This window comes from Phocoena sinus, chromosome 1, assembly GCF_008692025.1.
Source record: "Phocoena sinus isolate mPhoSin1 chromosome 1, mPhoSin1.pri, whole genome shotgun sequence".
Lineage (NCBI taxonomy): Eukaryota > Metazoa > Chordata > Mammalia > Artiodactyla > Phocoenidae > Phocoena > Phocoena sinus.
The window spans coordinates 7,114,056-7,254,997 of NC_045763.1; the positions used below are offsets into that span (position 1 = coordinate 7,114,056).

At 55.0% G+C, this 140,942-nt stretch overlaps 1 protein-coding gene across 3 annotated transcripts; it reads left to right on the forward strand.

Moving 5' to 3' along the window:
- The first annotated feature begins 21,409 nt into the window (after positions 1-21,409).
- SPSB1 (splA/ryanodine receptor domain and SOCS box containing 1) lies at positions 21,410-90,490 on the forward strand. 3 transcript variants are annotated; one of them, XM_032609021.1, is made up of 4 exons: positions 21,430-21,588; positions 77,943-78,076; positions 79,157-79,999; positions 88,466-90,490. In XM_032609021.1, exons 3-4 carry the CDS (start codon positions 79,306-79,308, stop codon positions 88,591-88,593), a joined length of 822 nt encoding a protein of 273 aa, XP_032464912.1. In that variant the 5' UTR covers positions 21,430-21,588; positions 77,943-78,076; positions 79,157-79,305; the 3' UTR covers positions 88,594-90,490. The 3 variants fall into 3 exon arrangements, with proteins under 3 accessions (XP_032464903.1, XP_032464912.1, XP_032464921.1); XM_032609012.1 differs by lacking the exon at positions 77,943-78,076 and having other exon boundaries at positions 21,410-21,588; XM_032609030.1 differs by lacking the exons at positions 21,430-21,588; positions 77,943-78,076 and adding an exon at positions 65,412-65,482.
- The last annotated feature ends 50,452 nt before the right edge of the window (positions 90,491-140,942 follow it).

The window sequence follows — 140,942 nt, forward strand, 5'->3', positions numbered from 1 at the left end:
AGTGGCAAGAACACGCCATGCCTTTCTGCAGAGACAGAAACCGCCCCTGGTTTTTATGGAAATACTGCACGCTTTTAACGATGCCTCTGACAATGAGACATATTCAGAACAGAGTTTTTAAAATGCCTTTTTGTATGTCAAATGTACCATGTATTCTTTTAAACAATGAAATTGTTTTGCCAAAATTCATGCTTTCATTTTCTCTGGGAGATGGAGTGTGACGGCTGTGTGTGAGCTTGGAGCAGGGGGTGGGGAGGGAGACCCAGTTACCCCCGTGCCCGTCACAGGTGGGACGTCTGAGCAACCAGCTGGTCTCCACTTGCTTGAGGGCCCCTGGGCTCCTGGGAGAGACGGTGGGAGGGCACTGGGTCTCATAGGTTCCCAAGCAGTCTGAGGAAAGCTGTCCCCCTACCCCCCATCAACCTAGCTGGCAGCCCACCGACGGGCAGAGCCTCACCCGGAGGTGCTACTGTGCTGTCTGACGGGGAGGTCGGGACGGAGCACCTTGGGAAGCAGCAGCGCCGGATGCCATCATTTGTCTTCTCTTGCGTTCTCTGCCATCACTCCAGCCTGTGTCATGATCCCAGGAACACAGGGTTCCGGGGGAGTCGAATGAAGCTGCAGGACCACTGGGGGTGCACGAGCCAGGGATTTGTTGTCCACGGTGTGCAGGACCCAAGCTGGGACCTGGAGGCCTTACAAGGCGGGGACGGGAGCAGCATGGACATCCAGAGGGGGTGGGATCCCGAGGGACCAAGAGGCACAGGTGACAGGCACACCCAGAGCCCCCCCCCCGCCCCGGGAAGAAGGGAAGGCCCGTGGGCAGTAGTGAAGGCTGGAAACCGAAGGCTGCAGTCACATCCTTGATGGAGCCTTGGCCTGGGAGCACACGGAGCACGCACGCCCTCGGGGAGGGCGCCCAGAGCTGGGGAGCGTGCCCGGGTCTCTGCTGGTGGCCTCTGGCTGTGCCAGACGGTGTCAGCCCGCCTGCCCCAGCTCCCGACACAAGGGGACAGCGCGGCTCCGGCTCCCCCCACTCCACACCATCCACCCCTCACCTGTCCGGCTGAGGACCAAGCCTGCAGACTCCAGTGTCCCTTGCATTTCGGGTACTTCGTGCCCTGCGGTAAATGTGTGAGTGAATGAAGGGCAGTCACGAAAGCAGGAGAGGAAGCATCAGCTGCAGCTGGCAGAGCTCTTGGAAGCCCAGGTGTCGTGGTCCAGGCCGCCTGGACACTTGCTGTGGCCCCTTCTCCTGAAGGAGATGCTGAGCAGGACCGTCTGCCTGGAAACGCACAGAGGTGGCCCCAGCGGCCAGGGCTTGGGACCGGGGCTGAGTCACCAAGAGAGGCTCAGGAGGGCCCATCAGCAGGACCCAAGATGGGTGTGCAGGCCCCAGGCCCGCTGTCTGTGGCTAAGGAGAGGAGAATGGGAGCCGGCATCTTGGACAGGAGCTTCCCAGAGCCGGGGCGGCCAGCGGAGAGGCGGGACAGGACGGGCGGAGGATGAGGCAGGGGTGGCAGCCAGAGGGGGAACCCGGCCTTGGGTGGTCATCTCTAGAGGAGACTGGACCTCTTGCCTTCACAGGGGGCTGAGGCAGAGGGGGCAATGAAAGGTGGTCCATCCATGTCGGGGACCAGTGCTTGTCGGCACTAGAGGGATGGGGTGGGAGCCATGACAAAAGCAAGGCAAGCTCTGAGCCCCACGCGTGGCGATTTTCCCACTTGCTGCAGGTGGAGAGCAGGGCTGGGAGGTCGGGGCCAGCTGCCAGGCACTGGAGGTGAGGGCCTCGAAGCCCCGGCTCTGCTTGTCCGTCCGCCGCCCTGCCTCACCCTCTGCTCTGCCGTCCTCTTTCCTGTCCCAACCCCCTGGCTTGTGGGAACCCATCATCACATTATTTGCTTGAAGAAGCATTCTTGGAAATAAAAACCGTAAAACTAAGCTCAGTGCCCCCTGCCCACACACACCTGTTCCATAAACCTTTACTTTTCAATTACAGAAAAAAAAAAGGAAAAATATGGAAAAAAGCGCAAAGGCACAACTACGAATCCATGCAGATTACTTCCACTCAGCATTAAAACACTGTGAGATCTTTGCCTGCTGTCTTTTTTTTAAGGAAAAACATCACAAATATTTTGGTAAAATAAGGCTTACTTATTATAAGTGAATTCACAAGTGCCAAAAAGTACATAAATGAATGTTCAAAAAAAAAAAAAAACCACTGCAGTCCAGTCCCCTCCACTGCAGAAATTAGCAATATTAGCAAAAGGTGAACCAAAGCTCGTGTCCTCCTGGAGCCTCTCCTCCTCGTTCTCTTGATCCCTCCATCTGCCCTTTATTTTGGGTGGTCCGTCCGTCCGTCCATCCCTCTTCGAGTTCCTCTTTCTCCTCCGCGCCCTCTTCACCAGCAGATGGCTCAGTGGCCTCCTCAGCGGCGGCCGACACAGTCCAGGCGAGAGACCTCGTTTCGCTGATGGTCATCAAGAGGTGACCGTCGTCAAGACCTGCCGGCTGACACTGAATCTGGGGGACCAGGTCAGTGTCTGCCGACCCTGAGAGTGAAGCCCTGGCCGGGGTCGGGGGACTGCTGCTTTCACGGCTGTCTTGTCCTCTTCCTTGATTCTCTTTGTGAATTTCATTACGTGGCCCCCAAAGCTGAGGTCTGTCCCCCTTCTCACTTCCAATCAAGAGGGGAGGCAGTTTGGAAAAGGTGAATTGTCTCCCGTTTGGATTTCTATTTACGTATAAAAAAGACACCACTAAAAACATGAAATAGAGGAGCGTCGTCCACAGCGCCTGCCACCCTGCCTAGTAATCGTTGTCGTGTCCGGCCACCTCCCGCGCCCACGAGACTCATCTCAGCGGTCTCTGTCGTCACACTTTCGTGTCCTGCTTTATTTCATGTTTTATCCCATCGTGAGCATTCTCCACGCGTCCTCACGGCCTTCATACTTTGTTTCCACGCAAGCATGAGCCCCATCAGCCGATAGCATCCTGTTAACAGGTCCTGCCCTCTGTGGTTGAACGCATAGGTTATGTCTAGCTTCCACCTGTTGCAGGACATTGCTGCAGGAAAGCATACTTAGAAGGCAAAACCCCTCTTTATTCTTTTAAAATGACAGAAATGTGAGGTTTAACAGGACCCGGTACACGTGAACGACTTTGTAGTCGAGAAACAAACCCTGATACGACAGTAATTATAACCACAAGAATAATCAGTGGCCTAGGAAGGAAAGGAGGGGAGAATCTGAAGACACAGGAGGAGGCTGGAAACGTCTAGGTCAGGAGAGAGAGGAGGGAACCATGGGGCTGGCAGGGTCACAGGCTGTGTCGGGAGCACGACCCCTGAAAAGAGAAGTGAGAAGAGGCTGCAGGCCAGGGCGCCGGGCCCAGAAATCCTCCTCCAAGAGTTCTTGAGCCCCTGGTGCTACACTTGGGGTTTCCAAGCCCCTGGATTCCCAGGCCACTTGCTCCTTTACTGCTGCATGGTGGCCATCACTTGCTACTTTAACCCAGACTCCTTTGGTCGCAAATGACAGAAACCCATCTCAAACTAGATCTGAAAGAAGAAGGAAGTGGCCGGCTCCTCTTCTTGGAAAGCCCAGGGTGGGAGCGGCTTCAGCCGGGCTGGACTCAGGGAAGTCAGCCAGGGTCACCAGGAAGCTGTTAGGCTCTCCTTTCATGAGGGCTGCCAGATTTAGCAAATAAATCTACAGGACGCCCAGTTAAGGTTGAGTTTCAGGTAAAGAACAAATACGATTTTGGTAGCAGTATGTCCAAGGCAACATACGGGACAGACTTAGACTGAAACATTATTTGTTGTTCATTCGAAATGCAAATTTACCGGGGTGGCCTGAGTTTAATCTGGCGACCCTACTGTGCACGCTGGCTTCATTCCTGCCTCAGGTACCTGGCCTTCCCTGGGAGGGATGGTGGTTGCCGGCAGCTCACAGCATCTCGATGGCCCCGGGATGCCCAAGGGAGAGAGGGCCTCGGGCTCACGGCTCTGCCTGGGACACCCTGGGGAGGAGGACTTGGTTGGGTCCAGCAAGGGTCACTGTGGTGGTGGCACCGGGAGGTGCCTGGAGAGCCCTCTCGCTTCCCTCCCCACCCCATCAGAGCACCCCGAAAATTCTTGGATATGAACAGTTGAGGTTTTCTCAATGTTTGTCAAGTTCTGGGCAATCAGTGCAGCCCGAAGGCAAGTACTGGGCTCCCCTTTTTAATCAGATTCCTGCCCCAAAGCCCCTCCTCATGGGAATTCGGGTGGCACCCATCTCTGAATTGATCACTGGATGGGGATGGGAGGCAGTTGCCCATCCCTGGGGTGTTGCGATCAACGGGTGGGTCGCTCCCAAAGGAGAAGCAGATGCGCCCAGACCCACGTGGACCCACCATGCAGGCTGAACGCACGCTGGAGAGCTTTAAACTTTTCACTCGGTGCCTTCCGGTTCTTAGAAATCAGGGCCGTCTAGTGAATAGAAGTAACCATTTTAGCAGCTGTTATTCCGTGTTCCGGAGAACGGAACATCCACCCAAAAGTTTTTCTAGTCATAAAGCTGTTTCAGAAGCAGGTCATCCTCCCAGAAGCCCAAGCTGAGGATAGTGTTTACAGCCAGTTTTCAGGTCATCTGCTCGGACGCCCACCCGTGTTCGGGAGCAAAGTGAGAAGGTGAGGCGGGAGGGAGTGTCCACGGGGGTCGCCGTGCTCTTCAAGGTCAGCACAACCATGGTACTTTCCGTGCCTTCTCCTCAGCAAACGCTAAAATTACTCCCGGTGCCTCAAAACGTCCAGGGCAACAACGACCTCTCCCATTGCAGCCGTGGTTTGATTCTTTGCAAATATTATGACTTCTTGTGCTTCTGTGGAGGGTTCTCACAAAATCCTAAAAGGCGGGGTAGATGGCCAGGGACGGCAGAGGCGCAGTTGCCCGTGTCTTGAATTTGAGCAACGTTCCAAGCTGGTTGAACCCAACAGACGGGCTGCGAGGGGCTGCAGGTGCTGTGCGCCGGCCACCTGAGGCGGGAAGGTCCCTGGGCTGGACCTCAGGTGACCCGGAAGCAGTTTGGGGCCGGGGTCCCGCTGCAGCCTCCCCTGTGAGGGTTGTGTCTATGTGTCCCCCTTCTGGGACGGCCACCCTGGCGACTCCATCACAAACAGGCTCGGTTTTTCCTAGAAAGGGACTCTCGTAGCCCGTGCCTCTCTCCTTCTCGCTCTCCAGGCCTCCCTCTCCCCACACCCCAGCGCCCCAGAATCCACCCAGCACCTCCGCTCAGGGATGCCTGCTGTACCCGCTCAGCCTGGCCCAGCAGGGAGGCCGCCCCTCTGGGCCTCTTCCCAGGCCTGACCTTGAGGACACCCGGCCTGCCCGCACGCCCTGGAGAAGCCATTTGCGTGGTGTGAGCGTGGCAGGGAAGGAGCCCAAAGCCCGTCTTCCCGCTGTCCCTGCAGCGTGAACCCCAGGCTGGAACCTAGGGCCACGCTCACTGCCCAGGAGGCGGCTGAACACGTCTGTGCCCAGCAGCCCCTGAGCACCAGGCTTGGGGACAGCCTCTTTCATCCGTTTCAACGTTTATTGATGGGCGTTGAGCCCCGGAGAGAGGAGGAGGTCCATCACAGGCCCTGACCCCTGGGGCCCGGTGTGCTGCGTGGGTGTCAAGACTGTGGGCTTCACCTTCCCACACGCTTCCCTCCCTCTGCCCGCCCCCCGCCCCCCTGAGGAGGGCAGATGCCCAAGGCTGGACCGGCCAGGCTCCCTGCCCGGCCGCGGAGAGGTCCACGGAGAGAGGGTGATGCACGGGTGTCTTCCGCGTGCCCCACTCTGCCCCCTGCCACCCCTCACCCCCGTCTGGGTCCCAGCAGGTTGGTCTGCATGGGCTACATCTCAGGCTCCCTTGGCCCCCGGTTCCAGTCGGATCCATCGATGGGACAAGAGTGAGGAGGGTAATTTATTACCCCGGCTGTGAAGGGTCCCCTGGCTGGCCATGTCCTTGAAGGAAGGTCACAGTGCTTGTGCAGCCAGACCCCCCGTGTGTCTCTCCCTTGGGGTCCCAGTGCTTGTTCCCTCGCACGGGCCCTTCAGACCTGGGGGTGGGGATAGCCCTCCCACCCCATCCCGAGGGCTGTGCTGTCCCCCCTGGGTTCCCTAATGGGCCCAGGCCTCTGTAAAGAGTCCCCTTTGCAGCTCTCCTCAAAGTAGCCTAATGTGTGTGAGCCAGCAGGCTGGGGTCCGGACTGATACAGCTTCCCTGGGATTTTCTACCCGGAACTGGTGGAAAAGAGTGTTTTTTCTGTGACTCAGACCTGTTTATGTGTTTGCCTGGGGAGCAGGCAGCCAGGCCTCCTGTCCCAGAGAAAGAAGCCACTTAGACAAGAGGCACAGAGGGTTCCAACCATCCCCGTCGCTCCCAGGTTTGCCCCCGCCCATGCCTTCCCAGTTTTGTGAATCAATCCATCCCACCTCTTTTTCCAACTTCAAATAATTTGGATTGGATTTTTGTCATCCGCTGGATTGTACAGAGGACAGATGTGGAGCATTATTCTAACACTACATTGGAAGTGTGATAAACAAGGGTGTGATGGAGGACACGGCAGAGCACTGAGCCCCACCTGGGGGCCAGGAGGGCTTCCTGGAGGAGAAGGTGCTGAGTCAAGTCCTGAAGGGTGAGTAGACATCAGCCAGAAGAGGAGGGTGGGGGCCTGAAGCAGCCCGTGTTGGTTGGGGGGGGCCACACACACGTGCTGTGCTGCTGCGGGGACAGTCCAAGTGGCCGTTGTGGGCAGCAGAGGCGACAAGAGGCCAGACCTCAGGGCCTTGAAGGCCAGCCAAGGAGTGTGGACATTAACCCGGGTCGGTCCCAGCTTCTCAAACTCCTCAAAAACTTCACTACACAGAGTTGGGGGGACTTGAAGCCATAGGACAAACAAAGCACCATACCCTAGGACAAAATCTGTGCCCCAAGAGTTGAAGGCAAACATTTTTATGCTAAAACAGAGCTGGAGCAGAAAGTAAAATTCAATCCCTTTCCAATATAAAACACAAGATACCAAAGATATTCCCACTTGTGTTGGGTTAGGATGGAAAGCTGGAGCATCACTTCCTGGGATGCTGGGGTTGTCAAGGGGGTTGCTAACTGGGGAGGGGTCCAGCCAGGTCTGGCTGTGGTGTGAGGGCTCAGCGAGACGGGGGTCAGCGGAACTGTCCATCCTGGAGTCGTCCGTCCGTCCATGCATGCACGCATCCATCCACTCCACAAATAACTCACCACTGTGGCAAGTGCTGGGGACACAGCCGTGAACAAGGCAGGCAGGCTCCCCCCTCCCATAGCAACCTGTGACTTGTGTGGTGACATACCCTCCCCAGTAGCCCGGCCGACTGCTCGTCTCTGGGGCCCCGCTGTCTGGCACACACTCGGCACCCAGTTAGTGCTCATTGATGGAGTCAGCGACGGCTTCAGGACCAGCTCGTTGGGTTGTGCGGCCGTGTGCTTTGGATCCGCAGAGAGGCCGCGCCTGCTGCCTCCACGAGGTCCCCGCTCCGGCTCTGTCCACACAGTGGCCCCCACTCCAGAAGCACTCCTGCCAAGAGCGATTTCCTGTCGGGCCTGAGGCCTGTCCAAAGAGCGAGGGTGCTCGGCTAGCCTGTGGCACAGTTTCCGCCCCTCGGCAGGATGTTGGGAGCAAGGATGCGGGTCTTGCCATCCTGGGCCTCCCCAGGATCCCTGGGAGAAGACAGCGCTCTGTGGGGTTGAGTCCGGCCCTGGAGTCAGTCATATCTGGCTTCAAATCCTGGCCCGCTGCTTAGTTGCAGAGTGATGGCCCAGTTTCACCACTGTGAACTTTGGTTTTCTCTGCTAACCGGGAAGATGAACCCGGCTTTGTAGGAGGGAGGCACAGAGCCAGGGGTTCAGCATGGCCCTCGTCAGGAGAGGCCCACGGCCCGGAGGCACGGGCCCCAGCGACAGCAGGTCGTGTGTCCTCCGCCATGCCCACTCTTCCGACAGTTGGGGTCTCTTGGGTGCCAGGGCCTCTGTCTTACACCAGAGCAGGCTCTCAGGTGCTGAACTCGGCTTGGAGCAGCAAGGCTCTGGGAAAGATGGCAGTTCTGGGGTTCCGGGGAGCAGGCCAGGGAGTCAGGAAACAGCTCCACAAGTTGGGGTCACAAATTACGTCTTCAGGAAATGCCAACAACTGGTGTCACAGTCACCCACCCACCCTTGTTGTGCACCTACTGTGTGCCAGGCACTGTGCGTGGTGTTGGCTAAACGGGGCACAGGGCGAGGCGGACCCTCCCCAGGACTCCCTGCCTCGTGGGGGAGAGAGACAAGGCCCAGGTGACAGCAGCCTGGCTGGGAACTGTGGGAGCGCATGGCAGGGGCGGTTACCCACCCCAGGGGGCTCTCACAGGCACTGGGAGTCAGGAGAGGAAAGGCTGCTGTGGGACGCAGGCTCAGCCCCTTGCCGTCTCTGGGCCTCGGTCTCATGATCCACAAGCCAAGGGTGTTGGAGCTGCCAGAACCCCAGAGAGTGGTTCTCTCTCGGGTCCTGGCAGCCCTGATGGGATGTAACTCCCAGGCCTCCCCAGGGTCCTGGAGGACCTACTCCTACTTATGACCTGGAAGCCCTTGGAAAGCACAGGGCCTTCACAGGGTGTGGCTGTGGAGGCCGATTGACCAGCAAAGCTGTCCATCCAGCAGCCCAGCCCTGGGGGGGGGCCCCCCAGCCCCCCCAGCCCCCCCTCAGCAATTGCCTTGCCCATATGCCCAGGCCTTCACCTCCCTGGGGGCACCCAGAGGCCGGAAGCCCCTAAGGGAGCACTGATCTTCTCTCTTGGGCCTTGGCTGTAGCCCCTGTGTCCTTCCCAGCCACCCCGGGGGACAGAGGAGACCTCCACATGTGCACAAGCTACAGTCATTGGAGAGCCTTCTTGCAACTGGCCCTGCTGGGCGCAGAGAAACGCAGGTTGACAATCCCGCAGATGGCCCTGGCTTCAGGCGTCCGCAGCAGGGTGTCTCCCAGATGTGGCTTCCAGACAGCTCAGCTCACTCTTGGTACGTGCCAGCCGCCTGGGTGGTCTGGTATCAGAATGAAATCCAGAGGCCAGAAGGAGCCTGGGTTCAAATTGCCACTAATTTCCTGAAAGTTCCTTCTGGAGCTCCAGACAAACCCACTGGCTGAGTGGGGAAAAAATGAGACCCTTCCCTTAAAACCAGATGTGAACCTGAACCAGCCCAGGAAGCCGGACGCCACCCTGCCTTCCTCTGCCCGTCCCAGCTCTGCAGGCTGGGTCAGCCACCTCCCCGCCACACGGCAGACGAAGACCCTGTTCAGAGGAAGCAGCTTCTTAGCTGGCACCTAAAAATATTGACTTGGGTTTTTTTCTTTAAATAGAAAGGAAACAACTCACTCCACCCCAGTCCTCCTCCCGGGTAGTGAGTGGGCACCCTGGGGACCTCACCCAGACTCAGCTTCCCCAACACTGAGCGGTCGGGGGATGGGACAAGGTGGGGGACACGGAGGGGCCCACCCGCTCCTGAGGGCAGATTCCTGGGGAAGGGCGGACCCAATGTCCCAGAGTGCCATCCGTCCTGAGAGGCACTGGGCGTCTCTGTGGCACCTAGAAATCAGAGGACAAAGGCAACCAGATGACCCATAAAATGCAAAGGGGGCTCTGATGCACCGGGCCACCTGGCTTACTGACCTCACCTCCCCCAGATCCTCCATGGGCCTGGAGGCAGGGCAGGAGCTCTCCCTCTGTGTCAGACACCGGGGCTCTGAGCTCTGCCTGGACCTGACAGCCCTGCTCTCATTTCTGGGTGGCTGCCTTCATGTGGATCCTCAGGCACGTGGGGAAGAGCTCCCCAGGGGCCCCCTCCAGCCGGGACACCTGTCTCGATTCCGAGCCACAGTGGAACACAATGGAGAGATGCTAGTGCCTGGACTGGACCGTCTCCGAGAGAGAAGCAAAGGGAGAGAGCCGTGTGTGGTATACAGCCCCCAGGTTAGAGCACAGACAGGTCTAGATGACACAGAGGAAGCTGGCCAGAGGGTTGCCTTGGGGGACGAGACTGGGGATCCCTTTTGTACTGTTTGAAGCTCCTTTTTTTGGACTTGATTTCTATTTTAATCAAAATAATGCATGCAAATAGTTTTTAAAATATCGGAGTAAAGTAAAACAAGTAAAACAAAAAAACCCCAGCAACTTCCTGTCCCGCCCCTCCCCAGGCCCGGTTGCTACACCCAAGAGGTGGCTACTTGCAATTATTTTTAGCTGTGTCTTCTGATATTTAGAGCTGTATTTCTCAACAGCTTGCTAATACTATTGTTTCATTTCTTTTTTCATTTATAACATCATCCAAATGCCTACAATCTAAGAAACTACATAGAATGATGGTTAAGATGCTGACTTTTGAGCCAGATTACCTGGGTTCAAATCCAGGCTCTGCACTTGCTAGTAGAACAACCATGAACAAGTTATTTATCTCATCATGCCTCAGTTTCCTTATCTATAATGTGGGATACTAGTACCTACCCCATGGGGCTCATGTGAGGAAGAAATGGACCAACACATGTACTTTGGGCCTGGCACGTAAGAGTCTCTCAAGAAGTGTCGGCTGTCAACATCATAATCATTTTTACTGTTATTATTATCTTCCATCTATGAGAGATGAGAATCCGCATTCTTTTCCTTCCAACTTCATAATTTAGTTATATCACCATTTTGATTAAATAAACATTTATTGTATCCAGTGTAATGAGTATCCGAATATCATTTACAGCTGAGCCACATTGTATACTATAATTAAATTTCCTTTCTGGTATGTATTTTGTTACGTTTTTCCTGTAGTTAACTATTGCCTTGTCTTTTAATTTCCTATCACTAATTCTTCCCTTCAAATCCCTGAGAAAACTGTGACTGTCCTCTCAATACGGTCATCCATCAGCTCCACTTCTGGAGCCTTCCAGCCTCCTACTCCAAGCCAGCGTGGTTGCTCCCTGAGCAGGGGTCCAGCATGGGCAAGGGCCCGTGAGAATGAACACCCAGATCCTGGGTTCTAAATATCCCTCTCCTGCAAAAGGAATCAGGGCTCCTTGGAGAAATGGCTGGTTGCAGGGTAAGCATAAAATGAGCCTGGAACATCTAGCCGCGTGGGAATGGAAATGTTCAGATAATGGTGGAGATTTGTCAAAAGGATATTACAGAAGACAGCTTGATGGGGGTCCCACTGGCCAAAAAGGCACAATTTGAGCATTAAAATAAATCGTGATAGGGCTTCCCTGGTGGCGCAGTGGTTGAGAGTCCGCCTGCCCATGCAGGGGACATGGGTTCGTGCCCCGGTCCTGGAAGATCCCACGTGCCGCGGAGCGGCTGGGCCCGTGAGCCATGGCTGCTGAGCCTGCGCCCCCGGAGCCTGTGCTCCACAACGGGAGAGGCCACAACAGTGAGAGCCCCGCGTACCACAAAAAAAAAAAAAAAAAAATCATGATAGTAATGGATTGTAATCCTTTGAAGTAGGAATCCATGAGTTCATACCAATATAAACAGAGAAATAAAATGAAAGTTTGACCAGAAATGTAATCTTTACATTGTCTCAAAGCACCTACCCACAAAATATGTGTTAATTCCAAAGGGGAAAAGAGTAACTTTACAATAGAAAACTCTGGCAGACACTACCTTAATTACATCGTAAAAGTTAGTGTCACCAATAATGGGACAAATAAAAATCAAGCGTCACCTGACGGGAGGCCGTGAGAGGAAGCCAGCATCATTTCTGTGATCTTCCTGGCAAAGAGGCCCAACTTGAATTTAGCCGGGAGGAAACTGACAAACCCAGGTGGGGGGACATCCGCAAAATAACTGGCCTGTCATCTTCCAAAGGGGCCAGGTCATGAGACTCAAGGAGATATAGAAGGGAGGCAAAGAGGTGCAACCACTAAAGGTGGCACATAATTGTGAACTGGGATTTCTGCTCTGAAGGCCATTATTGGGACAACTGGCAGAACTCGTAGGGTCTGAGGATTAGACGTGCTCACATCCCAAAGTGAGGTTCCTGATTTGGATGGATGTCTTTTTTTTTTTTTTTTTTTTTTTTTTTTGCGGTACGCGGGCCTCTCACTGCTGTGGCCTCTCCCGCTGCAGAGCACAGGCTCCAGACGCGCAGGCTCAGCGGCCACGGCTCACGGGCCCAGCCGCTCCGTGGCATGTGGGATCTTCCCGGACCGGGGCACGAACCCGCGTCCCCTGCATTGGCAGGCGGACTCTCAACCACTGCGCCACCAGGGAAGCCCTGGATGGATGTCTTGTGGTTAGGCAGGGAGAAGCCTTGTTCTGGGAGTGATGAGGCTTCATGCTAGAACTCTCAAGTGGTTCAAGAAAACAAATCCTTTACACTGTTCCTGCAACTTTTCTGTAAGTTTCAGGTCATTGAAAAACAACAACCAAAATTATTGATAAGGGTAGAGAGTCATTATGGAAGTGATTGTGCCTTCTCTTTGCTACAGCAGCCCACAGATGATGGAGGCCCTGCTGGTCTGGGTCCCTCAGTGAGGGCAACATGGAGCAGAGCTTCCCTACAGTGAGATGAACAGGGAGTGTGGATGAAAAATCAGTGCTCTGAGCTGTGGGGAGCTGGGTACCATCATAACCTCACCTCTCCTGACTGACTCAGAGACTCTGCTCAGATGTCTGTCATCCTGGGCTCCCCTTCCTGTTTGAAAGTGAGGCTTAGAAAGCTGATGGAAACTCAGTGTATGTGTGGGTGGGGGGATGGGATTGTGGAGGTGGTACTCATCGACCGTGGAGTGCCCTTGTTTGTCGAGGACCCTCAAATGTGAGGATCTGCAGGTCTTTGCTCTTGGACAGTTCAGTTTCCCCAAAAAACCTCCCTCTAGTCTCTTGTCTGTGGGGAAAAACCTTGGTCACCAGTGCCCTGGTGAAGGGGGCAGGGCTCCCACTGTTACCAGACCAAACCTGGCTTCACTCGCCTGCCTGCTCGCAGTAAAGTCCGCCTACTGACACCAGGTTGTGGTGAAGGAAAGCAAAATGTTTATTGCAGGCATCAAGCAAGGAGTCCAGGCAGCTGGTGCTTAAAAGGCCTGAACTCCCTGAAACCTTCAGGGAAAGGTTTTTAAAGACAGGGTGAGGGAGGGGGTTTGTGGGGTGTGTGATCAGCTTGTGGACATTCTTCTGATTGGCTGGTGGTGAGGTAATCAGGAGTCAGAATCATCAACCTTCTGATTCCAGCTGGTCTGGGGTCTACGTGCTTGTGGGCAGCATGCACTTAATTTCTTCCACCTGGTGGGGGCGTCACTACCTGCAAAACAGCTCAAAGGACATGGCTCAGAATATTATGTATAGTCCTTGAGGAGCAACTAAAGATCCTTGACTTTGTTTAATGGCTAAACTATTATTATTTTGTCTTGCTTGACTTTTTTCCTCCCCATCTGATTCCCACTCAGCAGTGGAAGTGATATTTGCAAAATGTGTATCAGAATTCTTAATGTGCCCACAAGGCTCTAGGCAGTCTGCCTTCTGCCTGTCCCTTCAGCCTGCATGGACCACCCCCTCCCACCCCCCCACACCTCTCCTGGCTCCTTCCTTCTACAGCTCCTCCAAGTGCCATTCTCCCTCCCTCCCTCCTTGGGGCCTCTCTGCCTGGATCTCCCTTCCTTGCCTTCTTCTCATAGTCATCCCCTGCTTCTCCTCCAGCTCCCAGCTCCCATCCTATCCAGCCTGATCCTATTTTCCCATTGCACACTATCCCATGTACCCCTTCCTCTGTACAGTTGTCGCAGGAGTTAGTTTCACTCTTACTTATCTCAGAACTCGGTACACCATAGGCTCTTGTATCAGTCAGCTGTTGCTGCATAACAAACCACCCCAAAACACAGTGGCTTCAAGTTACAACCATTTCTTCTCACTCACATGTCTGCAGGGTGGCTGGGGGCCAGCTGGTCCCACCAGGCTTGACTGGGTGACTCTGCTTTGGGCTCTAGGGCTCCCTGATGTGGCTCACAGCTGTGTTCTATGCACTCATCCCAGGGAAGAAGGGGAAGCGGAAACCCCTGGGAAGCTCTTCTCCTGGTTGTCACAGAGGTGCCAAGAAGGAAAGCCCAATCATGCAAGCTCATTTCAGTGTCTGTTTGAGTTGCACATCTGCTCACTTCCCATTGGCCATACCAAGTCTGAGCTCCACGTCACAGGGTGGGGAAGGGCTGTCTCCAGTGGCTGGGGTGGAGGACAATAAATATTTCTCTCCTGCGGTTTTCAATCAATATTTGCTTGAGCAAGATTAGTCATGGGGAAATAAAGGGATGCCGAATTCCAGGAGGGTCCTGAATGCTTTGCAAGTTTGACATACCCGGTGCTGACCTTCAGGAGAGTGTTTCTGGGAGACCCTGCAAAGGTCAGCGTTAAGATCCCGTGGGAGAACGTAGAGATGCCGGCCCAACTTCATCACGGGGTGGCCACAGAGGGAGACCCTGGGGGTGGACTCGCTCTTCTCTTTCCTCACTGCTCCGGTGGTCTCTCCCCTCATTACACCGGCCCCGCTGATGCCTCACAGCCCACAGCTGGCCGGCGGTCAGCCCTGGATGTACTTCTCCAGAGAACACGCTGCCCTGCCGGCCACACCCAGCAGTGCCCTGCTCTCCCCTGCCTCCTTGTGATGGCATGTTCCCGTGTCTGGGAGTTACCTCGCAGACCCCATCCCCAGAGGCAGGCAGGAGGCCAACTGATGTTTCCCTGCTCAGCCTGGAACTTCGGCTGGGCAGACTTCCATTCTCAGAATCCTCGTCTGTGATCATGCTATAGGTTTGGATGCCTTAATTCTTTCTTCTTCCAACCTGATCCCTCCTGGAGAGAAAAATTCAGGACATCCCCAATGAGGAAGTAGTCCAGTCAGAATGAGCATCACCAATTCCCAGCTGGAAAGTGCCGGGCTTTGTGCAGAAGGGTGGTAGGCCTGATGCTTTAAGCTCTTGGAGGTATTTTTCAGGAGTGAGGCAGAATGGGAGCTGATTCAGAATGGGAGCTGATTCATCTCATTCTCCAAACCGGTCCCTGTGGGATCAATGCTAACCTTGGAAGCTCCCAGCACAGAATGGGAGCTCACTCCCACTAAATGTTTGCTTAATGAATGTGGCAGCTGACCCCCTGGCTGGAAGATGGGGCATCCTGTGATGAGGATGGAGTAGAGAGGCCAGACCTGTGAGTTTGAACTCATTTTCAAGGTGTCTACCAAACATGGCAAACTGCTGTGGGGGACAGGAAGGAGATATGAGTCCCTGACTATCGGAGGTCTCTGATCTGTCATTTGGGACAGAAGGGTTACCTTTCTAGAATCTTTACATAGAGTCTTTAAAAAAAAAATAATTAATTAATTTTTGGCTGCGCTGGGTCTTCGTTGCTGCGCGCGGGCTTTCTCTAGTTGCGGCGAGCGGGGGCTGCTCTTCGTTGTGGTGCGCGGGCTTCTCATTGCAGTGGCTCCTCTTGCTGCGGAGCACGGGCTCTGGGTGTGCGGACTTCAGTAGTTGTGGCACGCGGGCTCAGTAGTTGTGGCTCCCGGGCTCTAGAGCGCAGGCTCAGTAGTTGTGGCTCACGGGCTCTAGAGCGCAGGCTCAGTAGTTGTGGCACGTGGGCTCAGTAGTTGTGGCTCCCGGGCTCTAGAGCGCAGGCTCAGTAGTTGTGGCACGTGGGCTCAGTAGTTGTGGCTCACGGGCTCTAGAGCGCAGGCTCAGTAGTTGGGGCACAGTTGCAACTGTGCAACGTGGGCTTAGTTGCTCCGCGGCATGTGGGACCTTCCTGGACCAGGGCTCGAACCCGTGTCCCCTGCATTTGCAGGCGGATTCTTAATCACTGCACCATCAGGGAAGCCCATAACATGATTCTTTTTTTTTTTTTTTTTTTTAAACATCTTTATTGGGGTATAATTGCTTTACAATGGTGTGTTAGTTTCTGCTTTACAACAAAGTGAATCAGCTATACATATACATATGTTCCCATATGTCTTCCCTCTTGCGTCTCCCTCCCTCCCACTCTCCCCATCCCACCCTTCCAGGCTGTCACAAAGCACCGAGCTAATATCCCTGTGCCTTGCGGCTGCTTCCCCCCAGCTATCTACCTTACTACGTTTGTTAGTGTGTATATGTCCATGACTCTCTCTCGCCCCGTCAAAACTCACCCTTCCCCCTCCCCATATCCTTAAGTCTGTTCTCCAGTAGGTCTGCGTCTTTATTCCTATCTTACCCCTAGGTTCTTCATGACATTTTTTTCCCTTAAATTCCATATATATGTGTTAGCATACGGTATTTGTCTTTTTCTTTCTGACTTACTTCACTCTGTATGACAGATTCTAGGTCTATCCATCTCATTACAAATAGCTCAATTTCATTTCTTTTTAAGGCTGAGTAATATTCCATTGTGTATATAACATGATTCTTTATTATCACTTGTTACTCTCTGAAATGATCTCATTTACTGTTTATTGTCTGTCTCCCTCACTTACATGGAAATGGCCAGGAGTCTGGTCCCTTTTGTTCACTACTTTCTCTCCAGCCTGCAGAGGAGTGCTGTTCGATATTTATTCATTCAGTTCCTCAATATTTAGTAAAATATAAAATAAAATAAATACTTGGAGGGGTGCTTCACTTGTACTGGAGTTTTACTATAATATTGAAGATGTTCCCACGGGGAAAAAAATACACGGAAGGACTACTGAAAACCTCCGGTGAAGAGTGAAGACAGGCATCGAGGTCTCAGCTGGCTCACTTTTAAGTCACTGAAAGTGTTTTTGAATAACTTTACAATAATCATTGTCACAAGTCCAAGGTCATCTCTTTATTAATTTCTTCTCAAGGCCATAGGAACTCTCCTCAAGCCTGGTTGCCACCCAATGTCTCATTTAAAGCGTCTGAAGCTTTGTTCAGCATCATCCCTTTGTTCTGATGACCGGCAATGTCTGATAGAGCTACATTGCAATATCACACTCTGCCAGCAGGTGTCCCTGTCTACTAACTATGTGATCAAGAGTGAACCCCACAGACCTTTAAGGCAGGGAAGAGTCTAAGAAAAGAATCCGTGTACTAATTCCTGAACGCTTTAAGATCAAAGTTCTGAAAGATAAGGTCCATTCTACTTCAGTTTCACTTCATGAGCTAAGAATATGCCGTGTTAGGGATGCAGAATGGGCTTAAATTTTTTAAAACATGCTTCAGCATTCTTTCTGTTTTGGTGGATCTTGCCACACTTTTGTGTTACAGATCCCATGCTTTTTAAGGAAACCTCTTTTTCTTATTGTCAACAATAATATCTAAAATGTGTCTATTATCTTGACATTCCTCTAAACCCTCTGGATCTCATTTTAGCACAATACCTTTCACATGTTGTACTCAATGAATATTTGTGGAATGACTGCTACTCTTTCCCCACCACCAAATCCTGGAAAACTTGTAGAGCTATTCTACAGGTGAGAAAACTGGGTCCCAGAAAGATTAAGTAACTTGCCCAAACTCACACAGCTGGTGAATGGCAGCTCCGGGGTTTGCCCTAGACTTGTCTAATCCCAAATCCCTTGCCCATTCACTCCAATCAACAAAAGGGACTCAAAGACAATGGGAGCCCCCGGGAGGCAGGAGCTTGTGAGGGCATCAGGATTCTGCTCTGAAGGCTCAAAGTGTGTCTGAGACATCATCTCCGGACAGACTTTTCATCGTCAGAAAAAGCAGCTGATAGCTAATTTGCTATCTAGTAATTTCTCCCCATCATTTTCCCGAAACAGATTAGAGAGGTGAGCAAACAGTGCTGATGTCAGCGATGAAATGTTGAGTGGAGGTGGAGGTGGAGTTGGGGGGAGATGACACCACCAGGAGCCACAGCCACCCCCCCTCCCTACTGACCCCTGTGGAACACAGATACTTGGTTTAAGACTTGAGTCAGTCTTCAAACTCCTGGATGGTGTTTATCAGCTGACGTCACACTATGACAAGTTTATGTATCTTTTTAACAGTAGTATCAGTGCTGACGGCATGAGTACACACCCCTTTCACACAATCTGGTCTCCACAATTGCTCAACACTTTTCCAGGTCACTGCTGGATGACCAGCTTCCCAGCATCGATAGGCTTACCTGCCCATGCCCTGGTGGAGAGGAAGGCTCACCCCCCAGGGATTGCTCTGGGAAATTTAGGTCAGCAGGAGCTAATTACCCAACTGGATCAGAGCTGAGAGGTCCAGATTAATGCTGAAGGAGGGTGGGGTGGGAGCGCTGCGGACTTCTGATTGGGAACGGTCTGTTTCAGGGCCCTCACATCAGAAGCGGGGCTCTGGTCCCAAATGGACGGACTCTGCCACTTGAATTACACTTGGTCTGCCCTGGAAGGTCAATAATAACATCTAAATATCGTCCGGGCTAAGGGCGAGGCCTGGAGGAGCTCCCCTCAGGAAGGCTGACAGCATCACGGTCCCAGGCTATGTGGCTGAAGCACCAGCCTCCCCCCACCCGCTGTCCCAGCCAGGACAGCTCCTAGCGAGAGGTGGCCACTTCCCGCATAACACACCGACTATGGTTATTCTTCAGAGGGAGAGGAATGAAGCACAGAGGCCATAGAGGCAGCGGTACTTTGCAGGGATTAGGCTACTCTGGGGGTACACCAGGAACTCGGAAAGACTTCCTGCCACCCTGGATGTTTTTGAAACAGGGGGGTAAGGGGGCAGGGCACAACCTTTAAAAGAATGACATAGCCATAGGACACGGTATAAACTGGTTCGAACCAACTAGGTCCAAGATGGTGGACGAGTCCTCTTCCACTAGACCTTGAGCCTCATCATACACTCACTGTAACACAGCAGCACGCTAAATGACACACCCACAGACGCCATGACAGTTCCAAGGCCGACCATAAAGGTCAAAAAGTGGGTGGTGGCCCAACTTCTGGAAATCCCCACCCCTTCCCCCAAATAGCTGGAATACTCCCCCCACTCATTAGCCTATGAAATTACCCACCCCTATAAAAACCGACAACCCCATACCCTGGGGCGGCTCTCGCCTTCTGAGATGGCTCACGCTCTGTCTGTGGAGTACGTTTCTCTCTAAATAAATTCACTTCTTAGCTATCACTTTGCCTCTCACTGAATTCTTTCAGTGATGAGACATCAAGAACCTGAGCTTCATTAAGTCCTGAGACCAGGTGTGTGATCTCAGTGGATTCAATCCCAATCTGAATTACAAGGTTTCATTTTCATGGTTCTCCCAAGTCCCATTTCATCTCGGGACAACTAACAGTTCTCAAATTGCAAGCGGCTAAAGGGAGTCCGGTGCTCTTTTTAAATGTAAAGCACCCCTGGGGTGCTGGCAGTGGCTCCCTGCCTGCCAGGCCTACGTTCAACATACCAGACAACTCTGACCCAGAGTGTTAACCGAGGCCAGAACACAGGCCCGCCCTGCCCGTGACTGCTACTTGAGCCTCAGTATTTTTTAAATTCAAAACAAAACAAAACTGACTTTCAGCACCAGTGAGGTGAGAAGACAGTTAAGTCTGGGATGTCACAGAGTACAGCCGGGCCCCAAGCTCTGCTACAGCAGGGCCTTTCACCAGTTACTGCTGCCAACGCCCAAAGCTCAGCCTCTGTACACCGGTGCCGAACTGAATCTCCGAGACAGAGTTTTCGGTGAAGTAGAAAAGAATAGCTTTATTGCTTTGCCAGGCAGAGGGGGACACAGCAGGCTCCTGCCCTCGAAAAATATGTGTCCCGACCCGGGAGGATTTGGTGAGGAGTTTTATAGCAATAGTTCAAAGGGTGAGGTTGCTGATAAGGTTAGGGTGTGCGCAGGGCCTGTACTCCTTTAATCTGGTCTCAGGTCTTTTATTTATTTATTTTTAAATTTTTTGACCACACTGCAAGGCATGTGGGATCTCAGTTTCCTGACCAGGGATCGAATCCACACCCCCTGCAGTGGAAGAGCGAGTCTTAACCACTGGACCGCCAGGGAAGCCCCTCAGGTAAGCTTCTTGATGAGCTTTTCTGGTTCCTTTAGTCTGGCCTCAGGTGGTCTTCTCTGGTATGGAGAATGCTGACATCTTCCATTTGTTGGGTTTTAATTCCATAAAAAGGGTTTAAAGATATTATTGTGTGTGTCCCCTGAGACCCTGCCCCAAGGCTGTACGACTATTTCTTGGGTGTTCCTCCTTTGACTCTGCATGCCTTCTCTTCCCGGATTAGCAACTGTTCAAATCTGCCCTTTGGAACTCAGAGAAGGTCATGAAGGCTGCACAGAAAGGCTCCCTACACCCAGGAGCCCCTACAGGGTCCTGCTCGGTTTCTCTGCTTCATCTTTGCAATCGGTATAACAGTCCCGCCCTCATAGTTACGGTAGAGATGAAATAACTGTGGAGCCATGTTCTTCCCAACAGCTTCTCCAACAATGTTAATTCTCCATTCCCTTCCAGGGACACTACACACAACGAGGGGTGGAGGAATGTAAAGAGATTTTGGTCTTTGAAACCTTCTTTCCTTACAATCTTCCCAGTTCTAGGGTGCAACTACCTGCTCTGTTGAGGGCAGGGGAGGAATTTCTTCGGTGACCTAGAGAAGTCTTGGCGGGGTTGGGGGTGGTGGGTACCTACCAGGCATTCTCTCCTTCCTTCCTTCATTCATTCAACAAACACTCAGGCGAAGCCGCCTGCCGTATGCCCAGAGCCATCAAGGAGCTGGGGATGCCAAGGTGCCGAGCCCCCAGGGTCTGGGAGTCCCAAGACCCCGGTCCTTGTGGGCACCGAGACGGAAATGCATCCCGGGGCTCCGGCAGGGCGGCGAGTCCCTGGGTTATCTGCAGGCTCAGGAACTCCTCTCCTGTGCCCTAGAATTACGGAACTTTAAGCTGCTGGGAATTTGAAATGAGGCAAGCAAGGCCTTGCTCCCGATGTTATTGAAACAACACTGATCCTCCCAAGAGATTACAAAAATTATTATTAGTAAGCCCCCCGCCCCCACTCCGGGCCCAGCGCCGCCGCGGCCCTCCGGGTGTTGCAACTCCGGCCTCTTGCCCAGCGGAGGCTGCCCGGCGTTTCCCAAAGACGCCTCCGGAGGGACCACAGCTTCGGCGCCGCCCCGCGCGGCAGCTCGGCCGCAGCCCCTCGCGCCCCGATGGCCTCCGGGTGGGGCGGCAGCTGGGGCGGCCGAGCGAGCGCCGGGCACGTGACACACCGCCCGCCCCGCGCCCCCAGCGCCGCCCCCGCTGCAGCCCTCAGCGCCCAGCGCGCCGCAGCCCGAGCCGGAGCGGGAGCCGGAGCCAGAAGCCGAGCCCGAGCCGGAGCCGGAGCCGGAGCCGGGGGGCGGGGCGGGGCGGGGCGGGGGCGGGCCGGCCCCGCCCCCCTGCGCTTTCCTTTTTTCACTTTAAAGCCTACGGGTGCTTTTCTTTCTTCGCACAGAAGTCGCGCTCGGCAGCCCGCGCGCTCGGCAGCCCGCGCGCTCGCAGGAACCAGGCTCCAGGCGCTGGCGCCGGGGCCGCGGGGAGGAGGCGGCTCCTCTCCCGGCGGCAGAAGCCTCCTCGGCCCCGGAGAGCGGGCGGCGGCGGCAGCCTCCCCGGAACGGTAGGCAGGGCCAGGCACGGGGACTGGGTGGGTGGATAGGGGGCCGGGCCGGGTGCGCGCGGGGATCGCACTGGGGGACCGAGTGGGCACCCGGGCGCGGGACCGGGCAGTGGGGACCGGGTGGGCACCGGGTAGGGGTGCGCGGGGAGCCCTTCTCTCGCCACGGGTCCCAGTAGGGGTGCGCGGGGAGCCCTTCTCTCGCCGCGGGTCCCAGGAGAGGGGGCCGGGGCGCCGCCCAGCGCCTCTGCCGCCGCAGGCGCGGGCAGGTCGCGCGGCCCCGGGTCCCACCTGGGGGGACGAGACGGGGCGGGAGTCCCGGCGGCCCCGGCTACCGTCGCACCCGGGATTGAGCCTCGGCAGCTGCAGGTCCAGGAAGGGGCTCGGGACGCGCGGCGGCCCCCGCCGACTTGTAGGTGCCGGCACTCCCGGGGGCCTCCGTTCCCGGGACCATCCCTGAGGCCGAGGCGGGGGCAGCGCGACCCCGCTCCGCGAAGTTACTTTCGCTTTTCCCGCCATCCGGTGTCGCAGCGCAGCCCGACTAGCCCCCTCGGGGCTCCCCAGCTCTGCCCGCAGCGCCTACCCCGGGGAGCCCACCGGGCAACACCCCGGGCTGTGCCGCCCTCACCGCCGCCCCGGAGCCACCGCGGCTTCTCCCGGCCACCAAGGGAGAGCCGAAGAGTTCTGTCAGGAAATAGATTAAAACGGTAAAACCGGAGCAGCCTGGGGCCGTCGGCGGTAATTGTCCTGTTCAAGTTCAAGGCAAAGGCTTCTCGGAATGCTCACGGCCCTGGCGGCGCCTTGGCTTGGTCTGCGGGGAGAGACTGCGAGTTGAGTGTGTGAGTGTATGGTGTGTGCTGAGGGTACGTCTGTGTGTGGGAGGGCTGTGTGAAAGTGTGTCAGTGTGAGCCCGTCTCTGTGTGTGTGCGTGCGTGAATAAGTGTATGAATGTATATGTGCTAGTGTGTGTCTCTGAGTGCATGTGTGAGTGTGTCCTTGTGTGAGTTGGTGTGCACCTCTGAGTGCCACTGTGTGTGGGTGTGTGGTGAGTGTGTCTCTGTGAGTGTGTGTGTGTGTGTGTGTGTGCCGTCCATGGTAATCTGGCAGTGGGACGGCTGGCTCCTGAGATCTGCTTACCTCGACTTTCTCTGCTTGGTTCTCAAAAGAGCGCTGCGCTGGACCCGGGAACAGGGGAACAGGGGACTCGGGCAGTTCTGCTGGTACCAACTGAGGAGGGCTCAGGCTCCTCCCTCCCTCTCTTTTTCTCTGAAAATGAACTGTACGGTTTGGAGGTGAGTTGGCAGGGGCTGCTTCCTGAGTAATATTTAATTAAATGCTCCAGCCAGCAGCATCAGAAATGGGTCATGAGTTGAGTTTTGACAGGTGTTGGTGGTAAAAATGCCATCTCTGCTGACTAAAGGTGGGTATCCTTGGAAGTATTCTCTCCTGGGCAGAACATTTTGGGGGGAGGCAGACCTGTCACCTTGGTCTGGGTGTGTGGACAGCAAGCAAGGAAGGGGGCGGGGCTGCCCCTACCTTCTCTGCTGCGCCCCTTCCTGGCACTTCCCCCACTCCCACCGTGGAAAGCGTGCTAGATTAAGTGTTAGGGGTATAGGCAGACTTCTCCCCCACTGAGGAGTCACGGGGCTAGGGAAGCCCTATGTTACTTATAGGGCATCCGTCTGGGCCAACGCTTACTTTCGCTGCAGAGGCCCAGAGAGGGTGGCTGGCTTACCGGTACTGTACAGCCAGGGGCTGTGGACCAAGTCCTCAGAGCCCTAAGCTGTAGCCTTTGGTTACTGTCACCAGTGCTGAGGTCATGTGCCAGGCACTTCTTGTCTCCCCAGCTGTAAAGTGATGGGCTGGATTAGATCATTTTAAACACTTCTCTCGTTCCCTTACTGCTTTGTTTTCTGCAGGGAGTGCTTTACTCAGTAGATGGAGAGAGAGAGAAGGCAAGAGAGAGTGATGGGGAGGTGTGGAGTGGCCTAATGCAATAACTTTACAAACTTCCTCTTCTTTCCCGGTCTGGCTACCACCAGGGAAGCAGAGAGAGTAAAAGCAGTGGCACGTTGACCACAGTGGCTCTGACAGTCAAGAGCAGGGGCAGGCCTGGCTTCAGGGAGGTCGGGGCTCTAGGAAGAATCAGTGGGTTCTGGGGATTCCAGGCCTCTTAGGGAGAAGTGGTCCAGCCCGGGGTCCCGGGTGATGTCATTTTGGAGCTGGGCGAGGCTGCGTTCCTTGGGCTGCTCCAGTAAGGCTGAAACCCTTCAGTGGGCTCCCTTGGGTTGCCTGGTAAAACTCTGACACCCCCTGGGGAATCACCTTCCTATGGGTCGGGGGAGCGTGGTGGGTGTCCAGCTGGTGGAGGCCCGCGCTGCCCACTGCTCGCTGAGGATGAAGGATGCTGTGCTCCCCCGTGCTGTGCCGTCCTTTCCCGCACCTTCCTCCTCCTCCTGGGTGAGCGGAGACTTGCCTGCTCGTGCGTTTTCACACTTAGCAAAGCCTGTGATTCTTACGGTGTTCGAGAGCTTAGTCTGGGAATTTTGCAACAGTTCTTCCCAAGAGCTAGGTGGTGGCTGTCTTTCATGACCGATTTATCTTTTAGTTCCTGAAAAGTTTGAGAATGATCATCTTTATCAGACAGAAGCACAGAGCAGGTATCGGTGCGCCTCGGCCCGCCTAGAGTACCCTTACCCCGACTTGCCCTCCAAAGTCTACCTCTCGGAGACTTAACGCTTAATGCCTCATCCTTCCCCCACGAGCCTGACCGATGAAATCCAGACTTAAAAGGACCTTTATTTTGGGCTTTCAACCGAGTGCCCTCCCATCTCTCCCTGTTATCTGAGAGCATCCCTCCCTCCCGATCTAAGAGTGAAAATTCTGCTTTAGTAAGTGCCATGCACTGTGCTGTAAGTGCTTTGTGGGTACGACCTTGTTTGGTGATGATGATGACGATACCAGTTATAATAATGACAGAGGGAAACAGTGTTATAGCCCTGCACTGGGAGCAGACTCTGATCTGAGTCCTTAACCCTTGTCCTCTTCCTAGGAACCCAGGGCAGTGAGTGGGTTTTCCCGTCGTCTACCTTCTATTGAGGCTGGAGCAGCCACGTGACTTGGCTAAGGTTAGAGTTTTGCTACTGTCTGGTGGAGGAAAACCCTAAACGTGATTTTGGCACCCAGACCCTTAACCAGTAGTCTCCCACCTCCATCACCTTAGCCTTTTCTTCAGGAAGCATTTGTTAATTATTTTTTTTAGTTTTTATTTTTTTTGCGGGACGCGGGCCTCTCACTGTTGTGGCCTCTCCCGTTGCGGAGCACAGGCTCCGGACGCGCAGGCTCAGCGGCCATGGCTCACGGGCCCAGCCGCTCCGCGGCATGCGGGATCTTCCCGGACCGGGGCACGAACCCGTGTCCCCGGCATCGGCAGGTGGACTCCCAACCACTGCGCCACCAGGGAAGCCCCATTTGTTAATTTTTTAATGAAAAATTGTTATTATTATGGAAAATTTCAAACATATACCAAAGTTGTGAGAAATATAAGGTCCCCTCACCAGCTTCAAGTGTCAGCACACATACACACGTACGTATGTGCACGCACACATGCCCATGCCCACACATACACACACATGCACACGCTCATCCTGGGTTATTTGGAAGCAAATCTCAGACATGATGTCAGTCACCTGTAAGTGCTTTCTAAAAAGCATTCAGGGTGGAAGCATTAAGTCTCCAAGAGGTAGACTTTGGAGGGCAAGTCGGGGTAAGGGTACTCTTCCGTACTTGGAGCTGAGGGTCCTTCCTGGCGGTGCCGAGGGGAGGGTGGCTCACGACAGGGGATCTGTCTTGTTGCCACCGAAGCTCCCACCCCCCAAAGCCTTTGGAAAGCTTCCTGCTGTTTTGTGTTTTAAAAATTCTCTTTGTTGCCCAACATAACAAATAAATGAGTCTGCTGGTCAGAAGACAGAGCACGCGGGCTCCCTGGGCCTCCCTTGGAGAAGCCACCAAGGCTGTGTGTCGTCCGCGTCCCCCCCACTGAGGCTGGGCCCTTGCAAGGCAGGCATGGACTTCGAGGCAGGGCTGGGCGTCAGGGATGCGGAAATGGTCCGTCCACAAGCGCTGCCCCCACCGTAAACCCAAGCTGAACCGTCTTGAACTCCCCGTGGATGATGGTGGGTGGGGGGCGTGTGGGAGCATTGGCCGCCCTCGGGGTGCCTCTGGGGAAATGAAAGAGGCGGTGGGCGATATGTGCCCAAGGCTGAGGCCGTAGCGCCACGCTGAGTAGGAATCTAGGGTCGACCTAGTGACACGGTCTCAACAGCTGCTCCAGCTGTGAACAGCCCTCGCCAGACAGGCTGCTTGTGGCCACCACACAGCTGCCGGCTCTGCTCTTGGGGCCTCTGACTGTTAAAAATGTTTCCTTGGGTTACGTTGCGTCTGTTTTCCTGCCGGGCAGGATGGAGGTGACGTTTTCAGGGTGGAGTTGCCAGGTTTGGTAACTAGTTGGACGTGGGATGTTAAAGAAGGGGGAAGAATTGTGGCTGTCTATTGGGGGGTCAGAGTGGACGGTGACCCTATAGCGAGGGCTGGGGGCTAAGGACACAGACGTGCCTTGAACCTGTCCCAGGTGGAAATGGTCTATGCCGATGTGTCCAGATGGCAGCTAGGCCTGGGGCTCGAGAGAGAGGCCTGGGCTGGAGATAGAAACTTTGGAACCTTCTTTTAAAGGGGATTAATGCCATCAGCAAGAGAGCATTTGGCATGAGATGAAGCCTGCAGAGGGCATGGAGCCCTCATACCTGGCATTTCCACCTAGAACCAGGGAAGAGACCCTGGCACTAGAGCCCTCGGCCTAACGCTCCTGTATGGGCCTGCCATGTCCGGAGAGAGTGTACCTCTGACAAAGAGGGTGTGCGCTGGGGTCTCCACAGTGGGCGTCAGGGTGCCCAAAGGCCATCTGGGGAGCTTTCTCTTGGCTTAGGGGTTTGGTGCTTCTCTCCCTCTTTTCTTAATCATGGTAAAATACACATGACATCAAAATGACATCTTAACCGTTTTTAAGTGTGTAGTTCAGTGGGATTAAGTACATTCACTTTATCCTGAGGCAATCATCACCTCCACCTCCGGAGCGCTTTTCATCTTGCAAAAACGAAAACTGTCCCCATTAAATACTAACTCCCCATCTCCCTGTCTCTCTCCAGCCCCTGGCAATCACCCTTCCACCTTCTGTCTCTGTGAACTTGACCACTTTAGGTCCGTTGTATAACTGGGGTCATACCGGATTGCCCTTCTGTGACTGGCTCATTTCACTTAGCGTGATGTCTTCAAGGTTCATCTGTGCCGTAGCCCGTGTCAGGATCTCCTGCTTTTTTAAGGCTGAATAACATTCCACTGTATGGATGGACCACATCTTGCTTGTCCGTTCATCTGCAGTGGACGCTTGGTCTCTGGTTTTTCATTGCTCTCCCTGAGAGTTACAGGCTCCAGGGAGGGGCCTCATTGTGGACCTTTGGGGTCCCTGTGGGGATGAGGAACGAGGGGCTCTGATGGTGGGCTTGGGGGCTCTTGAGCCGCCACGATGTGACTGGCCCAGCCTCACAGCCTGCTGCCCCCTCCAGCTGGTCAGAGGTAAAGTGAGGCCCCTTGTGGGGACTTGCAGGGACCGGGGAGCCACGGTTGCAGCAGAGAGGGGCCCCAGGGCTCAGGCTTCACTTGGCCGCGAGTCCCCAGAGGTGCTATCAGGGTGGGAGAAGCGGCCTCTGCAGCAGCCATCCAGCCTCTCGTTCCCAGGGCAACACACACCTGGCTTCCACTTCCTCACTTCCCTGGCACTTCTAGGTCTTCCCAGCAGCCCCTGGAGGTCACCATCCTAACTGCCCTCGCTCGCGAGGACCTTTCAGTTCACGTCCACTCGCCATCTCTGCTGCTTTGGTGCCGTTGCCCCTCTTTCCTGCATAGAGAGAGCTCTTCCCCCTGCCCCGGCCACTGCTGCGCCCCTCCTGGCCCTTCCTGCCATGCCTCCCTCACAGAGCCCTCCCACCCGCACGCACGGCCCCTCCTCACATCTCTCTCAGGCAGCCCACCATCTCACTCAGGTCCCGCGCGCCCCTCCCAGCTTCAGTCACCTGCATTTGTATCCTGTTGACCCCTCCTGGACTCTCGTCATGGGGCCTGACTGCCAAGTTTTCAATTCACAGACCAGAATTTCCCCCACGGCTCTGTGGAAGGTCAGGAACTCCAAAACAGGTCTCTTCTCGTGAGCTGTTATTGGACCGCTGGTGTTCATTCTTTCATTCAGACATTTTCTGAGCACCTACAGTATGCAGCCAGTCTGCTGGGGCTGAGGATACAAAGGATGGAGGCGGGGCAATCTCACTTTCAGAGACCTGTCTGTCTAGTGGGAGATGTAGGCCTGTCTCCCGTGATGACCTGACGCCATGACGTAGGGAGACACTGACAGGGAGAAGGTGGCTGGGAGGCAGGTGGGTATTTCAGGTGGAAGGATGCCAGGTGTGGAAGGTGAGCATGGACCAGTGTGTGGCTGGAGTGGGGCTGAATGCAGGCAGAGAGGCTGGAAAACACCAGGAGATGGGCCTTGGGGAGAGGGGCCAGCACATTGGGGGATGCTCTTATGGGGAGGGTGAGGACATGGGGGGCTGCTCCCATGGGGAGGGGGAGGACATGGGGGCTGCTCCCATGGGGAGGGGGAGGACATTGGGGGATGCTTATGGGGAGGGGGAGGACATGGGGGATGCTTATGGGGAGGGGGAGGACATGGGGGATGCTTATGGGGAGGGGGAGGACATGGGGGATGCTCCCACGGGGAGGGGGAGGACATGGGGGCTGCTCCCATGGGGAGGGGGAGGACATTGGGGGATGCTTATGGGGAGGGGGAGGACATGAGGGATGCTTATGGGGAGGGGGAGGACATGGGGGATGCTTATGGGGAGGGGGAGGACATGGGGGATGCTTATGGGGAGGGGGAGGACATGGGGGATGCTCCCACGGGGAGGGGGAGGACATGGGGGATGCTCCCACGGGGAGGGGGAGGACATGGGGGATGCTCCCATGGGGAGGGGGAGGACATGGGGGATGCTTATGGGGAGGGGGAGGACATGGGGGATGCTTATGGGGAGGGGGAGGACTTGGGGGATGCTCCCATGGGGAGGGGGAGGACATGGGGGCTGCTCCCAAGGGGAGGGGGAGGACATGGGGCTGCTCCCATGGGGAAGACGAGGACATGGGGCTGCTCCCATGGGGAGGGGGAGGACATGGGGCTGCTCCCACGGGGAGGGGGAGGGCATGGGGCCGCTCCTGTCCAGGGGCTGGGACCCAGGGCAGGCACCTGGAGGGTGCGCTCTGGCTTGGCTGACTCTCATGGCAGATGCTGCTCCCTGCTGCAGTCTGTTCATTAGGTCCTCACTATAAATAGGCAAACTTTGACCGTGGAGAGGACTCTGGGCACAGCAGAACTGGTGTGTGTGTCGGAAGAGAACCTGCTTTCCTGCAGGATGCCTCCTCCCCTGTAGCCCAGATGCGGGAGGTGGAGGTGGAGGTGGGAGGGAGTGTGGGATATGTGAGGGCAGGTGGATGGGCAGGATGGGCTTAGGGGCACTTGAGCACCAAGCTGGACACTTTGGATGGGATGGAGTCACCAGTGTAGGAAGAAGAGCCACACACAAGAGATCAGGTAGAGAAGGGCAGCATAAATGCAGGCATAGGCTGGGCTCAGAGGACGGTCACAACAGCCACCTAACGGAGGCCGGCTTGTGCGGGTGCACTCCCAGGGGCTGTGTGTGCGTGAAGTCGCCCAGTCTTCATAATGTCAGTGAGGCCTGTAGGGCAGGTAGGTGCTGCCCCATTTTACAGATGAGGAAACTGAGAGGAGTTCAGGGCTGCCCAGGAGCTGGGAGCTGAACCCTGCAGCTTGGCTCTCCCGGGACTACGCCCTTCATAGTCAAGCTCTGCCACAAGGAAGGAAAGCAGCAGAAACGAGTGCCTGAGAGACAGGCCAGAGGGTCACACGTCTCCTGTGGCCTGATACATAGGGTGTAGCGGGCTGATGAGAGTCAGAAGTGGCTCCGGGTTTATGGGGAAATGGTGACCCCCCCCCAACAGAAATGGGATTGGTGGCTCCAGACTCCAAGAGGTCTCCATGTGCTGATGTGCTCTGTGATATTGGCTGACTATGGGGTTTTTAAAATTTATTTATTTATTTTTGGCTGCATTGGGACTTCGTTGCTGTGCGTGGGCTTTAGTCGTGGCGAGCGGGGGCTACTCTTCATTGCGGTGGGAAGGCTTCTCACCGCGGTGGCTTCTCTTGTTGCAGAGCACGGGCTCTAGGCATGCGGGCTTCTGTAGTTGTGGCTCGCGGGCTCAGTAGTTGTGGCTCGCAGGCTCAGCAGTTATGTCTCGCAGGCTCTAGAGCGCAGGCTCAGCAGTTGTGGTGCACCAGCTTAGTTGCTCCACAGCATGTGGGATCTTCCCGGACCCATGTCCCCTGCATTGGCAGGCGGATTCTTAACCACTGCGCCCACAGAGAAGCCCCTATGGGTTTTTTTTTTAATTGAGGTGAAGTCCACATAACATAAAATTAACCATTTTAAAGCGAGCAGTTCAGTGGCATTTAGTACATTCACCATGCTGTGCACCCACCTCCATCTAGTTCTAGAACGTTTTTCTCATTCCAAACAGAAACCTTGTACCCATTAAGCAGTCACTTCCCGTGCCCCTCCCCCAGTCTCTGGCAAGCACCACTCGGCGTTCTGTCTCTATGGATTTGCCAATTCCGTACATTTCCTATAAATGGAATCATCCACTCTGGGACCTTTTGTGTCTGGCTTCTGGCTAATTATGTTGGGCACAGCACATTGAAGTGTTCCCTAGAAGGAAGCTGGATTTCCCCTCCTGGCTCACTTGGGGGCTACTCAAAGGTGGAAATAAGAGCTTGTCTTAAAACATTCACCTGGACGAAGCAGGAAACTGCAGATACCTGCCTTTCCCCCTGTATCCATAGCCACCAAAGACCCAGCCACTGCCCTCTTGCAGCCAGTGAACTTTTTCATTGTTCCTCATTTTTTCCATTTTTTTTTAAACCAGGCATTTATTTATTTATTTATTTTAATTAATTTATTTGGCTGCATTGGGTCTTCGTTGCTGCGTACGGGCTTTCTGTAGTTGCGGCGAGCAGGGGCTACTCTTCGTTGTGGCATGCGGGCTTAGTTACTCTGCGGCACGTGGGATCTTCCTGGACCAGGGATCGAATCCGTGTCCCCTGCGTTGGCAGGTGGATTCTTAACCACTGCACCACCAGGGAAGTCCCTCCAGTGAACTTTTAAAAGTGAGCACCTGACAACGTCAACTTCCTTCTTACAGCCCATCGACAGCATCCGTTGCTCTTAGGGTGAATTCCTAAACCCGTGACGTGGCCTTCAGGGAGTGACCTGGTCTCAGGCTCACTTTGGGCACCTCCCCCTCCCCACCCCCACCCCATCTCAGGCAGCGATGCCACATGTGTCTTTGTGGACCAGCTCAGAGGCTGGGGGTCGTGGCGCTCCTTCTCCCCCCGCCGCCCCTGGGTGGAAGCTGTTTCCAGGATTGGTCTCTGACAGCGTTGCAATTTGGTACCACTTTCAAATCCTGTTGGCCCGTCTGGGAGCAGAGCTTCAGCTTTAGCCAGGCACTTTCTCTTCCCCTTTCCTCCCAGTTTTCTGAGACCTGACTGTCTCTGTCTCATCTGCGGTGTGACCGAGAGCTTCCTGCCCTGCTTTGGGGCAGTGATGCCCTGACCAGTTCCGTGAACGGTGGGGCCATTTGCTCTACGTCCACCCTTGACTAGGTCCTCGGCCATGGTGCCATGACTGTGGGTGAGGAGACACTTTGTAGACAGGCACAGAGGCCGGGCGGGGGCGCGGGGAGGGAAACTTGCGCCGTCACTGCCCGAGAGCACACTGGCCCTGTAGTTGTAGGAGCCGTCTGACAACATTTTCCCGCCTTTTCCTCCCATTCTTGGGCCAACACCTAGTTGAGGGTATCTTGACTCCCGTCTGCTCTGTGTATGACTCTACCAGAAATGGTCTTAGTTTTTATCGAATGCCTCCCATGTGCCAGGCACTGTACTTTCTGCCATAGACGGACTTCTCATCCTTCAAACAACCTGTGAGCAGGTATGAGCTCCCCATTTACAGATGAGAAAAGTGAGCGTCAGAGGCATTTTCTGTGCCGCCGGCGGTGACACGGCTCCGTGGATGATGGAAGGTTGGCCTGATCCACAGCTGTGTTCCTTCTACTGTGACAGCTGAACATACCACGTCATCTCTTGGGCACTTAATCTTTGCCAGACGTCACGCTGGAGGTGTGGGCTGCAGCCCCGGGCTGTCAAGAGGCTGGGGTCGAGCAGGTAGAGATGACAGGTGTGTGCAGGAAACACTAGCTTGTTGCCAGGTGTGCTGAGTGGGTGCAGGGGGCCTCCTGTGGCTGTCCAGAAGGGTTTGCTCTAGGCTGGGGGTTTTCACAGAGTGACCCCGAGGAGGACGGACTGGCTGTCACGAGGAGGATCACGGGAAGGCTGCTGTGTGGGAGGGAGCCCTGAATGCCGGGTCCAGGGGTTGTCAGTGGGTGTGGGGTGACCTTGCATCCCCGCCCCCGTTTGCCCCAAACATTGCTGCTGTGAAGCGCACACAAACAAGACACTTTGTCTCCCTTTGCTGTGGGGTCAGCGCTCTGACCGGTGCCTCTTAGGAGCATCAGGTCAGCGCCCCGGTCCTTTTGCCTGGATGCACTGGGTGCCCACTGGGCCGACCATCAACCGTCTGCTTGGCGATTTGGCTGCAGGTCTGACTGCGGTTGGGGTTTTTGGCTGGGGTGGTGCTGCGCCTCTGTGGGCCCGCACCTTCCCTCGGGAATGGGGGCTGATGGGGAGACCCCATGAGCTCCCACACCCATGGTGGGAAGGCCGCACGGGAAATGGGCCTCGATGGTGAATCTGCCTGTTGGGTTGATGCCAGGGCGCCTCCTGCAACCCCAAGATGAAACCGAAAATTCAGAGGAAGGCAGATTTTCGGAGGGGAGGGGCCCTGCCAAGTGCTGGGGGCACCTCTGTGGATTTCTGGAGGAGGGAGGGGTTTTGCTTGTCTGAGTGTCTCAGTTCGGAGCTTTTAAGAAGCTATAATGAGACTGGTTGCCCTGCCTCTGGGAAGCTTGGCAGGATCATCTTTAGGGGCAACACCAATGTGAAATCTGTTCTAATTACGTATAAATTACATATAAATGTCAGGGTTCCTTTAAAAAATCTTTCTCATCTTTGGAGAAGTGTGAGGGTCAAAAGATAGGGCTTTCCCCCACCCCGCCCATTCCTTGCAGTTGGGCCAATTTTGAGCCGTTTTGTATATTTTATATCTTTGGCTCTTTGCCCCGCACCCCCTGCCTTGTGCCCTCCAAGGCCCCAGAAAGCCCATCTTCCTCACCATTATGTCACTCTCAGGGGTGTCTAGACAGCTTGGGATAAAGGGTTTTTAAATTCCTTCCTCATTTACCAGTCTTCCCTGAATGCCCCCTCTGTCTCGGCTGCCATAGTGCCCGCACTGGAAGGTGTCCAGACAGCGCCGACCCAGAAGCAGTGTCTGAGCTGAGTCCCGAGCCATGACTGGGGTGTTTCCCCCGTCCGCACCCCCAGGGTGTCTCACTCTGCTGAGGTTTTGCTTTGCAGTCAGTGTTTACATGTATTTTTTAATGGAAAAAAAATTTTTTTAATAAATTTATTTATTTATTTAATTTTGGTTGCGTTGGGTCTTCGTTGCTGCACGCGGGCTTTCTCTAGTTGCGACGCGCGAGGGCTACTCTTAGTTGCGGTGTGCGGGCTTCTCATTGTGGTGGCTTCTCTTGCTGCGGAGCACGGGCTCTAGGTACGCAGGCTTCAGTAGTTGCAGCACGTGGGCTCAGTAGTTGTGGCACACGGGCTTAGTTGCTTTGCAGCATGTGGGATCTTCCCGGACCAGGGCTTGAACCCATGTCCCCTGCATTGGCAGGTGGATTCTTAACCACTGCGCCACCAGGGCAGTCCTAATGGAAAAATTTGAACACAGGTAAGAGCAGAGGCCAGTGTCTGGAGCCCCCCTTCTGCATCACACTGGCAGTGGGCACCACCCGATCATTAGGCTCAGCTGTGCGCAGGAGACATCCTCCTTTCTGGACAGATTGCGCTGAGGGATGACAACGGAGCCCCAGGAGGGTCAGATGGGGCTCTCGTGCTTTGGGGGATTAAAACTGTGCTCTTGTTTCCTCGGTGGCTCTGACAAGGGGCACTGGGCGTTCCGGGACCCCCTGCTCGGAAGGCTGTGCATGCCTGTGTGGACACCACCTCCCCAGCCCCCGATTTCCTGCAGAGCCTCAGGGATGCCACACAGAGCAGGGAGACAGGCCATTTGAACGGAGCACTTCAACTTTTTTCTTTTCTTTTTTCTTGAGCGGGGTGGAGTTTTGTACGAGGCTTAATTTGGGGGGAAAATCATGGAGCTGCTAAAAATAATTTTGGGGGCCACTCTCCTAGAGGCAGATTAGGGGTGGTCTTCTCCCACCCAGTCCTGCCTCTGCCCTCCCCGCAACATGCGTCAGTAAACCTGTAGGAATAGATAAAGGTCGGGACCAGGGTGAGCTGCAGCGCCCAAGTTGGTTCTGCCCGAGTTACCACGTGTTGGGCACAAGATGTGGTGTTGGGCACACCATGTTATGGGTTTGAGGATGGGATCTCTGTTTTCTTCCCAGGATGGTGGGTTTGGAGCCTCTATGGGGACTTTTCTCCTTGGATTGAACCACACTTCCATCCTAGCCAGAGAAAATAGCTGTGTTCAGACAAAGTAGAAAAGTGGGGCTGGCTTTCCCTTCTTCAGTCACGGGGAGCCTCTTGAGGACCAAGTGTTGTGTTGGTGTAACTGCTTCCCCTGAACTTTTTGTAAGACAAAGCAGGTAGTACCCAACCTTTCTGGATATTGTAGCAGTGGGAGGCTGTCTCTTCGAGGCTCAGAGTGTAGACCGTAGGAGCTAATGCAGGATTCATTTCTCTGCAGGTGGGAACCGAGGTAGGGGGATTGCAGTTTTCCTGAGTCCGTAAGTGCTGGTAGCGATGTAGGCAGGTACGATCATGGAGGTTTCTTGGGCAAGCAGCTCATGAGCTGAGTTTTGCGGACTGGACGACCTCACGTCTTGTCATCTCACGGAAGCAGTGCGGTTTTGGAAAGAACCTATTGAAAGTTGCTCAGGTGGAGTTTGGGGCTGTGTGGAGGATACCAAGGTGAGGTGACCAGGGACAGTGAGTGCCAGTTGCTCAAACCGGGCTCGAGGCTGTGCGTATCCCCAGCAGACGTGCGCACATGGGCCACTCTTTCCTCCTGTGTTTAGACCAGTTTGCTTAATGTTTACTGAGCATCTATGTTCCAGGCATCGTTCTCGGCACTTTCCGTGCATTGACTTATACTGCTCCCAAGAACCCCGTTGAGTGGGGGTTATTATGCCCATTTTACAGATGGGAAAACTGAAGCACACATAAAACATCACATCATTTGCCTGGGATCACACAGAGCCAAGAAGTCGAGCTGGACGCAGACCCAGTCTGTGCTCTGCTCTGAATCACTGCCCCACATGGCCTCAGGGCGTGGGGAGGCTCCTGATCTGGCGGGGATGGTGAGTGGGTCAGGAGGCAGCAGTCACCGGGAGACCGCACAGTGGCAGTTCTGCGATACGGGTGTGCCTGGGGTGCTCCGGGGGGATGGTGGGGGAGAAAGCTTTCTGGAGGAGAGAAGCCTTAGCCAAGCAAAGGAAAGGGCCCACGAAGGGTGCCCCAGGTGGAGGGGGCACGAGAGTCAAGACAAGGAGGGGAGAACGGGTTCACGTGATGCTGCAACGCGGGGTCGAGGCAGGTCCAGCCTCGCCCTGCTGTGTCGCCATGGCATGGCCCTTTGCAGTGGAGGCTGAATTTGCCAAGTGTCATTGGTGAGGCAGGGAAACGGGAGATCCTGAGTCTTGACTTCTCCCTCCAGGAGGGACCCAGACAACTTGAAAATATCCTCATACGTCCACTAGACAGTTTAAGTGTCTCTGCTGAGCTGTGAGTAGGCTCAGCCGTGTCTGCTGAATCCTCTCTCTCCTGCCCCCTTAAATAAACGAAATAGTTCCCCAGCTCGGAAAACTGGGGGCTCCCCGTCCTGGGAGCGGCTGTCCTGGAACCCTCCTAAAGGGTCCTTGTCAGCGTCTTGACCCACTGCCCACCTTCTGCACACCCAGAGGGGCGAGATCCGAAGAGTGAGCCCTCTTTGGCTTCAGAAGCCAAAGGAGAGGGAGGGAAGTTCGGGCGGTGAAGGACAGGACCCTGGACACACGCTCCTGCTCTTTTTCTAGTAAATCCCATAAAGAATTTCAGCAGACTACTGCCCCCTTGCTGGGTTTCCCCTGGCCACAGTGGGGCATAAGTCTTCTTACATTGTCATGTTTTTCTCTGAGAAAAAATCAGCCTTAAGCATCAGACTTTAATTACCTTCCCAAGGGACACTTCCTGTAGATATTTCCAGTGACAAGTGGCTGAGGTTGTGCTCCTAAATAAAATTAGGGTTTTAAACTGGGTCACAAACTCAGATGGCCCCAGGAAAGAGCTACAAATGAAGCAGCCAGTGGAAGGCTATAGGGCGGAATGAGGACTGTGGCAAAAAGCATGCGTGTGTCCTGTAGAAGCAGGGGCCTCTCCTACCCAGAGATGTGGAGTCCAGGGCACTATAGCGTCCACTTCTTTCTCCCCTAAGAGAAGCCAGGCATCCAGATTTTTTTTTTTTAAGTAGGCAAATAACTTGAATAACGTAGTGGGTTTTTTGTTTGTTTGTTCTTAAAGAAACAACACAGAATAGAATGTGCCCTTTCTGTACAGATGAGAGGGGCAGGGCCAAGGAACCCAGTGGAGTCACACAGCTTGGGGCTTATTTATTTACTTATTTTTGGCTGCGTTGGGTCTTCGTTGCTGCGAGCCAGCTTTCTCTAGTTGCAGAGAGCGGGGGCTACTCTTGGTTGCAGTGCGCGGGCTTCTCGTTGCGGTGGCTTCTCTTGCTGCAGAGCACAGGCTCTAGGCACACGGGCTTCAGTAGTTGCAGCACGTGGCCTCAGTAGTTGTGGCTTGTGGGCTCTAGAGCGCAGGCTCAGTAGTTGTGGCTCACGGGCTCTAGAGCGCAGGCTCAGTAGTTGTGGCGCATGGGCTTAGTTGCTCCGTGGCATGTGGGATCTTCCCGGACCAGGACTTGAACCTGTGTCCCCTGCATTGGCAGGCGGATTCTTAACTACTGCGCCACCAGGGAAGTCCCCAGTTTGGGGCTTAGGGCTCTGGGACTAGACCTGTACCTGCTGGCACCTGATCTGTCCCAGTTCCCACTTGGCTGTGCTACAGCCTGGATAAAGCAGCAGGGCTGGGAACTAGCTCAGCAAATTCCACTGCACCAAGAGGGACAGAGCTCCACGGGACAGACCCTAAGACAGTCACATCGGTGCCCTCCTTAGCTCCCCAACGAAAGGCACCTTCTCAAGAGTCAGCATTTACGGCTGCCTCTCTAGCGCCAGGCACAAAGAACTTCCCCTAGATTGTCTCTGGCGATCTGACAATGCACCTGGCACGTTCTGTAATCCTCATTTTACAGATGAGGAAACTGAGACCCGGCAGTTCAACTCACTGGAGGGGGTGGGATTTGGAAGTGAGCCTGACCCTGAGCCTGGGCTCATCACCATTGCCCGTGTACGGTAGTGAGAAGTGCGTTTCACCCTCCACCCGGTGCCAGTGGACTCACCCTCGAATGGCGAGGCATTCATGCTGACCCACCCCCAGGGCATCACCTGGACTTTGGAGAACCTGGCATGGAGATCAATGCTGCCCTACTTCCCTGTTCCTTCTGGACAGGAACCTGGAGAGCATGGGCAGTTCCACCCACAGAGGGACGGCTCCTCTGCTCACAAGGTTGCTGACTAATTCTCTTTGCAAACGGTTCAGTTTCACATGCTTGAGTTTCCAGTAACTACGTGGGTGGATTTGTTTCATTTAAGGGGAAAACAAAACAAAACAAAACATGGAGGGGGTTTTCTTTCCCAAGAAGAGGACTCACCAGTTATGGGTTTACTGCGTGTGGCTCCGGGCATCCTGGTGCCGGTCCGCAGCCAGCGGGGCCTCTTGCCAGGAGGGCTCCGAGGTGGAAATCGCTTAGTCATTTACCAGTGGGGACCAGGTGCGGGAGGTCAGGGAGGTGCAGCGGCCACCGGGTCCTGCAGCCTCTTCCCCGTTCAGCCCTGTCCCGCAGGGTCGGGGAGGGGCACCTGGGGAAGGTGCCAGGTGAGACAGCCGTCCTCGCCTGCCCTGGGGCTGGCTGCATCTCCCAAGGGACTGGGCCTGGGAAAGAGACACTGCCCAGATGGCCAGGCCACCTGCTTCAGGTGAGTTGGAGATGGTGGTGTGCCCAGTCACAGTAGATTCTTCTGGGAAAGGGTTGAGAGGCAGCCCCCAGGGGCAAGGGGTGTGTGTGTGTGTGTGTGTGTGTGTGTGTGTGTGTGTGTGTGTGTGTCTGCCCACACAGGCTCCACCGTGTAATGTCTGCATGCCAGTTTGGCGTGGCCACTGGCCAAGCAGAGCAGACTCGCATTGAGGTGGGGTCCTGGGGCTCCTGCCATGCCAGATGGTGAGGGGGCATGGGCTATGGCAAAGGGGCTGATCAGTGGAGGGGCCATCCAGGTCCTCAGAGAAGTTGCTGTTTCCCAGCAGGTCTGGGAGCGTTCGGGGATCTCAGAGCCCACACGTGTCCCTGTGCCTCAGAGCACAAACGCAGGCGCTCTGCTGGCTGGTGTCTCTGGCCCATGGTTTCTTCTCTGGGGGATGCCGCCCCAGAAGCCGCATCTAGTCTGGATGCAGGGGCTGGAGCAGTTATGAACCTGGCTTCGGAGTCAGGCAGAGGTGGCCAGAGTCCTGCTGTGGTACTTCCTGCCTCTCTGACCTGGGCCTCAGTTTCCCATCTGTGAAAGGGGGGTGTCAGAGGACACCATGGCTGGAATGGGTTGACATGGGTGAACTGCCAGGTGCTGTCCTTTCTCTAACTGGGCTCCAAGGCCTGAGGTGGGGTGGGGCCTTACCACCCATGGGCTTTCCTGCTCCGAGGAGGGGACATGCCTTGGAATTTACAATCCTTAATCCTGGCCTTTGAGAGCTTGCTCCGTGTGCTTTCTGGAAGGGAAAAAGGGCAAATATACTGATAACTGTCAAACAATATCGTGTTAGGCATCGGGTAATAAAGGCAATGAGAGGTGAGTGGAGTTCTGGAGGATTTTGATGAGGTCAGAAGGCGAATCCAGGAAGACTCCCTGGAGGAGGTGACACTGAAGCTGGCCCTTCAGATGTGTAAGAACTAGAGAGAGAAAAGGAAAGGAAGAAGGGAAGTGATCTTTCACTGGTGGCAGGGGTTGTGCATATGCTTAGGAGCTTAGATGGTCCCCAGTGTGCAGTAAGCGCTTAATAAATACCATCATCAAAATCAACAGGACTCCAGGGTTTTCACTTCAGGTGTCTGGTATTTTGTGTCTGGTATTAGGTGTCTGGTATTTCAGTTTAGGTGTTTTTATAGATGTGGGAACTGAGGCTCTAAGAAGCTGAGTAATTTGTCCAGGATCCAGGGTGGAAGACAGAATACAAACTCATCGCCGACACAAGTCAAGAGGGGAAGGGGTGAAGTGTGTGTGTGCGTGCCTGCACATGTGCAGGTGTGGGGTAGAGATTTTCAGGCCGCTGTGTGGGAAAAGACGGGTTAGAAGCCGCGTGTAGCTGATTTCCTGTGGCAAAAGGGGACCGACGTTTTTTTGAGCCCTCACAGATGTGCGGGCTTCTCGGGTGGATGCTTTTTATTCTCCATTGACCTTCCGGCCTCTGTCCATATGCCGGGCTCCGTCCTGCCCTGGTCGCACAGACAGGAAGCGGGGACACAGGCGAAGGCCTGAGGGGAGTCCCAACCGTTGTTGGGTTTTTGCGCCCAGGCTCTTCTGGGACTTCCCGGTGCCCCGGGCCTGTCCTGGAGCGTCCGGGGTGGGTGGGAGGGTCTGACCAAGCGTCCCCCGGGAGCCAGCGGGGAGCCAGGGGATGCTGTGGAAGGTCGCACCCCTGACAGCCAGGTGGGGACCACAGGAAGCCTCTGCTCTCCCTCTTCCTTTCCGGGAAGATGCATGTGTATGTGTGTGTATATGTTGGGCGGTGGGGAACCGGCGCTTCCTGTGGCCTGGTGAGGGCGGAGCCCGGGGGTCTGGGTTGATGCGGTGAGGGGTGAAGATGGACGTGGGAACCCAGAGGCCCTTGATGCCCCTGGTCCTCGGCCAGGGGGCGGCCGTGCGTGCCTCCCCGAGTCTGGCCCCGCTGGGTCTGCGCTGCCCATGCAGTCCGTTCCCTGTGGCCCCTGCCTCCTCGTGCTCCCTCCCCAGCTGTGTAGGCCCTGCCTGAGGCAGCGCATCTCCAGGCAGCGGTGGGACAGGAGGTAGGACACGGGGCCCTCCGGCCATGTTCCTGTTTGTCCGCAAGGCCACCCCCGCCTCTACTGTCCGGCTTCCAGCAGCCTGGGAAGACCATGAGTTTTGATTCTGGCTTTCGTCCTGGAGAGGTGACTCAGCCTCCTTGAGCCTCAGTTTACACGTGTGTAAGAATGGGCGTGAGGCTCATCACGAGGATGAAAGGAAGGACTTAATTACCTGTGGCTGCTGCCTCGGAGGCCGTTGTGTCCTTCATTCAGAGAATTGATCTTTGGTCGTCTGGCAGTTCGGACGGCTTGCCCAGGTCAGTGTCTCCGCTGCGCTCTGGACACAGCAGGGACCCGTGAGGATTTTCCGTCCGTGGTGGGGACAGTCACGTGAGCTATAATCATAAGGCGGTAGGTAGGAACTGGGAGGTGGGAGCTGAGCGGACAGCGCAGGGCGGACACCAAGCAGCAGCGGCACGTGGGCTGCAGGCAGACTGTGGGCCCAGCAGGCTGGCGAGAGAGACGGACGGGGCCACCACGGCCAGGTGCCGCTCGCCTTGCCCGTGGGACACGCCGCGCCTCCCTCAGGGCAGGGCTTCACCCCCAGTGGCTACTCCTCACCTGGGGCCTTGGACTGCAGGAGAGGAGGCCACCTGGAAGGACAAGGACAGTGCAGTCCCCTCCCCCCTCGGGACCCCGGGCTGACGCTGTCCCCCTCTGAAGTTGGGGAGGAGGTGGGGGCCGCCCGGGGTTAGGAGCTTGGTGAAGTCCTGGCCTGCGAGGCTGATTGTGAGTGGGGAGAAGGCCTCAGGTGTCCGCCCGGATCAGAGAGGGGGTCGCAGGGGCCGGGAAGGAGCAGAGCACAGCTGGATTTCAGTGGCAGCGGGTGATGGATTTTCTGGGGCTTTGACGTGCAGGCTCCCCCCAGGCCCAGGCGTGTCTGGTGTGGTTTGGGTCGGGGGTGATGTTGGTAGGGCCACTTCTCGAAGGGCGGGGCTTCAAAGCACTGTCCAGCCTGGTGGGCGGAGACAGGACAGCCCAGTTGGAGCGACCTCCTGAGTCCACACCCGCTGGTCCTTTGGCCACCTGAGCTGCTGCCTCTCCGCCTTTCCTGTCCCCAAGCATCCACCCCCAGACCTCCTGGGAGGACCCTGGCTGGGCCTTGCCCTGGGCTGGCCACCTGCCTGCCTGGTCCTGGAGTTGGAGGTAGGACTCTCAGAAGGGTGGAGAGGAATGCATACTTCAAGCCCATTGGGTTGGGTGACTTCTTTTGGAAGGTAAGCCAGACTTACCTGCTCAGGACAGGGCCAGAGTTCTCTGCCAAGGCTTCCAGATGTCCAGGTTGGTGTCTGTTTCTCACTGTTTCTGGGCACCGCCCCCCCACCCATCTTTGGTTTCTCTTTGCCTCCCTCTTAAATTTACATGGCGGAAACCTCCTTCTATAAATATTTACTGAGCACCCGCTATGTCCTGGCCATTGTTCTAGGCAGGGAGGTTATAGCAGCAATAAGATAGATTGGAGGGTGATAACTAACCATTATTGTTTCTCGGCCAGGACTGCCCTCTGTATGTTGGGTGCATCTCTGTCTTCAGGGTCCACCTGTAACACCTCCTCCCTCCCTCCCTCCCTCCCTCCCTCCCTCCCCCAGCCAGGTGGATTCACCCCATGTCACCCTGGGAACTGGTGATACAGAGCTGGGCCTTGGGGTTTGTAAGGAATCCAGGAGGGGCCGTGGGCATCTTGGGGGATGTGGTGGGAGCCCCTGAAACACCCTCCAGGGCGAGATCTTGGTTATGGTCAGGTCCTGGTGCCTGCCTAGCGCACTGGCTGGGACCTGGTGGGGCCTCAGTGGGAACTTGTTGGAGGCATGAATGAATGAATGAATGAGCTAGGCAGCCTCTTCACTGGCCATGGGAAAGTTAGCATCCTTGATCTAATCAGCTCATATTAGCTCAGATTCTTTGGACTGTCTGTCTCCACGAGGGCGGGGGCTCCATCTACCTACTTAGGCAGCCTGGCACCTAAGACAGTGCGTGGAACACGATGGGGCTGAATCAGTGGACTCGTTTTCAGCCATCACTTTATCCCGGCTCTAGGGGCTGACTGCACCCCTGTGTGGCTGCCCCGCACTCCCACTGATCACGCCCTTCCTTTTGACGGTGCCCTGGATGGTGGGCTCCGTGTCTCTTGTTTCCTCGTGGGGACTTTTCATTTATATCACTGGTGTTTTTGAAGCCACACCTCCCACCGTGGCTGGTTTTCGTGGAACGGAATTACAGGCAGCTCTGCTCATGAAAGATTGGCGTGACCGGGAGGGGTCAGGCTCCAGTGGAAGACCGTCCTCACCTTTACAAATAGTCATCTTGCTTCTCCTCTGCTCCGTTCACGTCTCAATTCCTGAGTCTCTGACCCCCTCCCCAGGCCAAGGCAGTGGGACCGGTAGCAGTGTAATTACAGGTACTGGAAATAGTCCTATTTTCTTTTGAACCTTCTTCCACACACACACACACACACACACACACACACACACACACACACACAGCTGGAAAAAGCTCTTAAACCTCCTCAGTTTAGTCTACAGAGGCATCACAGGCAGTGGACCTTAAACATTTGCATCCCTTGGGCTTAGCCAATTCTTTAGAGTGTCGAGTTTCTGGGTTAGTGGTACATGGAGGGTGAAGCCAGAAGTCTTGACAAGGAAAGCATGTGTGTGTTTAGTGGCATTCCAAATATCCTGGATGGCACAGAATGGCCTCCAAGTACCTGGGCCCTTTCTCAGGGGGGAGCAGGCCCTGCACTTGATCTAAACTCCACCGACCTGTTAGGCATCCCCTTGGTACCCGAGAGAGAGGTGTTTCAGCAGTTCGGTTCTCAGACCTTTAGTGAACACTGACTCTTCAGCCAAAAATGGGTAAGAGAGCTGTTCCAGAAGCTCATGAGCCAGTGCGGGAGACAGACACGGGCCGCTCGTTGATGCTGTGTTGCGTCACGTCTGTGACCCATCGAGAGGAGGATTCAGCATTCTGTAGTGAGCCTCTGATTGTACCTGTAACGAGCCCTGGACTTCAACACCAGCCTGATCTCAGCGATGTTACGATGCGAAATCACGCTGAGTCGTGAGAGACAGGAACGGGGGCATTGTCCTGGCCAGGGGCCATTGCCGAGTTCGTGGGAGAGGTTTGTTCAGCCGCAGCGGGTACCTTGGGGGACAGTCTCTGGGCAGAGTGGGGCTGGGGATGCGGCAGCAGCAGCAAGATCAGTGCCAGTGGGCGCTGCTGACCAAGTGTTCACTCCGTGACCCTGTCCTGGGCCCTCGCTGTTCATGTATTCACTACAGCCTCTCACCCTCTGGGGGAGCAGCCACGAGGAGTCCGTCTCACAGGTGGGCGAAGGCCAGCCCGGGTAACTCACACCTAGGAATAGCGTCAGGCAGGGGATTTCAGGACCTGCTCTTCCTGAGCTCCCGTCCTGTGAGGGTCATGAGTGGCTCTTTATTAACGACCCAGACCCTTGGGGCTCAGTCCCTGGTGCCTGGGCTCCTTCTTCTTTGTCTTGGCCCTACTTCTGTAGCTTGTCGTTAGCGAGCGCTCGGTGTGTACCAGGCACTGGGATGCATGTGTCCCAGCATCATCCAACCCTCAAACTGTCCCTGTGAGACAGATGGCTATTGTCCTTGTTTTACAGCTGGGGAAACTGAGGCCCAGAACATCTCAGGTCATAGCTGGGGAGGGGTCAGAGCTGGGATTTGAACTCCGGGTTGTCAACTCCGAAGCCCATGCCTGTCTCTCCCGTCCACAAGTTGCCAACAGATTCCCGTTTGTTATTCTTCCCCAGTTTGTATCGTGATTCGACCTCTTGGCAAAGTGGGATTTCAAAGTCCTGACTTGATGTTGATCGAGAAGGGGTTTCTACGAATAAGACCCAGGGTGACACATGTTTCTCAGAGCCTTGTGAGAAGTGGCATATATGCCGGGGAGAGGTGTGCTTCTGAGGTCCTGGGCCGAATTCTGGAGAGGCCAGGACCGCCTCTGGTTCCACGGAGTATAAAAAGTGGCAGAATAACCCGGAGGGTGAGGAGAGCTAATGCAGGCGGGGGTGTACACGCCGTCCGGCCCCTCCGATGGTCAGCAGGCCGGGCTGCAGCGGTGGGCGGCCCCCGTGATGGAGGGGCGTGCCGCGTTGCACCATCAGACACCTCCAGCCCTCCCCCCCAGCCCCCTGTCCTTTGTTGTCTGGCTGCGTCAGACGTCTGGGTTTGCAGGGAGGTTCCTGAATGGGCCTTGGAAATAGGTCACTCCCTTCCCGTGCTGCCGGCACTGACCCACATGTGACCTTCCCCATGGTGACAGTGTCTGGCCGTCATTCTTCGATGCTGTCTGTGGAGGGGCAGTGCATGTGCAGAGGCGGGGTGGCTGCCCCTCCCCTCTCTGGCCGTCGAGGACTTTGTCGCCCCTGCGGCAGCGCCTGCCGGATGCGTCTGCCAGTGGCCCTCCTTCCCTTGACCATATCAGAAAGAGGAAATCCACACTCCCGACCCTCGGTCTGAGCATCCGACCTTTTCCGCTCCCTGAAGTGCCCTAGCTGGGCTGGCAGCTTTGACTGTCTAGATGGAGCAGACTAATTCCTGCTGGGCTGAAGCCGAGGGGATGCTCCTTCTGTAGAATCGCTGGGGTTTTTCTGTTTCTCCCACTGGCTGGCCTGGGGAGCCATCCCTCAGGGCCTGCTGACAGAGATCATGGTGGGTCTTGGAAGAGGCTTGCTGTGTGGCCCGGGTGCAAGGCTGACCCTGAAGGTCCATGCTTCGACATTGCCTGGTGCCCAGAGTCAGTGCTGGGCAGCATTGCCCCTCCCCTGGGCCTGGAACCCTGTCTGCCACAGAGAGCTTAACTTGGGCTTAATTTTCAAGCTTCATGGAACCCAGATGTGCACAGAGCAGAGAAGGGAGAACACCAGGCCCATCTCCCTCCAAGGAGGTGGTTTCTTTCTCACACCTGGCCGCCCCTGGGTTTTTGGGCACCAGGAGCCCAAGCTGGGCAGATTCTGGGGAAGTGGCCTTGGCAGGTCCTTAAAGCACTCTGGGCCTCAGCAAGACAATTGATGACGTCCACACTGTCGACATCCCGCTGCTGGGCTCCCATGGTGATGAGCAATACCTTTCTGCTGCAGTGCTAGCAGACGGCAGGGGCCGAGCGCCAGACCTCGGAACCGGGGGACCTCGGAACCGTGGGACCGTGGACTTCTTGCCTCCCTCCGCTCGGATTCTTCCTCCCTGTGGCCAGTGGGAAATTCGGGGGGACTTTTCCTGCAAGAAGGAGAACCGGGATATAGACCCCAGAGAGGGGCTCACACGCAGGCTTGATGTATGCCAGCTCCCCTCGGCCCCCGAATTCTTCCCCGGGGCATCCTGGTTGCCCCATTCGGTCACAGTTCCTAGGTTTTCTTCCATTTCTTTTCTCCTAGGTTTTCTTCCATTTCTTTTCTCCTAGGTTTTGTAGGCCATATCTTTTTTGTGTACCAAAGTAGGGGGCTGAATCCCTGCTGGATAATCACACGTTCATGCTTTTCTTAACTAGTTGGAGTGTCGGATGCAGTTGAAACGGGCTCCAGGTGGACGGCGCTTTGCAGGTACAGCACCAGCACGTAGTGGGGCTCTCAGCAATTCCTAGCATCAGTGAATTGGCCTAATTAGCTTTGTCACATCTGCCACCCTCCTCTGTAGCAGGTTCCACTGCGATTCCGTTGCTCAGTGCGTAGTAGGTCCTCGGTGAGGTTTTGGTGGGGAACATCCCTTGTGCTGTCTTCGGTGGTGTGTCTTGGTGCCCAGCCTCGGAAGGGTCAGCTTGGAAGGGCTTGAGTCCTGGATGCCGTGTACCCAGCAAGGAGGCCAACCCCGGGTGGGGATGGGCAAAGTCAAGACAAAGGCCCGGTTGTGCCCTCGGAGAAAACCCAAACCTGAGTTTCCCTGAGGCCGAAACTGCCAATGCCCGGGCCCGCCTTGTTCCCATAAAGGGAACTTTGTGTGTGGTTCCTGGCGGTGGAGAGGCAGCCAGCATCACGCCCCCGGCGCCCAGACACTCCCTGGGAACGGGCGTGACCGCCTCGGAGCCACAACTCTCTGGGACGATAACTCCTGTGACCCCTGACCTCTTAGAGCCGACATGGGGCCAGACAGTGTCCAGACAGTCGTGTTCGGGACAAGTCTGTTCTCCGTGTCTCGGGGCTGGCATCGTCGGGGCCAGACCAGACACATTCCTTCTTGGAAAACCGAGTGGGTGAGGGCGGCAGGGACGGGGCTGTGATGGGAGGCATCTCGTGAGCCGGTCTGTGCCAGCGGGCAGTGGGGGGCCGCGGGAGCCCCGTCTGGGAGCCAGCCCCCCACCCCGCCGGCTGCTGCCCCCTGAACGGAGGGCTTCTGTGGACACTGGAAGCTGGGGCCCCGGGGCTCGGGATGTATAGCTGGCAGAGCTGCTTCTGCTCCCGGGATTTCCAGCAAAGAGGAGCCGGTGCGGGAGGAGGGAAGGGACCGAGGCTGCCCCTGTCTCTGGGTACCAGCCGGCCGGGCACACTAAGGATGGTTTGGGCTGTGAAGGAATGAGCTCTTGCCGTGTTTGGGGACTGAGTTCTCAAGGAATAAAGGGTCTGCAGGTCAGTTGGAGGAAGGTTCCAGAGCAGGTCAGGGGCGGATATATGGATGCCTGACCACCCCCTTTAGGAAAGTGGTGTAGGAGGGGACCCTAGACCCTCCTTCTGTGGAGCATGGTGGTGAGGGCAAGTGGCTTCTCAGAACGGAAAGAGCCACTCTCATTCAACAGGTACTCCCTGAGCACCTACTATGTGCCAGGCGCTGCTCCAGGCCCTGGGACACAGCAGTGAACAAGACACCTGTCCTCATGAGGCAAGTGCTCTTATAGGGGGACAGGTCCTAAGCAGACAGCCAAGTGGATGTCATTGGAAAGTGTGGAGGCAGGAGTTCTGGGGGCAAAGAACGGTGGCCATTTAAAGTGGGGTGGCTGGAAAAGGTCTCTGTGACGAGGCAACCCGAGCAGAGGCCTGATGGAAGTGAGGGAATAGCCATCTGGGTACCCAGGCTCAGTGTACCAGGCAGAGAGGGCTTGGGAAGTACAAAGGCCCTGAGGTAGGAGCTTGGCGTGTGGCAGGAACAGCCAGAAGGCCAGTGAGGCAGGACACAGCGTGGGAGGGTCGGGGGGAGGAACAAGGAGGTGCAGGAGGTGGGGCTGTGAGGCACTGCTTCTCCCCGCACCCCAACCCCGAGCAAAACCACAGGGCAGTCAGGGCAGAGGAGGCTGGTGCTGGGGCCAGGGAGGGAGCAGCGAGGTGGTGAGGGTGGCCGGGTTCTGGAGAGATTGATGGTCCGGGTTTGCTCCTGGACGGGCTTGGATTTCTGCCCCTTCATCACACACAGTGTGGCCGTGGATGAGGTGCACCACCGAGAGGCAGGGTTGTTCCCTCCTTCTGCAGACATTATCCTGCTGTGTGCCCGGTGAGAGCAGCCTGGTCCCTGCCTGCAAGGATGGTGGGACAGGTGAGAAAATCAGTAGTCACAGCATCTCTCCACCTGGACTGAGCGGACTGAGGGCCAGGGCTTGGCTGTCCAGCACATATCTGAGGAACACGTGAACAGACGGAAAGAGCACACGGGTACAACAGTGTAAGACACAGCATAGAGGCATTGAAATGACACTGGGGAGAGGTTGGGAAGGCTTTCCAGAGGGAATCTGAGTCCAATCTCAAAGTACACATGGGAAAAAGCCTGATAAGAAAGCCTGGACGTTCCAGGTGGAAGAAACAGCATGAGCAAAAAAGTGGAGTCTTTAAAAACCTTGGCTTGTTGGGTTGGTTAGAACTTTCCAGTTGCAAGAGATAAAAAAACTCAATCCACACAACCTAAGCAAAAGGCAAGTAAGTGGTTTGCTGAACTGTAAGCGGCTAAAAAGTCCAGGGGTTTCAGGCACAGCTGGATCCAGAAGCTGAAACCCTGGCATCACTAATTACCTCTCTCTCTGTTTAAGCATCTGTTTTCTTTCTTCCTGGCCTCATTCTCAGAAGGTCATTTAAGCAAAAGTTTCAGGACTGGCTCTGGCTGGCCTGCATACTCACTGTCACAAGGGTGGATGATGTCCCCATGCAGCAGACCGAGGCTGTGTACCCACCCCTAGGGCCCGGGGCCAGGATTGGGGTCAGGGAGTCCAAGACAGAATCGAGCTGCATCACCAGATCAAGAGAAGCCCGGTGCTGGGCAGACGGCTCAGCTGCCCACCCCAACTTGTTAGGGACAGCGTGCATGTTTTCTTCTGGTGGGTGTTCGGGAAGGGCAGGGGCAGGGGCAGGGAAGGGGGCCGGGATGAGGCCAGGAAGGCAGGCAGAACCGGGTCATAAAACGCCTTCATATGTGAGAGTTTGACCATCGTCCTTGAGGTGGCCCCGTGACTGGTACATAGCAGACACTTGGTAAACTTGCCTAGGTGACCTGTATGTCTCGTGGATGCCCTCCAGATGGTTTTAATCAGGGAAGCAATGCAATCGGATGAGCGTTTGGGAAGACCCCTAGCGAAGCCTGGGCTGGGTTGGGCTAGAGGCCGGCTGGGAGGGGGCCTGGGGCCAGGACCTCAGGCGGGCCCAGCGCAGAGCCCGGCCCCGGGCGTGGGGTGCGGGGAGCCCCCTCCCCCTCCCGCTTCCTCCTGTGACAGCCTGGCACGCTCACCCGCGCGGCCCTCTCCATATGAGGCTGTCTGGACACATTTGGGTGGCGGAGTTGGATCCTATCATTAGCTTTGCCCCCAGCATCCTCTCAGCCCTTGTCTTATCCGGAGAGCTGTTTTGTTCACTTCCCTCTTTTAGCTGCCGGCTAATGTTTGTGGCTGGCGGATGAGCAGGGTGTGTTTCTAAAAGCAGCTGGCTGCCCGGTGAGGCCGCCTTTTCACTTGGGTGGCCCTGCTTCCTGGGCTGGCACAAAACTCCCTGCGGTTGAATTTTTTTTCTCCATAAAAACTCGAGGGAAGAGGTATCCGGATCCCCTCGTCTGCCCTGGCTCCTCCCAGGAGCAGAGAAGATGCTACAAGGAGTCTGAGGTCCGTGAGGTCATAGTAACCCGCCCGCTCCCCCCCCACCTCCTGTGTCCCCTCGGTCACCAGGAGCACGGCTGGGCTGGCGGCTGGCATTGGAGCGGTCCTGCAGAATATTCTCTGTGGGGCTGAATTTGCTCTACCTGCCTGTGGTTGCTTGTGGGGGGGCCTTTGGTGCTCACGAGATTTCTTAGGTAAGGAAGCATCCCCTCTCGTGCGAGCAGAAAGTCAGTGGGTGGGGTCTGAATGGTGGCCCAAATGGCCCCCTGAGCAGTGGCTAAGAAGGTGAGATGGGACCTCCCTCCTCTAGGGTCACTGCCTGCCTCTGGCCCAGTGTTTTCCTGGTGGGCGGGCTGGCCTGGAAGGATGGGAGTGAGGGCCGGGGAACTGGTGGGGGGGGGCGAGTCTGAGGACCCCCAAAGCCACCGTGCCCACCTGCTCTCTTGCAGCTGCGGTGCCCACCTTCCAGAAAGGAGCCGCTGGGCAAGGTCCCCCTTGCTCCCCTGCCCCCGGCTCCCCAGCCCCGCCGGCAGCCGTCTTCCCTCCCACTCGCCTGGCAGCGGTAACCCCCGGCCGACGGTTTGGAAGGGGCTTTCCTCATTACTGCAGTTCAGTCTGTGTTGGTTTAATTTGAAAGACTTATTGCCTCTGAGTCAAAACATAAAAATCCCCCTGGATGCGCCGTGGTGTTCACTGCCTTGGGAGCAGCTGGCGCCTTCTCTGGGGGGTCCTTAATCCTTCCCTTCCTGCTGCAGCCAGGTGGGCGAGGCTCCCGGGTCCTGAGATCCCAGGCCTCCCCCCACCCCGACCGGGGCAGACGCTCAGGCCTGGGTGTCAGGGTGCGTCCTCACACTCATCTGCTGCCGCTGGTTGGGGATGAGCAGCGCCCCCTTGTCTGAGTGCTGAGCACCCGGGGGCGCCGGGTGACACCTGAGCCAGCCGCCTCCAGAGTGGCTGCTTCCAAGATGGTCTGCCAGGGTGTGGGTAGAAATTTGTAGCTTTATTTTTACTTTTATTTTCTCCTGTTTAATTTCTGTCTTTTTGGGCGTGTGTTTCATAATGCATGTCATCTATCGATACAGAAGCACGTGAGAAGAATGCATGCACAATATATGTCCTTCAGAGGATACGTGCTTAAAAGTTTGCAAATGGGGTGCGTAACCAAGAAGAGGCTGATATATTCTGCTGTAAATGAGCTCTGGTTTGTGAAGGGAGGGGCATCACTGGGGTCCAGGGGAGGCGGAGGATGTGCAGGTGCAGGGGACGGATGGCGTGGGCGTGGGGTGGGCAGACGGCAGGATCCTGGCTCTTCTTTCCTGTGCTTTGGTCACTGTGTGTCATCCAGGTACACGTGGACACGGGGGCCTGGGGATGGTAGAACAGGCTCTTGGAGGAGTTTGGGGGGGAAGTTTGGCCCCTGTAGACACCACGGTAGACAAATTTCTTAAGGTCTAGATCAAGGGTTCGCAAACTCTAAGGGCCAGATAGTAAATATTTAGGCCTGTTGCAACTACTTGCCTCTGCTGGTATAGCGGGCGAGAAGGAATGCCAGAGGCAACCTGTAAACCAAAGGGAGTGTCTGTCTGTCAATAAAACTTTATTTACAAAAGCAGGCCGTGAGCCAGACTGGCCCATGGCATCATCGTTTGCCAAACCCTGGGCTCGATTAAGAGGACAGGCCCAGCGACGCTCAGAACCAGCCAAGGTGACCCACCAAAAAAGCAAGCCCCTGACCTTGGTCTACTACCCTCGGGGGTCTTGGGGGCAGGGGTGGCCCCACAGAGAGTTGGCAGAGCAGGAAGCAGCCCCTTGTATCACCCTGTAGAGCATGCAGCTCGGCAGCACGCTTCCACGCCTCCTTTAGAGCCAGAGAGACATGGCTATGGGAGGAGGCGGGGCCCTGCTCGTTGTAGAATCGAGAGGCAGCAGAGCCAAGAGAGATTCAGAGGCCCTCCAAACTGCTGTCCCTCGGGATGTGGCAGGAAAATGTGTGGGAAGAACGTCCCCTTCTCTTCCAGGGTGGGAACCACTAGAGTTGAAATCTGCCAAGCTCCTCGCCTGCGGGACTTCTCAGAGCCTTTAAGATGCGGATGGGCCCTGGGAGTCTCTAGGAGGGGGTATAATATTTCCCCAAACTCAGAAACTGTTTTTTAGGTGCTTAAGGATCTGTCCAGACCACTTTGGGGAAGAGCTGATCTCCTTCGACTCTTTGTTTTATAGACGTAGAAACCTCACGCCCGAATGAGAGAGGCCGAACGTCTTGCTCAGGATGACAGAGGAGGCTGGTGACAGTGTTGGGATGTGCACTGAGTTCCTCCTCAGCCACCTGCCTCCAGGCGTGGCCTTGCCCTGACGCAGAGTCACAGATAAGGGTGTCCGGGGTTGTGCTTCTGGCCCCATGAAGGCGGTTTTGTCCCAGGGATGCACTGCATCCTTTCATCCGAAGCCCACTCTGTCTCTGGCTTTCTCAACCTTGCACTGTTGACCTTACGGGCAGGATAATTTTTTTGCAGCATCCCAGGCCTCCACCCACTGGATGTCACCCCGCTGTGACCACCAAAAATGTCCCCAGACCTGGCCAAATATCCCCTGGGGGTAAAATCACCCCTGTTAAGAACCACTGTTCTATCTTAAGCCAGCCCGTGTGGAGCCTGCATTTCCTGGAGTTATTGGTAAACGGTAGAAAGATTTGCCCAAGCTCTGATGGAGTGCAGGAGAGTTCTTGGGGGGGGCACAGGGCGGTGGGGGAGGCTTCCCGGGCAGGTTGCTGGAAGAATTCCGAGGGTGAGAAGCAGGACAGGGGGAACCAGAGGTGGTCCAGTTCTGCATTAGGGTCGGGTGGCCCCAGCTGAGGGGTTCCCAGGGCGAGGGGGGCATGCAGGTGGAGAGGAAGGCAAAGGTGAGATCCCGAATGGATGGAGGGTGTGTGCCCCGCGGTCAGTTGACTTCATGCCAGACCAGGAGGGGAACGACCCTGTGGGTGGGGAGTGTTCTGGAAAGGCGATGGGGATGGTGGAGGGGACAGGTGAGAGGGTGCAGAAGGCCGTGGGGTGGAGATTGTCTTGGGAGGTGAGCCTGACAGCCAACCAGAAGCCAGGGCGGAGTCCAGGAGGCCTCCGAGATCTCGGCCTTGGAGGATGGTGGGCTTGAGTGCGGACGTGTGCCGTGGGAGGGGTGTGGAGAACATTCGGCAGCTGGTGTCATCTACAGACATTTTCTTCTCGAAACGTTGATGCTCTGGAGCTTTTAGGGTTTCTTCTGGGCCTGCTGCCTTAGAGTCCAGGGAGGAGAACTGCCCTGGATGATGGACAGCTGGTTCAGAGTAGCCCAGGAGCAGGCGGCCACACATCTGTGCAGAGAAAAGGAGAAACCTGATGGGCTGCGTGGGTCTCAGGCCACCATTTAGGGGTACACGGGGTGCCCTTTCTGACCAAAGTTTTGGTTTTTTTGCGGTACGCGGGCCTCTCACCGCTATGGCCTCTCCCGTTGCGGAGCACAGGCTCCGGACGCGCAGGCTCAGCGGCCATGGCTCACGGGCCCAGCCGCTCCGCGGCATGTGGGATCTTCCCAGACCAGGGCACGAATGCGTATCCCCTGCATCGGCAGGCAGACTCCCAGCCACTGCGCCATCAGGGAAGCCCCTCACCAAAGTTTTTAATCAGTCGCTAGGTGTCTGCGTTAGGGCGCCAGGCACATGGGGAGGGTTTGTATCAAAGTCTAACGTGAGCTCACGGAAAGGTGAGGGACTGCGCCCTGTGGTTGCTCAGTTAGGTGTTTAAGGTGATGGAGAACGTGCAGAGGGCTCCGGAGGGTCTGCCTGGTTCTGTAGTGATGGTCTTCCAAGCGGGTGGATGGCGTGGAGTAGCACGGACACATGTGTGAACAAAACTGGGGGACAGGAGCAGCTGCAGGAGCACGTGAACCGTTTGAGAAAGCCGTTCTGTGACAAAGCAGGCTGAGGTCAGCGTGGGAACAGTCTTTGGTGCTTGTCTCAGAAGTTTGTCTTCGTGATCTTGGGCTGAAAAAACAGAATACTCTAGACAAGGCTGCTTAAACAGCAGACATTTCTTACAGTTCTGGAGGCTGGGAAGTCCAAGATCAGGGAGGTGGTAGAGCTGGTGTCTGATGAGAGCCCTCTTCCTGGTTTGCAGACAGCTATCTTATTGTGTAGTCACGTGGCAGTGAAAAAGAGATCATCTCTCTCGTGTTTCTTCTATAACGGCACTAATTATATTTGTGAGGGCTCCACCCTCATGATCTAATTACCTTTCAAAGACCCACCTCCTAAAACCATCACTTTGGGGTTAGCATTTCAATATATGAGTTTTGGAGGGACACATTCAGTCCATCTTTTTTTTTCTTTTCTTTAAATTGAAATATAGTTGATTTACATTGTTGTGTTAGTTTCAGGTGTACAGCAAAGTGATTCATATATATATATTATATATAATGTATATATTCTTTCTTAGATTCTTTTCCATTATAGGTTATTACAAGATGTTGAATATAGTTCTGTGTGCTATACAGTAGGTCCTTGTTGCTTATCTATTTTATATATAGTAGTGTGTATATGTTAATCCCAAACTCCTAATTTATCCCTCCTCCCCACCTTTCCCCTTTAGTAACCATGTTTGTTTTCTGTGTCTGTGAATCTGTTTCCGTTTTGTAAATAAGTTCACTTGCATTGTTTTTTAAGATTCCACATATAAGTGATATCATATGATATTTGTCTGACTTACTTCACTTAGTATGATAATCTCTAGATCCATCCATGTTGCTGCAAATGGCATTATTTCATTCTTTTTTTATGGCTGAGTAATATTCCAGTGTGTGTGTGTGTGTGTGTGTGTGTGTGTGTGTGTATCTCACATCTTCTTTATCCATTCATCTGTCGATGGACATTTAGGTTGCTTCCGTGTCCTGGCTATCGTGAATAGTGCTGCTCTGAACATTGGGGTGCGTGTATCTTTTCGAGTTAGAGCATAACAACATCTTAACCATTTTTAAGTGTACACTAGTGTTGAGTACATTCATGATGTTGTGCAATTATCCAGCTCCCTAACTCTTTTCATCTTGCAAAATTGGAACTCTGTCCCCATTAAACAGCAACTCCGTTTCCCCCTCCCCCAGCCTTTGGCATCCACCTTTCTACTTCCTGTTTCTATGAATTTGAGGTACTCTCGGTACCTCATATAAGTGGAATCACACAGTCTTTGTCTTCTTGTGACTGGCTTATTTCACTTAGCATAATGTTCTCAAGGTTCATCCATGTTGTAACCTGTGACCGGATTTCCTTCCTTTTTAAGGTCAATTAATATTTAAGGTTCAAATGGATTTACACAACTTGCTTATCCGGTCATCGGTTAGTGGACACTTGTGTTGCTTCCACCTTTTGCCTATTGTGAATAATGCTGTTGTGAACACAGGTGTACAAATATCTGTTTGAGACCCTGCTTTCAATTCTTTTGGGTCTTTACCCAGAAATGAAATATGGTCATTCTATTTTTAGATTTTTGAGGAACTGCCGTACTGTTTTCCACAGTGGCCGCACCATTTTACATTCCCACCAACAGTGCACAAGGGTTCCAGTTTCTCCACATCCTCGCCAACGTCTGTTCTTTTCTAGTTCTTTTTAACCTCAACCTTTTATTTAGGGGTAAGACACCCCGAGTAGCTCCATACCTTCCTGCCTGCCCAGGCATATATGTATAGGTATCTCTGGGGACACCGCTATTTGATTAAATTGGGCTTGCCTTTCATATTCTACCCTGCTCTTCTCACTGAATGCGTGTGGAAATGCCCCTAGGCTCCAGTGTGGTTCTACCTTGTTTTTTCATTGCTGTGTGATGAATGGTTCATGGTACAGATGCACCAGAGTCGTCCACCTGATGAGTCAGATATGATGGAAACACTTAATTTGGACTGGCAGAAAATGGCAGTGCCTCTGTAATAAACACATATACGGATATCCTCAGTACAAGTGCTTTTATGCTTTTTTTAAAAATTAATTATTTTTGGCTGCATTGGGTCTTCGTTGCTGTGCATGGGCTTTCTCTAATTGCGGTGAGTGGGGGCTACTCTTCGTTGCGGTGCGCGGGCTTCTCATTGCGGTGGCTTCTCTTGTTGCAGGGCACAGGCTCTAGGTGCGCGGGCTTCAGTAGTTGCAGCACGTGGGCTCAGTAGTTGTGGCGCATGGGCTCAGTAGTTGAGGTACATGGGCTCAGTAGTTGCAGCATGCAGGCTTAGGTGCTCCGCGGCATGTGGGATCTTCCCGGACCAGGGCTCGAACCCACGTCCCCTTCATTGGCAGGCGGATTCTTAACCATTGCGCCACCAGGGAAGTCCCTGGGTGCTTTTATTCTTGTGACCCAAGCCCCAGGAGTGGAATTGCTGGGTCAATCCCCAGTTTGTTTCCCCAAAACTGCAAGATTTCAGATTCCACCAGCCACGTGGGTGCACACTTCCTCCCCTGCCCTCCAGCAGTAGGCGCCATCTGTCTACTGACTGTGTAGTAATCTGGGGGGCACAAGGCGATCGATAGCTCATTAGTACTTACTTTTTTGTTTCCCTGTTTACTAGACAGATTGGGCGTCTTTTGGTACAAGTTTATCTGCCATTTGCATTTACTTTTTTCCTCTGAGTTGCCTCTTCAAGTCCTCTGACCATTTGACTAATAAAAGGATCAGAAGCAAATGTGACAAACTGTTGACAGCAGTTCACTTTAGGTGCTGAAAATATGTGTCTCTTTTGTACATGTTTGAATTACAAATTTTCAAAATGGAAAAAAGACCAATACCTAAATGAGAGTGTTTTAGGAAGATCGGTCGGGGTCAGAGAGGTGCTGTGGGCAGGGAGACCAATTTGGAGACTCTTGCAATAACTTTGCCGGTGATGATGACTTGAACTGTGAGAGTGGGGACAGATTTGGGCAATTATAGGGGAATTTATACCAACTGGTGATGATGTGGGGAGCCAAGAAGAGAGGAAATACAGGAAGATGAGGGGTTTGAATCTGGGTGACCGAGCAGGAGAACGAGGACAGAACTTGGCAGAGGTGCAGAGGCTGGGAGGGGGCTGTGTTTGAGTCTGGAGAAGAGCTGAGTGGGAATGAGGGGCAGGGTTGCCATAAGAGTGATGCCGTTGAATGACGAAGTTGCCATAATAAGGGTGATGTGTCAAGTTCAAGGAGAGATGCTCCCTGGAGCCACGAGAGCAGAGGAGCCCGTGGAAAGAGGGCCCCTCAAGAACATCTGTGTTTAAGGGGAGGAGGAAAAACTGGCAAAGGAGCTGGATGGCAGCCTTGCAGAACAGGGAGTACACCATCACGGAAAGCAGTGTTTCAAGGTCAAGGTCATAGTCAGGGTTTTCAAATGTAGTTGCGAGGTAGAGAAGATGCTTTTTTTAGGCCGTTCAGTGTATCGATTAGCAGGTCATAACTTGGAAGAGCACGTTCCCTAAAGTGGCTGGAGCCTGGAGTCAGCCTGCTGGGCCCTGCAGCCTGAGTGCAGGGAGGGTGACCGAGGCCACAGGAAGTGTGGCTGGCTGCAGGAGAGTGCCCCGTCACCGGGCTCTGTGGCATTCCGGCTTGGTTCCAATGCTCTTCACCCACGACTGTGGATTGAGCTGCCCTTGGGGGCCATGCTAGGCACCTGCCACTACAGGTGTCCAAGACGGGCTTGACAGGCTCAGGGTCCGCAGGGGAATCCACCAGATGCCGCCTTCCTCCTGAGAACCTCAAGAACCTTGATCTACGCTGTTCAGTGTCTGTTCCCAGAGCAGCCCCAAGGGAGCAGGGGAGACATGAGTCATTTCCTGGACAGCAACCTGTCCCAGCTTCTTAGCCGTTTGGGGCTTGGCCTTTCATAAATTTATCTTCCTTTTGAAGTCCACCTCCATTTCCTGCCAATTCTGTCTCCTGGTCGGGTCTGTGAAGCACCTGCAGTGAGAAACAGCATGTGAGCACGCCTGCGAGTATTCACGACCTTCTTTTTCTTATTCCAAATGAAAAGAAGAGAGATTGGCCAGGAGGTCTAAGGAATGCATTAGCCAAGTAAATGGTGACATTCTGTCTCTGCCAGTTTTCCTCTCCAGCATGACTCCTGGGAAAACAGCTCCTTGTCTCAACCGCCTTAGCCATTGGCTTAAAGATGCAGATGGGGTGGGACCAGGGATGGCTGCCAAATGCCTTAGCTTTGTTCAGCGTTTGTTCCCTTAGCATCAGGATAGAGGGACCCCCCTTTCATCACTTTGTATGCCTCAGGTTTATTTTCCTTAGTTTCATATAAAATGAAGCATTTTTTATTGTGGTAGAATATACATAAAATTTACCATTTTAACCTTTTTTTTTTTTTTTTGCGGTACGCGGGCCTCTCCCTGCTGTGGCCTCTCCCGTTGCGGAGCACAGGCTCCGGACGCGCAGGCTCAGCGGCCATGGCTCACGGGCCCAGCCGCTCCGCGGCATGCGGGATCCTCCCGGACCGGGACAGGAACCTGCGTCCCCTGCATCGGCAGGCGGACTCTCAACCACTGCGCCACCAGGGAAGCCCCATTTTAACCATTTTTGAGAGTAGAGTCCAGTGGCATTAAATACATTGCTGTGTAACCATCACCACCATCCATTTCCAGAACTTCTTCATCTTCCCAAAGTGAAACTCTGTCCCCATTAAATACTAACTCCCCATTCTCTTTCCCCACGGCACCCAGCTTTCCACTTTCTGTCTATGAATTTGACTACTCTCAGTGCCTCGTGTGAGTGGAATCACACAGTATTTGTCTTTTTGCGATTGGCTTATTTCACTTAGCCTCAGGGTGCATCCATGTTGCAGTGTGTGTCGCAGTTACCTTCCTTTTTAAGGCTGAATGACATTCCAGTGTGTGTGTACACTCCACACTGCTTATCCATTCATCTGTCGGTAGCCACTTGGGCTCCTTCCTCCTTTTGGCTATTGTGAATACTGCTGCTGTGAACACAGGTGTACAAATATCTGGTCGGGACCCTGCTCTCAAATCTTTTGGTTCTATACCCAGAAGTGGAATTACTGGATCATATGGGAATGGTAATTCTGTGTTTAACTTTCTGAGGATTTGCCTTACTGCCTGCCACAGCAGCCCCACCATTGTATAATGTGAAGCATTTTTACTGGGTGATCTTTAACATATCTTTGTGCTTTAAAAGCATTTTGTGTTTATCTGGTTCTGTGGTCAGTGGTTGGAAGATGACCTTTGGAGTTAAGATTTGCTCACCGGAACGTCGTGTGGCAGTAATAATTACAGCCACCACCTAACCCATTAATACATATGAAAGGCAAGGTGCCTAAAAGTGCCTCACATGTCGTGAGGGCCGTGTAAGCATCTGGTATTGTCTGAGGACCTACTATGTGCTGGGAACTTTTTGGCCTCTTTGAGTATATCCATTATCTTTGCAGAATAGGTATTTATTGTCTTTCTCATTCTTTTTTTTTTGGGGGGGGTGGGCCGTGCCTCGCGGCATGCAGGATCTTAGTTCCCCAACCAGGGATCGAACCCGTGCCCCTGGCAGTGGAAGCCTGGAGTCTTAACTACTGGACTGCCAGGGAAATCCCTCTCTCTCATTCTCACAGGGGAAAAATTAGTGATGCTTTCTCATGATGTTGGTTTGAAGTGGTATTTCTTGGGCTGTTAACACACTTCAGATTTTCTGTTTACCTAAAAGAAATGTTCTAATTCTTTCTTGCTGGTTCGTAGCCTGCCTCCCCCAAAGTATTTATGGAACTGCTGCCCCTCACAGCACTTTTTGTTAAGTCGTGCAAGGGTAGCTGCTCTGTGGAAGGAGGGGACGTCATCTCTCCGTTTTGAGTGCTTTCTGGTTCCATCCGGAAACCCGGCGGCGGAGTGGGGCGGGGTGTTGGGTGAACTTTAGGAGCCAGCTTTCTGATGTGTCGCCTCCCCACCTGGCCCCAGTGCCTGAGTCCTGAATCCCTGTCATGACGTTCAAGGCCCTTGCTGTCCACACCTTGTTCCTCTCTCTCCCTCTCTCCAGTTACTGCTCAAAATTTCCAAATGGCATTCTCGTCACTTGACTACCCTTCGGATCCCAAAGACAGCTGCCCGCCTCTGATGGGGGGCAGGGTTCTCTCACCATGGGGTGGAGGGGTCTGCCTGCTTCTTCCCTCAGCTCATCTCTGTTACTGAAACCCCAGCCTTGGTCAGGACCCCTCAAAGGGGACTTCCCTGAGGGTCCCACCCCTCCTCCACCCTTCCTCCACCGCCACCCGTCTCAGCAGCCCCCCAGGTGGCGCATCCTGTTTCTACTGTAGCTCTCTGAAGACGTCGTCTCTCCTGTGAGGCTGTGGGCATCAGGCGGCTTGCTGGCCTCAGTCTCCGTGCGCGCCCCGCCACAGGCCCTGCCTCGCGGGACAGGCTTTCGAATTTGCCGAACGGATCATTAGTGGTTAGACAAGAACAAGACTGTGTCAAGACTCTTTGTACTTTTTCCTGAGGGTTTAAATTTTCCTTCGCCGTGTGAGGAGAAAGACTACAAGGAGAAAGTCAGTCTGTGGGTGGACTTCCCTGGCGGTCCAGCGGTTAAGACGCCGCGCTTCCACTGCAGGGGGCACGGGTTCGATCCCTGGTCCGGGAACTAAGATCCCACATGCCGCGAGGTGCGGCCAAAAATAAAAAGAGAGAGAAAGCCAGTTTATGGATGTTCAAACATAAAATAGCACTAAGGGGCTTTTTCCCTAGCTGGGCTCCTGGTGGGTAAAGCAGCAGCGGTTGCCATAGCCCACGTCCCCAAAGGGAGGCAGGGACGGGGCGGGGTCACACCAAGGAGGCTCTGGCATCTTAGTTCAGTGATTCTTGTCTCCTTCCCTTCCCCCTCCAACATCCAAGTCAACACCTGAAGGTCTGGAAGAAACTTCTCCATCAACTCAAGTGAGAGGTGGAGGGGGCCTTTCTGGTAGCTTCTGTCCAGTTGTCCTAGAAATGCCCCACTTCAGTTCCCAGCGCACCAGAGCCAGGTCTGAGACTCTAAGCCTGGTATAACCCCCGCTGCCCAGCGCCCCCTAAACAATAGCTCTATGCGTCTGGGGCGGCCGGGGCTGGCCCCCAGGTCCCTCTGAGACGGGCAGGGACTCGGCTGGGTGGGCCGGGGGACCTGATACTCAGGTGAGCCAGGCCTTCACCACCAAAGGTACTGGTTTGATTTTTTTATAAAGGGGGGCCCCTCAAGGTGCCTGCCACTGCCGTTGTGGCCACTGTTGGTTCCCCTCCCCGTTCCAGAGCACAGCCCAGGCAGGTCCTCGCACCCACAGGGGCCCAGGTTCTCACCCTGGAGCCGCTGGCCTGCCCGGCCAGGGAGGTCGTTGACTTGTTTTAACTTCAGGCCCTTCCTGGTTTGAGGACAGGAGACCCTGTCTGCGGGGACAGGGGAGCAGGGTGAGGCTGGAGGGTGGGCAGAGGTGCACCCCCAACCTCCTGCCCTGCCCCCAGCTCCCCACCATCCCTGCCTGCCCCCCCCCCCCCCCGCCCCGGCACCATGGGAGGCAGCTCCCACTCAGAGCCTCAGCCCCGCCCTCCCGATGGGGACGCTGGGCCAGCCGTGGCGAGGAGCCCAAGTTTGTTGAGGCTGCAGGGTCTCCACCCTCCTGCTTCCCGTCCCCTTGCTTCCTTTGCACTTCTTTCTCTGTGTCTCTCTGTCTCTGTCTCTCTCTGCCTTTCTCTCTCTGTGTGTGGGTCTCTCTGTCTCTGTCTCTCTGTCTTTCTGTGTCTTTCTCTGTATCTCTCTCTCTGTCTCTTTGTGTGTCTCTGTCTCTCTATATCCATGTCCTTCTGTATTGTATCTCTACCTCTGTCTCTGTCTCCCTCTGCTCTCTGTCTCTGTCTCTCTGTGTCTCTGTTTTTCTCTGTCTCTGTCTCTCCTTCTGCCTCAGTCTCTCTCTCTCTTTCTCTCTGTCTCTGTCTGTCTGTCTGTCTGTCTCTGTCTGTCCCCTGGGAGGCCAGTGAAGCCAGGGTGGACTCTTCTCCCCGAGACCAGTGTGACTTGAGCAGGATAGGAAAACTGAGCAGTGTGCCCTGTGGGGTGGGGTGAGGGAATTCAAGAGGGTGAGACGGGTCCTGTTTGTCGGGGGTTTGGACCTGCTGCCACATTCCCCATCCAAGGTCAGCAGTCTGGCCCCCCAAAAGGTGCCCCACCTTCCCAGTGAGGGAGCAGGGAAGAGAGGGAGCCTTGAAACCGGTACCTGGAGGGCCTTGAGGCTCAGATGCAGGTCCATGGTGGAGGGAAGAAAACCTCTTCCTGCGTGTGCCCCCCACCTGGGGGAGACCTGGGGATGGGGCTGGGGTGTCACTCTGCTCTCCCCCTCCCCCGTTTCCACTGGGGCCTCCCCACGGTTTCTGCTCCTGGGTCTGGATGCAGCCAAGGCCCTGGGCTCAGGGGGCGTCCTCTGTTCCCAGGAGGAGGTGTGCGACTGGCTGGGGGGTCTCAGGTCTGCTGCCAGGCGTCAGTTGGGGATCAGAGCCCAGGCTGTACCTGAAGCCCCCTCCCCGGGGACAGCGCTTGGCTGGTGGCCACGGCCCGGGGGCGGTCCTGGTGGATGGCCCACCAGCCGCAGCTGGAGCCTGGTAAGCAGGCACTTCAATTCTTCGCTGCTGAGTTTCTGTTCGTTACATGACAACTTGTTTGGGAACAAGACAGCTGTTCGTTGCTGGGAGGGGATCTGGAAAGGGGGCAGTGGTGAGTGCTGTCGTGAATCCGCCCCTGCATGCCGGCTGGGGTCCACACCTGCCAGGCTGGGCCCACCTGCCGTTCTGGAACATGCCTTGGACACTGGAAGGGCGCACTGCCTGCCCATGACTGTTTGCCACGCTTCCTCTGTGACTCCAGCCTTGCTTTCCTGGGCGTCCCCTGAGTGGGGTGGAGGGAGAGTCCCTGGGTCTCGGGGAGGATGCCGCGGCAGCAGCGGGAAGGGAACGGGTTACAAACCAGCCTCCCATTGGGCCTGCAGCCTCCCTTCTGGAGGGCTTTTAAAAACTGGCCGGTTACCTTGTAATTGTTCCCAGCAGTGAGGAGGGAGTCCAGTGTTTGTTTTGCCTTCTGTGTTCTCCTGGCCAGCGGTAACCAAGGGCCGCTTCCCCTTGGTGACGGCGGAGCTCACTCAGGCCAGGGCTGATCCAGCCCGGGCGAGGGAGGCCTGGGGACCCGCAGGGCCCGGCCACTGGCAGGGAGACACCCTGCTCCCGGGGCACCAGTGAGCCGCCTGCACTCCGCTTCCTTCTCCCTGGCCTGAGGACCAAGGGCTTCCCTCCTGCGGTTCCCCACTGACACTGCCTGGGCACTGGCCCGAAACATTCCAGAACTCCGATCCTCCGGTAGGTGTCTGGGAGACCGTGAGGCCACTTGCTGGCAGGCCATGTGGGGCTGGGTCGAGGGCAGGGTTGTGGACCTCAGCCGGGATGCTGCTTGGGCCCCGGGGGTGACCTTCATTCTAGATTCTGGCAGAAGCCAGGATCCTGAGCTAGTTTGGGGTGATACTTTGCAGGGAAATGGAGACCTGCTGTTAAACAGCCCAGGTCGTGGAGGCCAGCCAGGGAGGGCTCTGTGGCCGAGAGGGACTGATCCTGGATGGCTGGGATTCTGGCCGGGTGGGTTGTTTGAAGTGAAAGGAACGGCGTTATAACAGGTGTGGCTGCAAGGAAGCGTGAGGCTCCCGGACGCGGCTGGACTGGCTTGGCTGGTGGGGGAATTGGGGATATTTGGAGGAGCGGAGAGAGCTGAGGAGGGCTCAGAAGGAGCTTGGGGGGCGGGGCCCGGAAGTGGTGTTGCCCCCACCTTGATCTTCCCAGACCCCGAGTGACCGGGGGCTTCCAGAACGTCTGGGCCAGGGAACCACAGCCTGTTTGGTGCGCCCGACGGGGCCCTGACAGGCTCTGCCCATAACTTCTGTTAAACTCGTCGGCTGCTAGATTTGGTTTGTTGGGAGTCAGATACGTTTCAGGACTGGCTTCCTGAAGAGGGATGGACGGGGCTCCATTTATCTTCCTTGCTGATGTGTTTCCTCCTGGCCTCTGACTTGGGGAGGGCCCACAGCACGTCCGCCATCCACCTGGGCACACAGAGCACCTGTGTTAGGGCCGTTCGGAGGCGGTCTGCATTTCCAACAGGCTCCCAGGTGATGCCCCTGCTGCGGGCCCACGGGCTCCCCGGGGCGTGACCGGATGCAGGGCACATGTGGTGACTGGCTCCCTCGCTCCTAAAGGGATCACTTCGCAAGGAGGGACTCGTACTGCTCCGCATGCAGGATCTCAGGCGCGTCTGCTTTTCCGTTTGGGGGCCTGGAGGGAGGGTGCTGTCAATCAAGAGCGGGCCTATCTGGGCGGGGGGCTGGGACACGGCGCAGGGGGAGGGGCCTGAGCGCCTCTGTCCGACTTTCACACGGATTCCTTCCACCAGCCCAGCTGTCGATACTGTTTAACCTCAGTGATTCATTGAAGTGCGTTTCAAGGGAAGGCGTTGTGTTACAGAAACGCGGGTCCCAGCGGCTTGTTTTGTTGGCAGGTCTTGCCACCTCAGCAGAAAAGAGGCGCTTTTGATATGGGAACGGAAACTTGGGACAGTGTTAGAAGCACTCAGTGTGCTGGGCGGGAGGGGACCGTGGTCTTCCTGCACTTATGGGACCGCACTGCCTGGCTCCCCACCTGGGGGTGGGGAGGGCTCCCCACACCTGGGTCTGTGGTCTGTGCCCCCCGCGGCTGTGACGAGGCTGGCCTTCCTTGACACTGAGGGGTGGGGGACACGTCCTCTGCTCCCCACGTCGCCTGTGAAGGTGATGCGCTGCTGTGGTGATTTTATGGAAAGTCCAGCTTGCAGAGGAAATACCTTTCTGAGCGCGGGCTGTATGGAGTCGCAGAGCAGCCCAGCCGAGGCGTGTGCACGACTCCTACTAGGTACCGGGGGAGGGGGGGGCCCTGGTCCAGCTCGAATGGCCCATCCTGGGCTTGCTTGGTTCCAAAGTGGGGCTGACAAGTTTCCAGACAGGCAAGTGCCTCCGTCTGGCTTCTTCCTCCCTCTGCCCTGATTGTCACCCCGGACTAGCCCATTAAATGGATATTGGACCAATTTCCCTTTTTCCACTTCCCCTTTCTTCCTTTTGAGTTCTCAAATGGGGTAAGTGGCCCAGGCTCATGCCAGATCCAAGTTGCTTTCCCAAGAAACTTCTCCAGATGTGTCCGTCCCGGCTGCCTGGCCCCAGAGAGCACAGAGGCATGGCACCCCACTGCCACGGCTGCCACCCCCATCACTCCCTTCCCGGAGCAGGCACAGCGGGGAATGAGGGGGAGGCGTCGGGAGAGTTCTGCAGAGGCAGACAAAACCACTGCCAGCCTCGGGCTTCCCGTGGAGACCTCTCTGTTGCCGTTAGTGAGCCTGAGATGGCGAGAGGCAGCCACAGAGCTGGGCCACGGACACCCCGAGGTGGCTGTTCTCTGAGAGATTGCTGAGTTTGCAGTGGGGAGTGGGTGTCAGGATTTGCATGGCTACATTCTACTGTTGGGGAGCTACCAGAGACGCCTTCTCAAGAAGCCCTCCCTCGCTCCCTTCCTTCTCCTCAGACCACAAACTACAAATACACGGCCAGTGTTGGCACTTTATTAAGCTTTTCATGGGATCCTCACTTAATCCTTAAAGCAAACCAGTAGGGTTGAACTGTCATTGTCCCCATTTCAGTGGATGAGGAACCTGAGGCTCAGAGAGGTTGGAGCACTTGCCCAAGGTCGCCCAGCTTGTGGAGCTGAAGGTTAAGCCTAGGCAGCCCAGCCCCAGACTGTAGTCTTCTCCATCTTCTCCTTGAGCCACCATGTTTCAGTTCCAAGAAGTCTTGGATAGGGGCCTCAGGGCTACTCAGATAAGGATCCTAAAGGGATGGACTGGGCCCTTGGGGTCATAATGGCCCATCTACATTTGGCAGGTTCAAGAACTGGACTTCTTCCCCCAGTGTATCCAATATTGATACAGTTTAGAGATAGCTACCAAACTCACAAGAGACTGATGTATAAACCTGAGGTGGGACACTCAGTGTACTGAAGATTTGCGTTTGCCTCTGAAAGGGGCAAATGGGAGGCACTGAACTAGAGCTCAGGGAAACGGGCAAGAGGCCCTCGGGATTTGCGCCTCAAGCTTTGTAGCCCGATATCCCTGTTGTCACAGGAGTAGATGGAACGAGAGCTGGAGTCCTTGGTCCGTGGATCAGGCCGCCATCTTCCCGGGTTCTGTGTCTGCGTCCTCACTCACCGCCAGCTTTTGAGCTTAAGCAGTCCTTTGCTCAAGCAAGGTATGATCTCACCTATGGGGTTATAGCTAGTTCGGGTAACATTCTGGGTCCTACCACTTCCACCACCCCCTGGTCCAAGCTGCATCCTTGCATTGACTCCCTAGCTGGTCTCCAGCTGTCAACAGCCTCTTCTCAACACAGCAGCTAAGAGGGATTCTGTTAGAAGGGAAGCACTGTGCCCTCTGCCTGCACAAAGCCCTCTGCCGGTTTCTTGTCACACTGAAGACAAAATCCAAAGCCCTTCTTTGTGGCCCTCAGGGCCTGGTGTGCCTGCCGTCTGCCCACCTTGCACTGTCTCCTCGGCCTCTTCCTCTCTCTGCTCTGGCCGTACCGCATCTCTGTTTTTCCCCCGCCATGCCACGCATGCTCAGACCTCAGGGCCTTTGCACGTGCTGTTCCCTCTGCCCAGGACACGCTTCCCTTTGAATAGTCACATGCTTTTCTCCTCCCCTTCCCCCAGGTCTCTGCCCATGTATCACTGTATCAGAGAAGCCTTCCCTCACCACCTTCTCCCATCCCTTGCTCTGTCCTCACTACTCTGCTTCATTTTTCTTTAACACTTATTACCTGGCCCTACGTTAGATATTCATTCAGTCAACGCTTGTTTCTTGAGCACCTGCTTTGTTCCAGGCAATGTTCTAGGCATGGGGGCTCCCACCGTGAACACACAGATAAAAATCTCTGCCCTGAAGCTTGCATTGATTGTTCAAGTGATTGTTACGATGGCTGTATGTCTCCCCCACTAGACTGTAAGCTCCACGGGGGCAATGATTTCTACCTATAGAGTATGTATGTGCATAAGGTATATAGTAGGTGCCTAATAAATATTCTTGGAATGAATTCCAGCCCTGAGTCACCTTATTTGGACTTGGCTGTTTTGCAAACCTTCATCAGCTGAACATTTACAGACCACCTCTCAGATTGGGTCACTTCTGCAGGTGTCCACCTTGTAGGTTTTGTCAGTTTTTGCTGGTTTCCACCTGGGGAAGATGCTTTCTGGGAGCATAGGTGGAACATTCTCCTACTTTCTCAGACACCGACCATCTGTGGCCCCCAGTTTCGAATCATCCACTTCATTGAGGTTCTCGGGGACTAAGGAACAAAGAAAGGATCCCGGGAAGCCCGCGCTCCCCAACTGGGGTTTAGCAGGTGCTTGTGGGACGGGTAAGTAAACAACTCAGGTGTTCTTGAGCACCTACTGTATACACATAGGCCTTGAGCATGGCCCTTTGGGGCCCACTTTCTGTGTTTTCCACGAGCAAGTCTGGCCAGAAGGGGTCTGTGGGAGATGGTAGTACCTGGCATGAGAAGCTGGGGTCTGTCCAGGTCTTGAGCGACGATCCTCACGAGAACACAGAAACTCCACCCATTAGAACAGGTTTGCGTTCGGCAGCAGGTCCGGTCACACTGTGCGTTAGCCTGGGGCCCGGCTGGCCTGAGCCAGAGCCCCGTGGTGTGACGTCTTAGCTGGCAGACGGGCACTGACCGAGGGCGTGAGTAAGGGGCTGAGTGGCTGGGATGCTTTCCTGATAACACAGAGTGCGCAGCCTTTGCCAGCTTGTCCTCGGCGTGTTGACGTGCCCTGTGGAAAAGCTGGGACCTGGGAATCCTAGCCCTGCCCTGCACCCAGAGTCGGGGGTGTGTTGGGCGGGGGTCCCCCGTGACCTCGGCTCACGCACAGGCTCATTCTCAGACCAGCGGCAGCTGTGCATGTGTTGGTCAGTCCCTGCCTGCGCCGTTTCGGGTGCAGGGATGAGGATGCGGGCCCGCGTTTCGAATTCCTCCAGAGAAACTCGATCTACAGGTGCCGTCTCAAGGCAGCGGGGTTGCCAAACCACAGCTCTTCGCTTTTCGGAGGAAAGACGAGGGGGGTGGGGCGGGGAGCAGAGAACTCAGCTCTAGAAGGCTCCACGCTCCCCACATATGAATATCGTTAGCTGTGTACCCATGTGTAACCCTGGCTGACGGGCCTGGCTCTGCCCGCCAGGTCTCTGCAAGCTCTGAGCTCCTCTCTGCTCTGCAGCCCCTTTCCACACTTGCCTCCTGCCGTGTGGATTTCGGAGAAGCGCATGGTTTTCATCCATTTATGTTCTTTTATTTGTTGCGAAATTCACATAACAGTGACCTTTTTAAAGAGGACGGTTCCGTGGCATATAGTACATTCACGATGTCATGAAGCCACCACCTCCATCCAGTTCTAAAATGCTTTCATCCCCTGCAAAAGAGACCCTGACCCATTAGCCGTCACTCCCCATTCCCCCTCCCCTGGCAACCACCAAGCTGCTTTCTGTCTCTATGGATTTGGCTATTTCATAAAAGTGGGAGCGTCACCTTTTATATCTGCCTTCTTTCACCAGCATAAAGGGTTTGAGGTTCCTCCATGTTACGGCAGGTGTCAGTCCTTTATTCTTGTTTATGGCTGAATGATATTCCATTGAATATATATTCCACAATCGGCTTATGCAATCATGCATTGATGGACATTTGGATTCATCCATTTATGGTTTTGTAACAATAGGACAACAGTAAGGAAATGTAGCTCATCCCTCTAAACAGAGAGGCATCATATTTCCACCTTCCTTTTCATCTCTTTTCCTGCATGTGCCTGTATAATTTTTTCTAGATTTTACCTTAGGGCAGATACAGCTGTGTCCTTCCTTTTACTTAAGATAGCAAACCTTTTTCCGTGCCTCTCAAAGAGTGATCCTTTCAGCTAGCATCTTGGATGGCTGTGTCCATCTCCGCAGACGTGGCTGGGGAGCCCCCTTCCTGCCTCCTCGCATCACCCCCACGTGACCAGCTGGTGCCGTGGGAATCTAGCACCCGGCCGCTTCCACTTGCCTGGAGGTTCAGGGTGAATTTATCCACCGCCCGTGGGCTTGCTGAGAACCCCACCCCCCCCACTCCTCCCCGCCTTGTCGAGTTATCAGCCCAGGTGTTCCGGACTTTCCAGGTTGACAGGATTGGCGGAGGAAGACCAGCAACCTAACAGAGGAAGCTCCTGCAGGCTATTGTGGCTTTAAAGGATGCTTCAGTCCTTTTTTCACCAACTGGCCTGTGAGGCCCAGGGATTTACCTCTCCCTTGGCAGCCCGTTGAGTTCCGTGAAATCCCACCCAGGGTACGGCGATCAGGTTGCACTAGGAGACGCACTGCCCCTTCCTTTTAGAATCCTGTCCAGGTTCATTGGCTGAGGTCCATTCAAGGTCCAGTTGACAAACCTTCAGCCCAACTAGCTGTGCGGAAGCTCCTGAGCGCCTTCAGACCCCACGGTCAGTTCCAAGGTCGGGAAGCCTTTTGGTAGGTTACTTTCACGTTTGATTTTCTTCTTCAAAAAATGGACAGTGAGGGATGGGGGGTTCTGAGGGCCCAAGATTTTGAGGGTGATGAGAGGAGAGGTGGCCGTGAAACTGAAAAGAAACACGGGACTTCCCTGGTGGTCCAGTGGTTGGGACCATGCTTCCGTTGCAGGGGGCATGGGTTCAATCCCTGGTCGGGGAACTAAGATCCCGCAAGCCACACGGTGTGGCCAAAAAAAAGAGAAAAAGAAAAGAAAGGAAGAAAGAAACGGCTCTAAGGCCAGCTTGTTAGGGAGAAATTCTTAACCTCCCACACGTGACCGTCATTACGGTCAAACAACCCAGATGTCCTTCTATAAGGGAAAGTTACCAAAATTGTGATAATGAAATACTCTGCAGCTACTAACGCATAAAACTGATGTAGGAGCTGATATATTACGGCTTGGAAAAAGTGTGTGTGGCGTGATCCTTTGCCGTAAGTGGGCGGCCCCTGTGTCTGCATTTGATTGGGAGGGGGACGCTTTTAATTTATACTGTATACATTTCTTTGAGATTTCTTATGAGCACGTATAACATTTGAAATATTTCAAATCAAGACAGAACAGGAAATGTTTTTAAATTGTGTTCATCAATCCAAGCCTGTCAGTTCTCACTTAATGTGGATTTGAGATTCCAGAATGTCGAGCTATAATTCCTTCAAACCAGCAGTGTCCTAATCCCCTGGAGGGCTCATTAGTATGCAGAGTGCTGGACCCCATCCTCAGCGTCCCCGATTCAGGAGGTCAGGGGTGGGGCCCAAGCCTCTGCATCTCTAACGGGTGATGCTGATCTGCTGATCCGGGGACCCCACTTTGAGAACCACTCCTGTGACCCTGTTTGCAAGAGAGCATCCCTGCGGCCTCTCCCCGCTGTAGACATTTTACGGGACATCTGCCCCTGCTCTTGACCTAAAGGGTTTACGTTATTTAATGGGGTTTTAGAGGTTGTACAACCACAGGTGGCTTTGCTGGAGCGGTGGTCTCACACGATGGGACTGGGCTCCTTGGGCCACACCGTGAGGCCTTAACTCGCACCTGTCTTGGTATTCCCTGGCTGAGCGCTCTCTTGCACTTGGCATTCAAGATTCTGTCCTTTGCTTTATCTCATGTTAAAAGGAGGCAGGAGGGGGCAGGGAGCAGCATGTATTAAGCACCTACTGTGTACGCCCGATGCTGTGTTGAGTGCTTTAGCTACCCTGAATGCTGCCCTTGCCCCTCCTTTTACACCCCCGCGTGGTTTGAGAGCATCACCTGGATCTGCCGGGTGGGATGAGGGGACCCGGGCCCCTCTGCCTCTCTGTGAGCTGATTCCTCTCGCGACCACGTCTCTCCCCGGCCTCCCTCCTGCTCATTCTCCCTGAAGGGATGTGGGGCGACCCACATGATCACTCTCAGAGGCGACCTTTCCCAGTTGGCACATCCCGCTGAAGGAGGCCAGAGTGTCACCTGCTCCCGCTCAGGCCTCCGGGCCCTAAAGCCTGGGCGTGGCCAGACTTTGTTCCAGGGACCCTGATGGAGGCCAGCGGCTGGTGGAGTGAGCGGGTAGGCGAGCATCCTGCGGGAGGCCAGGGCCTCCAGAGAGGACCCTTGTTTCCCTGTAGAGCCTTCTCCAGGTGCCCACCTCGGGGAAGGTGAGCCCCACTTTTCTCGGGACCGGAGTGAGCTCACTGGGGCCACCAGGCCACCCGGGGATTGTAGGCTTCTGCCACCAGCCAGGTGGGGTGAGGAAACACCTGCATCCCCAAGCCTTTCCCCGTGGGCACCCATGGGCTTTCCCTCGGGGGTGGCTATGGCACTGTCCTCCGTGCTGCCTTCCTGCCCCCTCTCCACGGGGCCCCCCAGCTCCTGCGTGGACCAGGCAGGCCCACTTTGATGGACCACACAGCCTGAGCAAGGTTGGGGGTCACCATCTAGACTTCGTTCCCTCTGCCGCTCAAAGGCACATCTGCCGCTGTCTCAGAAAACTTTCAGGAAGGTCGCTGTGTGTCATTGTGTGTCACTCAGCTCCCTCCAAAGAGCAGAGCTGCTCATCTGAGCAAAGCACAGGCCGTTGCCGTTATAACCTTGACTCGGCTGCAGCCGTGACTTTTTTTTTTAATTTTTAGTCTCTGAATGAATGTTGATGCTATTTCCCAGGGACAAGGCTCAACTGATACGAGCCCTTTCTGAAAGTGCCATGAGTAATCTGGGTCCTTCCGTAGGTGTTTACGGCAGGTGCATTTTTTGGTCTTTTCAAGTCAGAGGCTAGAGCTCCGGCCCGTGTGGGATTTTCTCTCCAGAATCACTCGTCAGAACTTTCCAGAAAGGTCCAATACTTTTGGTGGATTCTAGGGCCAGACACTGACTTTTACATCCCTGCTGGAGCAAGCTTTCCTGGGTCTTCCTGGGTATCCGGGAAGGGTGCAGGTGAGATGGGGTAGCGTTAGGGTTAGGGTAACCACATAGCTCTTGTCCTCTGGCTGGTGGCACCTTGGCCGGGGCTGCGTGGCCAGGCTGCACGGAGCACGCCCACCCTGGGCACTCCCACCACCGAGATGTGTTCCGGAGCCCCGGCTGATGAACCACAAAACCCTAACATACAGGCTGCAGAAGTTGCGTCCTGATCTAATAACCGATCGCTCAGGCCTGCTTCTCTTGCAAAATCCTGGGCTGCAACCAGCGATGTGTGAGGTGGGGAGGCGGAGGGAGGGAGCTTATTTGATCTGCAGGTGAAAGGAGGCTTTATAAATAGGTCACCTTGTTCCACATCCTGAGTTTTATTCTTTCCCCATCTTGGGTCGAAACAATGGTTTTACTGTTCTGGGGTCAGTCAGATGCACTGAGGGGGAACTGAGCTGAAAGGGGGTGAGTGTACGTCTGCCACTCCTCAGTGGCTGCCTCTGTGTGTCCCCTGCCTCCCACCCCTGTTCCATCCATTTGTCACCGGTCACCCTAGCCATGTTTCCAACAGAGGGTATTGCTCGTTCAACAAACTTTTCTTTTTTTTTTTTAAACAACAAAACAAAAGGATAATTTTTAGTAGTTCCAGGGCCAATTGATCCGAACGTGCTTTTTTGGAAGGCGGAACTGCGGAGCTGTGGCTTTAATTGAAGGGACAGCGTCAAGTTACGGGCAGGTGCTGAGTGAGCTGTCCCAGCTGAGCCAAGGTTGGCATTCTTGCCCCCTCCAGCCTCTGCTCCCCCTGCCCCACCCCTGCCGAGGTCCTCCTTCCTCACCTCCCCACCTGGCCTTGGCAGGGCACAGAACCACGTACAGCTGCCAGGGCTGGGTTTCCAGTCTGAGCACGGAGGTTGGGGGGCAGGACTTTTCTTGCTTGGGGCCCATGGAGACAGATAGCTACCCCATTTTTGCTGGGAAAATTAAAATTTGTTATGTGGAAACAGTATAATTGGAAGTCTTAGGAGAACTCATTATAGAAATACTGTCCCCTTTGGGGATGTCCCCAGAGCTGTAGCCGGGAATTCTTGTCCTTTTATTTTAAATGCCCTAGTGTCTCCATGTGTATCTTCCAGGGTAAATTAAACATTTATCCTGTGCTTGCTTTATAAGAAGTGACACACGTGGAGAGCCTGTAGGAACAATTGCTCTGGGGACAATTTGCACTTGTGACTGTAGTGCATTCAGTCAGTATTTTGCAGCTGTTTATTCTTTGCTTAACCATTATTTTCATTGCAAAAGGGAATACATGCATTAAAAATTTTTTTTTCATTTCAAAAAGTCCTTAAAGTGAACGCATCTTTCCTCCCGCCACCCCCCTCCAGGACTAACCGTTGTGGAAGGTTTGGTGTTTATCCTTCTAAACCTTTCTCTATGCCTACGGACAAACGCGCACAGATAGCATCTTTTAAAAAGTCTGTTCTTACAGACATGGGATCATGCTCTGTATGGTGTTCTCCGATTTGCTTTTTAAAATCTAACAGCGTCGTGTTACATTTTGTGTTAAATCAGCACATCTGAGGGGCTACCTCCCTCTCTCCAAGGCTGCTGGAGTTCATGGTGAAGTGAGCATCTTTGCCCACATGTCCCTGGGCAGGGCTGTAGGGTTTTGTAGACCAGACCCCTGGAAAGCTGGTCGGTGGGTGATTGCGGCATATTTTACACCTGGATGGGGACTGCCACATGGCACCCGCACGCCGAGAAGCAGGTCCCAGTTGGGGTCTGTATGGGATACACGCCCACACCTGTACACAAATGGCTTTTTCCCGACATCCTTTCCAGTTCCCCTTAACCTTTGTTAACCCTGTGCATCCCACAAGGCTTGCTGGTCCCCCGTCACCCATAGAACTCTGCCAGCATCACTTTTCTCTGTGACTTGCATAGTGAAAGCCATGGGTGTATCCAACAGGCGTTCTCCACCACATGTGCCCAGGAGACACGGATAGGAGCATGCCCTTCCCTCCCCCTTCAGAGAGAATCACTGCCTTAGGTCATTAAAGGCTGGGTGCCCTTCACCCAGCCCACTGTTCAGACCCGCAAACAGTACGCTTCGGGGATGTTTCTTACTCGTCCCCACCCTCTGGGCACCACTGTCCAGTCCTGGGCTTCCTTCCCTGCACGTCTGCTAATTCTGGATCTGGTTGTCCCTCCCTCCGAGGGCACAGAGGGGCCACCTGGAGGAGCCCAAAAAACTAGAGGGCAGGTGGTTTGTGAGGCTTTGGTCCTCCTTCCTGTGGATAGCTGTGGTCCCCAGCAGACCCTCTCTGAAGCAGGGCTTTGGGGTAAGAGTACTGGTCCCCGGACCCTGAGCAGAGAGCACTTAACTGGCTGCCGGCGGCAGCAGCGGGAGGAGGTGCATCCACTTAGAATTCCTCTATGGACGGGTGGCTCTGGTGGATTCTTGGGAACACTGCATGGAAGGCTTCTGCCCGTTAGAGGGTCCAAGTGGCATCCTTTTTCACAGTGAACCATGAACTGACCTTTGACCCAGTGAGGATGATGTGTGTGGCATTGGGGGAGAAGGGGGTTCTCAGTAGGTGGAAAGTGTCCAACCAAGTCAAGCCATAGGGCTTCGCAGACCTCCCTCCCCCTGTGTCCCAGAGCTTTTTTTTTTTTGCGGTACGCGGGCCTCTCACTGTTGTGGCCTCTCCCGTTGCGGAGCACAGGCTCCGGACGCGCAGGCTCAGCGGCCATGGCTCACGGGCCCAGCCGCTCCGCGGCATGTGGGATCTTCCCGGACTGGGGCACGAACCCGTGTCCCCTGCATCGGCAGGCGGACTCTCAAAGACTGCACCACCAGGGAAGCCCTACACACGTATTCTTAGTCCTGGTTGGGATACTCATCCTGCTGTATTTGACGAGGGTAATGACCCGCCCACCAAGCACGAGAGTCCCCTGTCCCGCCGGAGCCCAGGGCATGCAGGTGTGTCTTCTCACCCCTTTCTGGCTACGTCATTGGTCATTGGGAAGCACCAGGTGCTGGAACCTTGTTTGCAGCCTCAGGGACTGAGGACAGTGAGAGCAGTGTCTTATTGGGGCGATCAGAGGTTGGGGGGCAGGACTTTGTTGTCTGAGGGTTGGCTTGAGGCAACCCTGAGGAGGAACGGGTGGATGTGATCTTAGGAACACGTAGCTAATGTGCAATGCTTTCTGGGAAAGAGCACTGCCGTCACGGCACTGAAAGGGAGTGGGGACCGCTGGCCACGGCACTGCCTGGACCTCCTCGCCTCCCTCCTGCTCTTTAGCCCTGATGCCACCACAGCTGCTGGAGCTCTGAGTGTACACACACACACGTGTGTGTATGTGTGTCTGCGTGTGACTGGTGGGGAGTGGTGGCAGCAACAAGGCCACCTCTGTCCCCCACTTCTCTCTTCCAGCCCCGCAGGGCAATACACGGCCACGCCCTCCGCCCCCTCTGTGGCTTTGCTTCTCCTGGGTGGGGATGAGGGCTGGGTCCTCCCACCTCCTGGGGACTCACCAAGGACCTGCTGAGCCAGCCCAGGCCCTGACACTCCTGTAGCAACTCTAGGCCCTGCAAAGCCTGGACATCCGCACTTGTGTCTCAGACGCAGGAAAGGGGGCTGGTCCCGGAGCCGGGGCCTGTACTGCTTCTCCCACTTCCTACCTGAAGTTTGGTGCCCACCGGGGACTCCCACCTTGGCCCGGCATTAACAGGATCTGCACAGGCCAAAACAGCATCTCCACCACTCGGCACTTTTGGATGGTGTAACCCACTTCCCCTCCCCCCTGCCCCCCCCCCCCCCGCCCGACTTTCATGTCCAGGTATTTTAACGAGAGTGTCAGCAGTTTTGCTTGGGTTTAGAACAGGGACCAGTAAGCTATGGCCCCTGGGCCAAATCCAGTCCCACTGTCTGTTTTTATAAATAAAGTTTTATTGGAACACAGCCATGCCCATTTACTTACATATTGTCTAGAAAGCCTAGAATATTTACCATCTGGCTCCTTATTTTCTGGCCCCGGCTTAGAAGGGACCTTAAACTTGATCTGCTCTAGCTCAGCATTCCAAGCGCTTGGGTCTGGCCCAAAGACAGCGTCCATCTGTAGGACCAGGTATGGTGACCAAGAAGATGGCTAACAGTGATCTTCGTTCAGTGTACGGAGCACGGTCTAAAAATAAAAACCAAAAAGTGAAAATGCCAGTTTTCCAGGTCCTCTCTGGAACATCGTCTCAGCTGAGTCTTAGGTAAGCGTGGGACACCCATCTTACAGAGGAGCAAACTGAGGCTCAGAAAAGCTAAGGACGAATCCTAGGCAGAGGAGGCCGAGGATTGGAAGCTGGGGGAGCAGGGCTGTTGGAGGAATGATGCAGAGTCAGGTGGTGAGGTTGGGGCGGAGCCTGGAAGGGAACGCCCTGCCAGGCTGCAGTCCCCAAAAAGAGGGCTAGTGGATCTCTGCGGCCACATTTGGAAGTAGACGGAAAGCGGAGGGCAGCTGGATGGCTTTAGTGGCCTTGCGTGGCAAGGAGGTGGCTGCGTGTGGACAGCAGGAGGTGTTGGCCTGGACACAGGGTGGGGTTGGGCAGGTGACAGGTGAGTCAAGAGTGGCCCTAGGGTTGCCACAGTGATTGGCCACCTAGGAGGTGACTCAGATGGCAGGACGGCCCAGGAACAGCAGAAGGGGTGGCTCACGTCCCTGGCTAGGCCCCAGGGTGCCCTTGTGTGGGAGTGGTCCCGAGATGCTGCAGGCATCTTTGCCTGCCCTCTCTGCCCCCTCTCCCCAGCCTCTTCCTCCCAGGGACCCCCCTGTGCTCAAGGTCACATGGTCCAGGGGCCAGAAGGGCTCCCCCGCTTGGATGGTTCCCAACATGGGGGGCCAGGAGGGTAGGAGCTTAACACAAGGGCCATGTAAGTAAACCTGCTTGGCAGCCAGGAGGTAGAATCTCAGAAGGGGAAGAGCTGGTGGAGCTGACCTGGACAGACAGCCGACAAGTCACTGTGAGGTTACGTTGTCTTTTCTGACCCCTTGTTCTGAGGCTGGACTGACCTTGCTGCCACGAGATTCCTTTTCGCCTCCGTCTTGTGCTTTCCTACTGCAGTGATCCCTGTGCAGGGCCCTTTGTCTGGCTCGGGGGTTGGCCGACTACCTGCTGGCCTGTTCTTGTAAATAAAGTTTTATTGGAACTCAGCCAGGCTCACTTACTTATGCATTGTCTGTGGCTGCTCTCGTGCTACAGGCAGAGCTGAGTAGTTGTACAGAGACTGTTGGGCCCACAAAGCCTAAAACATTTACTAGCTAGCCCTTGACAGAGAGAGTTTACCGGTCGTGGTCCAGCTGAAGTAGGAGTTATATGTGTGCACAGACCCAGGTTTACTGGCCCATGAGCCCCTCTCTCTCTCTCTTCCCTTCTCGTCCCCCCCACCCCTTCAACCCTCCCCCCAACCTCTGACTTGTCCCCAACCTACTTGTTGTGGTCCTTCTCTGTTCCCACCCATTTCTCTCCAAGTATTTTAAATTAATGTGTTAGCAGGACTTCTCCCCACCACCTTCCCTTCGCACACAGCCCACCTGCCCCGGGTCTCCTCTCCCCCGACCCCCAGCCTCCCCGTGACTCTTCCCACCTGTTCCCATGGGTCGTGGGTAGAGTGGGATCTTCAGTACCGTGAGATTCTGGGAGAGAGGTCCTTCCTGCTGTGAGGCCAGAGCCAGCCGACAGGACGGCGACAGACTGCTTCACTCCAGGAAGCGGTGAAATGAACTCTCTTCAGATATTAATCCCCTCCTTGTCCTCCCAGAGAGCTGACCTGTGTCCCCACAGGGTCCTGCACAGAGAGGTTGCTGGGCACCAGCCAGAGCGGGTATCCAGACAGAGATGGGTGTGGGTGCGTCTGACTTTGAGATCTGCCTTGGACCAGCTTTCCCCCGGCTCAGAAAGATGCTGTTGGGGAGGCGTGGAAGAGGGGGGGGTCAGGGAAGGCCAAGCAGCCAGTCTCTGCAGTTACCAGGACCGCGTTTCCACACCAAAACCCAGGCTCCCCGCATCCTGGTAATCAGGCCCCAGAGCCATGGGTGCTCGCTCAGCAGGGCCCTGGGGGGAGTCCTGGAGGTTTCGATGGCTCTTGAGAGTTGATGGGACTGAAATCTTGAAACTGGGATTGTCCTGGGAGTTCTAGATCGTGAGGTCACCATATCCACAGAACTTTCCAGAACCAGGGTGGTTTCCTGGCCGCCGAGGGACCCCTCAGCTCTGTACAGCTTTGCAAACATTTGACACGAGGGGTCCCAGCCCCCCTCTGAAGCAGTGCCCATGAGGGAGCCCCTTGTTCCACACCACAAAGGGGAGGGCGAGAAGGGTGACCTGCCCACGGAGGTAAGGAGGTCCGGGCCAAGGGCTCCCACTCGGGTGTCTGCCGAGAGCCAGTCTCCAGGGGCCCTGGCCACCCTGAGGACGGCGTCTCACGGGGTCTCTTCCCAGCTGAGAGGAAGGCGTCTCCAGGGCAGCCAGAGACCAGACCGGCGTCCGCCCCGCGCAGGTCCCGCCCCTCCTCCCGGCCCTGCTGGTGCCTGGGCGCCCGACAGGGAGGCCAGCGGTCCCAGGTTCCCAGATTTCCCGCAGCCGGTGGTCCCTGCCCTCGCCCCCCGGCAGGCGCTCTGTCTTCTGCCACAGTGAGACAGCAACACGCCCGCTGCAGCCCCTACACTGGGCTCCTTTGTGTTCTCCTTGACCCAGGCTCCATCGTGCTCCTCGGAACAAGTGGCCCTGGGATGCTTCTCCAGCAGGCGCCGATGGCCTCTTGCCCAGCTCCTCTGTATCCTCGTTTGGTCGTGTTTATGTAGCCAGGAGCCTGCCTGCTCCCTCGTCTGGTCAGTCCTGGGAGCCCATCCCCCCCCAAACCAGGCAGCCAAGAGCCCCTTCTGCGCGCCGGGGGCGGGGGTGGGGTTCTGATGGCGGGAACTACCTTCTCTCTTGAGTGAGTCTCGGGAAACCCCGGTAGCTCGCGATTGTCCCTTCTCCAAGGCGGACACCGGGGACAGGCGTGGCAGGGATGGCCGGAGTCCTGCCCATCGCACATTTCAGCCCCTCCCCCTGGTGCTGCCGAGACAGAGGACGATGGACGGATGCACCGAGATCTCTCCTCCAGCCCAAGGCTCCGATTTCCCTTAAAGGAGCCAAGGGATGGTGGAGCCAGGGTGGGAGTGAGGCATCTTGGAGTCGGACTTCCTCCCCAGATGGGCTGTGGAGACCCGAGGAGAAGTTGAAGAGTGTGGGCGGGAAGGGGTGGCCGTCTACGAGTTGGTCCAGAGCTACCGGGGCTGAGAGCCTTTGCGCCCACCTGACTCGGGGCCCGCTGGGGGGTTGCTGCGGCCCCAGGGACCGCTGACCAGGAGCTTTATGTGCACTGGGGTTCCCTCCCCTGGTGCGAACCGGCGGTACGTCTTTGGAGGCGGCTGTGCCGGAAGAGAGAGGGACCGGGAGGTGGCATCTCAAACAGCTTCTGCTGACACTCGGGGGTTCACCTTCCTTCCAAACAGCCGGCGCAGGGAGTAAGTGTCCCCTTGCTTCGACCAGGAGAGATGCCCACTGCACTGGGCTGATTTCGGCATCGGGCCACCTTGGCCTTCTGCCCTGAGAAACCGTGATGAGGTATTTGGTGAGCCTCGGGCTGGGCACCTGACACAGTTACGAGTGGTGCCCACCCCAAGTCCGCTTGTCCACGTAGACCGTCAGGTGGACGGCCTCCCTCCTCTGTGCCAACCTAGCTGCGGGGACAGAAGGGAATTTCACTGTGTGCCGAGGCTCTGGCCTGCCCGGAATCCGGTGTGATAGGAGCCCGGAAGGCAGACTGCTGGGACGTGCCGGCGTGACACGAACCGAGTTAGTTTCTCCCCTTCTCTCCGCATCTCCTGCTCACTTGGCCTCCTGTTTCTCCTTCCATCCACTAGGCAGTACCAGATGCTCCACACCGGGCAGAGGCCGCCTAGCAAACTCCCTTAGGAGTGCCGTCCAGGCCTGATTGGGAAACTGGAGAAGAGGCCCCGTGATTGATGAGTTTGCCTTGGGCGTTGGTGACCAGGTGAAACGGGAGGCCGACATGGGTCAGAAGGTCACTGGAGGTATCAAGACGGTGGACATGAGGGACCCCACGTACCGGCCCTTGAAGCAGGAGCTCCAGGGTCTGGACTACTGCAAGCCCACCCGCCTGGACCTGCTGCTGGACATGCCCCCCGTGTCCTACGACGTCCAGCTGCTCCACTCCTGGAACAACAATGACCGCTCGCTCAACGTCTTCGTGAAGGAGGACGACAAGCTGATCTTTCACCGGCATCCGGTGGCCCAGAGCACGGACGCCATCAGGGGCAAAGTCGGGTACACACGCGGGCTGCACGTGTGGCAGATCACGTGGGCCATGAGGCAGCGTGGCACCCACGCCGTGGTGGGGGTGGCGACGGCAGACGCCCCCCTGCACTCCGTGGGGTACACGACACTCGTGGGGAATAACCACGAGTCCTGGGGCTGGGACTTGGGGCGCAACCGGCTCTACCATGACGGCAAAAACCAGCCGAGCAAAACGTACCCAGCCTTTCTGGAGCCGGACGAGACGTTCATTGTCCCTGACTCCTTCCTGGTGGCCCTGGATATGGACGACGGGACCCTGAGCTTCATTGTGGATGGACAGTACATGGGAGTAGCTTTTCGGGGACTCAAGGGCAAAAAACTTTATCCCGTAGTGAGTGCCGTCTGGGGCCACTGTGAGATCCGCATGCGCTACTTGAATGGACTTGACCGTAAGTGTCTTCTGCTCTGTCTGCGGTGGCAGTGGCCCTGGACTCCCTGTGTCCCCTTTGGTCCTCGCTGGGCCCAGCTAGAGTTTTACAGTTGTTGAAATTTAAATGTCTTTAAGTAGACATCCCAGCATTCACATCCTCAGAGGTGACTCTTGCCTACCTCTGGTTAAGTGAGGGTTTCTAGCCAGAGTCTGCAGAGTACATGGCAGCACCTTGTGGATGGATGGATGGATGGGTGGATGGATGGATGGGATGGATAGGTGGGTGGATGGGTGGATGGATGGATGGATGGATGAGTGGATGGATGAGTGGATGGATGGATGGATGATGGATGGATGGATGGATGAGTGGATGGATGGATGGATGATGGATGGGTGGATGGATGACTAAAGGAGTGAATGGATGGGTGGGTGGATGGATAGAAAGGTGGATGGATGTATGGGTGGGTGGATGGGTGGGTGGATAGGTGGATACATGGGTGGGCGGGTGGGTGGGTGGATGGATGGATGGATGGATAGGTGGGTGGATGGATGGATAGGTGGGTGGGTGGGTGGGTGGATGGATGGATGGATGGATGGATGGGTGGATGGATGGATGGGTGGATACGTGGGTGGGTGGGTGGATGGATGGATGGATGGGTGGATACGTGGGTGGGTGGGTGGATGGATGGATGGATGAGTGGATGGATAAGTGGATGGATGCCTAAAGGAGTGAATGGATGGGTGGGTGGATGGATAGAAAGGTGGATGGATGTATGGATGGGTGGATGGGTGGATGGATGGATGGATGGGTGGATGGGTGGATGGATGGATGGATGGGTGGATGGATGGGTGGATGGATGGATGGATGGATGGGTGGATGGATGACTAAAGGAGTGAATGGATGGGTGGGTGGATGGATAGAAGGGTGGATGGATGGATGGATGGGTGGATGGGTGGATGGATGGATGGATGGATGGATGGGTGGATGGGTGGGTGGATGGATGGATGGATGGATGGATGGATGGATGGATGGATGGGTGGATGGGTGGATGGATGGTCTTTGATAAACATGGTTTGTTTCTGGTTGACCTGCCTCCAGGTTTGATCTGCAGCTGGCCACATTCTAGCACAGTAACCAGCATATTATTGAGCTGGGTTTTGCAGCTTTGGGGGTACTAGGGCCTCTCACATAAATGAAAGCCAATGGCCTCTCATTCATTAGACAGGTTTAGGGTCTTTCCTGGTGCTGGAGCCTTCTGAGTGGGCTTCTTTGGGACACAGTCCCCCGCAGGGGGTTTGTTCAGTTATGATGTCAGGAGGCCTTTGGAGAGGAGAACATGGATTAGAAACAGGCTGAATCAGCGGCAATTTGCACCTGTCCCTTTGGAAAAGGGAGTGGCCTTTCTCAGACCACGTGTGAAAATAGCCTACCTGTGGCAGCACTGCCCTGGTTTGGGAAGTGGAGGGCTCTGTGGCTTTATGGCTGGGAGCCCATGGTGGCAGGAGGCCCCAGCGTTCCAGAACCGTCCATACCCATGCTCAACCCTCACTCCTTCATGAGTGCCTTCTACCGTCTGCAGATCTCACCTTGGAAGGGGGGGCGGCTGGAAAGCTTTGTCCATCCGTGCACTGACCTCTTTAAGGGGTGGATATGGCCTGGCACCCGAGATCTAACCCCACCTGCAGGCCAGGTGAGCCATGGGGGAGGCCGAGGGTCAGGAGCACAGATGCTTCCTCTGGTCTTGCAGCCTCCAGACCTTCAGGTTCCCCCACTCTTCCTCTTCCCCACTTTAGTCTTTGGAAGATACCAGAAAACATCCAGGACCATCAGTCAGAGCGAACTCTTAAAATGTTTCTCTTTGGAGGCTTCTGCCGTCCGTCTTTCCCTCGCTGCCACTCTCAGGCTTTGGCTGGGCGGTGACAGTGAGCCCACAGCCAGGCGGGGCATCGCCTCACCTGTGCAGCCTGCACCCTAGGTCCTGGGACTCCTGGCTAGGTGTGCATCCAGCAGGTAACCTCTCTGAGGAAGTAACCTCAGACCTGGTCTAGGGAACCAGCAGGGTGAGTGCTGTGAGTCTTGTCTCTCCAGGTAACAGGGTAGAAGGTCCACAGCCACATCTGCCCCGTGTGGGGATGGGCAGGGATTGGAAGCCCCAGGACCTCGGGTCTCAGAGGACCCTGCCTGCAGCTCTGTCTGCCTTTTCCCGACAGAGAGTGACCGCGGCCCCAGGGAGTTTAATGCCCACTGTGTGCCGACAGATGGGTGAATTGTTGGGTCCGCTGCCTTGTTGCCAGGCCTCTGAGACTGTTGGCCTCTACAAGAACAGGGCAACCCTGTCCCCTCTGGAAACAAGTCCATCAGTGCTGGGGGTTCACACGGCTTCACTGTTTACATGCCCAGCTCCAAGGCAGAACACAGAGCCCGGAGCGGCTGGGAGGGGGCTGGGGCCTGTTCCCCCCATGGCAAGTCAGGGCCCAAGCAAGCAGAACTGTTCCCCTGCGGAGCCAGGGCGAGGCTCTGCAGCAGTTCTGTGGAAACAGTCCTGGAGGCCCAGACGGGCGTCATCAGTAGATGCCCTGTCAGCTCTGCATAAGATGGGAGGTCAGATGCTTTCGGAATTTTTCTTGTTTGGGAAACTTAAAAGGGGGTTGAGGGGGAGAGGAGTAGCGTGGGCATGCAGTACGAGAGGCTACCCCTGCGCTGGACCCGGGGGCAGGGGGGAACCGGAAGTGCCCAGAGGCTTGGGCCCCCTCGACAGTCTTGGTTACGGATGAGGACGCCCCTCTCTCCCCACCATAATGCCAGGCAGTGCCGGGGCCCCCTTGGCTTCTCGCCTCGCCGCTCCTGGTCAGACATGAAAGAGCCCCAGTCTGCGCTGCTGGCTGACTTTGGAGGATCCGGATGGGAAACCCCGTGAGGGTGGGGCAGGATCCCCAGCCACTCAGGACGTTAGATCTCATGTCCTAGAAGGGTCACTCTGGCTCCTGTGTAGAAATGGACAGTAGGGGCAAGAGTGGCCGCTAGGAGGTCAGGGAGGAGCCGAGGCGTTGTCCAGGGGAGAGGTGATGGGGGTGAGGGCCAGGGTGGGTGCCATGGATGCGGGGAAGTGACACATCCTGGTGGCTCTGCGGGTCTGGAGACAGGGTCCAGGACATTGATCAGTGGAGATGGAGCTGAAACCTGCAACCCCTGGATGAGGTCACCAAGGAGAGGAAGGAGGAGAGGGCCGTGGCCGAGCCCTGGGGCGCATCACCGGGTGGACGATGGGGAAGGGGAGGTGGAATAGCCGTGGGGCTGGAGGGGAGAGTAGTGTCCTGAGCACCCAGTGAGGAAAGGATACTTCAAGGCCACAGTGGTGCCAGATCAAGTACACTCACGGCCGAGACTTGTCCATCAGCTTTGGCAATGAGGTCATCAATGGTGACCTTGACGAGGGTCGTCAGGATGGGGTGGGTCCAAAAGCCTGAGGGAGGGGCTGGTGTAGAGAGGAGAGGAGGGTGGTGTGGTCATTTCCTGGGGCCCCAGGAACAGATGGCCGCCAGCTGGGGAGCTTAAAGCAACAGAAATATGTTCTGTGCCGGTTCAGGTGTCCGAAACCAAGGCGTGGGCAGGGTCGGTTCCTTCTGAGGGCTCGGAGGGGAGTCCGTCCCACGCCAGCACGCCTTGGCTTGTAGACGCATTGCTCAGTCTCTGCCTCTGTCATCCCGTGACCTCCTCTGTATCTGTCCTCTTCTTATAAGGACAGGGCCCGTCCTGCTTCAGTATGACCTCTGCTTAACCAATTACATCTGCAAGGACCCTGTTTCAAATAAGATCACATTCTGAGGTTCCAGATGGTCCTGAATTGGGGGGGGGGGGGCAGTGCTACTTCACCCACAGCACGTCCCCCTCCCTGTGCTACCACCTGCAGGGGAGACGAGACAGTGACAGACAGACAGCCCAGTGCTCAGATGGTGGAGTGTCTGTGGAGTGAAGTCAGGGACACCCAAGTCCTCTGCCCAGGAGGGTTTGCTTGGCTTTCCGCTGCAGCTGAGGGAGGAGGAATGTCAGGGTCCACCCAGGGGGAGCAGGCAGTGACAGACAGAAGGTCTGGCCAGATACATCTTCTTGGTGTCAGGCCTGGGCCGGGCTCTGCTCTCACAGTCTTGGGGGTGATTTTGATCTGTTAGTGCTCCCTGGGTTGTCTGGAAAGTCTGCTCTCTCCTTCCCCGCCCAGCCCCACCCCATCCTGGCCGCCAGGTCCTGACCTCAGCAGGGAGCAGCTGTTTGCAGAGCGGGTCAGCCGGAGTCACCAGAGGCCTGTGCCTGGCCCCCTCCCCTCCACCCCGGCTGCTGCGCTGGGCATTTTGTCCTCCCAGCCCGCCTTCCCCGGGACGCCAGGTGTACCCTCCCCCGCAGAGTCTCTGCCCCAGTGCTGGGGCCATGGGCTGAGCTGGCCGAGACCAGAGCAAAGGCAGAGTGTCCCTATGTGACCTCCACCACTGTCCAACCGCCTCTGATCACAGGCTACTGGTTCTGACTCTTTCTAGGGGCTCAAGACTTCCAGGGCTAAGGCTGCAACCAGAGGGGCTGCTGTGTCACCTTGCTCTTTTCTGGGGTGAAGGGGCAGTGATGGTCACTGTAGGCGGTGGGGGGGGGGGGGGACAGGGCCCAGCTTGGCCCCTAGGTCTGCCCGCCACGCTCCCTGGAGATGCAAGAGGGAAAAGGCCTATTGCAAGCAACAGACTGGCCGTCACACAAGGGAGGGTCCCTGACCCGTGGGTCCTCCCTCCTGCTGTTAATGGTGCCTCCCACTAAGGAAGCATTGCCCTGCAGTTCAGCATTTTCAAATTCTCCCCTTCTTTGGCTCCCAGATACATTTGGTGTGGTTTGTCATGATTGTGGGTTCAGGGAAGGCCCACCTCTGTTCCTGCTTTTTGCCTTGGTGACCTCCTCCTGTGGCCTCCCAGCCTCCTGGGATGCCCACACCTGACGCTGGCTCCTTCCTTCCCCCATTCCAGCTGGGCTCTGGGCGAGCTCCTCATCGGGCGGACTGATCACCCTGCCCTGCAGGGGCTTCCTTCTGGGGTTGGGGGGAGGTCACATGAAGACAGCATGTTCTCAGAACTGGGAAGCAGAGAACCAAGTGTGCCCACGTTACCTGACCGGGTGTCAGGCATCCTTCCCCAGTTGGCAAAGACAAGAGGTTGGTGTTTTCTTTTGCTTCTTTTTTGTAAAAACGCCTTGAGGTAAAGGGAAAATACACACAGGTCCCGGGATGGTCATCCTCCACCCACGACTTTCTAGAACACATTTCTGGAGCGTTTTCACGGCAAAGTGCTTGCAGGAGGGAGCATAGGGCCAGTCCCGGCAGCTGTGAAGGCGGCGGGCGGGAACGTTGCTGAACCGGGCACTTCCTGACTTGAGATGTTCATCCTTGACCTCACAGACCCGAAGTTCATTCACAGCCTGTGAACTGGACCCGGCGCCGGGCTCTGGGGCTCCGGCTGGGTTGCAGTCTCTCGGAGAACTGAGAGGTGGCCCCGGCCGTGCGTGTTCAAACAGGCCACCAGGTGGCCGCTTCTCCTGGAGATACAGACGTGGGCACGTGGCCTCGTGCAGTTGCTCAGCCTTCTGCTCCCAGGAATAGCGCCGGCCTCGCTTCCTGGTCCCTGAGCACCACCCCTTCTCATTCATATAAGCCATGCACAGGAGCGGGCACCTGGGCTTCCCAGAGGTGGGCGTGGCGGCCAGAGACCCCTCGCGCCTCCGCGGAAGAGCGGTGGGCACCGACCACGCGGATGGAGCCGGATGCAGAACCTGCAGCCCCCCAGGCGAAAGGACTGAGGTCGTCGGGGAGGCCTTCTGGGTCCTGTGAGCGACCAACCAAAATCTGTGGGACAGACGTTTTCCTTGGCACCGTGCCCATGTCCGTTTCTGTAGCCTCACGCACGGTCTCTGCAATCAGACCATGACCCTGGCCATCAATGTTTTGCCCTCCCGCAGGATCAGTGGCAGTGGGGTGGGAATGACCTGCTGTTTAGAAACGTTTCTTCCTGAGGGTGTTGGTAAGTTGACCCGAAACCCATTTAGCCAAGAGGTGGTGACGGGACCTCCCTCTCGGCCCTCCCTCCCCCAGCCCGGCCCCTCTGCCTCCCAGTGGGAGCTAAGCCACATCCTCGTGGGAGGGGGTGCCGGAGGAGGATGGAGGAGAGCTTCTGAGTGGAGGAGAGGAGCTGAACGTCCCCCCTCGATTGCTCAGAGGACCACTCACTCCTCAACCACAGGTCCGGCCGAGAGCTGCTGTGAGGCGTCGCTGGCCTTCAGGAGCTCAGCCCGTAGGACTCCGGGGAGGCTTTGGTCTACATCCTTCATCTCCAGCTGGGGAAACTGAAGCCTGGGTGGAGGGAGCCATCTGCTCGAGGTCAGGCTGCTGTGCAGGGTGAAAGTGAGGGGCCAGATCTGGGGCCACCGAGGTAGGTCGAGGTCCAGTGAAGGAGACCCAAGTCTCTGCGGGCTGGCAGGTGGAAGGATCCCAGCCCAACCCACCAGGTCTGTGGAATCCTTGACCCACAAAGATGGAAGGTCATTTAGTTCATCCTCTTGCCTCCAGGGAAGGCCCCGTTTCAAAGCTTTCCATGAAAAACATTTACTACTTCCGTCCCGTCTCCTGTGACTGCCCATGGGAGGTGAAGAGCCATCGTTTGTCTTCTTTTAAAGCCTGGAATTTAGTAAATGCACTATCAAGCCTAAGATGTATTTTTTTTTTCTTTTTTTTTTTGTGGTACGCGGGCCTCTCACTGTTGTGGCCTCTCCTGTTGCGGAGCACAGGCTCCGGATGCGCAGGCTCAGCGGCCACGGCTCACGGGCCCAGCCGCTCCGCGGCATGTGGGATCCTCCCGGACCGGGGCACGAACCCGTGTCCCCTGCATCGGCAGGCGGACTCTCAACCACTGTGCCACCAGGGAAGCACATTTTGTTTTTTTTTAATGGCAGCTTTATTGCGATAGAATTCACATGCCATACATTTCACCCGTTAAAGCGCATGACGCAGTGGTCTACCGTATGCTCACGACTGCAGCCATTGCTGCAGGCCATCTTAGAATGCTTTCATCACCCCAAACGGAGCCCCTACTCAGTTGCTCCCCGTTTCCCCCAACGCCCCCAGCCTTAGGATTTGGCCTTCAATCACCGAATTTTAATTATTTAATTTAATTTAATTTAATTTATTTATTTATGGCTGAGCCATGTGGCTTGCGGGATCTTAGTTCCCTGACCAGGGGTTGAACCCAAGCCCTCGGTGGTGAAAGCACCAAGTCCTAACCACTGGACCGCCAGGGAATTCCCAATAACTGAATTTTTAAATGTTATTTTTAATATTCTGAGACACACTGGTGAATATTACAGAACTTGCGTCCACTTTTTATTGGTGGAATGGGATCTCAAGGGAAATGGTGGGGGGTTTCTCAGTTTTTCGGTCCGACCTTTATTTTGTTCACAAAGGAGTTGGGGAAGACCGTGGATGAGGCCACATACGCCCTCATTTCACCTCTTTGCCTGTCCAGGACACCGTGGGGGGACCCCAGGCTGTTTCGGTGTGCTCACCTATACGAGAGCTAGGAGGAGTCAGCTCCAAGAGGTCCAGGGTGAGCAGGGCCCACCATGCTCCCAGCAGCCTCCAGGGCCTTGGAGGCCATGACTTTCCGGTTCCTTCTGGAGCTGAGAATTTATCTGAGATGTGGGCTGCACGGAGCCTCTCTTGCAGGAAGCTAGGCCCCAGGCCCTCCGGGACACAAGGCCAGAGGTGCCCTTGCAGGCTGCAGCTAGAAGCCCTTCTCGAATCCAGATTCCTGAGGCAGCTCTGCCGTGCGCTGGGCCCAGACTGCTGGGATTTGGATCCCAGCCTGTAGCCCTGGCAATTCGGTCTCCTCTGCGCCTGTGCGCCCTCCACTGTAAGAGGGACTGGAGAACAGTCCCCGTGAGCAGTTGGGTTAACACAACATGATTTCCCCCCTAAAGGTCCGCGTGGGGTCTGGTGCTGGGGGTACGTGCGGGGGAGAGTCCATCCTGTGTGTCCCGGATGGACGTGCACTGAGGGGGCCTCTAGTTTGATGGGTTAGAGCAGGGACGGCCTGGCTTGGAATGCTTGCTCCGTGTCCTACCAGCGGTGTGGCCCTGGGCAAGTTATTTGGATTCTGTCCCTCAGTTTCCTCATTGGCAAAATGGGGATGATGGTCATGGTATAACTCCCTGTGATTATCAAATCATTCATAATAAACCACTGTGAGGATTAAATGAGGGCTTACAAAGGGGCCTGGTCCAGTGAGTTTCCATGCTAGCAACTAATAATTCACTTAAAGTGTAAAATGAGTTAATCTGGAGTCATCTCATCTGGGCGTTAAAACTAGTATTAACGATGCTATTGCTGTTTTCAGTGTTGTTTGTTCTAGAACCACCTAGAGCTGTGCTAACCCAGCGTCCTCTGTCTCTCCTCGGTCTCCGCAGCGGAGCCCCTGCCGCTCATGGATCTGTGCCGCCGCTCGGTGCGCCTGGCCCTGGGGAAGGAGCGCCTGGGTGAGATCCACGCGCTGCCACTGCCCGCCTCCCTCAAGGCCTACCTCCACTACCAGTGATGCCCCACCCGGGACCGCCAGCACGGCCGCCCCTGGCCATCCCGGTGCCAACTCACTGAGCCACCGCCGTGCCCACGCCCTGGACCGCTGTCTGCGGCATGGAAGTCCTGCCCTTCCTCTGCAGCCTCCCCGGCTGCCCCGCCAGATACGGACTGCGCTGGACACGGGCCCCTCTGTCCCCCTTCCGGACACTGGCAGAAGTTCCCCGCATGCCGCCTCACAGCCCCTCCTGGGAAGAGGACACAGAGGATAAACTACACTGAGCTCCAATCTGCTCTCGGGGTGGCCTGGGTGCCCCCGCACCTGCCGGGTCCCATGGCGCCAAGAGCAGATCCCGGGGGTGCTAAGAGGTGCTTAGATGAGGGCCGGTGCCCGCCCAGCAGGGCAGCCGCGCCGGACGAAGCTCAGGACGTCAGGAGCTCACCGTGGCCACCGAGGCGGAAACCAAACCGGGACCTTCCCCAGGCACGTGAGCACCCAGCATTAGTCCTGGCTGTCGGTGCCCCTGTACCCTGTATTTATTCTTTTAACAATAACAAAAGCCATTTATTTATTCCACTTAGAAAGGACACCTTGTTCGGGTCACCTCTCTCTGGAGTGTTCTGTTGCTTTTCTTCCACCTGCCCCTCCCTGGGATGTGTGTGCCTCACCTGGCCTTTTCGCTGGGTCGTGTCGGTCGTGTGTCCCCACGTGGGCACAGGGGTGTCTTTGTCTGGGTCCCTTGACCTACAGTTTCCAGGGGGCTCTGCTCCGAGTGCCCGAGTGGGCGCCTGAGGGGACATCAGCCTCACGTGCAATATGAGTGCCTTGGGGGACCCGTCTGCACGGGCAGTGGCAGCTCCCCGTATCTCTCCAGGCAGCCACCCATCGCTAGGGCTCATCCGTCTTTGCGCGTGGTTTTATTTCTTTAGTCTTCTGTGAGGTTTTTCGGTGTGGGTTGGGTTTTGTTTTTGCTTTACTACCTGAGATTTGCCACGTGCATCCCCGGAAGCTCTAGCTTCCCTGAGGACCACCCGAACCGAGATGGGAGGATGAGTGAGTCTCCATCCCCTGAGAGGCTGGGGGCAGGGCGGGGTGGGGGAGACCAGAGCGGAGTTGCGTGTCCTAGAAGCCAGTGCAGGTCTCCGCTTGGTGCCCCTGTCTGGGTTCATCACGGTGCCCCAGAGCCGTGAGGTGGGGCAGGGGGTCGGGGCGGACAGCCAGCAGGAGAGGGACGCACCCTCCCATGCACACCTCCCCCATGTAGCAGACCCCAGCACCTGCCGGCACAGTCACCGTTTCTTATGTCTTGAAGTCGACTCTTAGAATCTGCCTTCTGTTCATTTCTGTACAGGTACAGTAGATGACTTTATTTGTTTAAAATGTTTAATATATATGCATATATATTTGTCTGTAAGAATTGTGTTTTAAACAGCTGCTGTAGGGTACCTTTTAAAAAAAAAGAAAAAAATGTCTTCCAGTGGAGTATATTTTTTAAAGCACAAAATTAGTGCCAAGACTGGGTGAGGAATGTAAATTACCCCCTTATTATTTGGAGGTTTTATGTCCCCCAGCGGGTGGGGGGAACCTAACCTGTAAGACTTTTAAAGATTTTCCTCACTCCTGTTTCGGGGTGGGTCATGTTCTGACGAATGTTACACACGAGAGGGTCTCACTTATACAGATCCCAGCCTTATCGCCTTGACCCAGCCGTCTCCCACAGACGCTGGACAAATCACCGGGGTCCTTGCCATCTCTCTGCACCTCCCGCCCCCACAGCTCCCTAAACCTTGACCCCACCCTTCTTTCCTCTCAGCCCGGAGCCTTGTGGCCTGTACAGTTTTGAAACTCCCGTTCTGTTTTATGATGGTTGATAATAGTCACCTAATAAAGGAAAGTTTATTAAAATACACAAACACTTCGGAATCCCTCTTTGTGCTTTGGGGGAAGGGAAAAGGACGGGTCCATGGTCTTCAACAGATAATTGGGTGTTTCCCCCCGCCCGACCCCTTAGCAGAGGGTGGGATGCCAGCTGGAGCCCCGGATGGAGGAGAACGAGAATCCCAGAGGGGTGATCCTAGACCATCCCCATCCTTTTCCAGAAGTTTCTGAGCCTGCAGCTCAGAGTAAGGGAACTGCTGACCTAGTAGAAAGGATTCTGCACGTCAGCAAGCGCCTCTGGCTTGTCGTTGAGTTGACTGGGCTTTTTGGAGCCCGGATGTGGGCTCGGAGCCCAAGCGCTGGGCACTCAGTGGCAGGAGGTGGTCCTTCATTCGTCTTTGTGTCCCCAGAGCCAAGTGCACAGGGATGCTGAGTGAACCCGTTCTGCCAGCTGCTGTGGGAAGAGTCCCCGCACTCCACACCCCAGCAGAGAAGACAGGAAATTCCGGCTTAGAGGATTGGCGAGTGATAAAGAGTCAAGAGGTTTACTAGATATGATCCATGACTGGTTTCCAAAGAATTAGCGAGTGCATCCAGCTCCCTGTGGGCACTTTAAATCCTAAAGGCATGTCAGGATCTGGTGGTGCTGGGAAAAGGACCCTGGTCTGAGGGCCCAAGACCCCTGGCACCAAGGTCCCGTGTCCCTTTATCTGAGAGCCTCCTGGCCACCTGCGTCAGCCCCAGCTGGGAGGTGTTTTTTAAGATGCTCGTCTCAGTGCCCTGCCTGAGATGGACTGAATCAACATTTCTGGGGCCAGGCCCAGGAATGTGCAGTTTTCTCCAACTCCCCAAGTGACCTTGTCTAAGACAGTTTGGAGACCACTTCTGGCCACCGGGTCAGCTCTGCCTCCGGAAAAGCTGCAGGGTAAAGGGAAATTCTTTCGGTGTATGGCTGGGTTGGACCTGTGAGGAGCACGTGACCTCCTGAGTCAGACCTGGGTCCCAGTGTTGCTGTGACCCTCACGAGCCGTGTGATCTGGGATGAGCCTCTGCAAAATGACAGTCACCGTAGTGCCCACCTTGGAGGAGGGGAGCAAGAGCACAATAAAGCTTTAGAACAGGGCCGGGCCTATTAACAAGCAGGCGAACAAATGCCTTCCTAGCTCCTGCACTTCTGGAAAATGGCAGCTCCCGGATTGGAACCGGTCTCTGAGAATGAACCGAACATTCCTCAACCAACCTCCTGACAAATACTCTTTCTTCCCAGGTAAAGTCTCCAGAGATCAAGGTGCGTATTGAGAAAAGGGACCCCTAGATGCCTTCCCCACATGCAGTTGGAGGAAAAGCGGGGGTGGTGGGGGGCTGAAATTATTTTTAGATTGGAGTTCATGTCTGGGTTGGAACTCCGGCTTGCTTAGGAGGGGATGGCAGGGGGAGGAGAAGGGTGAGGCGGAGGGGGCAGGGCAGGGGGCGGCAGTAGAAGCACAGGGAAAATAAGGGCCTTTGTGCTGCTGGGAGACTTCTAGGGGAGCAGGGTTTTATGTTGAAGGGAGTGGTCTTAATAAAACCACCGTGCAGACTGGCCCATGTGGTTGTAATTAATACCCTGCCTTCGAGCAGGTAGCAGGCTCTTGGCTTTGCCATAGATGGCAAGAGCCCCCTCCTTCTGCCGTCCATCTCCCGCACACGGCTTCCCACCCGCCCGCCCTCCAGCTCCTCCGCGGCGAGACGAGGAATGTGGATTTACTGAACCATAAAGTATGCAGAGGGAGCTGGGGAGGGGGCCGAAGACAGAGCAATTAGTTCATGCTCCAGTCCAGACACCCAAACATGGTTGGAGGCCAGCTGCAAGGAATATTTGAAATAAATGAGCTGCCTGGGGCCAGGAGTTTGCTGTGTTTTCTGTGCGGGGCCATGGCAACCAGGGAGGAAACCATGAGCTAGGGATTGGGCTCTAGAATCAACAAATGATGTCCTGGCCTAGCGAGCTTGGAGGAAGCCGCTCAGGGCACTCTGAGGGTTTCTTAGGGTTCAGCTGCCGCCGGGCAGGACTGCCCGAGCATCCTCCTGATGTACTCGGCAGAATCCTGTCTCAGCTTCGGCCCTCCGCGCCCTCCATGAGGCTCTGACTTTTTCTTTTCTTTCTTTCTTTCTTTCTCTCTCTCTCTTTCTTTTATTTCTTTCTCTCTCTCTCTCTCTCTCTCTCTCTCTCTCTCTCTTTCTTTCTCTCTTTCTCTCTCTCTCTCTCTCTTTTTTTCTCTCTCTCTCTCTTTCTTTTCTTTCTTTCTTTCTTCTTTCTCTCTCTCTCTCTCTTTCTTTCTAAAAGAGAAAGCTAACGCTTCTCTGGAACTTTTCTTCCTGAGCCAGAGAACAGCTGCTGGTCTGATAATGCCATTCCTGGGCAGAGGGGATGTTCCTGCCAGAAAAGCCCAGGCCGAGGGCAGCTGGCTAGATGGAAGGTGGCACTGACCTTGCCCCGGGTCTGTCTTCCCACCCAGCCCAGCGGCAGCCTGTTTGGGTCTACTTTGTAAGCAGAAAAGGCAAAGGCCTCATGAATCCCTTCCCTGGCTCTTCTGAGGGTGGACCTTCCAGCCGCCCCTAAGAATGTGTTTTAGAGAAGCACAGGAGTAAGAAGACCTAGTCTGGGGACCTTAAGGTGGCCCTGGGGAGAAAGCAAAATCTCAGAAGCTTTGATGCAGTAGGTGGAGCCTGGGAATCTGCATCTTGAAACACCCTGTAGCTGATTTTGAGACGTTGTCCCCTGGGGCCCCAGACTCTTCTGCAGAGTTGGACCCATACAGAACCCCCTGCTGGCCCCCATTTCCTTCAGAGACCTGCAAGGGGCTGTGACCCAGAGAAGCTTGGTGAGCACTGGTGTGGGAGGTTCCATGGGAATCAGCTCCACCCACTGTTTCAGAGCGTGAGCAACAGCCCCAGAGAGCTCACGCAGGCGCAGAGGCCCTTGTCTCGGAGGAGTGAACGGAGTGGGTCCAAGGGGAGGCACCGGAGTGGGGGCGGGGAAACCTCAGGCCCGGGCTCTTGCCCCGAGTCTCGCTTTCCGCAGGGAAATTAGCCCCCGGAAAGCTGAACCAGGAGCTGAGAGGCGCCATTGCCTTCCATCAGGGCTGGACACTCCGGAGATGCTCTCGCCTCCTTCCCACAAGCTCAGCGCCCACCCAGACCGGCGACCCCCCGGCCCGCCCCTGTCTCTTCACGGCATAGGGAGCAGATGTTCCGTTCCCCCTCCCACCTGCACCCCCCAGGCCCCATCTTTTGAAAAATTTTCAACCAGAGCCCGTTTATGAAGTACCTTCCCAATGATTTCAGTTAAGCAAAGCCACCGTTGGGGCTGCTGCTGACTGCAGGTAGAGGGCTGGCATCAGGCGGCCAAAGTGGGACCAGGACGGAAAAGCAGGGAAGAAAGGGTGAGGGTTTTTTCAGCCAAAAAGCAAAGAACCTCACCTTCCTGCTGGTTGGCGTGTTGACAGGGGAAGGGCCTGGACTCCGGAGCCAGGACAGCCCGGGATTCATGCCCAGTTACCCTCCTGGCTGCCCGAAAGGGAACGAGAACCCCAGGAGCCTTGTTGTCCCCATCTGTGAAGTGAGGACAATACTTTCCTCCCGGGGGGATCCACTGAGACACCGTGTGTTTAGGGCGGGCACATCAGGGAACCTGGTACAAGGCATCCCTGCCTCTCCGCTTTCCAGCCGGCTCTTTTTAAAAATTGAGGTGAAATACACATAACATCAAATTCACCATTTTAACGTACGTCTGTAAAAAACTTAGAGCACGGCCCTGCCCATAGTAAGGGGTCAGTAAAAGCAGCCGATGTGATTATTCGCACACCGCCTGGGGCGCCCAGAGATTCTTGTCTGTGCTACAAAATCTCCCGAAGCCGCTGTCAGAAACGAGACTTTCCCGGGAGGGCATCTTGCAGGGAAATTGCCTGGGCCTGGGAGCTCCTGTCCTCCTGGATGGAAATGAGGTCACTTTTCTAAAAACCAGTCTCATAATCAGGGCGGCAGGCTACCCAGCGCTTACGAGCTGCGTGGTCTCGCTCACTCTCTCTGACCCCCAATCTCCACATTGTGTTAGTGTTTGGAGGCTGCCACAGTGAGTTACCAGACACCGGGGGGTTTAAAACAACACATTTATTCTTTTACAGTTCTGGAAGCCAGACGTCTAAAATCAAGGTGTGGACAGAGCCGTGTTCCCTCTGGAGGCTCTCGGGGAGAAGCCTTCCTGCCTCTCCCAGCATCTGGTGGCTTCAGGCTTTCCCCGGCTTGGGGCTGCATCCCTCCAATCTCTGTCCCCGTTGTCACATGCCCTTCTCCCCTCTGTGTCTCCGTGTCTATCTTATAAGGACAATTGTCCCTGGATTTAGAGCCCACCTGGATTATCCAGGATGAAATCATCTTCAGATCCTTAACTCGATGGCATCTAAGGCTCTTTTTCCAAAGAAAGTCACATTCACAGGTTCCAGGGTTGGGACGCAGACCTATCTTTCTACCATTCAACCGTCTACACACATCTCTAGAGCAGAGTTCATAATAATACCCACTCATAGGGTGACGATGAGGCTTTATGAAATGATGAAGGTGGTAAACAGCCCAGTGCCAGACCTGTGAGGGGTGCTTCCAAAAAGGCAAGAATTCCCAGAGTTACTAGCTACGGTAGCATGGCCCTCCTGTCCCAGCCTCTGATGGCCAGTCCCACGAGAGCAGACCTGCTCTGGAATCGATGGGTGTCTTCTATGAGGTAGGTGCCCAGGCTGTGTGTGGAAACCACAGCGGATGTGGAGAGAACTTGAAGCGTGACCACAGACAGAGGATGTGGCCCCTCTCTCTGGGTCTCCCTCTGAGCGGCTATAGTGAGCGGGTCGCAAGGTCTGGAAAGGCGTGGACATTGCTCAGGGGTCATCGGAAACCGAGCCAGGGATGGGAGGCCCGAGTGCCAAGTTCCCCGTGGGGTCTTACTGCCCACTTTCCTCCATCTTTCTCTGGGACAGGGTTGGGGGGGGGGAGGCAGCTCGCATCCCTGCAGCCTCTCCAGCCAGGCCCCGCTTGTGCTGATCTGTACAAGGAAATGGAATGTGAACCCCGGGCTATTTAAAGAGCAAGAGAGACGGGGGCGAGGCTGGGACCGGGCCAAGCAGGGTGTCTCAGGTCGGCCCAGGGCTCCTCTTTGCACATGGTTTGATTTACTGGAGGGCTGCGAGCAACTCCAACTTCAGACAGAGAGCTATTTGAAGCAGCTGCCAGATGTTGTGTCTGAGCTGGGTTTTTACAACTTGCTTACTGGTTAGCAGCCTGCCTCCCGCTGGAGTGCATCTCGCCCCAGCGGCTTCGGGGGCCCTGGCACTGGCCCACGGGCCTTTGTTCAGCGGCTTTGCCACTTCCCCCCGCGCAGCCCAGGCCTGCTCTTCCTCGAGTGGAGCGAGAGTGGGAGTCCGATTTCCAAAGCATCCAACCCACCTGGGGTGGCAGCGTGGCCCTGACTTCAGGGCATCTTGCAGGCACCCGAGGCTTGTGGAATGTTCCCCCGGTATAGGCAGGGTCTAAAACCAACCTCGAGACCCCAAGGACAACTCTGCAGTGAGCGCCCCTTGGAGCAGGCCCTAGTGCCAGGGCTGTCCCCTGGAAGGCGTGGACACAGACCTCAACCTTTCTTCCCTGCTTTTCCGTCCTGGTCCCACTTTGGCCACCTGATGCCAGCCTCTTCAAATGGAGCACAGAAGGCCACAGGGGACCGGGGCTGAGACCACAGTTCATTTTAGGGGGCTGGTTCTGAAAGGTTCCCAAACCTCTGGAAATCCCAGTGAACCAGGGAAGTTCCAGGGAGGCACCAGTAAGACCAACCTTTGGATGGAGGCCACCGTGTCAGGCCAGAGGCCAACCCCATTAAGCAGGCCAAGATGTCCCAGCATGAGACTGTTGGGGTCCACAGGACTCAGGGTTAGGGGGTGTTTCTCATCCCCTCTCCCCACCGAGGAGGCCTGTGGCGAGAGTCACGTGATCCAAGTGTTCACTTCCTGAGGCCACTTGGAATGATTTCTCAGAAGTCTGCTCTGGAGGGGATGAGAGGTGGGGATCGGAGGAGGCGGGAGGGAGGGGGGCAGGGAGGGAGGCTGTGCAACTAATCTTGTTGTATGTGAAAGCACACTCGTGTCCGTCCAGGAATCCCGAAGGCCGCCAAAGTGGACAGAGTGTTCAGTCCCCTCCTGAACGCGCCAGAAATGTCTTGTCCACTGGGCAAGAAAACATCCTCTGCTAGCGCGCCCGTGTCTGGCTCGCCCTCCTCGAATGAAACGCCTCTGAGGGCTGTGCTGGGAGGGGCGGGGCGGGGTGGGTGGGTGATGGGATGCGGGGAAGGGGAAGCAGGTCGCCGGCCTACCTCCCTGGGGTACAACGGGAGACTCCCCAGCCTGCCCGCCAGCCCTCAGGCACCCACCTCTGCACCACCCATTTGCAGCCCTGCTCGCTTTGAACTTCTGAATCTTCCAGAGAACCAGAGAGAGATGGCGACCAGGGTGCCCTCTCCCAAGAGCCCGTGTGCCCAGTCCAGAAATGGTGGCAGAATTTAGGAAGTCCCCAGGCCTGCCCACCGTAGGGTGAAGCCCGCGACAGTCTACAGACGCACAGAGAGACCCGGGCAAGGGGGCGGAAGGGCTGGGGTTTGGGATTTAGATTCAGAATATCAGTTGCCAACCCCGTGTCGCGCTCCTATGGAGCCTCAGCTTCCTCTCCTGTAAAGTGGGAATAATGATACCTTCTAGCCAAGCTCATGGTATTGCAAAAATCAAACGAGGCCTGGGTGTGGGGCAAAGCCTGGAGAAGCTGCAAAGCCCAAGCATGCCCGAGGTCTGATTGTTGTAATATGTTTACAAGAAAGTGGGGAAAATAAGCATCTTAGATAAGCCTGCCCCTCCCAGAAAGCACCCGTCCTTCTGGTCCTGTGGCTTCTCCTCATGTACCCTGCAGCCATCCCTGGAAGCTGGAGATCCCCTCTGAGTATACCCCACCCGTAGCTTCCTGGAAGGGTGAGCCGGGGATGAACTGAAGCAGCAGCCTGCCCAGACTCACCTCTGGAGGACAGGCCCTTGAAGTCATCCTGGCCACCTAGGAGGGAGAAAAGCAACCTCTTACTGCAGGAGGCCCTGTGGGAATGAGGAGAAGAGGCACCACAGCCTTTGTCATCCCATTAGGCAAGCCCATCTTGACCCCTTGTCTGTGCCAGACACGTGGGGACACCAGGGATTCAGACTCAGAAAAACTTGGGAGATGGGGCTCTGCATCCAAGTGAGGCAGAGTGAGGAGCAATGGACTCCACCAGGTGATCAGGCCAAGGATGCCCTAGCAGGGTTTTGAAGGATGAATAGGAGTTTTCTGGGGGGAAGGGGAATGAGTTCATTTGTGTAGGTTCCTCTGTAAAATAGGGATGGTGATAGGACCTGCCTCATTGAGTGGCTCTTTGTAAGGTACAGGATTCAGTTTCTGGCACACAGTGAGTGCCATTTAAGTGCTGGGTAGAAACAGTAATACTACTACTGCTGATAATAATAATGCTGTCTAAGCTCACAGCCTCTCTGCCTCCCACGGGCAGCCCCCTGAAGGAACCTTAAACCCGGAACTTCAGGAATCCGGGGTCCTTTATTCTGCTTGCGTACAGAAGTTCTTCCAGCTTTGGGCAGCTCCTGGTCTAGGCTCGGGCTCTGAATTCCCCTGGGTGCTCCAGTCTCAAAACCCACCAGAGTCTATACTCCTGAGAAGAGCCCAGGCTTATCTGTGTGGCTCCTTTAGCCCCGCCCTTTGGTGTCTGGTTTGTCTGGGAGCATCACGGTGGCTGCGTGGAGCCCGCTCAGGGCAGTGCAGAGTGTCCCGGGAAGGGGGTCCTGTGCTCCCAGACCTCTTCTGAGCACGGTGACTGTTCCCTCGGGCACCGGGGCTGTCAGTGGGTCAGCCCCCAGCGATGTTGCTGCTGTACCTTGGGGTGTGTTCGGGGGAACAGGGCCCAGCATCCCCAGGTGAATTGAGGCTGCCTTTCCCCTAGAGTCGTTCCTGAGCGGGAGTCCAGGAGGAGCTGGGGTCTGCCTCTCCTGAGGGATGTGGGTTCAAAAAAGGACTTAGAGGGCTTCCCTGGAGGTGCAGTGGTTGAGAGTCCGCCTGCCGATGCAGGGGACACGGGTTCGTGCCCAGGTCCGGGAAGATCCCACATGCTGCGGAGCGGCTGGGCCTGTGAGCCATGGCCGCTGAGCCTGTGCTCCGCAACGGGAGAGGCCAAAACAGTGAGAGGCCCGCGTACCGCAAAAAAAAAAAAAAAAAAAAAAGGACTTCGAGTGGAGACCTGGGCTCCAGCCTCAGCTCTGCTTGAGCCTCTGCAGCCACCCTCCAAAGCAGGTGTGATCACAATGTCTACATCTAAGCAAAAACGCAATGCTGAGATCTCGCCCTGTGCCAGCAGACTCTCTTTGCACACATTAACACGTGCGATCCCGTCAGCAGCCCTCTGTGGCAGGAGCTGCCATGACCTCAGATGCTCAGAGAGGCTCATTCCCTTGCCCAAGGTCACACAGCTGAAGTGGTGAGGCCAGAATTCAAAATCAGGCCTCCCTGACACCAAACCCTGGACTCGTCACCCCAGGCTCTACCGCCTCTCTCAAGAAGTCGAGAGCTTTCTGCCACCCCTGCAGCCATGCTCCCAGTCATTCAGCAGGTGTCCACCAAGCCCTTACTCTGTGCAGGACGCTGTGTTGGGCCCTGAGTGTGGTCCCTGGGCACGGAGTAGACTTGACCTGCCACAGGAATGGGAGGGTGGGCATTGTGTCTGTCTGTCTTCCTCCTTGAACTTGGCACATAGTAGATGTTCAGCAAATACACATGGAGTGAACAAGAGGCTGGGAAGCAGGGCTCAGCTCTTGAAGGCCTGGAGGGCCAGCAGAAGAAACCCCTGGGCTTTCTGAAAGTGAAGGAGAGGCAGCCAAGTCTTCTCTGACCACAAAGGCCCCAGGCCCGGGGAATGAGGCAGGGGCCATGTTAGGATGAGGGCTTGACACTGAGAAGCCAGGGCAGCCTCTAAGACGATGAGGAAGAGGGAACTTGTACCTTCAGCTGGCACTGGGTGGGGGTCAGGGTGGGAAGGCCAGTCTGCCTGAAGGGTTTACCTGTCGTGGGCTGTCCCGCCCTGGCCTTCTGTTCATAGGAGAAGCTGGGACCCAGGTGTCCAAACAGAATCCTGCACTCCCAAGCCCCGGGTGCCCCGTCCCTGGCAGGTGCCCCGTCCCTGGCACGCCTGCAGGGGAGCCACTAGCGCCCCCATTCCTCAGAAGCGGAAACCGAGGCTCAGAGGGGTGCCAGGATTTGGGGGCAGAGCTGGTGCTTAGTCCTGTGGGAGCTCTCTCCTGCCCCAGTTGGCCCCTCCAGCTCTGCCCCGCTGTGTCCGCACAGCAGCCTTGACGGCAGCTGCCTTGCCCCTTGGGGAGGCCTGGATCAAGTCCACTCTTGCTGCCTTCTCTTCCTTCCCTTTGCCCAGAACCGACATTTCTGTGTTTGGAGCTTAGAAATGGATCCCGGAGCTGCTCACAGAGAGGGAGACTTCCCAGCAGTCCCCCCCCAGTCACTTGGTTCGTGCCATCAGCAAACACCCAGCTTGCAGCTCTGTGTAGGCCCCGAAGATAGAAATTGGATCAAGTGACAACACAGAGCAATAGCAGTGCTAACACTGGGACGCCCTCACGGCGTGCCAGCGCTCTCTTATCCACGCAGTCCTCTCCCCGAGGTGGAGGGTCCAAGTCATCCCCATTTTACAGATGAGGACACTGAGGCACAGGGCAGCTGGCTGCACCGTCCCCACAGGACTAAGAGGTTCAGGCCCCAGCCTGCCGGGCTCACACGCACATACGCTTAGCTCCCAGGCCACACCCCCCAGGATCTCAGACGGCGAGGGGGACAGTGAACCTTTACAGCCCACAGAGGTGGCAGTGAGGACCCTTGCCTGGGGTGGGCGCTGCCAGGGCTTTGAGGTGGGCACGTCTGGGATGGGTGCCCCAGGTGGGACCCGGGGAAACACCATCCAGAACAGAGTGAGCAGCCTGTGGACAGGCTCCGAGGAGGGGAAGGGGGGCCCTGGGGAGGGTGGGATGCCAGCATCGGGCTGAAGGGTGCAGAGAGGCAGGCAGGGGGCGAGGACTGAGGGGCGATGAGGCTGGTGGCGAGGAAGGCTGGGTTTCTGTGCCCGCCTCGGCCTCGTGGGTACCAGGTAGCCCCTTAAGTAAGGGAGCAGTAAGGTCAGATCACTCCAACATTTCTCTCCAGGACACGAACCTGTGTTTTCAAGTCTGTTTCCCCTCATGTCCCTCTGGAAGCATCTTGAAGACAAGACCCGAACGGCTGCCTGGCCTGTGGGAAATGCTCAGTACATATCTGTGAATTGATTGAACGAACAAATGAACGGATAAGTGAATGAATGAATGCACATAGGAGGTATGCCCCAGACACGCGTCTCCTCGATCAGTCACCCGGAGCCTGGCTCTCTCTTGAAGCCCAGATAACTGGGATGACCAGCAAAGGCCTCTGCACTGAGGGTGGGAGCCTCAGGAGACAGCAGCTGGGCGCTTGGCAGCCCCGGGGAGGTAAAGGCTTCTGCAGATAGAGTCCTGGCTTCTCCAGAGGCCTGTCCTGGCCAGGTGGCAGTCCTTTGTCTCCTCCTGCCCCTGAGGGGGAGACTCTGCAGCTTCCCCCCACCCAGCCCCCCATGGATCTCTGCCGAGGGGCACCAGCAGAGCCGCTGGCTTCCCCAGGGCCACATCACTCCTTGTTTTCTCTGAAAGCATCCCTGTGTCCAAAACAAATGAGGACCATTGACCGAGCTGGGTTACCTTGGTCCCCCTGGCCCAGTCCTGTTCCCAGCTTATTTTTATGAGCTGTTTAATCTGCACACTGTCTTCTGTTCTCAATAAATGGGGTTGCGCATTCCAGGATGGCCTCGAATGATAACACCAGCTGTCTAGACGGAGGCCAGCCCACTGACACTGTCATAAATAAAAATAGCTTTGTCTTCCAGCCTCTTGCCAGAGCCTGGGGAGGGGAGAGCAGACTCCCTGCAGGCTGGCTGGGATACAGCTCCCCGTCACCCTGCCTGCCTCTTCCCCTGCCTCCAAACCCCAGCCCTGCACCTGGGGGACCGAGGAGTCCACACTGCCTGTGGGGGGAGGAAGGAGGCCAGGCACCCCTGGAGGGGCCCACGGGGACCCTGGCACTCCCTCCTTCACGTGGCCTGTGGTAGCTGCTGGAGCCGTGGACACCCAGGTGGCCACTGGAGGCTTTAACTTCGGACTTCAAGGTCAGTACTCCACCCACTGGTCCCTGGGCCCAGGTCTGGGTTGGGAGAGGCTACAGACCCAAGCCCAGAACCAGCGGGGGTTAAACCAAGAGAAGGAGCGCTCCCTCTACCCAGCCCAGACCCTGAAGCCGACCAGGGTCCAGAGCTCTGCTCAGTCCAGGAGGTCAAGGCACAAGATCAGGATTTTCAGCCGCTTGTCCTCTCCTTTTGTCATCATTTGCCTCAACTGTCACTTGCCCCCTCCTTCATTCATTCGTTCGCTTATTTGGTCTCTGCTTGTCCCTCAAACTCTGACTCAGGTCTGCCCTCGGGGAGCCCTGGGAGCAGCAGGCAGGTGGAGGAAACTTGGGGCATCCCCCAAGCTCAGCGGGGGATGGCACAGCTGTACGTGTGTGTGTGTGTGTGTGTGTGTGTGTGTGTGTGTGCGCGCCAGGAGTGTGCATGCAGGCACCTCTCTGAGGGTGTCCAGGCCAGTGTGGGGCTCCCCACAAGCACAGGCCTGGATTCTCACACTTGCCCACGTGGTCTCATATAGGTCAGTTTATATCTACGCTGACAACTGTCCTCACAGGTGCCCTAGTGCAATACACAACCTGAACATCTGTACAAGGCAGCCCTGTGCCACTTCCTCTCTCTTGCCCCAGGTCCAGCCAGACTGAGTCTCTGTAACAGAAAATCTAGCTCCTCCGTGGTCAGTGTGGCCTCTGGTGTGGGCTGGGGGAGTCCCGAGGGTCACTGGGTAAAGCAGAAGAAAGATTTACACAGAGCCAAAAGGCAGATGCTTTGAGATGGACCCTGGCCTCCGGGAGTTGTGAGCTGTTCACCGTGTGCCCAGCCAGGCCCATAGACGCTGGGCTGCTGGTCCTCTGCTGTCCCTGCCACCCCAGCATCTTCGACGAGTGCTTGTTGGGAGGCTCCATCCACACCGGGTAGGGCCTCTGGGATCCAAGTCAGAGGAAAATGGGGGCCGCAGGTAGAACAGGAGGGGTCAGTGCCATGAAACTCGTGCACCTGGGCCATTCCCCAGCTCCCCAGAGAAATAGCCGGGCGGGTGCAGGGGTGTCTTCTGCGGGGCTCTCTGGCCTATCGGGACTAAACGGCATCTTTAGGCCAGAATGTTCAGTGGGCAATTCCCCAAACCATGCCGAGCAGCTCCGCCATGAGGAGGGACCATCCCACTCGCCCCTCTGGCTGCAGACAGGTCTCTGCCAGGACCGCCTCAGACGAAGGGGCAGTCCTGGGAGAGGCCTTTTTCTCTTCGGAAAGGAGACTGCACCCTCCTGAGAGCTTTTTCTCTCCTCCCCTTCTCTCTCCCCTCACACCAACAGACGGCGTGCACAAAACAAGGGGATTTCTGGCCCGAGCATTCGGTAGTAACACCATGTTATAAGGGGAGAGTGAGTGAGACGCTTCCTGTTACCCCAGATTACACCCGCCCCCTGTCATACAGACAGACTCCGACCACCAGGGCCAGAGTGCCCTCCCCTTACTGGGGGGCCAGCCCCCACCCCAGGCATCTTCCTTCCCTGGCTGCAAGGAAGGAGGTCCTGGGAAATTCTGGGGAGGGAAGCAAAGAAGGGGACACCGGCCACTCGTCCCCCCATTGGGTGATTCTCACGCCTCCAACCTGTTGATGCCGGGTAAGCAGAAGGGGGAGAGCAAAGGAGGAGGCCAAAGAATTAGCATGCGGAGGCCTCTGCTTTGTAAAATTGAAAGTGATTGAAAATCTGCGAGTCAAGGGCCAGGAAGGAGCGGTCTGACAGTGCACAGCTGGGAGGCAAGTGACGGGAGCAAAGTCCAGGCCAGCCACTCCAGGCTGTTTGACGAGCCAGCCGCAAAGCCTGCGGCTCGGACCCGGCCCCTGCAAGGCACTGGGACATTCTGCCTCACTTACAAGCTGCCGCACTTCCAGGAGCTTGGCTGCCTGTCCTTGTTTTACAGAGGAGGAAACTGAGGCCCAGCGCGGGAAAGGCTGGCCCGAAGCGAGACTCGCAGCCGGGAGGAGGGGGGGCCTGAGTTCAGACAGAGACGGCTCTGATTCCAGGCTGGCCCGGCCCCTGTGCCTCCCCGTGCCCCCCGCCGCCTGGCACCGGGTCGGAATAAGACGCGTTTCTTCAACGTCCGACCCGGAGAAAACAGAGCCGTCCCTGCCCCACTCCCACACGTCAGCCTCCCAACAAACACTTATTGAAGACGCCGGGGTGGCGGGGACAGCAGAGGACCAGCAGCCCAGCCTCTATGGGCCTGGCTGGGCACACGGTGAAGAGAAGGACACAGAAGGGACCGGAAACACAGACTTTAGCTGCAGAGCACCAGCCCGTCGCAGGCCTGGAGGTGGAACTCAGAGGTCGGGATCTCAGGCTCGGACAGGGACAGGGTGCTTGTGAATGTCTGCTGAGGCCCCCGGCAGCCTTTTCTCATCCAAAGTGTCCAAAGTTGTCCCGACAAAGGCAGCGGGCCTCGTTTTTACAGCAAAGGAAACTGAGGCCCAGAGGGCAGAGGGGCCAACCAGCCCCTCACACAGCGAGGATGTGGCAGACAAGGGTGCGGCCTGCTCTCTCACTACATCAGAGCCTTTGTGCGGCGCAGCTGGGGAGCTCTAGGGGCGTCTGGAGCTGCAAGGGCAGACTGTGAAGTAGCAGCCCTGTCCCTCGGGAGGGTTTATGGTGTTGAAGTCCTGCAACCTGCACCCAGCACCCAGGAGCTTGCACCTACCCCCGCCCCTGACAGACTGCCCACCTCCTGCTTCCCGGATCTCTGGCCAGGCAGGACCCTGGCACGAAGGCGGAAGAAGCCCCAGGCCCACGTCTGCCCGCCCCGCCCCCACTGCTGCAGGTGACTGATAAAACCTCCGCCCACCTACCTCACCAAGCTGGAGGACACTGCACCTGACCTTTCTAGAAGTCTCCATGGTACCCTGACTTCCCCTAGGTGGGGGGGGGGGGGGGGGGTGGAGGTGCCTGCCCGGCATGTGATCCAATCCACCACTGTCTTCCCTGGGACTCCGGCAGGCTCTGGTGGGAAAGCAAGTCTCTGCTGAGAGGCTGAAGCTGGGAGGATGAGAGCCACCTGGGCCCTCCCCGGGCAGAGCTGCTGGAGGATGGAGCCAGCACAGGGGGACGCAGAGCTGAGAGAGGGGAGGGAAACACACCTATTGCGGGCCATCATTTGCCCACCTAAATCCAGAGGCGCCTCAGGCCAGACCACCCCCAGGGCTTCTAAGGCACATGAGCCAGTAAATTCTCTTCTTGCCGAAGCCTGTGAGAGCTGGGCTTCTATCACCTGCAGCGACAAGAGTCTGGAGCAGTCCAGGTGGTCAGACCCCACTCTCCCTGCATCTCCACACCCTGAAGGACCCCTCTTGGAGGCAGAACTGGCTTTTTCTGGGACCCTGAGAGAAGGAGGGTACTGCCCGTGACTGTGAAGCCCAGAGAAGTCCTACAGCCCCGCACCTCAGCCACACAGCTCTGGGCAACTAATTTAGCCTCGTAGAGCCTGTTTCTTCTTTCAAGTGGGGATGATACTAATTGTAGGGACAGGAGGAGACGGAGTAGGGGCTCAGTGCCTGTAATCGGCATCCCAGCGAGAAGCAGGAGGCCCCTTTGGATCCTTCAGGGAGGGCTTATTCACAAGCTGGGGAACCTCAAGGGAGAAAAGGGAAACGTGGGAGCCAGGGCTGGCAACAGGAGAGCCGTTACCACCCGAGATCCAAGAGGACAATGACGAGAGAGAGGCGTGCGGGGCAGAGCACCTTATCGGGCAGTGACCGTCGGGCTGGGGACACAACCAGTCCAAGAGGGCTTATCCCCCAAAACTCATGTCTCCCCGAACCTCAGAATGTGACCTGATTTGGAAGTAGGATCTTTGTGGCTGTAATCTAAGGATCCCGAGATGAGATCACCCTGGATCTCGGGTGATCCTAAATCTCTACCTGGCGTCCTAATGAGAAGAGGACACACAGAGGAGAGGCCACGTGGAGATGGAAGAAGAGATTGGGTGATGCTGCCACAGCCAAGGAAGAGCTGGTGCCACCAGAAGCTGGGAGAGGCCAGGATGAATTGTCCCCTAGAGCCCTGAGAGACCGTGGCCTGGAGGACACCTTGATTTCAAACATAATGACCTCCTGAACTGCGAGAGAATACATGTCTGATGCTTTCAGCCACCCGGTCTGTGGCGCCCGTAGTGACCACTCCAGGAAACTAACACAGGCCTTGAAAGGAGGGGCCTGGGAGAATGAACACCTTGTCTCAGCCTCCTGCCTCCCCCTAGCCTGCGGTGGGGCTCCCCAGCCAGAAGATGGAGGGCACAGACCCGCTGTGGTTCATACAGGCAGCCTCTGAGGCGGGAATGCTGAGGCCAGGATCTGGAGGGGCAAGTGGAAGATACTAGATAATAGTTATTATTACAGGACATCCCACCCCGATCCCAAAGGGAGAGCTGTGGTTCTTCTAACCCCAAGGAGGTGGAAACCGAAGCCCCGGGAGACCTCGGTGGACCCTGGCCTGCCCGAGGGCATGGGGAGTCCTGCCACCCGTGTCTGTGCTGATGACGGTACTGTAGGTATCTGTGCACGTCACTCTCTGCCTATTATAACCTGGGCATCCACGAGATTTGCCAGCGAGACACCATGTGCTTTCTTTCTCGTGCCCCAAGCCCAAGCCCTCGCTTCCAGATCATCGTGGGTAAAATCATCAACAAAGAGGGCCTCCCTCGCCAGGAGGGGGTCCAGGAGGACTGAGGTGGGGGCCACCTGGGGAGGGGTAGTTCTCTGTTTCCTTCCAGGCAGTGCAGTGATGGGTGGGGACATCCAAGCAGGGAGCGCTCAGGTTATTATCGCAGAAGCTCCCCAGTCAAACGGTCCAAGGAAGAGGGCAATACTTCCTGATTACCCACGACAAGCACTGAAGTGGCTGCCGTAGGGATGAGGCAGGATGAGGTTGGGGAGGACTTCCCGCGCTGCGGCTGTGACTCCATCCCTTTCTTTCCCACCTGAGAAAACGGACCTCGATACAAATGGCAGGGGGTGACATCGTTATTGCAAGTGACAGAATCCCGCCTCAAACTGGGTTAAGCCAGTCGGCGGCTCTAGTGGTTCAGGTGTCAGCAAGTTCAGGGTCGAGTTGCTCGGGGCTTGACCAGGAGGTCAGGGGGCACCTGGACCCCCTCTCAGTTCTGGGTCCCTGATTTCTTGCGTGGGCTCCATCTCTAGGAGGCCCCTCCCCCTGCAGTGGCTGATGGCCGCCAGCCCTCTCAGCTCCCGTTCATCCTCAGTGATTCTCCTCCATGGTTTCTTCTTCAGACAGAGCCTTTTTGATTCAGGTCACCTGCCCTGGGGCTGGGGCGATGTGATGTTGTGATGTTTTCATTTTCTGGTCACCTGCTCTACTCAGGGGCTGGGGGCTGGGGTCAGTTCCACCCAACACAGGGAGGGAGTGACAGCAGGGAGGGGAAGTTCCCAGAAGAAGGTCCAGGAGCTGCCCCCAGGGAATGGGGAAGGAAGGCCGGACAGGGCAGGGCAGACCTCGATGGCCCCCGTGTTAGTTTTCCGTGCTGTTATAACAAACTGCTACAAAATGACCTAAAGCAACACAAATGTATCATCTTACAGTCTGGAGGCCGCAAGTCCTAAAACCAAGGTGTCAGCAGGGCTGACTTCTGGGGCTCTAGGGAAGAACCCGTTTATTTGCCTTTTCCAATTTCTAGAGGCACCTGCATCCCTTGGTTCATGGCCTCTTCCTCCATCGCCTCTCTCCCTCTCTCCTTCTCTTTCTCTGCCTCTCTCTCTGCTCAGGCTGCCATATAAAATAACACTGACTGGGGCTTCCCTGGTGGCGCAGTGGTTGAGAGTCCGCCTGCCGATGCAGGGGACACGGGTTTGCGCCCCGGTCTGGGAAGATCCCACATGCCACGGAGCGGCTGGGCCCGTGAGCCATGGCCGCTGAGCCTGTGCGTCCCGAGCCTCTGCTCCGCAACAGGAGAGGCCACAACAGTGAGAGGCCCGCATACCGAAAAAAAAAAAAAAAAAAAAAAAAAAAAAAATAACACTGACTGAATAACTTAAACAATAGAAATTTATGTCTCACAGTTCTGAAGGCTTTGAAGTCCAAGACCAAGGTGCTGGCCAATGTAATTCCTAGTGAGAACTTTACTCCTGCCTTGTAGACAGTCATCTTCTCACTTTGTCCTCACGTGGGCTTTCCTTAGTGTATGCACACGATAGTGGGTGGCGGGGGCGGGAAGAGAGAAGAAGGAGGAGGAGGAGGAGGGGAAGAAGAAGAAGAAGAAGGAGAGGCTTCCCTGGTGGCACAGTGGTTAAGAATCCACCTGCCAACGCAGGTGGCACGGGTTCGAGCCCTGGTCCGGGAAGATCCCACATGCCGCGGAGCAGCTAAGCCTGGGCACCGCAACCAGTGAGCCTGCGCTCTAGAGCCCGCGAGCCACAGCTACTGAGCTCTCGTGACACAGCTACTGAAGCCTGCACACCTGAAGCCCGTGCTCTGCAACGAGAGAAGCCAATGCAATGAGAAGGCCGTGCAATGCAATGAAGAGTAGCCCCCGCTCTCACTGCAACTAGAGAAAACCCACACGCAGCAATGAAGATCCAACACAGCCCAAAATAAATTAATTAAATAAATAAAATTTTAGAAAAAGCTTTATAGAAAAAAGACTTCAAAAAAAAAGAAGAAGAAGGAGAAGGGAAGGGGGAGGGAGAGGGGGAGGGGAAGCATGGGGGAGGGGGATGGAGGGGAGAGAGTGCAACCTCTCCCGTGTCTCATGAAGACACTAATCCTACCTGATCAGGGCCCCACCATTATGACCTCATTTAATCTCAGTTAGTTTCTTAGGTGCCCCATCTCCAAATATAGCCACACTGGAGTTGTTGGGGGTTGTTAGGTCTTCAACATGTGGATTTTGGGGAGACACAAACATTCAGTCTATAACTGTCTCTCTCTCTTTCTGGCCCTCCTGCCTCTCCCTTGTAAGGACCCTTGTGATCACAGGGGGCCCACCTGGATAATCCAGGTTAATCTCCCATCTCAAGATCCTTAACTTAATCACATCTATAAATCTCTTTTGCCAGGAAGGTCTCATAGTCACAGTTCTGGGGATTCGGAAGCAGACATCTCTGGGCAGCTCTTATTCTACCACCATCCCCTGCGAGGATTAACCTCATATCCATCTTAATGTTCAAGCCCTAACTCCTACTAGTGAAAGATTATTCAGTCTTGCCTCAGAGAACCATCCTGCCTGTTAGATCCTGCCCCGAGTTTTGACCTATGCAAACGGGGCCCAGCACTCAGTCCAGTGGCAGACAGAGAACCGTCTCAAAACACACCCCAGAGGTGGAGGAACAGAGGCCCAGTGCTGCTGAAAGTCGAGAGGACACGGTGGCATCACTGTCCCCCGCTGCCCAGGAAGTCACAGGAAGGTAAAGCCAGGGGAAGGGCCCCCTGGAAGGAGGGAGGGAACCCAGCTGCTCCCTACACTTTCTCAGACCCACCTACGTGGACTCGGGTCAGAATTCCAGACTCAATAAAGAGATTTTTAAAAAGAAGAAAAAGTGAGAGATTTACAAGAGAAGGGGGTGGGTTCCGAAATGGTCACCCTTCCCTGAGCTGGCACGTCCAGGACGGACTTGCGCGTTCAGCAGGATCCTGGCGGCCTCTGCTCAGCCATTGGGCCCCAGCAGTGGTGTGTGTGGACAAGGGGCTGGGCCCTGCTGAAGGGTCCCGGTCTCAGCTAACCCCAGGAAGGGGAAGGAAGGGAAAGGGCTCCCAAGAGAGTATCGCGGCCGTGGCTGCTGCCCTGCTGCCTTCTGCCACCCTCGGGGCCACTCTGTAAAAGCCCAGCACCGGCCACGCCGGGTCCTGTCAAGCTGGACTCCAGGGGACTGAGGCCTCCGCAGCTTGAGTCCCCAGGCTCGGGCTGGGCCCTGAGGTTTCTTTCCTGGGAAGGAATAGGTCCTGCGGGGCTGGGGGCTGGAGCTCTCCCAGACCCAGCAGGCTTATCCCCTGGGATGGACTCCAGAGCCCAGAATCCCCTGTTCAGCCCTCAGCGACCAGCAGCTGGAGAGATTTCAAAGGACTCTTCAGTGAAAAAAGTGAAGCCGAGCAGCGCCCTTGTTCAGGGTGGACAAGCCCGGGCACCGCGGCGGCTGCTCAGCTGGCACGGGGCCTCTGGCCAAGGCCAGCCGGCCACACCCTTGGACGAGCCAGGCTTTTCCTGAGTGGATGAAGCAGGGTTCACATCCTATGCGCGCTGCAGGACCCAAGCGGCAGGCAGGTCATCCGGGTCCCATGGGAAAGGTGGGGAATTCTGGCCGGCAGCCAGGGAGGGGATGGGAGAGGATGCTGAGATGCTTCCAGGCTGCTTCTCCACCCTCTTGAGTCACGCGGGACCATTTGAGACCAGCAGGCAGGTGGCTGGGGGCAGGGGGGAGGGGGCCGGCAGCCAGCGAGTGAAGCTGGAAGAAAGCTGGGAGGAGGGTCCAGCTTCAGCCTATTCACCCCTCCCTCCTTTCCAGGGACGTGGCCCACCAAAGGCCTCATTCTCTGGATGCACCGGCGGGCCCCACCCACAAGGACAGGGGACAAGCCTCTCCAACCCCAGTGGATCCCAGGGCATCCCACAGCCTGGACTCACATCCCGCCGCTCTCTGCCACCCCCGTGGGCTGCTCCTTCTTCATTCTACCCCCAAAGCATCCAACGCCAAGCCAGGCGGGCGATTGGGGGGCAGTAAATGCCAGGGTCCTCTCCTCCTTAGTATCATGACACAGAGTCTTTCCAGTGTCCGCTTTGCCCCAGTAGGGTCACTCACAGATTGGAAAGTAAATCAGCAAAAGCTGGTTTGCGTGCCCTTGGAGGAGGTGACCGAGGAGCAGCCTGGGCTCCCCCCGCCCCGGCCCCACCCCAGGGAGATGCTGGCGGAGCCCCTGCCTGAGCCTGTAAGCGGAGCTGCCCTCAAGCCCCACTCCCTGGGAGGATCCTGCTGTCACTCAGATCCGCAGGCTGCCTCTGGGCACTGTCCTTGTTTGCAGTTTGGCACTTCGAGCAAGCGGAGCCCTGTTTTGCCAGCTGCCGGACTGGCAGCTCAGCCCATCCTGCAGCTGGGGGCCCGAGCCGGGAGCCCGGACGAGCCCTTGGAAGTCCCTGTCTCAGCCGACAGCCCTTCCCTCTGGCCTCCCACTAGGGGATCCCACTGCCTCTGGTGTGGACAGACACCCCCAGAGCTCGGAAGAGAGCAGCCATCTTTCCAGAAAACATGCAGCCAGGAGGGGCCTGCTGGGAGCCGCTGCCTGCAGCTCTCGGGGCTGGGACCATGGGGGCCGTCGCTCTCTGCAAACTGACGTGGGCTTTGGGGTGCAAAGGGGAACCACAAGACCTCAAGGTGTCGAGGCCAGCCCGTCCCAGCCACCTGTCGCACAGGCAGGGCTGAGGAGAACCTTGGGGGGACGTTTAGTGCCAGCTGCTGCCTTGTACCCAGGACTAGAGGTCGAGCAGCTGGGATTAGTCAGAGATTCCGAGTTGGGTCTTCGGCCAGTCCAACCATGGGGATCTTCTCCAAGTGAAAACCTCGGCCCAGGCTTGGCTAGCAGTTGACTTATGAGCTGGAATCAGACCGGCCCACCTGGCTGGACACACTGATGGCCCAGACCACGTGAGCCTCTGGGGCTCCGCAGGGAGGAGTTTGGCTTTGAGATCTCTGGCCCCCAGAGGACAGGGGTGGGCTCCTTCCTGCCAGGACCCAAGAGGGGTTTGGGGACCAGCAGCTAAGCCTCCAATTCAAGCAGTCAACAAATGCCCCTGAGTTCTGCTCTGTGCCAAGCCCTGTGGTTGGTTTTGAGATGTGGAAATACACAAAACCAGTCCCTAGCTTAGAGGAATTCCCTGGAGACAGGTAAAATTACAGCATCACAGTATGTCTGCACAGGTGCACAGAAGCCCAGAGAAGCCTCCAGCGAACCACCTGAGAAGTGCCCCGGAGCTGGGCCCTGCACGACGGGCAGACTGGGTCAGCAGGAAGGGGTGAGGATGCTGGAGACAGGGCTCTGCAGGGCTGAGGGGGCCCGGGGCTCATTTGTTCAGCCATCTCTCCCTTTCCAGCGTCCAGGGTTCAGGCCCTAGGAGGCGTGAGCCAGCGCGCAGGCCCCCGCCCTGGAGCCTCTGCCGTCCAGGAGGCCGCAGCTGCACCTGCCCGGCCGGCGGCCAGGGGAAGTGACTCGCCTCCCAGGCTCCTGCCGGCCGCATCCCGGGGGAGCCCACAGGAAAGAGTTTGCAAGTTTTACGGCCACTGAAGTCAGCTCTGGCCTGGGCCGGGCGCGGGCCAAGCCGGCCGGTTCTAATTAGGGGATTGGGCTCCTTGCAGGAGCCCTCGGGGCCGGGGGCGGCGCCAGGTTTGCAGAACGGCCAGCACTGTTTTGTACCGGTGTCTCCCAGCAACGGGGGGCACTCTGATACAGGCTGGGCGGGGGGGGGGGGGGGGGGGGGGGTGGCGGCACCCCGGGAGCTGGCGAGAGCCGAGGTCAGCCTGCTGCACAGGCCTGTGAGCGGTCAGGCCTGGACACCCTGGGCTGGAGGCGGTACTCCCACTCTTGTGGCCCCCTTGAGGGCTGACCTTGGGGAACAGAGATCCCTGTTGGGCTGAGGGAAAACTGCTCTCCCTTGCCCAGGGCACCAGTGCCAGGATGGGGGCAGGGCCTGCTTCTGGGATTTACTTTATTGCCTTGGGTTGCCCTGAGCAAGCGTTCTACTACCATGCCTGGCACACACGTTACAGTAGGTGTTCAAGAAAATGAAGGACAAATAGCTGGAACCTAGTATCCGGACAATGCCTAGCACACAGTAGGTGTCCAAGAAAGGTACACTGAAGAGCTGAATCCAGTGCTTAGAACTTTGCCTGGCACATAGTAGGAGCTCAATATAAATGTGTTCAACAAAGGAAAGAATGAGGTTTGTCTTCAGCACGATGCAGTCGGCTAGAAGCAGATACCCTGCTGTGCCCCCCGCCCAGGTTCCCACACCCAGAGTGCCCGAGCCTGGGCAGGATGGGCCCCAGCGAGGTTCCTGCCCCACTGCTGGGGGTGGGGGTAGGGGAGACGCCGGCAGGCAGCCGGTCAGACAGTGTGAGTCTGGACTTTGAGTGCTATTCCCGGCAGTTCCTCTGATTCACAGCTGTCCCAGGAACAGTCATGGCTGTGTCAATAAATATTGGTGACTCTGAATGACCTCTCCATCTCGCAGGGCCGTTCGGGCCTTCCTGCCCCTCCAAAGATCAAGTCCAGGCCATTGTTATTCCAGCCAGCATGTCACTCTTCTTGCTAGTGAGAGGGCCTTGGAGAATGAATGGCCTGGCGAGCTGATAATCCAGGAAGCGTGTGCGGCGTCCCAGCTTTGCATTTTCACATACCCAGAACTGTCCAGACCTTCTGGGAATTCATGAACCTGGGTGCAGAGGGATGGGTGACACTGCGAGGCCCAGACTCAGAAAGACCCAGAAAGATGCTCAACTTTGACCCTGCCCTTCCCCCCACACCCTTGCCTGGGTGTCCCTTGCCTCCCTCTGTGCTCCGAAAGGACGATATCACGTCTCAGATGGACGCCACCTACCGGGCAGAGACAGGCTGCCCTTGCCGTTTTCAAGGTTCACACTTCCCCATGGTTTAGACTGAGAGTTTGAATTCTCAGTATTTCCTCAACTGCTCTCCCTTTACGGGGTACAGATTTTATCATGAAAGGAAAGAATATTCTGTGAGCACACAGAATTAACGGTCGTCTCCAGATTCAACTTCAAGAAATACGGATTCCCTGCTTTCTATATGCCAGGAACTCCGGGGAACAGAACCAAACCCAAGACGGGCTCGGCCTTGCCCTTAGAGTGTGTGCAAAGCAGAGGATTAAAGAAGCCGCTCCATAGGGAAGGATCAGGGCTTTGCTGGGCAACCTCTGGCTGGTGCTGCCAGAGGGATCACCAAGATGAAAAGCTCTTGCGACCAGACACCACGTGTAATTCTTGCTTGGATCCCGGATTGAAGCAAACTAAGGCCAGTCGCTAATTTTAGGGACTATCGGAGATTTAAATCATGGATCGTATATTAGATAATATTCCTGCATCAAAGTTAAATTTCTGGAGATGAAAATGGAATGTGGGTCATGCCGGAGACTGATCTTGATCTTAGAAGACACTTGCTTAAATATTCAGGAGTGAGGGTAATTGTGCCTGTGATCGGCTTGAATGTTTAGGTGTTTTTTGAGGAGGCAGGCACCTGCAGCCTGAGCAGGAATTAGCTGAGAAAAGCAGAGAGAAGGTGCCCGGGACAGAGGGCAGCCTGGCAGAGGCCAGCACTCAGGGGTGGCTGCACGGAGAACAGCTTGGAGGCTGGGAATCTTAGGACGTGGCAGGCAGGATGCAGCAGGATGGAAGGACAGGGGTGCTGGTGGTGGGTGAGGAGAGAAGCAGGGGCTATCTGGGACGTAGAATTGACAGGGCTTGGTGTTGGCTTGTATGTGGGGAGAAGGGGTGCAGAAATATCAAGAGACCTGGTTTCCGGCTTGAGATCCAGGACGATAGAGGTGCCACTGTCAGAGGCGGAGACCCCGGGGAGAAGCCGATTTGGAGCGGGAGAAGGTCAGAGCTCGGTTCAGACCCGCCAAGTTTGGGGCTTGTAGGGCATCTCTGTTAGCGTCCCAGGAATTTGAAAGTGCCTCTGGCCAAATACCCGGGAAACCAGAACTCTGACCTCAGGCATGGGCCGTGGGATGCTGTGTCCTTTGGCAACACCAGGCAGGCAGGCTGGACGCTGCAGAGCTGGGGCCTGATGAGGACGGACAGAGGGACGTCTAGAACAGAAACTGTGTGGCTGCCCATCCCACATCTGTTTTCCCAGGTTCCTCTTCATCTGCCGGGAGGGATGGGTTGGGCTGGGACCGTGCCATCCCTCATCCCCACAAGGCCCTCGATGGGAGCCAGGATTCTGAGATGCACCCAGAGGCCACCCACCTCCTGTCACGGGTCTGATTTCCCAGAACTCAGTGGAAACGAAGCCACACATTTCAGCCTGGATCTTCTGCGTTCCCACGTGTCTTGTTTATTTATCACCAGGGCAATGCCGGGTGGCTTGGTCAGGTGGGGGCGGGCTGGGCCAGCCTCAGGGATCAGGCTGGGTGCCTGGGCCCTTCCCAGCTCCCTGGAGGCAAAGACCTTTCCCCCACTATATAGTCACTCAGCGCGTAATTACTGAGCACCTACTGTGTTCCAGGCATCATTCTAGATGCCGGCAATAGAACAGTAGGCAAAACAAGAGGCCAATCTATAGTAATAATCATTTTTTATTGTGGTAAATAATTAACATAATATAGATAATAAGGGGTCAGTATATGGTCATGGCTACTATTTATTGAGAACTCAGTACATGCCAGGCACTGTGCTCGGCGCCCTCCATCCCCCGTAACCTTCACAGCCACCTACTGTGTAGTATTAGTATTCTGATCTGACAGATGGGACAACGTGGGCTCAGAGAAGCTAGCTGCCAGCCCACCCTCTGGCAGGTGGGAGCTAAGAAGTATGAGACCACAGACGTACTGGAGAACGGACTTGAGGATATGGGGAGGGGGAAGGGTGAACTGTGACAAAGCGAGAGAGAGAGGCATGGACATATATACGCTACCAAACGTAAGGTAGATAGCTAGTGGGAAGCAGCCGCATAGCACAGGGAGATCAGCTCGGTGCTTTGTGACCGTCTGGAGGGGTGGGATAGGAAGGGTGGGATGGAGGGAGACGCAAGAGGGAGGAGATATGGGAACATATGTATATGTATAACTGATTCACTTTGTTATAAAGCAGAAACTAACACACCATTGTAAAGCAATTATACCCCAATAAAGATGTTAAAAAAAAAAGAAGAAGTTTGAGACCAAAGCCTGGTTCAGGTGCAGGTCTGCCCCCAGCGGTCCAGCCTGACACATCACTTCGGCGTTCTCCCGCTCCTGGGCTCCTCCTTGAGTCTGGATCCCCACCCAGAGGGATGGCTGGAGAAGATGACCCAGGGTAGGTTCAGGTAGGTGCGGGTGGCACAGAGCCGCCAAACATTGCGAGGGATGTACTTAGACTAAAAAGTTATTTGTCGTTTATCTGAAATTCTAATTTACCTGGAAGTCTTCTTTTCACCTGCTAAATCTGGCACTCTTAGGGGCAGGACTGCAGAGCAACGTGGCAGTTCCCAGCAGGTGGGGGCAAGGGAAGGGGGTTTGGATGAAATATCCTGGGAAGATTCACCTTTGGGCCTGCTATTTATCTATTTATTTGTTTATCATTGAAGTCTAGTTGATTTACAATGTTATGTTAGTTTCAGGTGTACAGCAAAGTGATTCAGTTATACATATAAGTGTATATATCTATATTCTTTTTTCAATTCTTTTCCATTATAGTTTATTACAAGGTATTGAATATAGTTCCCTGTGCTCTACAGTTAAGCCTTGTCGTTGATCTATTTTATATACGGTAGTGTGCACCTGTTAATCCCATATTCCCAATTTATCCCTCCTCCCACCTTCGGGCCTTCACCAGTCCCCCGGTGCCAGTCCTGTCAGGCAGCAGATGCGTGATCTTAGTCGAGGACCCACTGCACCAATCATCCTCCCGGGTGGACTGGTCCTGCCACCAGGGATGTGCTTTTAGCTTGTGCCTGCTCAGGCGGGGGTCCTTGCAGGCTTTGAACCTCCTGCCCGGCTTACCCTCCCAGAATGAGGCTCACGCAGATTCTCAGACATTTGAGAGCCTTTCCTTCCTGCCGCCTAGAAGTTCAGGTGTCAGCTTCCTGTCTCCTGATGGTTTCGTTCAACCAACATTCGCTTATGAGCTTCACTAGCAAAAGAGTGACATGTAAGCCTGGCTTAGAGCTTACTATTTACAGCGGTCACTGTGACCCTTCTTCCCCATCTAGCCCTGCACATGCTGCCGCTTCCCCATCCTCCACCAATTCCGGCCATGCTCCAGAGCTGCCGGGGCCTGTCCCTTCTGCCTGGAACACTATCTCCCCAAGAGAAAGAAAGATAAATGAGCTGGATGACAGCACCCAGCCCAGAGCCGGCACAGACAGGATGTTTTTTGAATGGTGTTTGAATAAATGAATGACTCAGTGCAAAGGGCCTGGTGCCCAATATTTTGCCTGCTAGGCTGGACTCACCCTGAGTGTGCCCCTCGAGGTCACCCCCCCTCCCCAAAGGTCACCTAGGCCCACATCCTGCCCTTCCCACCAGCTCAGCCCAGGTTCACCTGGGGTCTCTGGGCCATCTCCCAGGATGGGTGGGCACTGGACCCATCCAAACCAGGAGGCCCTCACCTCGGGTTCTCAGATGCCTCACCGGCACACAGGACACAGCCTGTGTGTGTGCCAGGAAGCCACAAGGATGCCCAGCCAAGGTGTCTTGATGGGCAGGGAGAGTGGACCCTGCAGGCCATGGCTACAAGAACCAGTCCCCACCTCAGCTCAGACGCAGGTCACCTTCCCACGGGGCTCCGGCCGCAGGGCCATCGGCTGAACTGACACTGCGGATGGAACACTGTCTCTGCATTAAGAATTTTGACATCCACGCTCATGTTCTGTGCTGTGCTGATAAATGCTTAACAACCGGCTCTCTGCGGGGAGGTGTGCCCATAAATATATGTACATAAGTTTAGTATAAATTTTACTACAAATAAGTGCTTGATTACCCTCCACCTCAGCAAAGGAAATCATTCACATCATCGAACAGAGAGTGCTGCTCTGACATGAAGGTTGATTAATATTTCCACTTATATTAATGCGTGAGGAAGAGTGAAACAGGGAAGATATGCATCGGAACTTCACTTTTTTATTGAATTGCGTCACAAGTGTTTGAACACAGGAAGAATACGTCCTTAATTTCTTGTGCTCTTCACGATGCAGTGACCTGAGACACAACTCACTTTCAAGTTTAACCTGCATTATTACCATTTTTCCTATCACCTTCTTTTTTTTAAAATTTATTTATTTATTTCTTTTTGGCTGGGTTGGGTCTTCGCTGCTGGGCGTGGGCTTTCTCTAGTTGCCGTAAGGGGGGCTACTCTTCATTGTGGTGGCCAGGCTTCTCATTCCGGTGGCCTCCCTTGTTGCGGAGCTCCGGCTCTAGGCGCACAGGCCCCAGCAGTTGTGGCACACGGACTCAGCAGTCGTGGCTCACGGGCTCCAGGGCACAGGCCCAGTAGCTGTGGTGTACGGGCGTAGCTGCTCCGCGGCACGTGGGACCCCCCTGGACCAGGGCTCGAACCCATGTCCCCCGCACCGGCAGGCGGACTCCCAACCACTGCACCACCAGGGAAGTCCCCTATCACCTTCTTAAACCTAGAAAATAAACAAAACAACAAAGCAAGCCCTGACTAATGGCGTTTACCCACTTCCCTGGGGTAAAGCTTCCACCGAGGCTGAGTCCAAGCCACCAAGGCAGTGTCACTGACCGTGGAGTTGAGAAGAGACACACAGCAGCCGCCGTTGTACAATGTTTCCACCACGCAGATGCGACAGACGTAAATAACCTTCAGAGCACAGACAATAGTAAAATATAGTAAAACAATGAGGAAGTGCTGAGTTTTGAGTAGTTGCTTTGTTTTTAATAGAATTTATTGAATTGTAAGTTTGTAAAACTGAATTGTTCATGATGGCCGTATTTAACTGCTGGCTCACGAAATTCCTGAAAACTGACAATTCCACCCTCATGAGCCGGCCCAAGCTGGCTCCAACAATCCAGTGAATGCACATCTCATCCCCCTACAACTCTGTAGGGTAGGATTTAGTCTCCCTGTTTCACAAATCAGGAAGCTGGGGCTCAGAGGCCACAGGACAAGGGCTTGTGCCCAGGACGGTCTGATGCCATGGTGACATTAGACATGCACCCGTGGCTCAGTGGGGCTGACGTGAGCAGGGACTGAACGGCAGGTGTGTCTGGGGAGTTGCTATTGTGTCAGGAATCCATGAACACACTCCTCTCAGTCTGGTGTGGCCTGCAGATGTCACAGCCCCAGCACGTAGAATCCACTAGAACAAAGTTAACAACAGGAGACTTTCAAAAGAAGATAACATGGTGGCAGATTTTTCCTTTCCATAGCACAGTACAGGAGAGCTTTGCCCATCTAGTTCTAAAAAGAGGGGTCAAGTCTCATAACCCAAATGCTGAAGCTCTTCAGCCAAAAACATTGAATAGTTCAAAAGCGTGGAGTCAGGCCTCAGGGTTCCTCAAGCTCAGGGCTACTGACATCTGGGGCTGGTCATTTCTTTGTTGTATTGAAGGGAGCTGTCCTATGCATCAGAGGATGTTGAGAGGTATCCCTGGCCTCTACCCGCCAGATGCCCTAGCACCCCTCCGCACCCAGAGTTATGACAAGAGCCAAAAGTGTCTCCAGAGGTTGCCAGGAGAGGAGGGAAGAACCATCCCCATGTTGAGAACCGTCGGGCTTGGGAAAGGAGGAGCAGGGAGAACCCAGCTCAGAGTGGACACTTTGAGGGCACAGACTGATGAATGGGCTACATGTGCCCCGGGCCCCAGAGTTGGCCTTGGTTGCTGGCTGAGCAACAGGAAGCCTTGGCAAGAGTGGGAGGAGCCAGGCAGTGGGAGGAGCTAGCAAAACACACTCCAACATATCTGCCAGCCTTGAGTCTTGAAGTCTGGGCTTTTTGCAGAATGGCAGCCATAGGGATTTGTGTGAGAGAGAGGCCTGGAACGGTGGACTTCTTTCAGACTCACCCACCGTGTCTCTGATTAATTTAAGACCTATGGAGTCCACCGGGTGCCTGACACTGCCAGGTGCTGGGGATACACAGCTGAGAGGGGAAGAGACCCTGTGCTCTGTCCCTTGCTGGAACAAAAGCTCCATGGGGACAAGAATGTTGGGTTTTGCAGAACCCACAATAGGTGTTCAATATATACCTGCTGAATGAGAGATGGGAGTTTTCAGCCTGGCTGGGGGACGGACACATAAACAGATAGTTATACGAAGCCAAGGAAAACTTTGTGGACCCCTGAGCAGAATCAGGAAGCATCGGAAGAAGCCAGCCAGCTAGGAGTGCCAGGCAGAAGGCACAGCATGTGGGAAGACATGAAGGTGAGAGAGAGACAGAGCATTGCTGGCTGAGTGTATTAGTTTCCTACTGCTGCCGTAACGAATTACCATAAGTTTAGGCACGTAAAACAACATGTTTACTCTCTTGTAGCTCTGGAGGTCAGAAGTCTAAAGTCAGTCTTGCTGAATGTTATAGACTAAATTGTGTTCCTCCTCCCAAATTCATATATTGAAGCCCTAACCCCTAATGTGACTGTATTTGGAGAGAGGGTCTTTAAGGAGAAAATTAAGGTTAAATGAGGTCATAAGGGTGGGGGCCTAATCCGATAGGACTGATGTCCTTTCTCTTGGCCATGCTGCACGGCTTGCAGCATCTTAGTTCCCCGAGCAGGGATTGAACCCTGGCCCTTGGCAGTGAAAGCGCAGAGTCCTAACCACCGGACCGCCAGGGAATTCCCAGGACTGGTGTCCTTATAAGAAAAGGAAGAGATACCAGAGAGCTCTCTCATTTTTTTTCCATATGCACAGAGAAAAGGTCAGGTGAGGGCACAGTGAGAAGTCAGCCATGTCCAAGCCGGGAAGAGAGCCCTCACCAAAAATCAAATTTTCCGGCTCCTTGATCTTGGACTTCCAGCCACCAGAACTGTGAGAGAACAGATTTCTGCTGTTTAAACCACCTAGACTATGATATTTTGTTATGGCTTACCCAGTAGACCATACCCAGGGCTAAAAGCAAAGTGTCAGGGTTATGTTCCTGTGGAGGCTCTAGGGGAGAATACATTGCCCGGCCTTTCCCAGCTTCTAGAGGCCACCTGCATTCCTTGTCTCATGGCCCCTTCCTCAATTCGCTCCAGCCTCGGTTCCTGTTGTCACCTCTCCTTCTCTGACTCTGACTGTCCTGGCTCCTTCTCTGACTCTGACCGTCCTGCTTCCCTCTGATAAGGATCCTTGAGATTACAGGGGCCCACTGGAATAATTCAGGACACTCTCCCCATCTCGAGGTCCTTAACTATAGTCACATCTGCAAAATTCCTTTTGCCATGTGAGGGCACATAGTCATGGGTTCTGGGGACCGGGATGTGGACGTCTTCGGTGGACCCTCATTCTGCCTACCACACTTTGGTCAGCCAAAAAGCAGCTTGTGCAGTGTGTGTGTTAGGGGCTGGGGGTGCCATGAGGACACAAACAATCTGGGTCAAGACTTTGTGTACCGGGTCTAGTTGTTAAAAAAATCAACTTGAATCGGTTCCTCCTGAGGACCCAAGCCATATCCAGCAGAGTGGAGCAGCAACAATAACCCCTGTGGTCTTCTCTCTTACTTACTAGTACCAGAAACCCAATTCATTCTAGCTTAAAGGGGGAAAAACCTATGAGCTCTGATCTGAAAACTTCACGATGGGCCAGCTTCAGCTTCAGGTACATCAAGATCTATGAGGTCAAATGATGTCATCAGGTCTCCATCCTTCTCTAAGATAAAGTCTCTCTAGGAGCAGATTGGGGGGGCGGGGGGGGGTCACCTGAAACCTAAAACTTGCCGTTTTTCCAATTCACCTGCCCTCACCAGCAGGAAGGAGAGCTCCTGCCCGGCAGAAAATTCCTGGGAGGGCTCTGATTGGCCAGCTTGGGGCATGTGCTTATGCCTAAGCCAATCACTGCAGTCAGAGGTGTGAATGGGTACCCTGCTTGGCAGGCTCTGAGTCATGGGCCCACCCCTGAGGAGAGGAGGGCCGGGTCTTGGAAATGCTGGGAACAGTGTGATAGTGGGCTGCTGCTACCAGGGGATGGGAGGGGTGCTGGTCCTGCAGAAACAGCAGTGCCCCCTGGTTGGGGTGGCCTTGTTGAGGCTCCTCCCAGCTTTAGCTGTGCAGTCATCCTTCCAGTGGACACCCCAGTCTCTGGGGACCTTTCTGTCCCTGAAACCAGAGGAGTCCGATCACAGCACATAGGGTGGTTCAGGCCTCCTTTCTCTGCCTTCTGGGTCACCACCTTGTCCTGGGTGAGCGGCCACCTTGTGGGTTCTGCCACTGATTCTGGGGCACCTTGGTGTCTGAGGCCCCCTCGTACCGCCCACAAGGATGTTAGAAATACAATCTCAACCTAAAATAAATGTCTAATAGATTAAAGGGAAGTCGCTAAGAAGTTTTACTTAAATTCCAACACACCAGGCCTAGACAGGAGGCCAGGTCTACACAGCATCGCTCCATCCCCTGAAGGGCCTAAGACGTAAGAGACAGCACCGCTCCAAGTCTGGGCTAGAGGTGAGCAGTGGGATGACAGAGGTTTCCCTTGAAAACAAACCATATATTCTGCACCCAGTAGGTGATTAGCAGATGTTTTCTGATGGATGTAGGCTGTTAGAGAATGGAACCAAAATAATTCCCATCACTGAAAAATAAAAACGTGGCCATATCCTGTGCCACATCCCCTTGGGCCCTGGGGAAGAGCATCTAGTCTAGAAAAGTACTCTGAAGTTCCTCTGTGTGCCAGGCTCTGGAGGGCAGTGCAGCAGGCAGTCCTGGGGTGCTGCGTCCCTCCCTCCCATGCCTGCTCTGGTCCCTGGTCCCTGGTCCTGAGCCCAGCCTTCCCACCCTGTCCTCACCCTGACCCAGCAAGCAGGGCTTGGCTAGCCTGACCTGTTTTGCCTTCTAAGTGGAAACAGTCTGCTGAAAAAGAAAGTCAGCTCAGGGCAGAACCCAGTAACTCTTGATTCATGTTCACCTCTGACCAAGACAGAAACCCAGCTGTGGTTATCAGAGAGCAAGTAAGAGACTGGGAGTGGGAGTGGGGGGGCAGAAGGAGGAGGAGGGGTTACGGGGAGGGATGTTGGGGGGAACAGAGAAGTTCTGAATCACGGGATCTTATTCATGGGGCAGACGTGGCCACAGGATGGGATGGGGAGAGGGTAGGGAGTCCGAGTCCTGTGCTGAGGGCAGGCTACACGGAGCAGGGCTTCTGCATCCCCTGCCTCCCTCCTGCCCCCCTCCCCAGAGTGCACGGCATTTCCTAGGAAGAGTGGAGGCAGCAACTATCCCTGAGATCAAGGGCGTGGAGATGGTCCCAGGCCTGAGAGGAGTGAGCTGGCCTGGTCTATGGGGGTGAATGAGTCAACAGTCACCTGAATCCTGCTAGCACATTACCAGGGGACCAGGGAGAGCTCTGGAGCCTCAGTGGCCTTGGCAGAGCTCTGGAGCAAACGTCCCCAACTGAGCAGGGCGAGGCCGGGCAAGGCCCAGCAGGCCCAGGACCCACTGAACCCCCAGGGCCAAACCTGCCTGATTGGCCAACCCGTGGAACTGAGATGGAAACCCCCAGCCTGTGGCCAACAACTGCCAAAACCATTTGAAAGGGAAAGTCTCCCACTGGTTAGAAACTTCAGACTTTGCAAAGGTCAGGATTAATTAGCAAATCGGTTGCTTAGAGATCCTTAGACAGGCAGTGGAGGGCGCAGGACCAGGACCTAGAGGCCAGAATGGAGAAGGTGGGCCTGGGGGCAGCCCGTCAGCAAGCTGGTTCCCGGGGGGTCAGCTCTCAGGTTGGCGGTGGTGGCCTCACCCTGGCCCGAGACTCCACGCAGGGAACAGCTCTCGTCCCAGGAGCCTGAGCCAATGTCCTAACTCTTCCCACAGTCACAGGAAACTTCCAGGGAACTGGGACCTCCAAGCCCAGAGAGAACGCCTCCAAAATTCCTTGGGATTTTTCTTTTCTAGTCAACCGAGTGTCTATTTATAGATGTGGAAATATGCATGGAGAAAGGACTGGAAGGAAATACGTAAAATGTTCACATGCTTGTTTTCTTCTTTTTGGTGCTGTTTTATAAATTTAAAAAAAGACTCTCAAGATAAGAAAAAAGATTTTTTTAATAAAATTAATCTTGATATAAGTATTCATGCTTGTTATAGAAAAGTGGGAAGGAGAAATTAGAAATCACCCACGGCACTGTCAACCATTAACATCTCACTGTGTTTTCTTTCACTATTTCTCCTATGCAGACATGTCTGATGTAAGGTTGTTGTTTGTGTCACATAGCCGTGATCACCTTACATTATTACAAACCTTTTTCATGTGACCACAGAATCATCAAAGCATCTTTTAAAATGTCTATCTAATATTTATGCAGTAGATAATACCATTACTCCTGTAGCCATTCTCCCATGTTAGCATATACAGGTAGTTTCCAGTTCTTCACGGTTATAAATAACACTGCTGTGAACATCTTCATCTGGAAAAGTCTTTCATGTTTTGGAGATTATTGTCTTCAGATTCTCACATTTCCAGATGTGGGATTACAGTGTGAAAGGTGGCCACACATGAAGTAACAGGGTGAACTTGAACCCAGTTAGTCTCCCTCCCAACTCCCCAGCCTTTAATCCTAACAAAGGGTGTTGAAAGAAAAATAGGAATGAGGCTCCTCTGGGGACAGGGCAGGGGTGGGATCTCTCCTGCCTCCCCCATGCCCCCTCCCCGACCCCATCCACCCAACACATGTGGTTTTTATCATTAACAGTGGTGTCGGCTGTGAGCCCAGCCCTGCCACATTTGACAGGATGCTGCGGCGGGGTGAAGAGGACTGAAAGACTCCCCAGCAGAGTTGGGGAGCTAAGGTCTTAAGAATGAGCAGCTTGGACCACGAGGGAGAAACCCCTTGTGCCGCGAGTGGGAAGGCTTCTCACACATCATGCACCAGCCACATCTTCCAAGGTGGGTAGGGTTCCTGCTGTCAGCAGGAGGAAAAGCACGCTCCCGGGGCTGGGGCCCCGGGGCCCCGGGTTGGCAGTTAGGGCCCATGCAGAGGAACCCAGGAGGTAAGAAAGCAGTGAGAGGCCAGGCTGACATAGGGGCAAGTCAGTTCCAGGTGGGCACGTACGGAACTCATCCCCCAGTAATTCCCCGGGGACGTGAGGCAAAGCCCCGCCCCCCCTCTTCAGTGTCTTGGAGCATTTCCGAAGTTTCTTCACCTTGCAAGCATCCCAGCCCCTGGTCTCCCCCACCCCACTCCAGGCCTATCTCCCACCCGACCCTCGCAGCCACTGCCTCCCTCAGGTCCCTCCCTGGTTCCCGTTGTTCTATGGAGACCACAGCATCCTGTCCTGGCCCAGGAGGGCTGCTGCATGTGCCAAGGGTGAGCGACCTCCTGTCCCAGCCAGACTCCGCGGGGGGTCCTGTCTCCTGGCTGGCCCAGCCCCAGAACAGAGGGCAGGCTCACGCTCACACACACACTCGCTCCCACCTTCACACACCCTCTCCACCCTCCCCGTGGCTCGGAACACCTTGCCCTGCTGCCCCACGAGAGGAGAAGGGTCCTGGTCAACGGGACCAGCTGGCTGGTGTCCACTGCCCCCAGCAGCTGCAGCCCCCGCCTCAGCTCTTGCCCCCTCCATGGACACAGGGGGACACGCCCAGAGGAAGGACCCAGGTCCCAGCCCCGGTCCCACCACTTGGGAAGAGACTGGGCTCGGAGCCTGTTTCCTGGCCTGCAGGGGGCTTGGGCAACTAAAGGACGTAACGCGTGCTAAGGGCTGGGCATGGTGGGAGCTATGTGAGTCACACGGATGGGACTGTAAGTGGCAGAGTTAAATATCACCACCATTAGAAGACCTCACACGTTAGGTGCCAGGCCGGTGCCAGGGCCCCGGGGCTGAGCGCCCTGCCGCTGCTCTCTGTGCCCCAGGCTGAAGCCCAAACCCAGCAGCCCGGGCCCTGCCCAGCTTCCTGCCAGCCAGACACACCCAGACAGCACTCATCCCCAAACTGGGGCAGCTCCGCCCTCGATCTGGGGACCCCTCGGCCCCTCCTGCCCAGGGGCCTTGATCAATAAGCATTTTATAACTATTTTATAACTGCCCTCGGCTCTTCCTCTTTGCTCTGATCACCGTGGTGCTTTCCTTCCCTCCAGCCCTGGGGTGCACGCTGCCCCCTCCCCCTTTTCTGGCCTCAGAGCCCGTTTCTGCTCCATCTTTCCCCTGTCTTCTCTGCCCACATCCCACCCCGAACCGCTTCGCCACTTCACACCCATCCCCGCCTCCCTCTCCCCCTCCCACCTCCTCCACACCTGCAGACTCTTTCCATGACCTCCTGCCCCTCCCCTCTGACGGCTGACCATCCTCGCCACCTAATCAGACCAAGCTAGCTCCCTGGAACCTGGCCAAAATTTCAGCCCAAGAGAGTCCTCTCCTTGGAGCAGTCTCTCCGCAGACGAGGGCTGCGGTGGGGAACGAGGTGATTCCAATGGGAGCGTCAGGAGAGCAGAACCGGGCGTGACCAGTGTGAACCGGGCTCAAGGGCCACACCTGTGTCCATCCTGCCGGGAGCCCCAGATGGCTGGGGAACTCACATTGGCTCTGCCCTCCCTCTCTCTGGGGCCAGGCGGTCATCCGAGAGGCGCATGTTGGGGCAGACTGGGCTGAGGCCTCCTGCCTGTCCTGGAATAGCGCTCCTGCTACACGTGGAGAGATGCCCACAGCCAGGGACAGCGCAGGCACCCAGCCCCTCCTGCAGAGCCGTGAGCCCATCCCAGGCTGATCTGGCCCATGGCAGCTGGGAGGCCCGGCTCTGCCCCCAGCAATCTCCCCAGGACCCTCCTGTGGGCTGCAGGTGGGGATCCGTACCTCGGCTGGGAAAATTCTACCCTGGCCATGGTGCCCAGGGCACACTCACGTTGGTGGCAGGCATTTGAAATTCATCTGCCCAGGATGGTTCACCTCATGTGGGGCTGCTTATCATGAATTCGGTGCCACCAGGTGAGAAACACAAATGCAGTTCACTCTGCTTTGCACTCTGTACAGCATGGCAGCCAGGTTTGGGACCAGACAGACGTGAGTCTGAGGCCCAGCAATGCCTCTTCTTAGCTGTGTGACCCCAGCAAGTTACTTAACCCCTCTGAGCATCGGCTTCCTCATCTGTAAAATGGCGACTGTCAGAGAACGTACCTCTAGGATTTGGAAAGTGAAATCAGCTCGTGCTTCTAAAGCCAGGCACAGGGTGGGCACTCAAACGTCTCCTCGGAAAGAAGTAGCAGTAGATGCTGTCATTGATATTATTTCTCAGCTCGGAGTATAGGAAGTGAGGCGTTGTCCCGGACGCCCAGGTGGGGACAGCAGCCTCAGAGCCCCAAGCCAGGACCAAACGGTGGAATTTGAGCACGAGGCCTGACCCAGGATGTCCCCGTCTTTGCAACCTGGAGCCCACCCTCTCCCACACCCCAGAGATAGAAAGGGAGAATGAGTCCATAGCAGGTTTGTTTCCACTCGCTCTCAAAGGAACAGCAGGCCAAGCTCTGCTGGGCTGCCCATTTGCTTTCGGCTGTTGTCACTGGATGAAGGATCGCGGTAACCCTGCTGGTTTCCAGGGCTTGTGGAGGAGATAACACCCGACTTCCGCTCTGCTTCTTCCTCTTCCAAGAGGGCTGTTTCCTTCCATCCTTCATCCTTTTCTTCTCCAAGAGGTCCCAGGTGGTAAACGGGTGGGTGGATAGACATCACAGTTCAGGTGGAAGCAGGAACTGGTTGCTGTGAGAGATAGAACCGTCCTCCTAGTTTCACCTTCTTTTCCTATGTGAGCCTTTGCCCGGCAGAATTAGGTATGAGAAAACCACTCCCACCCACCACATACACGCACCCCAATTTTTAAAAAGTTTTTAACATCTTAATTGAGATATAATTTACTTACAATAAGCTGTACCCACTTAAAGTGTACAATTCAATGAGTTTTAGCAGATGAATATGGCTGTGAGACTACCACCACAATCAAGATAAAAACCAACTCTATTTAATTGGCTATGGGTGGCCCATCTGTATTATTCACGGCGTTTTTATTGGCAGATGGCAGGAACTCAACTCACACTGCCTAGGCAAAGAAAGGGGAATACTGATTTGTGTGACTGGAACATTCAAGAATATACCAGCTTCGGGTGTGACTGGATTCAGGAGCTCAAGTGACATCATGAGTGTCCCTTTGCTCACTCGCTTTGTCTCTAAGAAATTCTCTCCCTGTGGCTGACAAGATGGCTGCTGAAAGCCCCAGAATAACATACTATATCTCTTTATCAGCGCCAAGGGAAAGAAATGGTCTTCTCTGATAGCCCGAAGAACTCTGATACAGCACCTCCGGGTCACGTGCCCATCCCCGGATGGGGCAGAATCAGCACCACTGATGTGCTGTGAAGGTTCAGTGATGACATGTTTGTAGCTTGAAACTGGCCATGGTGGGAGCACAGGCAGACCTCAGAGATCCTGCAGGTTCAGTTCCAGACCACTGCAATAGAGCAAATATCACACTTAAGCGGGTCACGTGATTTTTCAGTTCCCCAGTACATATAAAAATTATGTTTACACATAATTTTTATATAATTACGTAGTCTATTACAGACTACATAATTATGTAGTCTATTACGTGTGCAATAGCATTATGTCTTTAAAAACAATGTACAGAGCTTAATTTCAAAATATTTTATTCCCCAAAAATGTTAACCGTCTTCTGACAACGCCAGGTGGCAAACACACCACGGAGTCAGCCTACCTAAACCAATGAAACAGGTTCTCCTGAGGAAAGACACATTCTGTTACCGAAAGAGGGGGGTCAGACAGAACCCTCGTGAGAACACTGACCAGGCCAAGGCCGGACCCGCCACAGAAACAGTCCAGCCAACGTGCAGGAGAAGTGTCCAGGCTCTGTTCCCCAGCCTCCACCTCCCCCCGCCACTGCCAGTCACGGAAAATTCAGGAACTTTCTGAGCCCGCCACTTTCTGCAAAGCCATACCAGCAACCAGAACCATGATTTTCAGCTTGTTCAGCTATTTTAAAACAACTCTTTCAAAGCAGCCCAGAAATGGGGGCTGTGGCTTGATTTGAGGTTAAACAAATAAGTGTCATTTATCCAGCGACACTCTAGGAATGAGAGATTTCTTAAGGCAAATTCCCCAGCTACGTGCTCCAGAAAAACTACTGCCCCCAATTGCTGGGTTCTAGTCCACTGTTCTCCATTTCTGAAGATATCTGGGTTGCTTTCGGCTGCGCTCTGCACAGAGCATTTGGACTGAGGGTGGGACTGGCAGCCGGGCACACAGCCTCTAGGCTGTGTCAGCCTCCCACCCAGTGCCCACAGGACCCTGGAGCTCCGGGGTATTTCTTGGCCGGCTGGCAGATGGCTCCCCTCCAGCCAAGGGAGCCAGGCCAGACTGCTGGCTATCTGAAGCAGACCGCTTTTCTTCCCATGTTTCGAGGGTAGGCAAGAATGAGAAGGAAGAAGAGAAAAAAAAACCAACAATCACATTTTCAGACAAATAAAACTCAGCCCTACCAGACAGGAAAGCTGAGCTTCTCAGCACATAGGGTGCAGGAGCAACTCAACAGAGAAATTTTCCTTTTCTCTCTGAGAGATAGCAGTCTTTGGGCCCCTGCTGGAAACCTGGGTCAAGAGTTTTCAGCTCTCCCTACTCTACGCACGAAGTACCCGGCAGCAGAATCAGTGGTGCTCCCCAAGTATGCCATTTGCTCCCCTGCCTTTTCCAGCTGTGCCGTGTGACTAGTTTTGGCTGATGAAATTGAGCAGAAGGGATGCACGTCATTGCAGGCTGAAACAGTAAAAAGCCCAGGCCGTGATCGCTAGTCTCTCTCTCCTGGCCACTCTGACCATGGAAGCCAAGTGTTCCAGACAGTGCGGCTATAAGATGACGGAGATCCCGCCCGCCTGGGTCCCTGAGTGAGTCTGTGGAGCGGAACTGCCTGCTGATCTGCTGGGATGTACAGCGTGAGCAAAACCCTTGCTGTGTTCAGCCACTGAGACCCAGGGTTGGTTTGTTATTGCAGCATTACCTGGCACGCCCTGACTGATTCAAGCTCTGGTGTACTTTGCCATGTTGTCACTGGGAGAGCCCAGCATGCAAGAGGTGGAAAACCACACTTCCTCCCTTTCTGGCCAACAGCCTTCACCCAAAGGATTGCTTATATTCAGGGGCCCATGGTTCTCTGTCTCACCAAAGATTTAAGGAACTTCTCTGAGGCTTGGGCCTGGGTCTGTGCCTTCCTTTGAATTTCTTTGCAGCACTTGGTTGAACACAAGCATAGAAATGGTCATCCTCATTGAACAGGAAATGAAGCACTGTCACTGGTGATCCCCCATGAGGAAGGTGGGATTGCCTTAACTCCTATGTTAAAGATGAGAACATTGAAGGTCAGAGGGAGTTGATGTCCTCCTGAGGTTGCACAGCTAATTAAGGAACTTGAACCTAGGTCTGTGCCCGTCATCACAACACTGGTATTTCTCAAAATGTAGCTCATAGACTCCGAGGTGGGGCCTGGGAACCTGCATTCCCAGAGCCCAGCGTGCTAACCATTACACCATGGAACTGCACGGGAATATGCGTTTTCAAAGCTCCTCAGGCAATAATGATGCTCGCTAAGTCTGAGAACCTTTACACCACCTGCTTCCGTCAGACAAAGCCACCACCAGAGCGGTGGGGTTTGAGGGGCGCAGCAAAGGACCACCTCTCCGAGTAAAACAACATAATGTCTCCCCTGCCAGACAGCTCGTGAAATTCTCCCCAAAGAGCCCTTTCTTTGGGTTCAAATACAAGTTGTCCTAGAAACACGTGAGGCTTTCTCGTGAATTAACTCAGATTATCCCCAGCTAGGAACAACCGTCTGTAAGACGTCACTCTGCAAGGGAAGTTTCTGCAGGGAAACAAGACCTTGCTCTGAAAGCGTGCATCCAGCTGGAGGCTGCAGACGGGGATGTCCTGGACTGCAGGAAGAGGCTGAGCCTCATGGGGTTGGGGGTGGGAGGAGGACTCCAAGGAGAAGAAAGAAATGCAACTGCAGGAGGTGGTTAAACCCTCACACAGGAGAAAGAGTCAGAAAGAACTGGAGTAAAGTCTCAGCCTTACTATTTACTACCTGGGTGAACTTGCAAAAGTTGCTTCACCTCTCTGAGCTTCAGTTTTCTCATCTGTGAAATGGAACTACTCCCAGAACCTACCCGTAGTTAGGCTGCTGTAGGAATCAAATGCATTTGCACATCCATAACAGTTACCGTTTATCCATCCCTTACCATCTGCCAGCAGCCGTTCTAAGTGATTCACATACATTAACTCACTTAAACATCACAGCTATCCCATGATGTGGTTATTGCTTTACCCATTTTATAAGTGAGGCAACAGAGGCACAGAGAGGTGAAGTAACTTGCCCAAGGCTGCAGAGCTCATAAGTGTCAGAGTCAACATCTGAACCTAGTTGGTCAGACTTCAGAAGCAATGACCCTGGGGACTTCCCTGGTGGTTCAGTGGTTAAGACTCTGAGCTTTCAATGCAGGGGGCGAGGGTTCAATCCCTGGCTGGGGAACTAAGATCCCAAATGCTGTGCGGTGCGGCCAAAAAAAAAACCCAAAGAGGCAATGACCCTAATGGCTACATTCAGGGTGTAAGTGGAAGCCTTATCTCAAAGGGAAGGATGCCACTGGAGGAGGGCTGGAGTGGAGTCTGTTGAAGGCTGGAGTCCCCATTGCTCATGTCCAAACGCAGTCTGAATGGCAGCCATAATTATCAACACAAATACCAGCACTCTTGCTCTGCCTCCAAGCCAGGCAGTGTCCTGGGAACAATGTTTTGGTTGTTGTTTTATCTCTTTTGCCTTTTTAGTGCATCCCCTTAAATAAACTGCAGTGTTGCAAGTAGAAGAGGGAACCAGCATGTCTTGAGCAGTTACTACAGGCAACATTCCGTATCAGGCAAATCCATGTGTCTCACTGGGCCTCACAATCTCATAACACAGATATTATTGTCTCCATTTTATGGATGAGGAAAGTGGGCCTAGAGAGGTTAAATGACTTGCAGCAAATCAGTAGCACGGTGCTGCTTCAAACCCTTGTCTGTTGAATCCAGAGCCACTTATGAGAAGTGATGGCAAGCCAGGGCTTTTAGATCCAGCCCCCGAAGATGAAGCTCCCTGTTCCTCACCCATTCCTCCACGTGCTGAGTGTTTTTGAATGGCTGCTCTAGGCCAGGCACCAGCTTAGTGACCGTGGCAACCCGGCTTCGGCTTCATTCTATTCAGCAGGGATGCAGGTCTATCTTAATAGTATATTTGGAGAGATTTCTATTGTCCCCAGGATCTGTGAGGGCCGACCATCAGCCCAGGGGCTGCTTCGCGGGGCTAGGGGGACTCAGCCTCCTCCTGGGAGAATCCAGGCTCTGGGTGTTTCAGGAAATGTCTGACCTGCCAGGTTTCCGTGTGACTGATCAGTTAGAGCTGAGGAAGGGGGGTCGGCGGCCGGGAGGGGAGGTTTCCCGTCAGCCCAGCTTTTGTCTCGCACATGAGCCCGAGACAGACAAACCACAACCACAGACTCGACCAGCTGTGGAAGCATTGAACAGGAAACCCAGAACATCTGGTGCCCCACTTCCTCTAAAGGCTGTGCAAGTCTGGGTGTGTATGTGTATGTGTGTGTGTGTGTGTGTGTGTGTGTCCCTGCCTGTGTGCACGTCTGTTTTCTCTCCCTCTGTTGTTTAGTGGGATGGGGATGCAGACAGGGTTGGAAACCACAGGCCTTGTGGTGACAAGGGAGCCTGACACCCGCTCCCCAACCCTTACGGTGCCTCAACCCTCCTCAGACAGTGACCCAGGATCTGACCCACCCTCACAGGCCACCCTCCAACACCTAGCTTCAAGTCACCACACACTTCAAGAAAAGGATTTTTTTTTTTCCTTTTGGATTTGGGTGGTTTTAGTGGAATTTGTTTGGGGATGAGGTGGGAGGGCTCTGCTTAAATCTAATTTGGCCTCAGCACACAGACTCACAGAAAGCAGCGTCTGGATGAAGGCTGTTTTTAAAACAATTTGAGGAGAACCTGTGGATGACCTCTGAGGCTGTGCGCCGGTCAGGGGGCTGTTTTCCCACTAGTCGTGTTGTCCTCTGTGTAAGGCCTGAGAAAGACAGGCACCAAGAGGGGAAGAAATGTAAGGAAGTGGAAAGAATACCCCCCCACCCCCCAACCAGGGCACGAAGTTTAACTCTCACGTCTGTCATCTTTAGGAGGTGGGGTTATGCTCATTTTTACAAATCATGAAATTGAGGTGCAGATGGAGTTCATAACTCACCCAAGATCATTCAGCAAGAAAGGAGCAGGGCCAAACATCAAGACCAAACCTGACTCCTGGCTGCACCGTATCTCCTAGATCTCACTTCATTCTTTCAATGAACAGTAATCATGTCCCACACACAACTGGTGTTCAATGAATGTTTCTTGAATGAATCAATGAAATGAGTTGTCACGGATGGCAGGGGCTGGCCTCATCACTGTGTCCCCAGGGCTCAGCACCAGTGGGTGCTTCCTAAGTTCCAGAACAGTGACACTTCATTTACCTGGAGGTCATTTACTTAGCCAGGTCAACAGTTTGGATCTTGGCTAAAAGTCTGAACGAAGGTAAAAGGAACCACAAGCTGTCCACAGAAGTCGCAAATGCTTAAAAGTTCAAATCCTTGGCTCGGAGACCTTCTCAGGCCCTCAGTCGGAGTCTGGTTACCCTTTCTTTACAACTCGTGCTAATACGTTTGCTTGCTGACCTTACAAGCGTTGGCTGAAAAGCTTCCTGATAGAGGAAGCTTGCTGGCAACACAATCTGGGAATTCAACTAGCATTTTCAGACTAGTAGGTGGCATTATGGATGGAACAACGCACCAGGAGAGGTAACAGGCGAGACAAACTGCCCGATTCTCCGATATCTGCTAGCTTTGAGAAAGCCAGTTGGAACTATAGCATTTCTGACGATTTCTCTGGCCAAAATTAAAGGAACAGCAGCGAGAGCACGCAGACCTCAACTGTGCTCGCTCACGACTTGGTGTTTAAGAGCTACACATGCGCCAACCTGAGACGACACATGTGCAGTGTCCGAGGCCGTGCTCGTTTTAGTCGGCAGAGCCCACTTCTGAGCTGGGACTGACGTCATGCAAAGCGCCGCGGGGCACGACGTCATCCGAGTGCGCCTCCCACGGTGCCGAAGCCCCCGGGCTCCTGCTAAGGTGTTGCTGTGGAGACGGGGCGTCGAGCCCCACTCCCGAGACGGGATTGGAGGAGAGCTGGTCATCTGACGTTGGTGAGGTTTCGAAAGCGCGCGGGAGGCGCTATGGGGCGCTCTCTGCGCGGTTCTCCTGGCAAGTCAGATACTTCCCCACAGTTCTGCCCGGCAATTTCCGGGAACGCCCTGCCTCCCCGCCCCAAATTAGAGTCAGAGCCCAAAATTCAATTTGAGGGGCTTCTTGACTTACGGTAGTAAATTTCGGATGTACCTCTTGTCCAAGTAAAGTACAAATTCAAAGTGCCCCAGACCCTATTCTGCGTGGGGCAGGAGGCCCCGTTAAGGCTTAAGTTTATCACTTAAACAGCGTAGGGATGGGAAGAAGAGTCTGGACCAGAGGACTTAGTCCTAGGGGCAACCTAACCTTTTTTTAAAATAAATTTATTTACTTATTTTTGGCTGCGTTGGGTCGTCGTTGCTGCACGTGCGCTTTCTCTAGTTGCAACGAGCGGGGCCTACTCATTATTGTGGCTTCTCTTGTTGCGGAGCACGGGCACTAGGTGCGCGGGCTTCAGTAGTTGTGGTGCGTGGGCTCAGTACTTGTGGCTCGCGGGCTCTAGAGCGCAGGCTCAGTAGTTGTGGCACACAGGCTTAGTTGCTCCGCGGTATGTGGGATCTTCCCAGACCAGGGCTTGAACCCGTGTCCCCTGCATTGGCAGGCGGATTCTTAACCACTGCACCACCAGGGAAGTCCCAACCTAAACTGTTTGAGTCTCAATTTCTTCTCCGTGAGATCTTTCCCATAAGCATATAAATATATTATTTCTTCCTTCCTAAGAAATCCTTTCCTTGACTCCATTTCTCCCTCCAGTTCACATCTCATCTCTCTCTCCTTTCTCTGAATATCAGAGCTCCTTGAAAGGGTGCCTACAGTCACAGTCTCCAGCTCTCCCCAGGCTTTGTCGAACCCTCTTCCTGCATACTCACTTTCTTCCCCATCTTCTTCTCACCTGCTCTGTCAGCAACGTTTGAAAGCGTTTATCACCTCTCCTCTGAGAAACACTCTCTTCACTTGCCTTGCAGGACTGCACACTCTTGATTTTCTTCCTTGTACGTCTCAGTCTCAATTTATGGTTCCTTCTCATTCCCCTGACCTTTCAATGTAACAGTACCCCCAGGACTGGCTCCTTGGATTTCTCTCTCTTTTCACTTAATATATCTTGGTGACCTCATGTAGTTTCATGACTTTAAAGACCATCTATATGCTGACGAGAGCCTCTCCCCTGAATCTCAATACCTGAGTTTACAACTACCTATTTGGCATCAAAACTTGGATGCCTAGTCAACTGCTCAAACTCATCATGTCCGAACAGGATTCCTGAGCTTCTCCGCCAAAAGATGCTTCACCCGTGCTCTTCCTTATCTCAGAGAATGGAACCTCTGTCCTTCTAGCTTCTCAGCCTCCAAACCTTGTGTTCTTCATCCCGCATCCAATCTGTCAGCAAATCCTATTGGCTTTTTCTTTAAAATATACCCAGAATCCTACCTCCACGGACCCCACCTTAGACCCAGCCCCTCATCTCTCACGGATTATTGTAAATGGGTTGTTGTATTTGCCTCCAAACGGTTCTCCCAGATTCTACCTTTACCCCTCTCTTCCTCAGTCGATGTTCACATAATGACAGCCTGAGTAATTCTGTTAAAAGTCATATCATGTGGCTCCTTTTGAGCAAAACCTTCCAAAGACACCCCTCTCACTCAAGTAGAAGGCCAAGTTCAATCATGGCCAGGAGTGTCCTCCACCACCCGGCTCCTGGCAGCTTGCTGAGCCACCTCTCCTAACTTCAGCTCCCTCACTGCCTCACTGCAGCCACATAGGTCATTTTGCCAGGCTTCCTTATGCCTCCAGGACGCTGGACTTGCTTTTACCTCTGCATGGAGCTTGTCCTCAAATAGCCCCAAGGCTCCCCCTCTCAACGTACACTCAGACATTCCTTGCTCAGAAAGGCCTTCTCTAACCTCTGATTTTAAGTTACACATCTGCCTCCGTAATCCCACATTCCCATTGGGCTTCATGGCATTTATCACCTCCTAATATACTATGAAACTTACTTCTTTATCTTATGTGACATCCCTCTCCACACGAAGGCAATGATTTTGTTTTGTCATGGCTGCATCCCAAGTTCCTAGACAGAGACCAGCAAGTGATAGGTGCTCAAGAAGCATCTGCTGGGTGAATGGATGCATTTCAAGATCAGAGGGTTCAGTACTGGTTTCAAGCCAGAGCTTTAGGGGCTTGTGTTCCAGTCCTCCTTTGCCACTTAGCTGCTTTGAGGCCTTTAGGAAGTTTAACTGAATCTCAATTTCCTCATTTTTTAAAATTAATTAATTAATTAACTTATTTATTTCTGGCTGCATTGGGTCTTCAGTGCTGCGTGTGGGCTCTTCTCTAGTTGCGGAGAGCGGGGGTCACTCTTTCTTGCAGTGTGTGGACTTCTCATTGTGGTGGCTTCTCTTGTTGCAGAGCACGGGCTCTAGGCTCACGGACTTCAGTAGTTGTGGCACGTGGGCTCAGTAGTTGTGGCACACGGGCTTAGTTGCTCTGTGGCATGGGGACTCTTCCCAGACCAGGGCTTGAACCCGTGTCCCCTGCATTGGCAGGCGGATTCTTAACCACTGTGCCACCAGGGAAGTCCTCAATTTCCTCATTTTTAATGTCAGTGAAATAATACTTCTTTCATTCAACAATATGGAACCCCCCTCCATGTGACCAGCAAGCACTGTGCTAGTTGCTGGAGACTCTACAGAGAACCTAAATGCACGTTTCCTCACTGCTCTGGAGTCTAGAGCCTGAGGAGGGGATACAGATAATATCCCTGTAGTCCTCCAAGTAAGTGACTATTTGCAAACTGTGATAAGTGTGACAGAGGGAAAGCAATATAGTGCTGAAGGGGGAGGGGTGGGGAGAATCTCTCCGGGGGAGTGACTTCTTAACTGTATTAGTCAGCTTGGGCTGCCGCAACAAATACCACAGGCCAGGTGGCTTAAAAACAACAGACACTTCTTTTCTCACAGTTCTGGAGGCTGGAAGTCCAAGATCAAGGTGCTGGCAGGGTTGGTTCCCCCTGAGGCCTCTCTCCTTGGCTTGCAGGAGGCTGCCTTCTCCCTGCGTCCTCACATGGCCTTTCCTCTGTGCACTTGCAGCGCTGGTGTCTCTTCAGATGGTTCTAATCTCTTCTTATAAAGACTCCAGCCAGATCGGCTTTGGGCCCACACTAATGGCCTCATTTTAACATACTTACCTCATTAGAGGCTCTATCTCCAAATGCAGTAACGTTCTGAGGTCCTGGAGTTAGAACTTCAACATATGATGGGGCGGGGGGCATTAATTAAGATCCAAAGGATGTTGGGCTTCCCTGGTGGCACAGTGGTTAAGAATCCTCCTGCCAATGCAGAGGACACGACTTCAAGCCCTGGTCCAGGAAGATCCCACATGCCCCGGAGCAGCTAAGCCCGTGCGCCACAACTACTGAGCCTGCGCTCTAGAGCCCGTGCTCCACAACAAGAGAAGCCACCACCATGAGAAGCCCGTGCACTGCAAAGAAGAGCAGCCCCCGCTCACCGCAACTAGAGAAAGCCCACGTGCAGCAATGAAGACCCAACGCAGCCAAAAATAAAATGAATAAATTAAAAAATAAAAAAAGGATGCATAGGAAGGAGAGATGGGACAAGGGGAACCCCAGGGAGAAGGAAGAATATGCACAGAAATCCCATGGCTGGAAGGAGTGTGACAGCTTGGAAGAAATGACAGCCCCATGTGGCTTGAGCTCGGGGTGAGGGGTCTTGGTACGAGATACACTGGGGTTTGGGGGGAGCAGCCCACACAGATCCCTGGAGGCCCCCTAGGCCTGTGGTTGGTGATGTGGTAGGTGTCATCTTATGAAAAGATTCCTCTGACCACGGTGGGTGGAGGGAGGCCGTCCCCAGCTCCAGGGTTGTGGTGTGCTGAGGGCTACCTGATAGGTTACACAGTGAGTCTCTCACTCAAGGGCTCAATAAAGGGTTAACTGTGAGTGTTTTTAATAATGCCCCCCCGACACAGTTGATGGGGAGACTGATGAAAAAGAGACCAGGCAGTGGCTTAATAAACTGAAGTGATAAACACAGTAAGGAGAAGCATGAAGAAGGACGGAGTCTCCACACTTGGGGGCTCTGGATATAATACAGCCTAGACAGATGTGATTTATGATGAAAACTGAGAGTTTTAGATGAACCTAACGCAAAAGAGAAAAGGTGTAGATAGAGCAGTTGAATGCTTACCCCCTATGTCTGTCTCCTAGAAGCCAAAATACAGTGGAAGTGATTTGGTAAGAAGGAGCGCTCATCTTTTTTATTTTTTTTTCAGGACCAGCTAAAATCTTCTTCCCTTAGGTTTTACCTTGGGGAAATGGATACACAGCAGGTAGTCCTAAAAGACTTGGAGGGAAGAAGGGGTGGTCATCTCCCACAGGCTCTCAGTAATGATGGGGGTGTGGGCGGTGTTCCCATTTCATTCCTAGAATTCGTATCAGGAAGTGAAACCCGGTGTCACTTCCCTCCCACCTTCAACTTGAGTGGTGAGTCTGCCCTCTGATGACTTAAGGCAGCAAAGACTCATTGCCTCTTTGCGTTGGAGGGAACCAAGATGAGCATTTCATCCCAGTGGCGAAAGAGCAATAACTATCCACTGTGATACTCCGGACAGAGGGCCATCTGCCAGCGATTGGGAATCTACAGGGCAGCCCATCCTAATTTGGGGTAGAATGAACTGTTAAAATCTGCTTTGTAATATTAGGCCACATCTATGTCTTGTAAGTCTTGGCCTGGCCTTGAGGAGCTACACAGACCACGATCCCTCCTCTTTATAGTGTCAAGTATTTGACAATAGCTGTATGGTCCCCTTCTGAGGCCTCCAAGACTTCTGTCCCCAGACCGAGCACCCCCCTCCCCCAAAAAGTGTTCTCTTCTTAACAGTAATTTTATGAATATCCTCGTACATAAATCTTAACATAACTGTCTTTGGATACATTTCTATAAGCGAAACTACTGGGGCAAATGGTACGTTTTATAGTTTTTGCTCTGTGTTTCCAGATTACCCTCCAGAAAGGGTGATTTTGTTTGTACCTCTTACAAAAGAGCCTGTTTCCCCACACCCTCGCCACCAAACTGGGGAATTTTCATCCTTTTAAGCACTGCCAATCTGATAGGGGAGAGTGATTATCTCATGCTTGCTTTCATTTGTATTTCTTTGATTACGGGTGAAGTTGGACATGTTTTCCAATCACATCCTATACTTTTGCAATCAAGTTTTGGAGCTGGACGCAGGAGCTTACATGTATTCCAGTTAAATTTTATCTTGCTGGATTCCACCAATCATTCCTTCCTGCTGAGATAATTTGGATCCTGGTTCTGTGATTCCAACATATTGGCCTTCCCACACAGCCTTGTGTTATTTGCATGGTTGATAAGCAGTTATCTTTGGCTTCATCCAAGTTGTTGATAGAATGTTAAAAGAGTTTAGGGCCAAGGATAGAACGGCTTGGCAGGTCACTGGAGAAAGCCTTGGGAGGACACTGTCCCACGTGCTGTTAGGATTCTACCTGACCACGCCCAGGAGCCGTGGCCTGTGGGTGGAGCCTTCACCTGGGACAGGGGCCAGGCACAGACTCCAGCCCGGACACTAATCGGCTGTATGGTCTTGAGCAAGTGGTGACACCTTAAAGGGAGATGTGACACATGATTCGCTATTTTCTCTTCAGGCTCTGGAGGCCTTTTTGTCACTATTTTGTCCATAAAGATTTCATGAGAACCTTTCAAACTATTGTCAAAAGTCATCACTCTGGGACTTCCCTGGAGGTCCAGTGGTTAGGACTCCATGCTTTCACTGCAGGGGGCACAGGTTCGATCCCTGGTCAGGGAACTAAGATCCTGCATGCTGCACGGTGCAGCCAAAAAAAAAACACGATATGTAGATATAAAGTCATCACTCTATGGCAAAACGCTCACCAAATTTACTAATCTAATGAAAGACATTCCTTCGATGATCAATATTGACCCTTATGCTCGCCCTTTCTAAATGCCGGTCAACCATTCATGTGATTATCTGCTTTAGAATTTTGCCCAGGATCAACACTAAGCTCACTGGCCTTCCATTTATCCAATTCGTAATTTTTTTTAATTTGGGACATTTGCCTCCATTCTGCATGATTCCCGAAAGGACTCTGAGCGTCAGAAGTGTCCCGTGCTCCCTGCGGAGACAGGGCGGTTCTGCCTCCCTGGTTGTTTTCTTTCATATCACGAAGGGGCACGTCGCTGGGATTGTCTCCTCCGCTCTCAGCGTGGACAGAGGGTCCAGGGAATCTGAGGAGGGTTAATAAATAACTTGGACAGTATTGACAAGGAAGCAGGTAGAATGGCCCAGTTTGAGGGGAAAGAGGGTCTTTGTGAGGCTGAGGTTTGCCAACTGTTCCCGTCTTTGGCTGAAGAAACAGCTCCAGTGGGCCTGGGAGAGGGGCCTCTGGTTATCCAGCTCCGGGCGTAATGAAGAAAACAGGCATCAACAGAATCGCCTTGATGACACACGATGGCACTTTTCTTTGAGTGGCTTCCATATCAAAAATCAGACAAGACTATTCTAAGGAAGGAACAGTAAACACCCCCATGTAACAGATGAAGAAACTAAAAGAGGAATTAGGTCACTGATTTAAGTGACATAATGAGTCAGTCCTAACTCTGGCCATCTGACTTCTTACAGCCATGTCTGCGAGGTAGCTGTTGATTTTCACCTTGTAAATTTACCACTAGCGTACGTAAAAATGGTCATTCCTTGCCGTGTGTTTTTGCTCAGACTAATATTGACCATAAGAATGGTAATAAAGACTGATACTTAGCTCTCCGGTATGTGTGCCAAGCACTGTCCTAAGTGCTGCACGTGAGTCAACCCTTAATCCTGACGGCACCCCTGAAGGGTCAGTGCTGTTTTCACTTGGTTTTTTCACAGATGAGATGGAGGCACAGAACAGAGTTTAAGCGACC

Coding starts and splice junctions, on each gene's coding strand:
- SPSB1 (XM_032609012.1), top strand. CDS start 79,306: ATGGGTCAGAAGGTCACTGGAGGTATCAAGACGGTGGACATGAGGGAC. Junction 80,000..88,465: donor CTACTTGAATGGACTTGACC/GTAAGTGTCTTC, acceptor CGGTCTCCGCAG/CGGAGCCCCTGCCGCTCATG.